At 31.2% G+C, this 119,166-nt stretch overlaps 8 protein-coding genes across 8 annotated transcripts in view; 2 read left to right on the top strand and 6 right to left on the bottom strand.

The window, feature by feature from the left end:
* Nucleotides 1-2,716: 2,716 nt before the first annotated feature.
* LOTGIDRAFT_67021 (hypothetical protein) lies at nt 2,717-3,202 on the bottom strand (the record flags this gene model as incomplete). The annotated part of the gene is made up of 1 exon (XM_009057654.1): nt 2,717-3,202. A coding segment is annotated over one exon (486 nt), but the record flags the coding sequence as incomplete, so codon positions are not given.
* A 16,357-nt stretch (nt 3,203-19,559) lies between these two features.
* On the top strand, nt 19,560-77,571 carry LOTGIDRAFT_189896 (hypothetical protein). The gene is made up of 44 exons (XM_009057708.1): nt 19,560-19,670; nt 19,901-19,984; nt 20,408-20,658; nt 21,071-21,645; nt 23,353-23,466; nt 25,603-25,674; nt 25,925-26,055; nt 26,264-26,405; nt 26,892-27,017; nt 27,418-27,618; nt 27,870-28,010; nt 28,355-28,519; nt 28,980-29,136; nt 29,340-29,431; nt 29,837-29,971; nt 31,045-31,236; nt 31,415-31,639; nt 32,127-32,246; nt 34,313-34,477; nt 34,979-35,065; nt 35,316-35,492; nt 35,955-36,180; nt 36,546-36,700; nt 37,042-37,140; nt 37,294-37,462; nt 37,712-37,932; nt 38,078-38,163; nt 38,721-38,887; nt 39,279-39,424; nt 39,546-39,666; nt 41,250-41,392; nt 48,717-48,854; nt 49,427-49,547; nt 50,106-50,238; nt 50,489-50,614; nt 73,224-73,335; nt 73,717-73,851; nt 74,472-74,527; nt 74,757-74,925; nt 75,378-75,529; nt 75,671-75,824; nt 76,122-76,188; nt 76,392-76,534; nt 76,739-77,571. The coding sequence occupies exons 3-44, from the start codon at nt 20,424-20,426 to the stop codon at nt 77,063-77,065; spliced, it is 6,618 nt and encodes a 2,205-aa protein (XP_009055956.1). The 5' UTR covers nt 19,560-19,670; nt 19,901-19,984; nt 20,408-20,423; the 3' UTR covers nt 77,066-77,571.
* Nucleotides 77,572-77,868: 297 nt separating this feature from the next.
* Nucleotides 77,869-79,822, bottom strand: LOTGIDRAFT_161819 (hypothetical protein; the record flags this gene model as incomplete). Its single annotated transcript, XM_009057709.1, has 3 exons — nt 77,869-78,196; nt 79,025-79,124; nt 79,750-79,822. 3 exons carry the CDS (start codon nt 79,820-79,822, stop codon nt 77,869-77,871), a joined length of 501 nt encoding a protein of 166 aa, XP_009055957.1.
* Nucleotides 79,823-81,297: 1,475 nt separating this feature from the next.
* On the bottom strand, nt 81,298-82,596 carry LOTGIDRAFT_65785 (hypothetical protein; the record flags this gene model as incomplete). The annotated part of the gene is made up of 3 exons (XM_009057653.1): nt 81,298-81,704; nt 81,881-82,098; nt 82,331-82,596. Coding segments are annotated over 3 exons (891 nt in total), but the record flags the coding sequence as incomplete, so codon positions are not given.
* Nucleotides 82,597-92,312: 9,716 nt separating this feature from the next.
* Nucleotides 92,313-97,648, top strand: LOTGIDRAFT_119445 (hypothetical protein; the record flags this gene model as incomplete). The annotated part of the gene is made up of 8 exons (XM_009057710.1): nt 92,313-93,253; nt 93,710-93,836; nt 94,161-94,322; nt 94,508-94,644; nt 94,702-95,451; nt 95,704-95,821; nt 97,164-97,318; nt 97,543-97,648. 8 exons carry the CDS (start codon nt 92,313-92,315, stop codon nt 97,646-97,648), a joined length of 2,496 nt encoding a protein of 831 aa, XP_009055958.1.
* Nucleotides 97,649-98,534: 886 nt separating this feature from the next.
* LOTGIDRAFT_216097 (hypothetical protein) lies at nt 98,535-101,935 on the bottom strand. Its single transcript, XM_009057711.1, has 6 exons — nt 101,855-101,935; nt 100,553-100,614; nt 100,313-100,379; nt 99,599-99,640; nt 99,215-99,377; nt 98,535-98,799 (listed from the first exon to the last, which is right to left on the bottom strand). The coding sequence occupies exons 1-6, from the start codon at nt 101,880-101,882 to the stop codon at nt 98,715-98,717; spliced, it is 447 nt and encodes a 148-aa protein (XP_009055959.1). The 5' UTR covers nt 101,883-101,935; the 3' UTR covers nt 98,535-98,714.
* Nucleotides 101,936-110,199: 8,264 nt separating this feature from the next.
* On the bottom strand, nt 110,200-112,671 carry LOTGIDRAFT_119453 (hypothetical protein; the record flags this gene model as incomplete). Its single annotated transcript, XM_009057712.1, has 7 exons — nt 110,200-110,359; nt 110,677-110,880; nt 111,276-111,361; nt 111,603-111,751; nt 111,900-111,993; nt 112,236-112,381; nt 112,614-112,671. 7 exons carry the CDS (start codon nt 112,669-112,671, stop codon nt 110,200-110,202), a joined length of 897 nt encoding a protein of 298 aa, XP_009055960.1.
* A 222-nt stretch (nt 112,672-112,893) lies between these two features.
* Nucleotides 112,894-119,166, bottom strand: part of LOTGIDRAFT_232712 (hypothetical protein) — a gene marked incomplete at both ends in the record, with an annotated part of 7,837 nt that continues 1,564 nt past the window's right edge. Inside the window, 11 exons of the mRNA XM_009057713.1 lie at nt 112,894-113,025; nt 113,618-113,672; nt 114,920-114,984; nt 115,156-115,203; nt 115,734-115,819; nt 116,016-116,060; nt 116,385-116,510; nt 116,928-117,045; nt 117,233-117,331; nt 117,480-117,629; nt 117,987-118,241. Coding sequence (XP_009055961.1) covers nt 112,894-113,025; nt 113,618-113,672; nt 114,920-114,984; nt 115,156-115,203; nt 115,734-115,819; nt 116,016-116,060; nt 116,385-116,510; nt 116,928-117,045; nt 117,233-117,331; nt 117,480-117,629; nt 117,987-118,241 — 1,179 coding nt within the window. The remainder of the gene's footprint in view (nt 113,026-113,617; nt 113,673-114,919; nt 114,985-115,155; nt 115,204-115,733; nt 115,820-116,015; nt 116,061-116,384; nt 116,511-116,927; nt 117,046-117,232; nt 117,332-117,479; nt 117,630-117,986; nt 118,242-119,166) is intronic.

Consider the following 119,166-nt stretch of genomic DNA (forward strand, 5'->3'; position numbering starts at 1 on the left):
AGAGATGACCCTAACTATCATTTCTTTGAAATAAGCAAATAAACAAATTCTTTGTTCTAATCTGTGGGCTATAACTTTGAAAACTTTCTCCTATTAACAATTGATCTGTTAATCTCTATACTAGCTTTTTTGTGGCAACTATGAAATACATTCAAAAATTGTTTATCAATAGGTCAAGATTAAACTCAGATTTCATTTGCACTATATCAAGTTTTTTTTAGCAAGAGATGGGGAAGCAGGGTTGTAAAATCTGAGGGAAATTTCTTGCTGGAACCTGGAACTACCTTTAAGCACAAGTTTCCTTCTTACTGAGCTGCCCCTAATTATTTTAAAGGCTTGGTTAATAATATATTTCAATCAAAGACAATACCTCAAAGATATAGAAAAATGCAAGATGAACAAAATAAATAATTTTATTGTGGAATTTTGAACAAAAATAAAATAATTACATAATGGAATGTACAAAATTTACAACCAATATTCCACATAATTCAACATTTTATAATAGCAAACAAACAAACAAACAAATAATATCCAAGTTGTTTACTTATAACCATATATATTCAAACAAAACAGCCTTAATAACAATATTGCAGTATACCTTAATTGCAAGCAAAAAAAAAAAAGTTGCTGAATAATATTATTTTAAAACTCATCATGATTGCTTATAACAGATGAACCACTGCAGTTTAATAGAATAAGGATTGTTTACACAAGTTATGGTTTTAAATGTAGGTAGTTGTAAGGTTTAAGTCAGTTTAGAAGGCTTGAGAAATGCCATTTCAAAACAATTTTATTGCCTTTAATATGTTCATGTTTAATATAAAAAAAAACAGAGGCCTTAAAATGGATCTTGGCACACCTGTTTACCTTTAAGCATATCATATACTATAATATATTTATAATCAATTTCTAGTGATCAAATATGATTGATTAGTAATGATCATTGGAATTTCCAATTTTAAAATCAATTTATTTAAACTTAAGAGCTAAAAAACGCTGTTAGTTTATGTTCATTTGAATTTTAAACCTTCCATAATTATTCTCAAAAAATAATTAGACTTTGACTTTAATAGGTTTTCAGACAATTTGATAGATGTAACAGTTTGGTGTAGTTGTAGAACAAGATGTTTTGTAACATGTTTATTCTTGGGAGTTACTATCTATGACTAATAAATTTCAAGTGAATTTTAAAACAAAGCCTTAATAAATGTTTTAACAATAAATATCCAGAATTTATCAAACAGAGCATTTGACTATTCAAATTAACCTGTATTACATATCAATAACATCAGATCATGGATGACAAATCAACAGAAAAAACCGAAAGTAAACATCTGCATTATCAGTGAATCAGACAGGTAGGCTATCCTTGAAGATAACTTATTAGAGACAGAGTTTTCTAGCACTAATATAAACATGACAAATAACTGTAGTTGAATCAACTGCCCTGACAAAGATTATAATTACATTAAAACAATCAAAATTTTTCATAAAATAAAATAGTTTTAGTGATTGGTTAAGAATAAAATAAAAAATCTTCAAAAAGCAATTCAAATAATAATAGTTGTGGAATGTGATATTTAAAACAACAAATAATATAAATAATAAGTATTATTATCATAAAGAAATTAATATCCAAAAGATGAAATATTAGCAATATTCGATATATTATTGAAAAAACAAATTAAAGAATGTGTAATGATTTGAACATAAAAAGAGATAAAACTTAAAACTAAATTAGCTTGAAATGATGATTAAATTTATCATGATTGATTCTTTGATTGCGTGAATCAGAAAACCAATAGAGTTTTAAACTTAATTAAAAGATATGAGAATGAAAACAAAAATCTATACGTAACAAACTTTCTGTAAATAAAACCTTTAAAATTTTAACTGAAGATGATCATATAAAAATTTAATATAACAATAAGATAATATAGCACACCAAATGAGACATAATTTGATCATTTTAATTGATAATTAAATCAAGCATCTTTATCAGAACTGTAGAGTTTCAGATCACCAAACCCAGCTCAAAAGATGGAGATTCAAACCACTGCCAAGATTAATACTATAAGTAAGAGCTGTTTTGGGATTTCAATTGAAAAGTTATTTAAGCAATTGCAGTTAAGAAACACTTCTTATAGACATTATCACTAGCATTTCATAAAAATAAACTCCAAAAGCACCCAAAAAATTGACCCCCTGCATCTCACCATAGTAAAACCACACACTTAAAATTCAAGGATTAGTTATGTTTGATTTTAGATGAGTTAAATTTAGAATTTGTATTAAAATCTATATGAAAGTATTGTGTAACCTTCTTGAACTCATCTTTAACATCATCATAATATTTAAACATAATTTCATCTTTTATATATTCTGAACATCTCATTCCGTAAGTTCCCATACATTTTCTATAATGGTGTAAATAGGCTTTTTCTGGTGCATATTTCAATACTGTCCATTTTTCTTTATTTTGTTTACTAATATGATGAATACCAATCTCGAAAATACGATATGGCATTGTCATAACTTTGGTTCTGACATGACTGTAAAGTTTAGAACGTGATGTCAATCCCATGATTTGTAGTCCAGAAGGGTGAGAATTCTGTAAATTAGGATCAAAAAAAGCACTAGAGAAAGCTATGCCACAATATTGGTCTTTAAATTCATCTAGAAATACATCTTTCCAATATTTCATATCAGTATGTGGTATAACAAATTCATCAATGTCATTAAACAACACATGTTTAATAGTACCCATAGTTCTATATAGACAGTCATTATGAGCAATTAGTTGTCCATGGTACCATATACTATTTTCACCAACAGGAATTGACCAAGGAATAGTTTCAACTATACCTTTCTTCATATAATAATTTAATATTTCTTTCATTTCATCAGATATTTTATTGTCATAAAAGTAGAATTTTTGAGCACCAAGAACTTTAGATAGTTCAATGAATTCGATAAGTTTTGCACCAGGTATACTACCAAATAAAGGAGAAATACAGATTCCAAATTGTTTTTGTTTGTCCACAGGTTGAACTTTTATCACAGGAAGAACAGCTTCTGAGGAAGATCTAACATTATTAGTTGAGACATGAAGAGGACATGATACAGTGAGGTTTTTTGGTAGTAAACAAGAATAAATATATCCACCGTGTTGTTTATTATGATTTTCACACATCTCATATTGTTTAGCTAAAACACTATAAGATTCTGTATGACAAAATATTGGAACTGTTTTCTTTGTTTTATCTACAATAGCCATGATACGGATATAAACATCGTATTTCCTATCATCGAGAAAAGCAGAATAAACAAATATTCCTGGATCTAATTGTTGAAATTTATTCTGCTCCACATTTTCATAGCCATATTTTAAACAATCACCATCAAAATACTGAGATTTTTTCTTGGTGTTTAGTTTAATTCTAGTTTGGTTTATTTCCAGTTGAAATTGGTTGATGTCTTTAGCAAGTTGTTGAATTTCTTTCTGTGTTTGAACCCAGTGTTTTAACTGTTGAATATTGGTATTTTCTATATGTTTATAATGTAGTTTAAAATCATCTTCTAATGGGGTATTGGTATGATCAGTTTGAAGACGATTATGTATAAAAACTATCATTCCAATATAAATTCCACAAAGTAAAAGAATAAATCGATTGAAAGTCATAGATTGTAAACATCCACTCTTCTGCATGATTCCAATTTTACACCAGGTCAAATGATGACTAAAAGCTTTTAAGCCACATCAACTTTTTCTGTCTTTTTCTTTCATCCACGATTCCTTCATTTCCTTGGAATGAAAGTGAAGTGATATTAGTGAGGTTGGATGATATTAGAAGCATATAGAATAACAGGATACCATCTGTCTTATTAAGCTACATCTGTAATTAGAAAGAAGACAATATGATTACAACATGTGGCTGTGTATGTTACAGATAATGATTTATCTAATCATACACCCAATATTACTATCTTTCTGAATTATTCTCCATATTAGACATTAATTATTGTAATGTCCCCAGCTGCCTAGTCACTTTCTTGATGAATCACTATAATATCTGCTTTAAAACCGAATATTCCTCAACTTCTAACTGTCTTATACATTTTTATTGGAAACCATAATTCTTACTAATCTCAGGTTTAAACTGATTTATATATATATATATATATATATATATATATGTCTCTTTTTTTACCAGTACCCTTCTTTACTAGTTTTATTTTATTTTCACTAAATAAGGAAGATAAGCTAACAAGTGACTTTACTAACATTTACATTTTTTTCTTACCAAACAAGAATTAACAACAAATTTCCGCCTTTTTCTTAATCCTTCAATCAAGAAACTGTGATTTAACTCGAATAAGATGTATTATATGCCAGGATAAATAACTTACGCATCATAATATAAAGTTTACTTGGTCTTTTTAAACAGTGGTTAAACCAATATTAGTTTTTAGATGTCTTGTATTTTTATATACCTTTACTTATAGATTATATCGATATTCAATTGTGAATTATAGAAACCTCTCAATATTTTCTTTACTACATTAGCTTTGTTATCAAAGAAGATACAGATCTAAACTAAGTATTTCTATTTTTATCAATTTAAAATTTATATTCTCATTTGTATTCCATTCTTTACATCCCTTGTAAAAACTACCTGAAAATGTGTGTTAAAAGAAATCATCTGACCTTGTAGATTATGGAGAAGATGGAGATTCTATTCCAAATTGTTAAGATAGCTTGCCAGGCAAGGTAATATACCCCCACTGGCAGCTTTGATTTTAAATAAAAATATTTAGCAGTACAGTAACAATTACCAGCTTGAAATATTTAACCTTAAGACATACACTTCTTTTGAACTTTTTGAGACGATACTGAATAATATTACCAAGTTTCATCAAAATCTGTCAAGAATTTTGCCTTCTTGCATGCTTACAGGCTAAAACTTGAACGCATTTTTAAGAACAAGGACAATAACTCATACTTAATATTTTTCGATTTTTCTGATTTTCAATAGGGTTCATCCTTGGGTGATAACAAACACTCACACCAAGTTTCATCAAAATCCATCAAGAATTGCGCCTTCTGGAGTGTTTATGAGCGCTTCAAGAACATGGGCAGTAACTCATACTAAATATTTTTCTGATTTCAATAGGGTTCATCTTTGGGTGATTACAAACAACCATACCAAATTTCGTCAAAATAAGTCAAGAATTGTGCCTTGTAGAGTGTTTACGAGCAATTGTGGATGGACGGACGGACATGGGTGACGACAATATATGCCCCCCCATTTCATGTTGGTTACTTTCAATACTTATTTGGTTTGGTAATACTATGAGTTACTTTCAATACTTACTTGGTTTGGTAATAATGTGAGTTACTTTCAATACTTTGTTTGGTTTTACTTTCAATACTTACTTGGTTTGATTAATTATATGAAGTTACTTTCAATACTAACTTGATTTGAAAATACTATGAGTTGCTTTTAATACTTAATTGGTTTTGTAATAATAGTAATATGAGTTACTTTCAATACTTTTTTTGGTGTGAGTATGTTTTGGTTCCAAACATTTTTGTACTGTTCACCCAAAGGCTCCAATATATATGACAATGATCAAATCCTTGACTTTCTGTCTCTCACCCTCATAACTATAACACAACTATTCCCTCATCTCCAACATTACATACATAAACATCCCGACATCTCCAACATTACATACATAAACATCCCAACATCTCCAACATTACATACATAAACATCCCAACATCTCCAACATTACATACATAAATATCTTAACATCTCCAACATTACATACATAAATATCTTAACATCTCCAACATTACATACATAAACATCCCAACATCTCCAACATTACATACATAAACATCCCAAAATCTCCAACATTACATACATAAATATCTTAACATCTCCAACATTACATACATAAATATCTTAACATCTCCAACATTACGTACATAAACATCCCAACATCTTCAACATTACATACATAAACATCCCAACATCTCCAGCATTACGTACATAAACATCTTAACATCTTTACATACATAAACATCCCAACATCTCCAACATTACATACATAAACATCTTAACATCTCCAACATTACGTACATAAACATCCCAACATCTCCAACATTACATACATAAACATCTTAACATCTCCAACATTACGTACATAAACATCCCAACATCTTCAACATTACATACATAAACATCCCAAAATCTCCAACATTACATACATAAATATCTTAACATCTCCAACATTACATACATAAATATCTTAACATCTCCAACATTACGTACATAAACATCCCAACATCTTCAACATTACATACATAAACATCCCAACATCTCCAGCATTACGTACATAAACATCTTAACATACATAAACATCCCAACATCTCCAACATTATATACATAAACATCTTAACATCTTTACATACATAAACATATTAAACATCCCAACATTACATACATAAACATCTAACATCTTTACATACATAAACATATTAAATATTTTTCTGATTTTCAATAGGGTTCATCCTTGGGTGATTACAAACAACCATACCAAGTTTCGTCAAAATAAGACAAGAATTGTGCCTTGTAGAGGGTTTACGAGCAATTGTGGACGGATTGACGGACATGGGTGACGACAATATATGCCCCCCCATTTCACGTTGGTTACTTTCAATACTTATTTGGTTTGGTAATACTATGAGTTACTTTCAATACTTACTTGGTTTGGTAATACTATGAGTTACTTTCAATACTTACAAACATAAACATCTTAACATCTCCAACATTACATATTCTACTCAATAGTATATACTGTGTCAAGTTTGCAGATAGACACTCTTTTTCTTTTTCCTTCACCACATTTTTTGATACTTATTTCACTATTTTGTATTCAGATTTTTACCTGTTTGATATGGAGACCAAATCCATATTATTTCTAGATTTTTGTAATTGTCATGCTTATTTCATACACTAATAAATAATGTTTACATTAAGTTTTCTAATCTAAACAGCATATTTTGAAGGTATTATGGAATATAGGTAATGTAAGAGGAAAAGTCGAGTTGTGTTATACAATATCTAACCGTTTGGGCGTGACATAACTCAAACTCTCATGGCAAACATCAAAACAACTTTACATATAGTACTAGCTCAACAATTTAAAACACCTGTAGACCTGATATGCTTAAAAAAACATCCTACAACCATACAAAAATGTTCAATGTTCAATGTTTAAATTTGGTAAAGTTAATCTTTATGTCAACTATTTGAAATAGACAAACACCAACAAAATCTTTCTGTTTGTCTACATACCTTCTATTCTTAATCCTGTACAAATCAACAGATTACAATTTTTAACATGGCCAGATACCACAAGTTCAACTTCATCTTACCTTTTTAGTTTTTAACGCAGACATACTTTACACTTGTTCTTTTTTTAAAGAAATGAAATTTTTATCAATTTCTTAACAAAAAGAGATCTTTACAAAAGAAATAATATAAATTTAAAGAATCCCATGTGGGTTTATCATTTTATGGTCAAGATGAATATTTAAGAAGAAAAAATAAAGTTGTTGTACACCAGTTGTGAGCACACATAAGTAAATTATCTGTCTCTAAGATAGTTTCATTAACATCTTCACTTGTTAATATACCATCTTACATGTCCAGATGCACTAACTAATCGTATCTTTTATATATTTATTCAATATTAATTTCATCTAATCATTTTTATATGTTCACATGATATGATAGGCCTATATTGATGTCACCCATGACTATCTGTCGATCTCTCCGTTCAAAATCGCACATAAACACTCTGAAAGGCACAATTCTTGAAGGATTTTGACAAAACTTGGTGTGAGTGTTTTTGTAAACACCAAAGGATGAATCCTTTTGAGAATCAGAAAAATTGAGAAATATTCAATGAGATATTACCCTTACTCTTGAAATTTTTAGCATGAAAACACTCTAGAAGGCACAATTCTTGATAGATTTATTCGGAACTTGGTCATGTTATTCAGTATCACCCCAAAAAATTCAAAAGATGTGTATGACTGAAGGTTGAATATTTCATACTGGTGATTGTTACATTGTTATATTATTCTGTACTGTCATGGTAGTAATATTGATAAATTCTTTACTATTAGAATAAAATCTTGTCCTATTCCCTTGGCAGTGATATTTTTAGTATTCATCTAGTGATATAAAATATAATTAAATAGAAACAAACTTAAAGTATTTATAAAAACTAAAAATTACAATCCTTTATGTGACAATATTGACAAGCTATAGGTTTATCTAATGCTTCTATTCCATAAACTCAAAATATGTCTTGATCGACAATTTAAAGGAAAAACATCAATCAAATATCATTTTCTATCATGAAATCTACTGATTACTGGATAATAAAGACATAAAACAGCATTATTTAGACTTTGTGAAGACATCATCATTGGATTTTTTCAAGTCATACATTCATGAATTGGTGTGTTACCTAGGCATAGCACAAAAAATCCCCAAACAATGTATTTATGAACTTTTCTTTTTCAGGTTTAAAAATAAACAGGTAAAATAACTATAAAACGATGGCCCATCGTAATACGCGTACCATAGTAATGGCAGCAAAGTCATCTGGGCGGTTGACAAGAGCTATATTAATAAATGAAATATTTCGAGAGTGACATTTTCAGACTGCACAAGCTTTATTCAAAGACTTTTATTTTCATTTTCAACAAGTTTCGTCTAAATCAGTCCAGAATTTTTTATTCTTGAGTTTTACAAGAGGGCAATAACCCATATTAAATATTTTCCGATTAAGGTTCGGGTGATTCCACCAAGTTTCTTTAAAATCTGTTGAGAATTGTGCATTTCTATGTGATTTCAAGAACAAGGGCAATAACTCATTAAACACTTTTTAGGATTTTTTCAATATCGATACTGTACATCATTGGGAAATTATTAATAATTTCACCACATTTCAAAATCTGTCAAGAATTGTGCCTTCTAGGCTCTGTATCAACAGTTGTGAACAGACGGACGGTAAGTTTAATGCATAAAGTTTACATATATTATACAAAAACCTTAAACTTTCAAACAATATAGTATTTCAAACTTTTCATGCTTTAACTTCCTTCTCCTACTATCCAAATAGACAGCGCAGTACATGAATGCAATATAACACTTTGTTAATACTTATATTTAGTGGGGTGTAACGTGTTCTTTGTCAGCAAGTATCATCATTACTTTCAAATAAATCTTTAGTAAAACTTTAGAGATTTATAGATGATAACGAAGACTAGAATGATAATAAAATTGTCCCACATACCAATATACAGTAAGACTATGAGGAGCTCTTATCAGGTAGTCTATGACTGGTAATCATATCAATAATCTCTAAATATACAAATAGTTCAATTTCTACCAGTACGGATTTGGCTCATCAAACCATCAATTACAATAACTATGACAAAGGTTTAATCAAATATTGTTAGATTTATGGAAACGTTTTTACTTATTCTGCAATAGCATATAAGTTAATTCAGACACTTTATTAGATTATTTTGCCGAATTTGCAAAATATCGCTGTAATATGAATACATTGGTTCAGGTGCGAAATTTATCATGACCGGCTTTATCAGATCATTCGATTTGGCGCCTTGCCAAAGCATTCATATTACCATAAGTCTATTCAGTCAATCATTCACTGATTTAATAAGTCTCAGTCAAATCATTTTTATAAGATTTATTTAAAGGATATATGTAGATTTCCTAATAATTTCTATGAGTATCTTAAATAAGAAAGGTAAAGGAAACTTACTTTTTTATGAGTCTCATCTATCTTTTAAAGTCCTGTGTCAAGTCAATGATGTTCATTTTTTGAGACAGGTCAAAAATGGTATATCAACTTGTACTGTATCAAATGACAGCTAAGGCCATACTGACAAGAGGCAGACAAATTCGTAAAAACTTTGTCCATTATTGTTTATTTTTATTGGGTTCTGTCAACTTTAGCCTCCCATTTAGTTTACCTCATTTCAACATTGTTGACATAGCAACCTGGTGTTCCTGGAATCTATCACCCACTATTCACAGTAAAACTCTATCTCAGTGGTTAGTAGATAAATATACAGTAGAAACACCCTTTAATATAATGTGAAGAAGGATCAGATAGCTAATGTCAACATAACATGAAACCAACTATTTAATATTTACATGCAGACTGTATAACCACTTTATCTTGCTCTAAATATAAAATGTTGATTTTTAAACATCTGCAGAAAATTATGGATGCACTGAAGATAATGAAACCTGTCTCTGAATCATTGATCAAAACTTTTTTGTAAAACGGCTGATAGATATCATAATGAACAATATCTTTATTTCTTTATTTGATTAGCATCCTATCCTGACAGCTGACTGTGCTTTGCACAAAGATATTTTTCAGTATCAAATACATCACTTACTATCATTTTACATTCCATTGTTCAGCACTTTGAAATCAAACTACTATTATCACCTAATTTTTAGTTAGTCAAGCAATGTTATTTAAACCATTAAATTATGTTAGAATAATAATATGATCTATCATGCTGGGTATATAATTCATAAGTTGCATGATAGATATTGATAACATGTGTAATATATCACATCTGTAACATTGTACATACTGAGCACTAATCTGAAATTCACTGAGGTTCAATATCCTTGATCACCAAATATCATGACAACATCTGTTCTTGAATAGCAGGTGGTAGATACCTAATTAATAACACCAAGTCCTCAAAATATATCATAATCACAAATGATAATCTGAATAATTTAGTGGGCCACATCAGTATCCTTAATGGCCCCTGTATATTGAATTACAAAATGACATGTGGATATTGGTTGATTTAGTTTTCTATTCACCCAGATGAAAATTCAGTTCATCATTACCTTTTGTTTTCTATCAAGATTCCACTCTGATTTCATCGTGGAAGCAATAACCTTAATATTTTGTGCCTGTCATTATGACACCCCTCAGTCTTTTAGTGAACTCTTCTACACATGCATACTTCCCATCAATAGAATACTTATATGTCTGCTTGGAAGAGCTTATTATCAAAATTAGGATTTTTATTTTTTTAATGCTTCTTATCTAAGAGATAATTCAATGTGAAGATCTTGTTTTCTTGAAAGATGCAGAAAGACTTCTCACTTCACTAAACACATGAGCTTTTTTTAGATCTTTCTTACAGGAATCTGCTGCTACTTAGTCCTACAGTTCACCCACAATCATGGTCTTGGTGATTTTTCTAAATCTTACTAGAGAGTCAATATTAGAGAAGAGGAAAAGTGAGTCAACAGACAACATGGCAATATCATCTTAGACAGGTCAAAAATATGATTACTTGACATGTGCTAGGGCTTTGTCTATTGTTTTATAACAAACATTCTACTTCTTTTCTTAAATCTCAACAATGTCAAATCTGTCCTCAATGACCTCTTAATATTCTACATTGACTTCCTTGTTTTCACAATTTTTTTCTGAACCTGAGCCTTGAGATCAAAATATATTTCACTTATTTCCACATGATATATGGTCAATCACACTGATTAATAGGATTATTCAAAATGGGGTTTTTCAGTTTGTTTTAATGGCTTTTATTGTCTCTTTATTGCTAACATTTGTATGGTAATGTTATTTTTTACATCTAATTAAAACTGGTTAACCCAGAAAACAAACAATTCACAAAGTCTTGTCTACCAACACACAAAACCTTTAAAAAACATTCAAACATTTCTTTACAATAGTTTTTCAATTTTCAACTTTTTAACGACCCAGTTTTGAATTCTCTCACAGAAGTGAGTCATGAAATACCAATGTTGGATAATTTTAACAGTTTTTTTTGATTTATAAAACATTTTCCTATTTTTGAATCATAAAACAATTTTTGTTATATTTGAATAAAAAAACATTTACTGTTATTTACAAACCTGATACATTTCTGTTATGACAAAACATTTGTTACTTGAAAATAATATTGAATATTTAATTCAAAACAAATATTCATTAAAAGACGATCTTATTCATAGACAATAAATGTCCGCATAACTACTTTTCCTTTAGATATTAATTGTGGGGTTTACAATAGACATCAGATTTTGGTTTTTTTTTTACCAAAATTCAAAAGGATTTATTCTCTTCATTCACAATCAGTACTAAGAATAAGAAAGTCAAATGTAAAAGGATATTTTACTCTAAAGTAATTATCAGTATGAAATATTCAACCTTCAGTCATACACTTCTTTTGAATTTTTTGAGGCGATACTGAATAATATTACTAAGTTTATTTAAAATCTGACGAGAATTGTGCCTTCTAGAGTGTTTACAGTCTAAAAATTTAACACGATTTTAAGAATAAGGCAACAATTCATATTAAATATATTTTGGAATCTTCTGATTTTCAATAGGGTTCATCCTTGGTTGATAACAAACACTCGGAAGCACACATTTTCTGGCGTAATTAAATTGCAAATTCTGAGATTTAACAGAATATGCGCAAGGAAAAGTATATATATTTTGATTCGGCATGTGAACTGGTTTTCAGTAAATATAGAGAAAGGGGTTATTCAAAATGTTTTTGCACAAAATTAAAAACGACACTATTTCTGATACATGTATTCAAAAGCAAAATAATCCCCCTTCCCCACCTAATGGCTCTATACCGTGTAGAGGTTCTAGGCGTCATATGTATGTTCTTCACATCATTTTGAAAAAAAGAAAAGCCGTAAAATATTTGAGATGTTAGAAGTTCTTTCTTGTACAGATAAAATGTAATTTACCTTAATTTCTTGTAAAAAATGCGATGTTCATTATTTGGCAAAACACAAAATGCTCTTTGAACTCGTTTTAGCAGCCACCGTTTCAATATACTTCAAAAGAGAGAGACCCATCGCGAATCATTTCAACCTACCCAATCATTCCATTGAAGATATTCTTGTCATGCCCATTGAAAAAGTTCCCTTATTACCTACGGATAATCCAAAACCAAGCGATTACAGAGAGAGAGTTTCTGGATAGATCAATTAAAAACTATAGTACCTAGATGGTGTATATATCCAGCATGACAATCAAATCATACACTTTGTTACAACCTATAATTCTACTGCCAAAAATGCTTCTCTGATTGTCAAACAATATTACATTTTCATTAAACGTTTGGTTGCTGCTTTTAAAAGAAACAAAAATTTAATTTACTTGCCCATAGCAAATTAGACCCCATTTCATTAACTCTCTGAAACAATTGCATTGTGTGTTTTAAAAAATGGTTTTTTGTATTATTTGTAAACATTGTATTATTCCAGTTTTTTCAGAATTTACATTGTTGTAATTTCTCTTTGCATTTCATGTGGGCGTATAAAAATATGCATTATCCTTGTTACAAATATATGAAGAAATGAAAACCATTAAGTTTAATTTTCCAGATTCATTTATTAGGATCTATAGAAAATTAGATATATAAAATTCAAATATCAATATCAGTTTCATTCCATTAATTTTATTGTGTAACCGACTGTAAATAATAGTTAAAATCTATCAAAGATTTAAGTCTTATATTGGTTTCCCACAAACAACAAAATGTAATATATAAAATATAATAGTGGAGACTAAAACAAATCCATTGACATTCGCTTATATCTTAAAACTCATAAAATGGAATCTCCAATTACCAACTGACTGGGAGACAGACTGATATTAAGAAAATTCATTTCCTTTTCTGACTTGGTTTCAACTAATAAATCTTGAAAGCTTTTCCTGATCATTCAACTTGTCCAAATGTTAGTAAAGTGTGACCAGAATATATATTGGAATGTTAAATGGACATGAACTGTACCAGACTGTTTATAGTTCTGACTTCAGACTACCATTGTCTACAGACAAATCATCATAAAGCTTTTCCCTAATAACACAATTCATCTATATGAATTTTGACAATGTCTCATGTACTATGATGCTTGAATGTTATTGATTTTAAATCAGAGATCAATTTGTGTACTCATTCTCCTATGAGATTCAATTAGACTCTTAAACATTTTTCTTTCATTAAAGTTGAGTTAAAAATTTACAAAAGTAATGCTCTAGAATTATTTATATCCCTATTAATACTGCATACATCACTGAGTCCAGATAAACTATATTTTATAACGTACATGATTCAGTGATTTTCATATAACAAGAAAACATGTATTGAAGCTTATGTAACAATGAACTACTGGTTACAGTTCACCTAATTTATCACCAATAATTATCAAATTTACAGAAAACTGAGATAGTAAACCTTGTACTAAGAATCACACTTTCGTCATTTTAACTTATAACAGTTTCAAATTAAGAAAAAATTGCATCACACTAAAAAAAAATGTGTCATAAGTCTTCAATTTAACTATCATGATTGACTAAAAACTTGACAATGCATTTCAGATCTAAAACTGATTACATTTAAGAAAGTACTAGAAATGTACCAAAATCGCATAATTCCTTTTAAAATATTTCTTTTCCTGTTGATATAGATGTCTTTTCTATATGGCAGTGTCTCAAGAAAAGCTGAGTGGTCTTTTTAATTTTTTAACTCGAATAATTCTGGACACACAAGAATTTGAAGGCTCAAATTTGACGGCTCAAATTTTGACGGTGAGCTTTGAACACTATTATTGATTGGTTTAGCTTAAGAATTCCTATTTCTGATACAAAGGTATGATTGGTCAAAAAATGTACGAATCTACAATTGTAGGCTTCAACAAAAGTAATAAAATATTGCAATTAACCATGAGCCACAATTTGCAGCCATCTGGTAGGTTTTTAATATTTAGGAAGGAGCTCAGCCTCTTGTCTAAGAATATACCCTAGAAGTTAGAAGTCTCTACAGATACCCAACTGATGAATAATTGGAAGCAGAGCCCTGAAAGATGAAATACGACTCTGGTTTTGAAATATTGTATTGAAATAAGCAAGTTCTTCAGCATTTTTATTTGAAATGAAGAAACAATTTAAACTTGCTGACACACTGTAAATAATATAAACTCCATAGGTTAATTGTCATTTACTACTGACTGACATATCATCATCTATCACATTATTAAAGGACTAAAGAAGCTTACTGATCAAGTGGGAAGTGAAGATAAATTCCAATCTGAGCACAAACTGATCAGAAGCAATTAAATCTTCACCTTATCTTCTTCAATTACTGATTCAGTTGCAACTCACATTTAGTTAGTTATCTTAATCAAAATTTAATGGGAATGTCTTTATATCAATACTTAGTTTTATCTTAAAAACAAATTTTAACTGACAAATGACCAATCTTAGCCTCATTTACAAAAATTTTAATTTCTATGACTAATAGTTTTGCTGTATAATCAAAGAGGTTCAAACCAAGTATCAACGGCCAAATTCAGAAACCTGGCTAGGAAATTTGGATGCAACTAATGAGCTTACATAAAGAAGAAAACTAGTCCAGTTAAAACGAGATATTTGGGATAAAAGATGTTCTTTAAAGATAAAATCTCCAGGGTAAAGTGGAATTGCTCTTCATATCATGATCTAATCCTAGACAAATTGACTTATAAGAAATAATGAGCTGTTCACTGAGGAAAGATAATATTCACCAGATGGTGCATCAATCAATTCTTTAGTTCATGTCATCATCTTCAAAAAGTAAACAATGGCATCAAATTAAATAAGAAAGGCAAACATACCTTTATAATATTTCTCCTCTTGACCACCATTTCATCAGTCAGTTCTAAAAAACACCAATAAAAAAAATCTAATAACAGACTTCAGATGTATGAACAAAACCTGGAACCAAATTGAGTACCATGTGAGCTTTGGAATCTTTCAATAGTCCTCCACTACCATAACATTATTATTGATCCATGGAGCCATTGCCATTGACAACCATTATTCTTCCAATATGGCCGCCAGATAGTTGCAGACAGGATGCTAATAAAGAATTTACTATAAAGAGTGACTTATAGAAATTAAATATTAATACATCACTTACAAAGTGATTATATATATATTTAGTAATTATTAACTATCATTTCATATATCAAAACCTTATTGACTCATTCTTAAATGCTTTAAAGGCAGAACTTGAACAAATACTGTTATGTTTATCAGATAAAATCACACTGCAAAATTACTGATGAGAAATAAGGAAAATTTAAGTAATAAACAAGGAAAAAATTATTCAAGAGATAAAAGATTAATTCCTATATTGGTTTATAACTGTTTCTTAACTACTAGGAACCATTCAAAATTTCTTAAATACAATTAATTCTTTGAAATTTTAAGTTGTGTTTTTCACTGCCTTATTTCAGACTTTCTTGAGTTTTTTTTACTAGGTAATTGAAACTTTCAGTCTAATAAGATTAGCATTGAATTTGTCTTATTTTCAGCAAGCTTCAGCATCTTTTCCCTTCTGACTTCCAACTATTTTTGTATGTAAATTAAATTATACTAGGAAATTGGAAAAGTTTCTGAGGTAATTTCAAGTTTGTCTCTGAATAAAATCCAACTTACATTTAAATTGAGCATCATAGATGATACAAGGTCATTGAAATGAGCTTTCTGACAGATCTGAGCAAAAAGCCAATAATATGATAAACATCTGGTGTCATTTTACAACGTCATCATAATATAAGTTTTGTTATAATCATATTGTACTGTTTAAATCATTTAAATCCATATCATATAGGTAGGCCTATATTCCACATAGCATCAATAAATATTATTATATAAATGATATAATTACAAAAACATAGATTGTGAAATACATTTAAATTCTATAGTTTTATTTACTTAATAGGTTTACGTACTCTATAATATTTAAATTATTTCTCTTTTGAAAATAAAAAATATTAATTAACTTGATAAACTAACCTTAAAGAAATACTTCACAAACATGTTTTTAATAAAGCTTAAATCAATCAATAAATGTCGTTTATCATTTGACCCCAAGGTTTTCTTATTTTCCAAATAAATTCTGGCCAAGTGTCAATATACCATAATCTGTACTCTACATAAATAACAGCACCAACTTTACTTCCCTTTCATGACATCTCATTTCCATATTCTAACATTATCTCTTCAATAAAATCTGGATAAAATTCAGGAAATTAGAGGTCATTCTGTTTGCTGGTTCAGGTTTCCATTTTATTGCTTTGAAAAATCTGAAAAGGTTGAAACTTCAAAATACTTCATACTGAATATTTCAACTCAAAAATTGCCTCTTGTTGTTAAGAATAATAAAATCAGCAAATAAGACCATTTTTTACTGAAATATGGGTCAATGACCTAAAGATCATCAAAGACAAACATTTTAGGAAAATACCCAGCTCAGCTTTGATTAATAGTATTTTTAGATTTAGGAAGACAATGAAAATCATCTTGGTATAATTACTTCTAATTAAAGGTATACAGTTATCTAAATCTAAGTTGAATAGATCTCAAAATTGTTGGCATGTAGCCTCTACTTAGCTCTTAAAGAAAATGTGAGACATCATTTATTTATAAGAAAAAATAGCTGTAAGGTTGTTAAAAGGTTTTTTGAAAAACAAAGACTGACAATATAATTTAAGGGATTGTGACCTTTATTAAGAGCACCATATCCCATGGCTATTAAAGACTGCCAATTTGCTTTTAAGACTAGAAATACTTAATGAAGAAAGTGTCAACAAGACATTGTTCTAAAAGCTTTACATACCACCTCATTAATATTGAAATAATTTGATAGGTGCTATCCTATGTCTACGCTGGATATTTCTTCCATTGCTGCCTTTAGTTTCAGGTTCAGAGGCATTTTATAGATTACTGGTAGGCCTACTCCACGTTAATAGACATAGTCAAGATAAGTCCTCAAGACAAATTAGGCCTAAAACATGCCTATTGAGGGAGATAAGGCTCATATCGAATACTTTATGATGTCATGAGCAGGAACGGACTCTTATTTAGAATAATAACGGAATTGAGGGATTATTACAACATTTTGTCCAAACTATAACGACTGTAGTCTGAAACAGTCAGACCACAATTTTAGTTCTACCTCAATGACTGCATACAAAATTAATATATACATACATGTAATATAAGGTTGAGGAGGCAAAATATTAAAAGAGGCTGGAACTCAAAGGGCAGAGGTTGGGTAACCACTCTAACCGTGTAGCCTAGCCTATTTTAAATTTATGCCAAATTATGGCGCCGTGTTCGAGCTGCGCGACACGGTCTGATATTTGGGACTAGGCCTGTAGGCCCTAGGTAGGCTAGGTGCCTAATCCTAATACAAATAGAAAAATGCTGCACTACGAGGTTAAGTGTACAACTGATCGAAGCCTTTCTGATAAAAAATAACACTGTTATTCTCTGTATTTCACTTAATTTATGAGATACCGGTACCATTAGTGACGTCATGTAAAGACGACCTTGACTCGCCAATTAAACATATAAGACGTATAAGCCCATAATTATAGGCCAGCCTATAGTTAAATTATTCGCATTATTTTTCGGACACAGTGGCGTTTCTAGGAAGCGTTAGTTGAGGGGGGACCAGCCCGAGCCAAGCTCCCAGCCCCACCCCACCCCGTACAAACGCCACTGTTCGGACAGACCATATGCCTGGTGCTGTATAACCTCACTCGAGTCACTGTCACTGTGACTAGCCTTATCCTTCTAGGAAACACCATGCTCTGACCACACCGCTTTCCTAACCCCTGATGGATGTCATCGTTATATTTCGACTGTCCGTTCAGTAAATTGTTAAAGGTCGATGACATCCTTCATAGGCCTTTTAACAATCCACGTTTTATGTATCGAACAATTCTATGGGCGTAAACTTGATTGCCGTGGATCGGAACATCATAGGCCTAACGTATTTTTAGACTCCAAGTATGAGGTAGCCCTGACTCCATTTTTACCATCAGCCCTTATAACTGGTTTTTCTATAGGCGAGGAGAGACTCAAAGAAATTTTGTCAAAATCTCACGGGGTACAATGGTGTTAACGGACCCCTTACGGTCTGTGGCCAAATTAGAGAAAATCGTAAAATCGTCTTGTTTTAAGCTATGTAGGTCTACCCAACAAAGACAAATTGTATAATAATTGGTTATTATGACCAATGAGTTTTGAAAAATTATGATTTTGTGAATGAATTAGAAAATAATCTCAGTCTCAGCTTTAATCATTGCTCTATGATCTTCCATATCTGAGATATTGCAATTTGAAATTGGTTGGTTCAGGCGGAGCTTTCTAATCTTTAAGAAAGTAAAGCTTAATTTTTTCTTCTTCAGAAATTTGGGTCGCTGTCTCATTTTGCTATTCGTTTATTCGACCATAGAACTGTATACTGACAGTATATACAGTTCTATGATTCGAATGAAGGTACAGAGAACTGTACTCTTCACATTGTGAGGCTTCTTTGTCAGAATGTATTCAAGAGCAGATAACTCAGCTAAAAGTTGCAACATCGATGGAAAGAAAAAAATCAGTAAAATAGATAAGAATTCAATGACAGATTGTTACGATTAATTGAATGATTAGAAATGTAGTGGAATATAATCGTGTTTGGAGTAGCGGTACGTATACAATATGCTAAGCGAACTGAAACGTTTTTTTCTGTTTTTTATTGATGAATTGAACTTGGTGTCTGTGTTTTGTCAACTAATCTTATCACTGTATCGTCATTTATAAATGAATTGAAACATCAACTCCAAAATTGCTTTGAGTGTCTTTACTTGGGTTTACGGAATGCCAAGCTCATGAAAGCATTATTAATTGAAAATATACCTACAACTTACAATTTCAGGGGAAGTAGGGTTTTATAAATTTTGAAAATCCTTCTGTCATTTCAAGTTCCAACCGTCTAACTTTTTTTTTAGCTTTTTACAAGGTACGGTATCTTACAATTTCTTCTAGAAAATATATTGTAACTTAGAATATCATGCTTTGACACTTTTATTCTTTCAGTGAGGTGGGGGTCCTACTTTCAGTTTCATACTTAAACATTTTATTATTGGCTACAAATAAGAAAACTACATATCTGTATTTTAAGACGCAATAGGAGAGATCCGTAATAATTGATAATGGTATGTGTATCACGTAATATACCAATACTTAAAAGTGGTTCGTCCTACCATTTGTACTACTCAAGACAGACCTGCTTTCTATTTGTAGCTTATTATGGCTAAGCTGATCTGATCCCTTCCATTAAGGCTGGGGATGACAAATGAAATTGTTAAAAATTCATTAGTAGTATTTTTAATCATCAAAGCCAGAGCAATAGTACCAGTGTCCAATTTTTACTATTTTCCAGAATGATGGTTTGAAAAATGAATTTACCTCGTTTATCTAATGCTATAAGAGTATTTTCTGATGTAACAGTTGAATATCCAGAGTTAAAGAATGATGACTTGTCAATAAGAAGATTGAATCAATCAAAAACAGACAAAAGTGAAGGATTGAGTTGGAGTGAATTATCCAAAGCTGCCAAAAAGCATGGAAAAGTAGACACAAAAGTGATAACTACTGCACTGAATGATTTGTTGTCTTGTGCACGTTCAATAGGTAATTTATTTTGTAAAGGTGTAATTCTTTTTAAGCCTCGTCTGACTGATCTGTTTCATGTTATGAAAATATTGAATTATTATATGAAAACTGATATCTTAAGAATGGTTGTGCAATATTTGGGGCAATAGTTTTGCCATGGAAATGCTACTAGCTAACATTAAGCCAGATATGTTGTACTACGGATATGTCATGTTTGCATGTGAATAATGATATTGTGGCCTCTGAACTTCCTGATAATTTCTGAGGCAATGTCAAAACTGATCTAACTTTGAACGCTCACCAAAGAACAGTAAAATTGAAGAACTGTTGATAGTTAAGGTGCCTTAACTTTAGTTGCCTGAACACACAATTTAATGAATTTTATTTTGCAGTCTTCACTTTACTATATATATTAGTTATATATTTTTAGTTTCTACTGATGCAGATGGAGAAACAGTTGAGGCTGCAGCTGCTTTTCTTTTTGAATTATTTAAAACATCAGAAGTTGTTGGTCAAAGGGAGACAACCAAACTAAGGAATACATTTGGCCCATTCCCTGCGTCTGCTGCTACTAAAACCTGTAGTATTGTAAAAAGATTATCAGGATGGTTACCTGATGAATTATTAGAAACAGGTAGTTTGGATACAGGAAGACAGGATGGTGATGGGGAAGCTGATGATTTTGAATTTGGCAGTAGCATCAAATTTACAGGCATCAATGAAGAGTATGAGCAGGGTTACTCCAGTTCAGAGTCTGAAGATGACAAACCAGAAAGCAAAGAGTGGGATATTGGTTATTCAGCTAATGGAGCTTGCGCTGCCACATCTTATAAAGAAAGGGAACCAAATGTCAGTAAACCTAAAAAAGATATGAAATGGTTAGAAACAGAAATAAGAAAGTATTTTAGTGATGATGAATCTATAGGTTTATCGATATCACAGTTAACACAGACAGTATTTGATGTTTTATCTTCTACTAGAACAGACATTGAACTACAAAATGAGGTAATATGCTTTAACGAGTTACTAAATTCAATTATTGTTTGTAGTATTTTAATTAAAATTTTACAGGGTTCTGTTCTGTTGCACAGCTTTGAAAAACCCTTGAATTCCGTCTGTTGCCTTGCAAAACCTTGATTTCAAAAAAAGTCTTGAAAACACCGTAAAAAGCCCATTTTCTCTTGAAAAGTCCTTGAATTTTGAGTTGAGTCAAATTGTGTATATTTTTAACAATTTAATAAGCGAACATTTTTGTCTGAGTAAGATTTTTCAACAGGACAGCCGTTACTGAAAATAATAAACGTTGACTTGGAAGTATTCAATACAGATTACATAGTAGGGGGTATAAAGCAACAGCCATGGGTCATGTAGTCCTGGTTGTCATCTAATATTTACATTTCTACTATCACTCCCTTCAATAAACCAGTTAGCCAAACCGGCGTTTATTTTCCAATAACTTTGTCGTTTGTAGTTTGTCATGTGACAATAAGGCGTATGAATACATTTACAAAACGAAAACAACGATTGAGCCAAGTATTTTACCTACGGTTTCAGGTATTTTTACAATTAAAAAATAGAACATTTTGGCGTATTTTATCAGAAAAGATAAACCAATGTAAATACAAGGAATGAATGTGGATCTTGTTATCGTTATGGGGAAATAAACGCCAGGTTATTTGTCTTGTCACATGATAAACCAGCTTTTATTTCCCCATAACGATAACAAGATTCACATTCATTCCTTAATTATATCTACTATCTCCACACACCATGTTGATCAATTGATTATTATGTAACTATATATAACTTGTAAGGTCACGTCTCGTGATGTCTATCAACTTAAATTAATAACATGCTTTTATTTTTCACTGTATTTGATCAATTCCCAATTATACGAGAATTTTAGTGATTTTTTCGCTAATTTGGCAGAATGACCTGTTTGAAAAAAAGGAATATTTCAGAGCTGGGCCCACTGGGAAATGGTCTCCTTGGTAACATGTACACCTTGATCGCCACCATTGTTCTAATCTAAGTTTATCGCTATGTCCGAAAGATGTACTTTTAACCGATCGTGGTTATAAATGAGTGAATTTAGTAAATGGAGGTTAAAGATAACCGAAACCATGCTTACTGTTCAATTTGTAACAAAACTATAAACCTGGCAAAAATGGCACAAGCAGCTCTGAAATCTCACATGAGTAGTGAAAAACATGACAATGGAAGGACAGATAATGGCAGTGTCTTCAAATGTTGGTGGTGGTGACAAAACCTAGTTTACCACCGATGAATCCTCTTCAAAGCAGGTCAAGTAGCGATGTGACAATTTACGTGTCTGCTGGTAATGCAGAAATTTTATGGGTTTTAAGAACTAGGCTATAATTAACCATTCGTGTAAGCACAACCAGTACTAGCCTACACATACACATGTTATGGAGACAAGAGAACCAAACTTCCTGATATTTTGCAAATACACACACATCTTCAGGCAAAGAACAGATTAACCCCATTGACAAATATTAACTATCTTTATTGATTTCACAGTTCAGAAGTTAGGTACATGTGTATTCTGTCAGACTAATATCATTGAAAAGTCCTTGAATTTCAAAGCCCAGAGTCCTTGAAAAGTCTTTGAATTTTAGAGGCAAAATGCTGTTTTATGATATCTAAAGGGTTATATGGATCATTATATTTTGTATTTTATTTTACTTCCAGCTCTTCGATTTGCTTGGTTTTGACAGATTTGAGTTAATTCAGATGTTATTGGAGAATCGTAAGAGATTGGTCCGCTCAGTAGTTACAGAGGTAACAAAAGCTGTTTTAGCAACTGTACCAAGTAAGTTTTTGTGGGACTTTGCTTTCAGCAAAATTGCTTTCTCAAAATTTACACACCTTCCTGAGCCTAGGCGGCAGTAGTTGCAGTAACCATTCAACTTCTCTAGACCTTCTGTAGTGGCGACGTGTTCCTTAAGTGTATTTTAGAACATTTTTGCAAAACCGGAAATGCCACAGTTCAACATGTGCAAAAACGGGTTTTTTGACCCTGGAATCCACATTTTTGGGCCGATTTTGCTCGGGTCTTCATTTTTGGAATCTGTGACTAAATTCCGATGTGATATGAGTTAAAAAATTTCAAATTTCGGAAATTCGTAGCATACATTTTTTGGCCGATTTTCGAAATTTTTGGACCATTTTTCAGTTTTTTTCGGATTAATCTGAAATTTTGATAAAAGATGCATGTCACTAATGTAAACCATTTGACATATTCAAAATTTTTGCGTAACTTCCGGTTAAAGTGGAAAATCGATTTTCACTTCCGGTTGAATAACTTCCGGTGTGATTGAAATATTTCAACGAAATTATGTATATCGTTATTAATCGTAATTCTATGGCCGATTTTAAAATAAAACTTAGTCCGAAAAAAATACTTCGGCCGCCATCTTGATTTGATACTTTTTCATAAAACTCAAAATGGGGCTTCGGGGGAGAATGGGATTGGTCATTTGATACTTTGACCTTTGACCTCCGACATGTACTTCCAGTTTTATAGCTATCCGTAAAAAGCCAAATTCGCAACTTTGGACTGCTCTAGCACGTGACCTAATTAACCTAGAGGGTTAATTTTTTCGGTTTTCTAATGTGCTTCTCATGCACTTTACATAGATATAGAACAATTGCTTTTTTAAAGCAAAATTGAAATTCGTGATTTTTTCAAATTTGAGTTTTGTTTTATCATATTTGTGTCTTTTTGATCTTGGTGTATGTATATCTTATGACCTATTCTATGTAGAACCTTGATATTTGGAATACAACTAGACATTTTGAATATGAATTCACCTATGACAAAAAAATTGGGGTGGGCGTGGCACATCCGGGTTGAATTACTAATTGTTTACATTTTGCGGCAGGGGCATAACTCGCATAGGATACGTTTGTTCAAAAAGGGACTTTGCACACAATTACCTCATCCTTTTGGCCAGTTTGTGTTAACAGCTCAGTTGTTTCAGGTTTTTAGTTCCAAAAAAGGAACGGGTTTTAACATTTGGATATTTTCATTTTTCGATTTTGACCTTTATTGACATTTGTTGACCTGTATCTTTTGACCTGAATAATGTAGAAGCTTGAAATTTAAAACACAACATAACATTTGGAATATCAATTACCCTATGCAAAAAAAATTAAGGTGGGCGTGGCACATCTGGGTTATATTACTCATTATTGACATTTTTGGCCAGGAACAACTCGCAAAGTATACGTTTGTTCAAAATGGAACATTGCATACAATTATCTCATGTTTTGAGTCACTTTGTCTTAGAAGTTCGGTTGTTTCCGCTTCATAGTTCAAAAAAAGGAACAGGGTTTGGAAATTCAAAATTTTCAATTTTTGACCTTGACCTTTGTTGACCTTGACCTTTCTAGGATCAAACGTCATTGGCATTGGCTATCTATTTATACTTTTATATTTGCTGTCCTATGTCAACTTCCGGTTTTATAGTCGTATGCAATTAGAAATTTTGATGACGTATATCTCTTGATCTTGACCTTTTTAGACCTTCTCCTTTACAAGATCAAAGGTCATTGACCTTGGCTATCTGCTGATACTTTCATTTGTGAGGTCTGACGTCTACTTCCGGTATTAGAATCTTCTAAAAAATAAAAAATTTATCAACTTTAGACTTGTTCTAGCGCTTGACCTAATTATCGTTGATGGTTGATTTTTTCGGGGTCTTTAGCAAATTGCTACATTTGCAAAGTCCCATTCTGTGCCACGAGTGGCTCTAGTATTTTATTGGAATTAAAAAAGTATGCCATAGTTTCTCAATATTAAGTTCTCTCTTTAGAATGTAAATCACTATTAAAAGAATTCACACTCAGGACAGCCAGATGTTTTTTTTAGTCAGATGGGACACTGTTTTGTGGTTTAACTGTTGATTTACTGCTGATGTTATGTGATCGTAGTAAAAGCTAGACTTTTTTCTTTTATATTTAGAACCTAAAAATGATCGTCCTTTACATGGTTGTCAAATTACAGTACAGGTAAAGCACCTTGATAATTATTATGTAAACATTATTGTTATCTATCTCTATATAGAAATGAAGACAATGACATTCTGTGAAGGGTACAATGAGAGAAGTACTGCCAGGCCAATATTCTTAGTCAGTGTCAAAGTCCCAACAGCAATTTTAAGACCCATGTGAACAACTGTATCAACCCTTACACAAATGGGCAAGATTTTGTTATATTTTACTCAATTAATAAGAGTTACGTTTGTCATTTTTTTTTCAGTCAGAAGAAGAAAAAAGATTAGCTAAGTTATATAGAAAAGAAGAAAAGAAAATGTCTAAAAGAGGAGGTAAAAAATCAGATGATCATACAGGTGAGAAGAAGTTTGATCCAAAAGAATTAAAGCTACAAAGGTAAGAAATCTCAAGTTTAAGTTGTAAAATCTGTAGTCCAGTAATTTATGAAAGCTGTTGAATGTAAATTCAAAATGGTAGATGAATATTGTTACATTTTATTTTTGAGGATTTCCTGAGCATTGATAATGATTTGTTTATTTGTTCCGTTCCGTATTTGAATGGAGAAATAGTGATATATTTAATTTTTGTTTAAATTATTTTGTAGGGAAGCAGCTTTACGTTCTGCTGCCACAGCTCCATTGTTTATAACAAGCCGGCCATCTTACCAGCCCAGAGAAAAGTACCCATTTGTTTTTGATACATATGAAGAGGCCAGACAGTCATCAGCTTATGTTGGAGGAGCTAAGGTATTTATTTTAAGAAATATTTTTCTCTATCATAACGTATCTGCAATCTTTCAATATAGTGATTTTGCTAGCTTTGGCCATATGCTGAAATTGGAAAGTCAACCCCATTGACCAAACTAGTTGTCTTGATGAATATTGTGTATCAGAAACATGTTGACAGCATGAGATGAGCTCTTAGAAAAAAACGTATAACCTACCATCTCTTAAAGATAGTTTTTATTTTGGTGTATTCAAACAAGTCTCAATATATACACCATTGATTAGTTATTCTTTATGAGAATATAATGCATACAGTGTATATCATATGAACAAAAGTAATAAGTTTTATTATACACAATGTTTCAACAATTTACATTGTAACCATTTGGTGAAAATGGTGATGACAATGATAATTGTTGAAATGCAATAAAACTCAGGAGTAGTATACCTTAAATTTTGTTCCTTTTTTTAATATGATCTCTACCTATATGTATTTATTATTACTAGCTGTATTTACCTGGTGGTTTTGATAAAACAGATAGTAAATTATATGAAGAGATTAATATGCCACCCAGTGATCCTGCCCCAGTTGATATTGGTAATAAATTAGTACCTATTGATTCATTAGATGAGGTCAGTATATAATACATAGAATCATATTCAGGTTATATTCAGCATTTTTATATATGATAATCTTTGACTTGAATTCTACTGCTCAAAACAGTTGTTAATAAGTGTAATATACCTTGTGAAATCCAAGTGGCCTGAATTGTTAATATACAGAATTATGGTAGTGCTCTTGGTTTTTTTTACTGACAGATTAAGGAAATAAATCAAGACTAAACATTTGATTGTCCAGATATCGTATAGATGTTGAATTTACTGTAAATACTTATCCCAAAATAATTTTACAATATAAAATTTTTTATGTCAACAGTACGATGGAGAAAGGCAAAAGACAGTTTACCTCAATGATATTTTACTGAATAAGTGTACTCATGAAATCTCTCATATTCTTTGTATATTTATCTAGATTGGTCAGTTAGCTTTTAAAGGAATGAAAACATTAAATCGAATACAATCAGTGGTGTTTGACTCAGCTTATAAAACTAATGAAAACCTGTTAATCTGTGCCCCAACTGGTGCTGGTAAAACCAACGTAGCTATGTTAACAATATTACATGAAATAAAACAACATTTATCACAGGGAATTATCAAAAAAGATGAATTTAAGGTACAGTTACAAAGTATTTTAAAGATGATGTCAGTAGTCATAATTTCAACAACTATTGTATTCAAAGCCATTAATTCAAACATTTGTCTATTATATCTTGCATTTCAGAGTAGCTATTTAAATATTCATAACCTCAAACATTAAATACCTATTATGGATTTATTGGAATGAACATAGAAGACTTTGGATAAGATTAGAAAAAGATTAATGATGTCCATTCTCAGAGTTACATGATATTTATATTTTTACAGGTTGTATACATAGCACCAATGAAAGCTTTAGCAGCTGAAATGGTGAGGAATTTTGGAGGAAGATTATCACCATTAGGTATAACAGTGAAAGAATTAACTGGTGATATGTCATTAACTAAACAGGAAATCCTTAAAACACAGGTTGGTTTCTACTCTTTAAAATTACAAAAAGGCTAATAATTATAATGTGAAAAGCAACTGAAAGTTATTGAGGTGGATTTTGGGGATAGAAGAACATTGATTGATGCATTATTTAAGAGCTAGAAGTTACCATCCATAAAATTGTCTTATTTATCTTCTTTATTAAATCTCTATTTGATTTAGCCAAAACCCTAGTTTTGAAAGTCACTGTTTCTCAGTTTACTATGCAAAGTCGTACGAATTGAAAATTTATTGTTATAGAAAAATTTTAGAATTTGAAATGAACATATTTAATATGTTGATAATTGTACCTAGTTATTTGAAATATGAAATTTAAATTTTAGATGTTGGTAACAACACCAGAGAAATGGGATGTTGTAACTAGAAAGAGTACTGGTGATGTAGCTTTAGCTCAATTAGTAAAATTACTAATTATTGATGAAGTTCATTTATTACATGATGATAGAGGTCCAGTTATAGAGACATTGGTAGCTAGAACTATACGACAGGTATAGTCATTCAATCATTTAGTTCTGTCATTATTCGTTTTAGATTTTTTGTACAAATGTACCAGGGAAATTTTTTGCAAAATTTTACTTAGATAACAAGAAAATAGGAAATATTGTAACCTGATGAGTTTTTAAAAATCTTAAGTCCATTTTCATTATTGACCTATCAGATGAAGAGAATACTAGTCATTTTAAGTCCAGTATTTGTGTCTTGACCAATATTAAATCTTAAGCATGGTTGGAAACAACAGTAACTTAGATTTTTGGGGTCAGTGATGCAGTATCGAAGGTCTGACAAAACCCCAATTTGCATTGACAGTAAACATTTACCGGTAATTTTGTTCTGTAATTTAGTATATGTAACTTATTACTTAAACCATGGGTATGAATAAAACTATTTCATGATCTGTTGTAAGGTAATTATCAATATTGTGGTAGTAATTTTGTTCATTTATTCTAGGTGGAGAGTTCACAGAGTATGATTCGTATTGTAGGGTTATCAGCTACATTACCTAACTATTTAGATGTTGCTAGATTTCTTCATGTTAACCCTTATGTTGGTTTATTTTTCTTTGATGGAAGATTTAGACCTGTTCCATTGGGACAGACATTTATAGGTAGGATTTGTTTCATTACTGTCTATATTATGAGAGTACACTACCAGTACTTTTGGGGAATTTTCAGAGATGAGAAAAAGGATATCAAGATGTTGGTATAGAATAGAAAAGACAGAATCGTTTTCATTTGTTACTTAGTTCTTATGTTTCTGTTTTTTGTAAAAAAATTTGAAAAAATTACGGTCATACAATTCATTTTAAAGGTATAAAAACTACCAATAAAATTCAACAACTACAAGATTTTAATATAGTTTGTTATGAAAAAATACTAGAAGATATTAAAAAAGGTCACCAGGTAAAATTAACAATTATTTGTAATCAAATCCAATTTGATTTATACATACATGTGTTTAAAAATTTTGTGTTATATTTCATTGTTAATGTCTCGAAAATATTGCTTTTTCTTTGAGCTCTACCAAACTTTAAATACACCATAAATTTGTATCTAATTTTCAAAAACTTAAATTAGATTTAAGCCAGATTTTATGAAATACAGTTATCTGATTGGATAAAAAATTTAAAATTGATTTAGGTCACTTACCAATCAGATGACAGAAGCAATAAATCATCGAGTAAATTTTTGGAAAATATTTTAAGCTTCACATATTAAAAATCACATTTGATTAATTGAAAGGATTTCTGTTAAGTTATTATAGGTTACTGTTTATGTACTGATTAATTATTACTTGTATGTCAATAGGTAATGGTATTTGTACATGCCCGTAATGAAACAGTAAGAACAGCTATGGTGCTAGTAGAAATGGCTAGAAATCAAGGTGATATCAAACTATTTACACCCAATAATTCTTCTAGATATGGTGATTTTCAAAAATCTGTAAGTAGACCTATTCCCAAATAATCCCAATTTGTGTAATTTTTTTTGTTCAGTGAGTTTGTTTATTTTGCTTACATGCCTCGGATCCCCTCAGAAATAAATTCAATCCCTTTCTCCATTTTTGGTCATTCCTTTGATCAACATCTGGAATTTGATAAGCTTATAGTGATAAAATCACGTACAGCTACCTTAACATTAATGAAAATCAATAAAATCAGAACTTTCAGCAACAGATCAACATGCTTAAAGCAAGTCAAAGCCTTGGTATTTTCACATTTAGACTAAAGCAATAGTCTCTGTATCAATCTGCCTTGAATGACCATTCAACCACTACAAGTGCCAGATATGGCTGCTAAATTGATCCAGGGTCTACCAAAATATGCCAACACCACAAAGGCATACTACCAATACACGTCCGGGCCGAGTACATACTCCTTCTGATTGTGTGGATATGTTTAAATAATTTGACTCCAAAATATCTATCAGATCTATTAACTCTAGATATTAATCCGTATTGTACAAGATCCTCTCCTGGTCTTAATCTTCATATACCAACAACAAAATATAAAACATTTGCAGATAGGTCATTCAATGTAGCAGTTAAAAACCTGTAGATGGGTGATTTTTTTAAGAGAAAGTTAAAAAAAAATTTTTTTTTAAGAAGAACCTTTACCTAAAACAACTGCGCACATGTGAGGGTGTGTGTGTGTGTGTGTGTAAAGACATTGACTATAATGTAGAAATATTTGTGTTTGTAAAGCGCCATTGAATGCTCACGTTAGAGCAGTAATGAGCGCTTTAATAAGTTCATTAGTCTTAATCTTAATCTTATATCAAAAACACATATGGACAACATGAAATAAGCTCTTGTCAGTTTGAGTTGACTGGTGAAGCATAGTACTGTGAAATATTTTATTGTCTATTTTTCTTTATTATAAAGTGTTGATCCTTAGCTTGATATACTCTTATGATCCAAATTAAAAAGTTAACAAGTAGCTCTCCTGAGGAATATTGTGTGTCCAAAACATGTGCCAACAGTAAACCCATCAGAATGATATTTATAATATTTCTAGGCTTCTCATTCACGTAACAGACAGTTAAAAGAATTGATGCCTGAAGGATTTGGTATACATCATGCTGGTATGTTGAGACAAGATAGAAATTTAGTAGAGAAATATTTTGCTGATGGAATGTTAAAAGTTATCTGTTGTACAGCAACATTAGCATGGGGTGTTAATTTACCAGCTCATTCTGTTGTGATAAAGGTTTGTTTGTCTTTCCTTCTTATGTCATTGTTCTGCGATCAAGTCACATTGCTAGTCAGGAAAAAAGATGGTGCTTTTTTCTTTAAATTGCCACTGAAGATTGACTTGTTGGAGAAAGTGATTTTGTTAAAGAAATTATTTTAAACAAATCATTATTATTGATCATCTGTATTTACAGGGAACCCAGATCTATGATGCTAAAAGAGGGAGTTTTGTAGATTTAGGTATTTTAGATGTTATGCAGATATTTGGTCGTGCTGGTCGACCACAATATGATAAATTTGGTCATGGTACTATATTAACAACCCATGATAAATTGTCTCATTATTTATCATTAATGACTAGACAGAATCCTATAGAGAGTCAATTTATCAATAGTTTAACAGATAATCTTAATGCTGAGGTAAGCTATATATCTTAAGCTATAAATCTTGAATAATTATTTGTCTGATTAGGGCTTCAGATATGTCTGTTTTTCTGCAGATGCTACATTCATAGATGATCTCCTGTAGATTTAGTCTATGACAGATATTGAAATTTGATCGAATGACATGCTGATTACTTGTAAATAGCACTTGAATCTCAATATGCTATTAGGTGTTAGGGGTTTAAAGCCGACACGAGCCTGACTTTCAGGAGCACTGGCCATGGCAACCAAATTGTTACCTTGTGGAGGATTGAAACCCATAGCACCTAATAGTCTAGCAGACAACAATCTAGCTAATTACCAGCTGAGCTATTTCACTGCCACTGTTATAAGGAAGTGAACAGTCAAACAGACAGAGTTGAAGTAGATAAAGGTTACTTATGAGTTGTTACCATTTGTCATGTTGAAGATCATTGTACATGTAAAACCCTGTTTACATAGATATTTTTTGTTATACATATAGGTTGCATTAGGTACTGTAACCAATGTAGAAGAAGCTGTAAAATGGATAAGTTATACTTATTTATTTGTTAGAATGAGAATTAATCCATTAGCTTACGGTATCAATTACAACAAAATAGAGGTAAGTTTTATTACTAGAATTAATACTAACACTCATGTATGATGTCTGACATGGGGACAGGGGACCACAGAAGTCTGATCAAAAATTGGAATGGTGCAAATTGATGCTATCAATGTCCCCAATACACATTAAAGATTTAGAAAAACATTTAAACAATCCCTTTAAGATCTCCTAGAATGATCAGGACTTCTAAGACTAATACTTCTTAAATTTTGTTTGAAATATCATTCACGTCATTCAAATTTTTGAGACTGATTACATATTATTACTGATTGTTGTAGGCTGATTACATATTGCTGATTGTTGTAAACTGATTACATATTACCGAGTTACATGTGATTTAATTAATAGATCATTCATGTGGTATAAACTTCTTAAGTGTGGAATCAATGGAAAAATCCTTACACTTATCTGTTCATTATACAGTAAAGTTAAGTGTTGTGTAAAATTAAATGGTTGTTTGTCAGAATTATTTTCGTGCTCCACTGGTTTATTTCAAGGAGAAATACTATCTCCGCTGCTATTCTCCCTTTATGTAAATGACATAGAATATCATTTCAACTATTCAAATTGTACTGCATTAACCTTATCATATTTTAACTTATTTTTATTGATGTATGCAGACGATAAGGTATTGTTTTCAGAATCAGCTGTGGGTCTCCAAGATCTGTTAAACTCTTTGGAGAGTTATACCAAAAAGTGGGATCTCACAGTGAACACGTCTAAAACAAAAGTAATGATATTCCGCAATGATGACAAAATTTCAGCAATTGAAAATTGGCATTTTAATGCTCATAGATTGGAGGTTGTAAATAATTTCAATTATCTTGGACTTGTTTTGAATTTTAATGGCAAATTTACATTAGCACAAGCAAATCTAGCAAATCAAGGAAGAAAAGCCTTATTTCCTGTTTTAAAGACATGTAGAGAAAATTGTTTTAATATCAAAACCTGTATTAATGTTTTTGATTGTAATGTAGGTAGCATTTTAAACTACGGGGCCGAAATATGGGGGTTTCATAAGGGACCTGACATAGAGAAACTACACTTTTATTTTCTTAAAATGATTCTTAATGTTAAACGATCTACAAACCATGATATGTTATTATATGAAGTAGGTAGATATTCTCTTTATACTATCAGAAAAGTTGGAATTTTTAAGTATTATGTTAAATTGTTGAAATCTGATAATGAACTGTTAAAATGTTGCTTGCAAGATATGATCATCAATAATGATGTGTGGATTTGTAATTTAAGAAATGAGCTTGATCACCTAGGTTTGAGTTATCTATGGAATAATCCCATTATTAATTCTGTAAGTATTGTTAGGCAACGCCTCTATGATAATTTTACACAATCTTGTTTTAGCAATATTTGTCATTCATCGAAGGGAATATATTATCAATTTTTTGTTACCAATTTTTCACTCCAAAGTTATCTTTTAAAACTTGTAAATTCGGCTTTATTGAAATATATAAGTAGACTACGTTTAGCATCGCACAATTCATTAATAGAAACCGGTCGATACACTAAAATTCCAAGAAATGAAAGAATATGTAAAGTATGTAATATGCACGAAATTGAAGATGAATACCATCATATTTTAATATGCACAGCTTTTAAAGAACTACACCAGCAACATATTAAACCATATTATACCACACGACCAAATATGTACAAATTTTTTAAATTAATGAGCACTACGAATGTAAAAGATCTAAGAAATCTTGGAAGATATCTAATGTATGCGAGTAAAAAACGGTGATATGTAATCTGTATGATTTATTTAATTATTTTTCACATTACTCTCCTAAATGTATTTATATTTATTATTTATTATGTATTTTGTAAATAAGTTATACCGATGAGTCTGTGACTCAAGGTTAATAAAGATTTGAATTGAATGATTACTGATTGTTGTAAACTGATTACATATTATTGATTGTTGTAAACTGATTACATATTGTTAATTATTAAAGACTGATTACATAATATAACTGATTGTTGTTAACTGATTACATATTACTGATTGTTGTAAACTGATTGAATATAACTGATTGTTGTAGACTGATCCAATGTTAGAGAAACATAGACATGATTTAATAATAGGAGCTGGTAGAAGATTAGATAAAGCTAGAATGATCCGATTTAATGAAGCTACGGGATATTTTGCCTCCACTGATTTAGGAAGAATATCTAGTCATTTCTATATTAAATATGACACTGTGGAGGTAAGTTAGTTATAAAATTTAGACTACATGTATGTCTTTTATCATGTGATAGTGTTAAGATGTAATTTGATAAAATATAACAAATTTTATTAACATATCTTTAAATGCTCATTCACCTCTTTCTTCGCTATCAGTGAAGGTAACTACAGTTTCTTATGATATAAGGGGCCCTATGACCCCCATCATACTCCATAGTTTATTCTATGTGAAACCAGGAAAAGTTAAGTATTGAAGAAGTGGAAAGTGGGGAATTTATTCTGCATGATAGCATTTTGTATCTTGAAAAAGGTATTTTGTGATCTTCTGATAGATAATTGCTCTCAAGTTTGTTACAAGAAATATTATAATCTGGGGTACTCTGGCTATTTGATTTTAAAATGGTCGTTTTCGCAATCAGTGCCAAAAATTTCTCCATATCGTACAAGAACTAAATTCTTAGCTTACCATATTTCCCTAAATTTGTATATAATATATAAATAAGTTTATATTTTTTTAAAACAGGTTATAAATGAATCATTCGTATCTCTTATGACAGAGTCTGATATATTATCAGTTGTTTCTAGAGCTCAGGAGTTCGACCAAATTAAGGTATGTGGGAGGTATTAGTTAGATTTGTAAAGAAATTCCAAGGTTGGAATGAGGTGAATCAATGTTATTATATGCACATTCAAGAGAAGGATGCAGGACAAAATATGAAAAAGGTGTTTTGAAAGATATTAGGCCTATGCAAAGTCTTTTGGGAGTTCAATGAAACTGATCTGGTCCAGATTTGTTTTTATCACATTGATATGATATAGTATCACAATAGTATGATACAATACTTGTTAAAATGAATTAGGTACGAGAAGATGAGATGGTAGAACTAGACATGTTAATGAAGAATGAATGTGTAATGTCGGTACCAGGTGGTAAAGAGAATACCTATGGTAAAGTGAATATATTACTACAAGCCTACATCTCCAGAACACCATTACAGAGTTTTTCACTAATATCAGATTCAGCTTATGTTGCTCAGGTAATTCTATTGTGTTTTATGTTTTTCTGAAATATTGCTACTTCTATTAATATAGCTGCCTGCTGGTAGACAGGACCCAAACTTTATCAAAATAACTGATATCAGTGTTCAACTGGATTTGTATACTTGTAATTCTTTCAGTGGTTGTAAATGGCTCCTTATTTTTTTGTGGTATTTTGTTTTATATATTTATGTTTGTTGATTTTCTGATTTATGATTAAAAATCCTGATTGATATCCTATGAGCGTCAAATTTGATAGTAAAAATTAGAAAGGTTTTTTTTTATCTTTTCTTTGAAATTTTTACGTTCTCTGCAGTTTAGTTGAATGTACTTCAAAATAATCACCTGAATGTATGCTCAAGATAAACTGTAAAAACTCATATTGTGTGACATGATTATTTCTGTTTATATGTTAATATGTTGCACTAATGGTAACAAACTATAACATTGTTACATTACAGAATGCAGCAAGAATTGTGAGAGCTCTGTTTGAAATGGCATTAAGACAAGGATGGCCTGTGATGGCTAGTAGACTATTATCATTATGTAAAGTAGTAGATAAAAGATTATGGGGATATGAAAGTCCATTACATCAATTTGCATCACTCAGTCCTGATATACTAAGAAAATTAGATGATAGAAATTTAACTATTGATAGATTGAGAGAGATGGATGCTAAAGAAATAGGTAAGTTCTGGTTTACTTCTTAAAAGGAAACATTTCTCCAATTATCAACTCAACTACGATAAGTTGATTATAGTTTGATATAACTTACACTATTTAAAACTAGACATCAATTTTGCGTTGCAATTAAACTATTAACACTTGTGTTGGTTATAGTTTATTTTTCTGTTGCTAGTAGTATATGTATTCTATCAGATATAAAATGAGAATGCTATATATTTGATACAGGCTGTAACAATATCAGAAAGTTTGATTTGATAGGTAGTATGATATTTATTTCAGGAAAAACCTTCTCAGTAACACTTTCATAAATGTAGAGTTAAATTTGCTTAGAACATTGACACCTAATTATTTAATTATTGTTGTAGGTCATATGATACATCATGTTAGAATGGGTAGTGCTGTCAAACGATGTGTAGAACAATTACCTAATTTAATACTAGATGCTACCATACAACCTATTACTAGAACAGTACTTAGAGTACGTCTTCATATCACACCAGACTTTACCTGGGATGATAAGGTACTGTTACATGCTTTAATAATTAGATTTGGGATGGTTTGTATGCTCTCTAATTTAGAGTTCAGATTATTATTTCAGCAAATGTGGAGTTAATACCTTCAGATTGTCAGAGATGTAAGTTTCAGGGGCTTATATGAAAAAAGTATTAGTTTGCATTGCATGTTAAAAGATCCATAATCATGTCTTGTTAGGAGAATATCACTTCTTTGAGATATGAAACACTTTCAAAGCTGTCAAACTAGTAAGGAGATCTAATATTTGAAAGTGTCAACTGAGTTGTGCTCTTAATGTTTTTATATAAAATACCACTATAACAGCAATTTTTGCGATTTTTATTTCAGGTTCATGGGGCAGTTTCAGAACCATTTCAGATTTGGGTTGAAGATCCAGAAAATAATCATATTTATCATTCAGAATATTTCATGTTACTGAAAAAACAGGTATAATTCTTGTATTAATTAGTAGAGGAACAGACGCCTGTTTCACTTAAAACTTACAATCATTTTTTGCAAATTTGTTTAGTGAAACGTAAATTTTCGATTTTTTTTACGTACACCATTTTGGGTTTTATTTCAATTGGTTTTATTTGATAGGTGAAACTAGGTGAAATGCAGACTCTAGTATTTACAATACCTATATTTGAACCATTACCAAGTCAGTACTATATAAAAGCTGTATCAGATAGATGGCTAGGTTCAGAAAGTATGTGTGCTATATCATTTCAACATTTGATATTACCTGAAAAACACCCTCCTCATACAGGTGAGAGACATCTTTCTTCATTATTCTAGTCAAATCATTATTAAAAACATTATCATTTAAAGATTTTCAGATTAAAGGGTTATTACTCATTATTCTTTATTTCTGTTAAAGCTGGAAAAGATTTCCTCATTGAAAAAAATTTTACTTAAAACTCTGTTGATGCCATTTTCTTACTTTTTCTAGCCTTCTTACTTCTCATTTATTCTTGTAATTCTAAAGACTAAATTATGCATAATTTTTGTATTTCAGAATTACTTGATCTTCACCCACTACCAGTAACAGTTTTAAATGATCCCAAGTTAGAAGCTTTATATAGATTTACTCATTTTAATCCAGTACAGACCCAGATATTTCATACATTATATCATACAGATTGTAATGTATTGTTAGGAGCTCCTACAGGATCAGGGAAAACTATAGCAGCTGAGTTAGCTATATTTAGAATATTTAGAGAGTATCCTGGCTGTAAGGTTAGTAGGAACAATATTTTATTTTTGAAAAATGTCCCTTTTAGATAAAATGATATGAAAAATATTATGATTTGAAATTAAGAAAATGAAGAGAACAAATCACACTAGTCTAAAATATAATAAATACTGCTTTTATATATTTTAGGCTGTATATATTGCTCCTCTCAAAGCTTTAGTTAGAGAAAGAATGGAGGATTGGAAAGTCAGAATTCAACAGAAACTTGGTAAAAAGTAAGTATATACAAAGTAACAAAATAGACTAGACATTGATCATGGACTGAAATGTTGTTGTGATCGATGTTAAATCTAACTGAAGCTGAATCTGACAGAAGATATATCTTTTAATATTTCATTATCTTTTCAATCTAACTTTTTTTGCATACCTATGTGAAAAATTGGTGGAGGCATCAAGATTGAAGATAAAGTAGTAAAAAATAATGTTTTGTTTTCACTTGATTTGATGTTTTTAATTTCTTTGAGTATTATGTTCTTCATTCAGTTTATGTTCTGAATCATAGATATCTTTATAACTGTGAATCAAAATTACTACAATCCTCTAGAAATCATTTATTTAGTTCCCTTAACAGTTGAAAAAGTGTAGTCTGTCCTTGAAAAATGATTTGATAGCACATGGATGATTCCCCTTTTCATTAGCGCAATGAGGAACACAAATAGGATATAAGGTCACTTCATTTTGTCAAAAGCATTACTTTTACTGTTTATGTTATTCTTAAGTGAATTTGAAATATTATACATATTGAAGTTTTATACTATTATGTATATTACAGTGTAGTAGAATTAACTGGTGATGTAACACCTGATATGAGAGCTGTAGCTAAAGCAGATTTAATTGTCACTACACCAGAGAAATGGGATGGAGTCAGTCGTAGCTGGCAAACTAGAAATTATGTTAAAAGTGTCAATTTACTAGTTATTGATGAAATACATCTTTTGGGTAAGTTTTTATTGCCAATATGTGTATCAAACCTTCTCTTTTTAGACATTGTGTGCTTTCATTATTCCATTTCATACTTTCATTTTTTTAAAGCGCATTCTGCCTTTTTTATAAAACATTTGCATTATCAAAAATGTGGTAAATTATACCTGAAAATATTTCTAAAGTATGCTATTTATATCTATGTATCTACTTGATCAATCTGAATTTGTTTTAAAATGGTTAATTTAAAACAGATTGTTACTAGTTCACTCATTAGTTTTTTAACAGCTTCCAAAAAGCATAACGTTATGAACAGAAATAAAGTTTTAGTTTTAATTTAAATGTAGATGATGCCAGTCTGTAAATATAGTGTTTTTAAATTTTATCTTTGTATTCCTTCTACATGTAGGTGATGATAGAGGTCCTGTTTTAGAAGTTATTGTGTCTAGAACTAATTTTATATCTTCTCATACTGAAAAACCTGTTCGTGTTGTTGGTCTTTCTACAGCATTAGCTAATGCTAGAGATTTAGCTGATTGGTTGGGTATTAAACAGGTAAAAACATTCATTTATCAGTATTCTCTCAAAACTTCTATCACAAATGAATATATGTCATATATGTTTCTAGATTATATATTATGACAAGGCTGAAAAAGTAATGGAAACTTTTTTTCAGATGGGATTATTTAATTTCCGACCTTCAGTACGACCTGTACCATTAGAAGTACATATAGCTGGTTTTCCTGGTCAACATTATTGTCCTAGAATGGCTACCATGAATAAACCTACATTCCAAGGTAAAATTTCAGTTTGTTTATAAATATAGTTGATTATTTGATGCACATGGCTTGTTTGTTAGATATCTTAGACTCGATGAGTAAGGTGTTATGTAGTGATTTTGACGAACCGGGTAATTTTCAGTAATAACCTTTTGTTACCCGGTTAATCCCGGATACTTACGCAAGATAAAAAAGATCAAAAACTGCATTTGTAGAGGTAACGCAGCGTAAACTAAACTACAGTTCAGTGTAGGATTTCTTATGTGCGTTAAAATAAACTTCGGGCCACGTATTCTCGAAACGATCTTAGGGCTAGGTAGTCCTAGAATCAATGTTAGAAGGTAAGAACCTAGGACATCCTAGCGCTAAGATCGTTTCGAGAATACGTGGCCTGAGTACTCGGACATTCTGTGTAGGTCTATTACGACACTAATCAATGGTCCCAGCATTCAGAAAATCTGTAGGCCCTGCAATCCGACATCTAGTCATCTTAATTACATTTCATCAATAAGATAATCATTTGTATTATTGCTAATCCAACATAAAAACACATCAAAAATCAATTCTGCTGATTAATCACTGCCAATGTCCTCACTTCAAGGTCATTGCTTTAAGATCAGGTGGCTTGGGTCATTATTAGAGGTACTCGTGTCATTTATTACACGAAATATGCAACTTTGTTTTGTCTTTATCACAATTATCAAGCTATAATTGTTACAATATCTGATCATAATGCTCTGTCTGATCGTCCAGCAAAGTTTTAATCTACTGAAAGAGAAAAAAAGATTGTTTAAATTTGCAACAATAATCAACATTTTAAAACATAAAGAAGAATCTTATCTGGGTCACTGAGCTATATATAGTAACATGTAGCACCTGTTAAAAATTTTGAAGTTTGAGTACCTAGTTTGGAACAGTTTCTTGTGAATCGTCAGTTTTAGGCTCGATAATCTTGACCACAAAAAGCAAATGAATTCTTGATACACCATACATCATACACCTTCACAATAAACCTCTAAATTAACAAAAACAACACAAGTTTAGATGTTTATTTACAAAGTGACAAATTTTTTTGTCCAAAATGCATTCATTCAACTTCTAATAAAATTGAAGGTTAACCAATCACCTAAAATCAGACCTGGTTACCTGTGCAATCGTTCCCGAAATCACTTAACTGATTAACCGTTTCAACACTAGTGTTATGTATGTGTTATTTAAATTTTCTTATAAACACAGAACTTGAAACTTTCAAATAAGTACTTTACGATATAACTTTCATTCAAATTCCTTCTCCCCTCAGCGCTGGGATTTTGTAACAAACAAAAGGTCTGATGCTCCTTAGAAGCCTCCTTTTGTTGGCATCACATAATCCCAGCACTGGAGAGGGAAAAAATTTGATTGGTTAGTTGTTATATATTGAGAAGTTGTTAGATCTTAACTTGAGTGGTTGAGTTAAGATAAAAGCTTATACAAATATAGATGGAAAGTTTTTGGGCTAATTTTGATTAGACTGTTTAGAATGAGGCCTTGAATATTTTAAGACTTAAATTCATATTTGGGATGGCTTTGTTAATCTCAATATTTACATCTTCTATTTGTAGCTGTTAAAACCTATTCACCAAATAAACCTGTTTTAGTCTTTGTATCATCTAGAAGACAAACTAGACTAACAGCATTAGATCTAATAGCTTTCTTAGCAGCAGATGAAAACCCTAAACAATGGCTTCACATGCCTGAGATAGAGGTAGGATTGTTTATTTGATACATTATGCTCCACATGATACATTCTGGAACCCACATTTTAGATATCTAGCTACCCACAGCTCTGAAACGAGACATCTGTGTTAACTACCCTTATACAAATGATTGGAAAAGCTATTTCAGGATCAATTTCCTCCTCTGGGTAAGAAAAATTCTGAAGCCATGACCAGTGCCTCTGTATTTATACTCAAATATCTGAAGGGAAATAATACTCTGATACAAACATCTCTCTAATCTTATCTGTAAAAAGAAATATTAAATTTACAAGTTTACAATATCACACATCATATACATATTAAAAATTACAAATTTTAAATTGAAATAAAGGAAATGGTTTTGTAAGATGAAGAGATAAAAATATCAATTGTTAAAGACAATCATTCTTCAACCCCTGATGCAACGATAAACATTGACACTGCATTAAACATGCTTCACACATAAAATCAAAGACATATGTAGCAAAAGATTATATTCATGCAAAATATGTAAAATATAGGTTTACAATATAAAACCAATTTTATTGGTCAACTGTGTAGTCCTTTTGAAAGTTAGTTAATCTGTCTGCTGTGAGCTTATAATATGATGCTGAACAATGAGTGACAACAATGGTAAAGATTGAAGCAAATTGGACCTGCAGATGCAAAGACAAAGATAGAAAGTCCAAAGGTAAGTAATTTATACCAATAATAATGATATAATCTGAGGGATAATTTCAACCAAATTTAAGCTTATTTTGTTTTGAATTGAAGAAAAATTGCCAGTCATTTGGGATTCCAATATGATTTGTATTGAGTTTGATCATGGATTTAAAAGATGTGAAGAAACTGGCACCGGGTTGTAACCAGGCTTTAATCTGGGTGGTTATGTTCTGAAATAAGTTGAAAAATATTTCTTTAAGTTAATGCTATATCAAAATTTCAAAAGTAAGTTTGAATTCTGAACTTTGTGACTTTGTTGAGTGAAAGTATAGAATACATTTTAAGTTTTTGATGTTTATATGATAAGGGATTCATTCTGAGGTACAAGTCTTTCATTTGATAGACATGTTTTAATGGATGGTTTTAAGAATGACTGTCTTGTTATATTTTATAAGATACAACGTACAGAAATTATTATTTTTAAAAGTGATTTTAAGAATTGAAAGCTATTTTTAGAGAGTAATTTTTTTTCAGGGAATTTGTAGTGTTCAATACTATAACATATAGAATTTTTTAATGTAATATTTATGAAAATTCCTTGAATGTTTAAACACAGCACATGGGAGATAATATCTATTGATCCATCAACATATTTACCAATTATTTAATTGGAAATCAGTATATAGGTTTAGAAAACCCTAAAAAAAGAAAGGCTTTGCTAAACTCTGTAAAAACGAGTCTGAGGTCATTATCATATACATAAATGATTTAAGAATTCTCCTTATTTGATTGATTGATCAGTTAAATTGATTTGCAGAATAGTTTTATGAACCAGTCATATTAGAGTATATCTTAAAATCTGATTTTGTTTGAGTTAAAATTTCAAGAGTAATGCTTAGATTATTGCTGGATTTCAATTTTTTATTGTAATTGATTGATTTGAATGTAATGTGTTATGAGTGCAAACTTTGAAGAGTTCACTTGTCACTCCTCAAGGATTAAATTGGAATACCTGTATTGAGGTATCAAAGTTATTCGAACCAAGTTATGTGAAATTATTTAGACAGTATAAATTAGATTAAGATATATTACAATAGGCTATATAGCCTCTGGCTAGTTATTACAAACTTAGATTTATTATTCTTGTCATCTTAAACAACAAAAACACCTTTATGACATCTACAAAATACTACATAACCTTGTTTTATTCAAATAACAAATAAGATGCAAGTTTATATCAACTTTTAAAATGATGTCATTAACTTCTTGCAATATGCAGTAAATCAATATTTTCTATATCAATGCTGTAGAAATTAATTTTGTAGTCCACTAGAATGGTGCAAATATCCTTTATTATGCAAAATTATGTCAAAGTTCCTGAAAGTGCTTTTTAGAAATCAGCATTAATGATAGCACAATATTAATCAGGATAAAACAAAGAAAAATTCTATGGTGTATAAATAAAAAACTAAGCCTAAATGGACTAGAGATTTATAGATTTGGATGATATATTCATGATATAAAGATTATAATTAAAGGTAAATGCACTCCCTCCTGGTAGTAATAGCTTGATGTTATACATTATGATCTTAATTTGTAGTTATAATAGGTCATTTATATTAATATTATTTTAGGTTATTATAAACAGTAGTAATAATAAATCTATATTTTTAATATTTTCATGTGCCTTGTTTACCTATAAGATATTTATATAAGTAACTGATTATATTTCTTTGTCAAAAAATTTGAGAAATGCTGAATTTTATCATTGCCTTGTGTAAGTTATTTTCAGAAGACTTTTCCTTTAATAAGTTCAAGAATGTTCAAGATTTTAATTTTTCTTTAAAATGTTGATGAAGTATTTTTTAATTATTCTGAAGCACAACTAGTTGAAGGAAACAGCAGATATGGGTGACTTCTGTTTGAAGTAGGCTATTGCAGACTATTGTATTGTGAATACAATAAATAAGTTGTTTTTTGACATGTAACTATAAATCAATCATTACAAGTGACAGTATGATGTGATGACAGTTTATAGCTAGTGTGTTAAGACAATAGTATACACTTATTTACCACTTTATTCAGAGTTCATGGAGTATATAGGTACATGTAATTTGTACTGCTTTACAAATTTTATTGACAAAAAGTAAGTAAACATACTATTATATTATTATTTGCTTGTTAGTTATAAACACATGGTAAAAAGTAAAATTAGGACTAATTTATTGATAGAATATAGATATATAAATATTAGATTGTTAAAAAAATCAAATAGATGTTTGAGAAAGTTTGAGAATAGATTTTATTGAACTATGAAACATTATATAAGATGAGTAAAAACTGTTCTGTTTTCATGACTTTGTAACATCTGGAATAATAATTGTTTATATGTTTCATCAAAATATCACATTCTGTCTTGATGGACACATATTGATTTGATATTTTAAGTTAATTTTGATTATAGTTTTAACAGCTTGTAGGCATTATATTTATGAACTGTTTAAAAGTGAAAAATGAAATTTGTCATAGGAATTATAGATATCTCTTGTTAACTTAGAATTGTTGATGCTGTAAAACTGTAATTAGTCAATTGCATGTTGTTAAATATTGGATGATGCCACAAAACTTTGAACTTTGAGTATAAAGCTTGTAATATATTTCAGTTTTGCTACCTACATGGAAATGAAATGCCTTTTAAATGTATGAAAAATAGCTGTTTTTGAGTTCATTTTATTGTTCTTGACCAAAAATATTTGCTTGTGTACTAGATAGAGTTAACAGTTTTGATTGGTTTTTGAACTGAACTTGGTATCCCAATGTGTTTTGTTGTTCAATTTTTACAAATTATTTGATTAGTTTTGTATATTTTTATTCAAAACAAGGCTGCCAGTGGGCTTATATTACCTTGCTTGGCAAACTATATTTTCAAAAGGAATGTTACCATGTGTGAGTCTAAAGGGACAAGAAAGAGGTTTTGTGAAAATTTTATGTATATAGTGGACAATGATAGTATCAATTTGCACCATTCCAATTTTCCATCAGACATCTGTGGTACCTCCAATTAAAGTATTAAAGGGACATCATTCTGCTTTTTTTATAGGTCTAAAATTTTTAGAGGAACGTGTCCTTTAACGTAACTGAAAGTTTTAACCAAAAATCATTTTTCACGCCAAAATTATTTAAAAACCGTGCGTAAGATTATGTAAAGTTTGTTATCCTTTTTGGATGCTGTTAGAAAACTACTCTACAGATTTAAGTGAAATAAACGATTAATTGTAGAGAAATATATCTCCTACGTATTCTAAAGGTTTCAATTAATAATATCAGCCATTAATAAGCAAAACAACAAAACTAGGTCAACTTGCTTAATTAACAGTAAGCTCTGTTTTTAATCCTTGTAAAACAAATTGATCAAGAAGATACATAGATATAAATAGCATATTTTAGATATATTTTCAAGTATAATTTATGACGTATTTGATAATGAAAACTTTTTACGAACTAACTTTAATTTAATTACATCAATATCCTTTTATATCAATAGCAGCTTTTGCGATAGTGATGTCATAAAATGCTTACTTTTAGTTGAATTGCAAGAGCCACAGAAAATTGAAATGATACACATTGATGGTATTAGTGTCAGCGATAATCATAAAAAGTTTAGAAAACCTGTTCCCCTTACAATCTCTTTAACCTTTAGCCCAACCACTTTTTATAATCATTCCATATTTTTATGAATTGTGACATTCTGATAACAAAGCAATTATATTAATATATGTATATCTTGCTCATTAGCATATCATTTTCATATCTAATTAGTATTAATATATATAAAAATGCAACAGATTATCATTTTACTAGAAGAATTCATAGGTTGAATATGAAAATGTTTTAATAAGTTCTCTGGTTATAAGTGTGAAAATATAATTAATTGTAACAGGTTTCTAAATAAGACAAAAAGATAAATATGTCAAATAATAGATAGCAAATAACCTCAAATTCTGAATTCTCTAGATTGGATAGGCATCTACTAAATCTAGAACACTGTCATCAAAATGCATTCGTCTTTAAGTTTACAGCCTAGCATCTTTGAATCTGTTTAAAGTTTACATGTGCTGTAGACATATGTTTTTGTATATTAATTGATATTTTATAAGTAGAAGGTAACAGGTGTTTATGTTATGAATACAGAACATATATTATATTCTCACAGAATTGACTTATACCATCACACATGTACTATTCTAGAGCTATTTAACACTATTCTATTTTTCCTAGGTTACAGTACAGACTAACTGTCAACTGGAGAGATAGATATGGTGTTATAAACATCAATTCATTATATATAATGGCCAACCGAGAACACCAATAGAAACATCATCAAATTTCATATTGTCATCAGATAATCAGTGGAAACCTGTCCAAAATGCCTGAACTATTGGGATATTTACAGATGTATGGATCCTGGCATATCTTATTGTTAATTTGTGTATTAGACATTATGTTTATTGCGATGCATTTTGGAGAGAAAAAAGTGACATTTACTATAAATAGATATGGAGACATTGTGTCTAGAACTACAGATGACATTGTGAATGATATCATGGAAGAACAGATCAAGTTATCTCAAACTATTGAACAAAATATACAACTCATCACTAATTTAACTTCTGCTATAAAAACTAAGGATAGAATCATTCAACATCTGACACAAGAAATGGAGAAAATTGAAGAGGATATTGCACTATTAAAATCTAGTCATGAACCAACCTAATGTGATATTTTTTATTTATATATTTGTACATTCCAAACATATCTATACATTCTGTAGAAGAATTACACCTGCCAATAAAAAATGGAATTATATGGCTTAAACATTTGGTAAGGCTTTCTTATCGTCAGATTGTTATATATTTTACATCTCACATTTTGAGTTTATGAAGTGATCAAAGCCTTATTTGTTATCTATATGCCTTATTGTAATTAACTCACATGCTTGTGCTTGCCCATTTTCAGACAAGCATTTTATATTATTACTGTTCACTAAGTAGCATTCCATCATTGAGGTTCAATTTCGTCCATCAAATGTTACTATTATCTCCTAAACATTCCACAAAATGACAGTATTCTAGTAATTTGAATCATTGGCAAGGAAAAATACAAAGAAAGAAAGCATATTATATTTTTCTAATTGCCCTATTTCTAGTAGGTGCATGTCATATTGTTATGATATGTCTACATTTCAGGTGTTTCCTTAATTAATTCTAAAAATTTTCACACAAAATTTATGTCTTTGATTGAAAAAATATTTCCTCAATTGAATAAAATATCAAGCCAAACTTATTCATTTAAATAAAGGGACATCTGTCTGACCAATCGTAACTTAAACTAAGGGAATTTTTTAGCTAAGCAAATCAGAAATAGTGTTCACAGTTTTGAAATTTGAGCTGCAAATTCTTATGTGTAACGTAATGTATGTGTCAAGTTGCGTGACTATCAGTACTTCGGAAGACTTTTTGCATATGAATGGTAAATGGTGAACTATGACCTTTAAATGATTTCAGTACATATTTTGTCATAGTCTATAATGTGTAAACTGCCCATGGTATAATTGTTTTGAATTGTACATGCAAATATTACAGTATGATAATTCTCCAATGATGTATTCAGTGCCTTATTTTTGTTATTGTTTGAAGTGCTTGACCTAAAATATTAAAGTATTAATAGTGTGTAATTACAATTTAATGGAAATCATACTACAGCATTTTCTTGTTTATTGATACATATCTATGTATATGAAACAGATTTTATTGATTGTTATATATCTAATATAGTATAGTTGTGTACATCATAATAAAAAAAGGAGAAGAAAAGTTCAGAAGTTTTTTTTTCTTCTTCCTACCCTATTTATCTGCCAGTAGCAGTATTGACAAATGAATCGCCTTTTATCCATAAAGTAGAGCTTTCTGACTTCAAATAACCTGATATTCGTCGCGTCTGGCTATCAAACTTTTACCAATAACTATAGAGCGTTAAAAAAACTAATCTAAAACAAGGTTGACTTTGAAGTTACTATAATTATATGAAATATGAGTTCTCTCTTTGCTTAAATCGATAAAGTAAATAGATAAAGCTTTGAAAATATGGCAATTCGTTTGCATCTGTTAAAATGCTAAGTTTTCAAAAAACTGTCAAATGCAGAAAACTCACTCAAGTATTCTGGAATTACACTGGTTTTAGACTGCCTTTGGTCAGAAAAAAGAAATGTGACCTTTTGGTGAAAAACATGGAATTTTCTAAGGTGCCCTTTACTGATTTTGAATCAACAATTAAGCTTTTATCAAGCATGGGATATGTAGTATTAGACTTTTAGTGCCATTTCGCATCATAGATTAAATTCTGCATAATATATGTAATATACATAAACTTATATAGTTAAAAACTGAATAGCACATTGATTTATTAGCATAACAGTTGAAAAAATCAGTCACATATTTTTCAACTAGTTGAAATTGCAATTTCTCATCAAGTTGCAAAAGTCAGTCACAATCTACTGGAGTTTGTCACAATTTCATTTGTGGCTGTCTGCGGGGTCTAGCCAATAGGATTTGTGTCCATAGCTTTGTCTTGTCCATAGCACTGTAAGAAAATGTGTTCTACTTCATTTAGATGGAGAATATTATATGTGGAATTAAAGATACCAATCTAAAATTAACACTAGCATTTGGTATTGGTATACATCACGCTGGTTTAGTAGAAAGAGACAGGAAAACTACTGAAGAATTATTTGTTAACTCCAAAATACAGGTATTTAAATGAACAGAGCTTGAGGAATTCTCCAGAAAAGAATGCACTTCGTCATTTTACAGCCTGGGAATATACCACTGTTTTTATACCTGTTTGTGTCTTGTGCTGTTAACATTATGTGCGCTACAGAGCAACTTCATTGTTGGAATGATCAGCGCAATATAAATAGATTATCATTATTATTATTTATTATTTAAGATAATGATTTGTCAGAAATAAGTTATTAATGGGAAGTAAATCTTACAGTGCATATGATTTCAGACACAGTTAAATAAACAGAAACTAAAAAAGCTACATTAAACTTAATAATTTGCATATGCATGTATGGGCACTTCAAAGAATAGAAATGTCCCCTCTCTCCCATATCCCAACTTCTCTAAGAATATTTTGTTCATTGGAATTTACCAATTCCCAATGTTCTTGTCAAAATATTATGAAGTCTAATAGTCTATTAAGTCTACTTCATGGACAAGTTTAATAAAAAAAGATATTTCATTATAGAATTCATAACAAAGTAAATTAGAAATTCTCTTTAAATGTCATCAAGAAATGTTATTTTATTTTGATTGTAGTTGTTAATTGCTACCAGTACATTAGCTTGGGGTGTCAATTTCCCAGCTCATCTTGTAGTTATTAAGGGAACTGAGTATTTTGATGGTAAAACTAGAAGATATGTTGATTTTCCTATCACAGGTAAAACTCAGTATAACTATATATCTAGTAATTCTTCTCTAATTATATACATACTTTCTGGCTAATGATTTATTTATCTAGGAATCAGATTTATTTTTCATATTTTTAATTCATTGAAGCTAATGGTTTTTTCTTAAAAACAAAAAAGTTGACATAGATGTACAGCAGGTCAGATCAGAAAAATGTTCCTACTTTCTTCACTTAAGAATTGCATCTTGTTGCAATATATTTTTATATGTGGACTTTATGTACAAATTTTCTTTTATCAAAAAATAATTGCTCTTGTGGGACTGTTCATCTGATTGAAGTTGTCAATCTTGTCAAGTTTCAGAATGACTTTAGATTGATATTTGAGGGTTAATGTATACTAATTTAAAAAAAACTCAAGAAAATTAAGAAAAATTAAAAAATTATTGATGTTGTACTGAATTGGTTGTCAACTATCTAGATGATTGCAGGTATTGGTATGTTAATATATACTAATATGGACCTGTGTATTGCTTATTAAAACCCTTCTTTCTTCTTTATTGTGTATTTTATATGACTTTGTATGTATAGATGTATTACAAATGATGGGTAGAGCTGGAAGACCACAGTTTGATGATAGTGGTAAAGCTGTTATATTAGTTCATGATGTTAAAAAACATTTCTATAAACGATTTCTGTATGAACCATTCCCTGTAGAGTCTAAGTAAGTAGTAATCTAACAGGCATTATAGGATAGGCATAGTTCTTCTGTTTTATAAATTTAAGCCCTGTCTTCATGTATTGTATGAAAAGTCTCTTCATTTTGGCTCTTCCAATTCTCTGCACTCTAAGATTCCTTTTCCTTTTGCCCAGAGAACCCCTACCCTGGTGAGTTATAAATATTTTATGGGTTTTACTCATCCCTTTTTGCACAGATAGTTTTATTTTTTCTTCTTGTGTCTTTTATTCTGTAGTTTACTAGAAGTGTTGCCAGACCATTTAAATGCTGAAATAGTAGCTGGTACTATAGCCTCTAAACAGGATGCTATGGACTATATAACATGGACCTATTTCTTTAGAAGACTCGTCATGAATCCAAGGTGAGTGGATTTTAGTTTTTTGTTTTTGGCATCAGACTAGAGTTTTTATTGTCAGTCTATAGACCTGTATAAATAAACACAGTGGGTATTTATTATTTATTATTTTATTTCAGCTGATAATTATGTGTTAATACTAATATGTATTAGTAAGACTTTAATAAATACATTACATTTATACACAATATTCTACACATTTTAATTAGCAACAATAATTAATCATTGACATCATCAATTTCATAATTTGAATCAGTCTATAATATTTTTACTTAGTCTTGTGGGATAAATAAGAATGACTTTTTATTTTACTCGATACAGAATTAGATCCATTACACCAAAGTGACATGGTCCTGTCTAACATTAAGCCCGAGCAAAAAAGTTCCTGATAAAATGGTAGTTTGATTTTAATCTACCTCATTACAAATTTTTTTGAGAAACAGAGCCCTGGATGTTCATGTATATTTATATGAATAACATAGCAAATGAATGATAAGTATATGATCATCAAAAATTGAATGTGAAACATTTAAAGTTTACAATGTCTGATACAACAATAGAATTTAAATACATTATGATAATAAGTAATGATAAATATATTGAGAGAGATTATAAATTGACAATTGGATTTCTATGTCCGTGTTGGTGGAATAATACAATAAATAGTAAGCAGTATATATACAATATGTAAGTAATAATGAGTAATATATTAGTAAATGCATATCATCAAATGCCTAGAAATATTAGACTAAATTTATACTTGAAACAATTGCAATGAAATTTCTGACTATGAAGTGCAGCAAATTTGAAAGTTAGTAGACTTTTATTTTCTTAAAATTATAGATGTAATCTACTCCTCTACACGATGCATTTTGTAGTTCTATAATGAATTATTATATATATTTAGAAGAATTTCTTTATGAAGTGAGGGAAATTTGAACCATATGTTTCTAGGCATGTAATAATTCTTCTACAAAGCTTATCTATGTTTATAATACTTTAAAAAAAACTATAAACAAATAAATACACAATAATATAACAAGGAATGAATGATTAAAAAAAATATCACAGTATTAAGTCTGGCTAATAAATCCCATGAGCGTTTTTCTTTTTCACCAAGATGTTTTTCTACTCCTAAGCTGCCTGTTTGGTTACTTCCTAGCTTAATCCTTAACTAGGTAAGGATTACGACAATGACTAGATATGATATTATATATTGCACTCATATTTTATGAAATATTGTAACAAAATTTGCCCTATCAAAATGTAACAAAATGTACCATGAATAATTTGTCTTAAATAATTAAGCAAATTTCATGTACAATATACAAAAACACTAATTCCATATGGACCTTAACATAATTATGAAATAATGATATGATAATGAACGATTGATCACTGAATATAATGTTTATTTCTATATCAGAACATGAATTTAGATTGGAATTGCTAATCCTCTAAGAGAATACACAGTTGAAAAGCAAATTTTTATTGTATTTTTTGTGTGTCATATCCAAAGTTGCAAAGACACATATTCTTGAAGCATATAGCAAAAATATTTTGAATACTAACTAAAGGTTAAAGAGTTTTATATGATCAGACATAGAAAGTAAGATTATTCTCTATGACCATATCTGTTTTAATTTTATGATTAATTGTGACAATATTAATAAATAATCAATGAAAATATTTACAATGACTAGTTATAGCTATATACACTTGTGACTCATCAAATATGGCACTTTTACATGGTAGATATTCACAGTTATGTCAGTCTAGGTGGACGGTTGTACAACTACATAGCATTCATGTGTCTAATATCACAAGAACTGAAGCTTTCCTCAGGCACATTCTACATAGCAATAGTCATTATTAGTGTATGGATTATACTCATTATTACACTGATTAAAATCACCACTACTACGGAATGCAGGATTCCGGATTTCTAAAAATCTCTCTTTATTCTGGAAATATCTTTTTTCTTTCAACCTGCAATGTAGTGAAACGTTCATGTCATCTAATGTTTTGAATAAATATTACAAGGACAAATTGCCTACCAAAATTATATACATCTGCTTTTCAATGAGTTCATGCTGCTGTCCTTAATTATTCTGACCATGATATTTTTGAAACTTGTAAAACTTGTCTTTTTTGGCTAACATAGTCCTCAAATAAATGAATATTTTTAATCTTACATAAATTGCCATTTTGGTGTTTTGAAAGATGTACTTAATTAAAGCCAATATCAAAGTAGGTGAAAAAGTTATTCTGATGTTTGTTTATTGTATGTTACAATGTAGATAAGAAAACAAATGTCAAATCAATACTGCTGAACTAGGCTACATAACATACTTTTAATAGTAAAGAGTGAAAAACTTACCATTTGATTACTAGTAATGTTAGTAAAACCAATAATACCAAAGTTAAAGTACCAATAACACCACCTGCTATAGCAGCTGAAAATTTATTGAAAATATCTGTGCATTATTTCTTCAATTCAATTTTTCGGAAAATAGTCATTTTTTTTCAGTCAATTTTCTATAGAAATTAAAGCTTTAATTCTTCCTTGCTTCTTTTATCAATTATAAAAGAATATGGTTGGAAACTTTTTTTTAGTTTGGTCAATTTTATTCCTAATTCTTTAGGTTTTTTCATGCCACATGCAATTTCAGGCTTTTCTTAGAATAATCTTAACTTATTAATGAGAAGGGTGTGAATGTAGTCTTGAAGAGATTGATGAATTATTTAGTAAGACATGAAGATAGAAAAACCTCACACACCATAGAAACTTAATAAACACAGGCCTTTTCTTAACACATTAGTTATTCCACATGTCTTTTATTGTCATTCTATAATCAATTATAATCTTTCTTCATGCTATCTTTTTATTATCACTGAATGGCATTCTTTCCTCCAGATTAATTCAGTAGCAATTTGTTGAATATTGTAGCTATTGGTCACTAGAGCTCCATGTCTTTTGGGTCAAAATGTCATTTTGAAATTTGCCTAGAGTTGAATACCAAGGGCTCATTTCAAGAAATTTCAGATTAGATACAATTATAATTTTAAGGAATAAAGCAGGCTAACTTGAATGCTTAATCAACCTAGTTACAATTGTACCATTGCTAGCTGGATTATCTTGATATGAAATGGAAACTTACCGAAAGGTAGTGTCTTACTTATACCACTACTAGGTATATAGTCATGGTATATAGGTATTGGTGTAGTCTCAACGTTTCTAGTTGTTAATGTACTAGATAACATTGATGTCGTTGATACTCCTGTATCCTCATGTTGATATTCCTTGTTGTTGATATTTTTGTTATCGTTGACATTGTTATTTGGATTAGAAATCGGCAACATCCAGGTCATTTCATTGGTTGAATCTGTTATGGGCTCCAATTTGGGCATTTTAGGTACAGCTGAAAGAAGGATAAAAGTATTTGTATGAGATTTAATAGGAAATGTCTCAATTTTAATGTTTGATTTATTTGCCAATTAATGTTGTAATGTTTTCAATTTGTAGATGTTCCTTAACATAATATGGACTTTGAATTCAAAACATATTTGTTGCTAGGAAGTAGATTTCTGTTTGAAGATTTGAAAGAAAAGAATATAAAGAGAGATATTGTGAGATAATGAAATCAAGATGGCAAACATCTCTTACCTTCATAATATAACCAAAATCCTTTACTGTTTCCTGTTTCTGCTTTTAATTCAATTTGAAAATGGTTACCATGAGATCTAAATGTATATTCTGAACGTCGTCCACATAATGTTGTACTGTGAAATCCATCATTAAAATACATAAAATCAGAACAGTCTTTCTTGCCTCGTGGTTGTAACTCCATATCAATGATAGTCAGTAGTATTTTTTGACCAGGTTGTGCTTGTATTTGTATGGAACAAGATAAATTATTATGAAAGTTATTAGGATAGCGAGGTGTAGATATATAACCACTTTGATCTGTTAATATCGATGCATCACAAATACCATATGTTTTGGATACTGAAAAATAGAAAAAGACAATCTTTAATAATATGAAGCTACAGGCTTATAGCTAACTAGAGAAAATATATCAGTAACAATACATAATCCTTTGTAGGTTAAAATATTTTCTTATGATATAAAAATTATAAAAATTATTCAGATGAAGTTTAGACTTTCTGAAAAGATAAGTGCTGATACTGATACTGGAATTGTTTAAAGATTGGCATAGATCTATTAATACAAAATATATATATTCTCCTTCTAATTTGTTATGTTTAAGGACTGTCAATTCATTGATAATCAGAGATAGATTTCTTGTTTCATCTTTCAAACAATTCACCTACATCTTTTATGAACAAAAGAACCAGACTTATAACATGAATTTAGTCATTAGATAAAAGAGAATTAAATAGCCAGTTTAATTGATAAATAGATCAAAGAAAGTAAGGTAGGCCATGGTTTATTATAGAATTATTTTAACATTTAAAGATATGTATGTTATTTATTAGTTTGATGATAATTTAACAATACATCTGTTGCTTTCACCAAGTCTTTTGTTTAAAATAAAGCCAGGACTTTGACAGATGGTAGACTTTCTAGTCTCCAGGTATGTTCATAACAACCAATCATCTTCTCTCATTTTCTTATCATCTGCAAACTCATTTGCATAAAACAGATGTCGACTGCTCTTTCTTCTCTCTTCATTGTTATTTTCAAAATCTGGGGGTTATTTTTGGTTTGCTACAGGACAAAGATTTAAAATTTTGAATTTGATATTTAGTATTTTGAATTTGATATTTAGTATTTTGAATTTGATATTTAGTATTTTGAATTTGAAATTTAGTTTTTTTCTAGAAAATCTAGTCTGTTAAATGCAATCAAATCAACCTTTTTTTGGATAAAAACTTAATTTAAATCAAGATTGATTAAATTATAGCTATTTATTTGCATGTCTTTTTTTTGACTATGTGAACTACCCAAATCTTGTGTTTAAATCAGGAGTGATTCTAACCTTGTCTTAATTAGAATCTTAAGCTTTTTATGGCACTTGAAACTGTTTTTTGTATCTTAGTATATTCATAGAGATAAGTTCATGTACTTGATGGAAAACAGCCAATATTAGAAATGAGGAAGTTTTAAATATTAATTATATCTCAACATAGATCGAATGTTTTTAATTAAATACTTCATTCAATTTACTCAATTTAATCAACCCACGCATCTTCTTTTTTTTTTACAAATAAAATTTGATAAACGAACAACAGTTTGGTGAACCAGTGTTCAAAGTACTTAAATTTCTTTCTCAACCTCATGTCTAAGTTGAACAAGAAAGTATTTTGTTGAAAGTTTGTTGTTGTTTACATGAAAAATATTAGTCAAGTGGAGAAGGAACTTTATTTTGATAAGAATTCTCTACTCCGTGTCTGTTTAAATATAATTTACTTGTTTTTAAGTCTTATTTTGATGAGAATAGCAAACTCATAGTAAAAGATTCATTATTCAAAAACTTACATGTTTATTTGATGAATACCTCAAGAGATAAAATACAGCTGAATGTTGTAGATAGTACAATGTACAAGGGATGTACTTATTAATAAATATCTTATAATATTGGAACATTTAAATGCCATAGAGAGAGACGTTTAAAATTACATTTTTTTTTTTCCCTGTAAGCAAAGTTTCAACAAATTACATCACTATCATCAGCTTATTGAATTTATTCTTCATGTATGCAAAAATTTTAAAGTGCAAAGCTCTTAAAGTGGTTGTGTAGGTAATTGTTTAGATAATGTTTATATAGAATTAAAGTTCCAGGAATAGTTATTGATTTGTTGTCAGGGGCAACAATATAATTTATATATAAGAAAGGCTGGGTCTAGTGATATTCAATGATGTCTTGTATTGATTACTAATCATTGTTAGTCTATTGTCGTCTGTCTCATTTCCTTACTTTACTTTCTTTATCGTATGATGTCTGATTTTTGTTCATTGCCATTTGATTCAAAATCAATGATGCATACAAACTTGTATTGGATTGTTCAGGACATCTGGAACAAGTGTAACTACTGCTTTTACATAGGAGTAAATTGACATTTTATCTGTAATCTCATGCAGCATCTTCTTTGTTTTATGATTTTCTAGATATTCAATTGTCTAGATATTCGCTTCCATAATAGTTAAAATAAAATTATAGATGTATATAGGTTAATGATTGATGCCCAAATGACAAAGTACTACAGTAATCAAAAAATATAAATGATAACTTACTTTCAACACATTCATATTCCACTTGAAAATAGTTACTATATTGTCCACATGATGGTACTAAACGCCCATAGCTACCAGTTGGTAGATTTATACTACATTGTTCTCTACCAACACAGGAATATTTCTCATCTTCTTTTAATCTACAATCTCCTGGACTGTACATACATTTATCTGTTTGACTAACTCCATAGAATGTCTGCAATATTCTAACCATGGAACCAACAGGACATGTTATATCCAAGGATTTTTGCTGTTGACTAAAACAAGCTGATATTTTTATTCCTGTAATAAACAAACACAATCTTTTTTAAAAAATTTATTAATAAATTCTATTATCTTTTGGCAAGGGAAGTTAATGAAAGTTGAAATTTTGGCATTTGATATCAAAAGATATGTCTAGATTAAATATATAGAAAACACAATAAAAGATTACAATTTGGCAGAAATAATAAAATGTAAGATGATATATAATATAACTTACCATGTATTTGTATAAAGGTCTGAATACAGACTAGTAATATTACCATTAACTTCATCATGTTCTATAGCCAATAACTAGAAAATAAATATACTTCTTCTATAGATCAGTCTGTCCTCTTACATTTCACTTTTACTAATGTTTCACATATTTCACTACTTGAACAATTTATAGAGAGAGGCGCGTGCCCTCCAGATTGTTTACTAATTAGATCAGGCTGGTACACACTTGGGGTGAATTGGTCACAGCCCCTCATCTATTGGCTAGTGGTTAATGAGATAAAAGAAAGGGTGTATGTTGTTAGACAAGGTTTAGAGAGACAGTCAGTCAGACAGTAAAGTGTTAATGTCACTATAGTTAAGAATATTTATATTAATAAACTGGTTTATACACCTGCCCTTACCTGTACAAACCCCTTTAATGTTTAATTAACCAGTCTCTCATCAAACAATTATCATTATCCATTTAACTAAACTGCACTGGTATTTCCTTTGATCTAGTCCTGATCACTCATGTACAACAGAATGATTGACAGTCATTACAATACAACATTTTAGATCAAAACTCCACCTGGCTGTCCTGAACCCTTAACACTCATTTCATAAGAACAAAAGGCTTTGTATAGGCTTGCTATTCAGTACTTCAATGTAGTATTACTTTGTAGAAGAATAAAGAGAACCTACAAACACTCTTTGTTGTGGCGTGTGCCGTCTGCTTATTCTATGAGCAGATGATAGAAAATCCACCAATCAAATTGAGCCTTAGGGTTGAATGTTTATTAGTGGCGTGTGCCAGCTGTCAATGGAGCCAAAAGTTGTAGAAATACTCATACATATTTTGGTCCACTAAAAATATTTGAGTTGATTTATGTAGCATCCTGCACCCTTTGTGTATATTCTGATCTTAATTTTATCAAGTAATTGTCAAAATTTCTTTAAAAACTTTACTTTTCTAACTCTGATGGAGTGGTTTCTGACAGGACACAAATGACATTATGCATGTGTATATTAGTTTATATGTATATGTATATATGCCAAAACATTTTATTAATTATCATAACATAGTTGTCAATGTGATGGTGAACACAGCTATTACTTGATTTTGATAAGGCTTTAAAATACATATTGATGATTAACAAAAGTTAAATTCCTTCACTAACTCAGAGATCATTATCTGCATTGCTTTCTTTGTCAGTGAATATATTCCACTTGAATAAGATTATTCATTAAGAAGTTAAATCACTTCTGGGCATTCTTATTCACATAAGGTTGCATAACCAATTTCATTTTTGAAATTTTTTTTAGTTTTTACAAAGATGACACATGGAAGAGTTCTTCAAGATGTTTAGAATGGTAATTTTCAAGATGAAAGTGTTGACATATCATTTACATTACATCACCTGCTATCACCTTGCTTTTGTTAAGTAGTTGACTTATTGAACCCCTTCCTTTATCTTTCTGCATCTTGAGGAAAAGGTCTTTAATCTCAAATGTCTAAACTCAGCAGGCCAATATTTGAAGTAGTTAGTTATCAGAAATATTAACACCTGTCAGTATGTACAGTCTACAGTAGGTCTAGTGGTTTTCTGGTAATCTTTTAGTTTTAATCACAGTTTGTCTTCAAACTGTCATAAATGTCAAGTTAAGAGAAACCAAATTAAGATAGGAGTCAGTGTTAAGAGATTTCAATGTTAATTAGTTGCAAAATATCTGTTGGACGACCACTATTATAATGTTTGGGTGCTTGGGTGTAAATTAGAAATAGAAAAACAGTAAAGTAAGACAGTTTTCACATACATACTTATTAGAGAATAATTAATTGGGTTTGGTTAATTAAGTATGTGTTAAGAATGTTAATAAGTGGAATATAAAGTGTGAATGAACACTTGTTATAATGTGTTATAAATTAACACTTTAATATATGATCTGATAAAATACTTCATTACACCTATATCATTATCATATACAAGGATGTTGAATTTTCTACATCCTGTACAAGATATGGACTGCAACTTATACTGAAGTCACATATTATGGACACTTAAATAGGGAAAGAACTCAGGGTGATATTCTAATTAATATTGCCTTGTATCACTGTCATGTATATTGAATACAATTCATTATGGTAAAATAGGAGACATTATACAGTGTAAATAGTAACTATAGCTAGAAGTGATGACATTGTTGACCGATGATCTAACCTGGAGCTAGATTAATTAAATATTCCTGATATTAATTAAATCTCATGTTTATTATGGGTACTGTATCAACAATGGCACATGTCTGTGAGTAGCAGGATGCTAACAGAAATATTTCCAGCTGGTGTAGAGTAATTTGAGCAGACCTGTAGAATACAATCTTACTACTGGGGTTTGAGTTATTCATAGAATTTTACTGTGTAAATACATATTGTATTTTAAATGTATACGGTCTATTTTAATAGCTATACCAACTTAAGGTTTTATTCTTTGATTCTTATTACTGAAATTCTTCATACTCTCACTTGAATAATGATAAAGAAATTGTTATTTATTCATTTGTTGCCATCTTATATTCAGTGAATGAGATCATAACCCAGATGTTTTTATATTTTATATCTCAGAAGATACATGAAACATCTTTTCATATAAATTTATATAAAGTTTTTTATTGTTTAATCTCATATTTTACATCTGTTATCTTTTAGACTATACCCAGTTTTTATTTCCATTTTGAAAAGAAACTTATGCCAGAAAGTTTAGACTGATAATATTTTATGGCTCTTTAAATAATTATAATAAAGAATGGTGTATGACTACTGTTGATAAGAACCTAAACAAAAAACATGCTACAAAAAGCTGTAAGATAGAAGGTGATGTTTTGCCTGGTAACAGTAGGGTTAATGTTCTATATTTAAGAGGTTATGATACATATGGTATATATACTGGGAAATAGATTCATTAACTTTCTCTTAATGATCAGTCTTTAACTTCTAATGGAAAACATACTACCTCTCAAAGAGGTTGATATAACCGCAAATGTTTCTCAAATGTCAAATTGAAAAAGAAAATTTATTTGTTCACTCTGAAAACAATTTCAAAATCAGCTTGCTCTTGATGAATTTAGGCTGATTCTGTGTTGGCCAATTCTTAACCCTTTCAACACGTACATCAGCAAGATCAAGTCTTAGTGTACAATATTTGCCTTAGCTTTATTTTTTTTTCATATAAATGTAAAGAATGGAGGTTTTGTAAAGTATATGGATGATAAATTAAGAAAATGAATTATTAGTATCAATATGTCTAATATAATTATAAAATCACTCTATATACTGTAGTAGAATAGTCAGTTTAACTATCAAATATGATAAATAGCTCTTGGTGGTCAACATTTTATCAAAGTTAAAAACATGAAAGTAGTTTATAAAGATATATGGTTGATTTAATTTTTGACACCCCATCACTTTATAAATAAGTAGAAAAACTTGAAAACAGTATGAAAGCAAGTAGTAGTGCTATAGGTAGAGAGATAAGGTAGATAAGAATGAAATGAAATAGAGATGATTGAATATAAATAGTAAATGCCAAATATATTTTTATTTCAAAATATCTGATTTCTAATATGTTATAAGAAGAAATTGGAATGTTGACAGAATTTTATCATCATTTTACAAGTTCCTTTTTCTCTTTTCCACACTGCCTGCCATTTTATATGGACATACTCATCTGTATTTACTTTTCAACCTGTTTCAGTATTACATTTCTTTGTCCAGTTCCTCTCCTAAAAGTTAGGCAAAGTTTAGTCAATGTTATTTTGCTGTTTGTGATATCTGTCATTGAGAAAAGATGAATTACGATCTGAAAGACAGACAAGACTTCAGATTTTGATTCTAAAAGGTGATATGAATTTGAGCTCTATAAAATGAAATAGCAAATATTTAAAGATCATAATCAGAATCAGTCCATAACTGATATAACTGAACTTGTGTGGAATATCGTTCCCTATTTTCTATTTGGAAATCAAAAAAATGTTTATCAATTACACAGTTTCTTCCCCTTTCATACAAGATTAACTCTCTGAATTCTGGAATATGCTTCGTTTTTGGATTTGTAGCTATGTGAATTATTGTAAAAATGACTAGAACTCATCTACACTATTGGAATGAGAAGCAACATTTGTTATTATTCAAACATGGAAGAAATTGAGGAATTCAATTTGGTTAGGAATCTGAAGGCATCAGCTGGAAGGAAATAGTTTGATGAAATTAAAATGCCTTGAGACATTGGAGATGAGATGATTGAGGACTGGTGTTAGTGATTGTATGATAGTTGGTATTTTAATCATGATTCTAGTCTGCTATAACTTGACATATCAAATCTCAATGATTGCTCTTTAAATATTGACATCTCTATCACTACTAACTTTATTCTTCATTTATTGACTTAATCTTCTCCCATTTCAACATCCATCATGTTTCATACACAATAAATAGCTGCAGTTTGGAAATCTTATTATTAATGATTCATGTGGAAAATTGATTTTGTTTGAAGTTTGGTAATGATGGTGTTCTGAAGTCAGACAATCAATCTTGTGTTAAAATAAACATTGTCTTTTATCACTAAGAATTATTTCTAATTCTGATTATTGATTACTAATTAGAATAAAAAAAACTTGTCTATAAATCTATAATTCAACAATTTGTCTGTTACTAATGATGTTTTCTAAGAGGACAAAGACCATATACTAACTGATCATGTGCAGCACACAATTTTGATGAACTGACTGAATTGTCAGGCTCTCTAAATAACAAACTGACTGAATTGTCTGGCTCTCTAAATAACAAACTGACTGAATTGTCTGGCTCTCTAAATAACAAACTGACTGACTGAATTGTCTGGCTCTCTAAATAACAAACTGACTGAATTGTCTGGCTCTCTAAATAACAAACTGACTGAATTGTCTGGCTCTCTAAATAACAAACTGACTGACTGAATTGTCTGGCTCTCTAAGTAACAAACTGACTGAATTGTCTGGCTCTCTAAATAACAAACTGACTGAATTGTCTGGCTCTCCAAATAACAAACTGACTGAATTGTCTGGCTCTCTAAATAACAAACTGACTGAATTGTCTGGCTCTCTAAATAACAAACTGACTGAATTGTCTGGCTCTCTGAACAACCAACTGACTGAATTGTCTGGCTCTCTGAACAACCAACTGACTGAATTGACTGGCTCTCTGAACAACCTACGGACTGAATTGACTGGCTCTCTGAACAACCAACTGACTGAAATGTCTCGCTCTCTGAACAACCAACTGACTGAATTGTCTCGCTCTCTGAAAAAAAAAACTGATTGAATTGACTGGCTCTCTGAAAAAAAAACTGATTGAATTGACTGGCTGTCTGGAAATAAACTGATTGAATTGACTGGCTTTCTGAAAAAAAAAACCTGATTGAATTGACTGGCTCTCTGGAAAAATAACGGATTGAATTGACTGGCTCTCTGAACAACCAACTGACTAAATTACTGGCTCTCTGAACAACCAATTGACTGAATTGAATTTCAAATTGAGTTAGTTCCTTCTCACTGATATTCTTACCTGTAGGCTTTTTATTAATTAGACCAGTTTAGTTGAATTGATTGATTAGATTATTTCTTAAGTTGACATGACATGAGATGAAACTTTCTAATATTTTTATTTACAATGATTGATGTGACTCATATTTACAGAACATTATGTAATGAAAGCAATATTAACACATCTTATGGACGTTGTATTGACCACCACAGAACTACACCCACCTTGATTATTGTTGTTAGGAAATGCATTGTAATTAGATATATGATGATTCCTCCCTATTTTAAGAAATATCAGTTGTATTCTGAAAGTTAAAAAGCTGTCTAGTTTTGTATATTAAGAGAAATGGACTACAATTTTGGTATTACAAATGTATTCCCATTTGTAAAATATTTAAGAGAGTGACTAGTAAATATATAGATTGATATTTTAAAGTGGAGAAGTGTGCTGTTTGGTATCAAGTTACCTTCTAGTAAATAGATTAACAAACATCAATTAGATTTGAAATCTGTTTAAGATTAGGTTCTAGTGGACCAATTGAGAGTTTATTATATATAAGGTTATAAGAGGAAGTTCATTAAAAGCAGGAAACTAAAGGCCTGATTGAAAGTTCTGTAGTTAGTAATTATTTCTTCAAAACACCTCAAAATACATAATTTTCAAAATCAGTAATCGATACAAAAATTGATTCAAATTCAAATCATACAGAAAATTTCGCGAATTGTAACTTGATATAGTTTGAAGTTAAATTGCTTATTTTTAATCAATTTTTATTATGCTTGAAGTTTCAGGTTACAATATATATATATATATCAAACAACAGAACACAATTTTATGATATACTACTCCTTATTGCACACAATGTTTCAACAATCTACATTGTCATCATCAAATGAAATATATATATATATCAGTATGATAAAATGTAATGATTTAATTCTATTTTCAAATATTTAGTTATGCTTTCTGAACAAGCTGGTGTTAGATGGTGATGAGAACATAGTCTCATGAAAGAACTGGCCTAGGTCACAAAGTAAAGATTTATGATAAAACAAGGCGCAAATTAAAGGTTAAGATATGTTACCTAAGGACTTCTCTGGTCATTCCCTAAAATTAAATTCTTGGTGTCAAATGATATGGCAATCAATCAAATTAGCCCTCAAGAACCATATTGAAAATAAATTATTTTAGAGTTGTTCATGGATGTGTTTGCTTGTTAAATTGAAGTATTGCACTTAAACACAGTTATTAAAACTATTTCTCTATGAGTTTATTTTTTAAAACTGCACATTCTATCAGAATTCACATTCTCTATGCATGTTTCTGATATTAACTCATAGTTAACGTAGTTGAGGTATTCTGCGTAATAAGTTTGTACAATGCCTTTGAACTAATATTTGGCACTATGTCTAGAAATAATTCTATCTTTCAACAATCCCTCTTATCAGGTTAAAAACAGGCAGTATGGAGCCAACATGCTACTACATAGATTTCATATAACAATGTTGTTGTACACAAATAAAATAGGTTCATGGTAAAAGACTTACAAAACTGTGACAAATTGTCAAAAGCATCATTTGAAAACTTAATATGCTTATAGGAATAGTTAATGCACAAGTGCACCTCAAAAAGTTTAGGTTATTGAAAATAGCAGGTAAAGCTAAGTTCTGTCATGCTCTCAGAACGTAGCCAGAAGTTTAAGTATGCACATTGAATATTCTATTCACAGGGCTCATTTGTTATTCTAGTTTGACTTGAGCTATAATTTGTAAAATGGGAATTTACAGTTTCAAATATGTTCTGGTCTGAACTTAGAAATTGTTTCCCAATGAAAGTTTTCTACCTATTTCTAGTTTCTTACTAACTTACCTCTACTTGTTCAGGTAATGACTGATTTGAGGTCATGTGATATGTGGAATCATTGAAAAATGCAAAATATAGAACTTCCGTTGACAAAAAGATTTCATATGTACTAGTTCCTCATGTATCTAAGCATTTTCATATTTTATCAAGGTAAAATTCTAATTGGGTGTTGTAATGTAATCAAGAGTCTGATAATGAACAATATTAAGTCATAAAGACACAATGAGAGCTGTAGTAAATATTAAAATTGACCTACCTTGATCTGTAGTGTTATGAAGTTTAAAGGATATTGAAGCAGGTAAACTGATCTACCTGACTTATTTTACTACAGCTGGTAAACTTGAAAGTCTGCCAGACAACTTAGTTTTTTAACTTGAATTCTATTTACGCAAGATGTTATGATGCTGTATGTACAATCATGCCAGAGTTTCTGGCTTGATTCCATGATGCCATTTTTTTGTAGTTCAACCTCGATTGGAAGGTTATGAGGCTGTGGAATTGTTCTAGCTGCCATCTTTCAATAATATATGTCAGGCACGCAGTGCATGATGTTTTTTGATAATAGTCAACATTACATTGTTTATATTTACATCACATAATTTCATCCACATTTTACATTTGGTACCTAGTAGGCTTATCTTATTTACAAAAATGAATTATTTCCATCTATATCTGATTGTCTGAATGTCTGTTAGTTGTATTTATCCACAAAACCAGAATTAAAGACCTTTTTATTTTAAGTAATATATAAAATATCAAGAGATTCTACATCAAACAACCTAAAAACCATGTACCCTTGATCATTGCAGCTCAAATTGTTAGGGCTTGTGCTTTGTCATACCATATACATATGATATAATCAAAAAACATTATCTTAAGGTTCATACACCATTGAGTATGTCTCAAGTGTAAAATATAATGTATTCTTGAGATCAAGAATTTTTTTGAAAAGTCTTTTTAACAGAATTTAAATTTCTGCTAACATCTTTCAATAGGTCTTTGAGAAAAAAAAGGCAAAGATTATTATGCATTGGTTGATTGAATCTAATTTCTTGGTTATTAAAAATGAGGCAAAATTCATGCCTGTATGTATGTTTGAAGGTCTTGGTATTTGTACATAACAGTTTTTCATAATAACCCAGAATCAAGCATAATGTTTACATGTGTATCTATATAGAAAAGTAGGATTTACTAACCTAGATATTACTACGAGCAAGGTAAATGTCAGTATTATTGTCGTTTGCATGCGTAAATTCCTTTCGTTGTAAAAACAGTTACTCTCTTATCTCTTTTACCTTTAAATCAGCTGATATACACATCAGCCAAATTCTTAACTTGCCAAATGTCAGAGAACAATATCTTTAGTAGAACAATACAATTATAATGGGGCAGGATATAATCCAGATTCAAATCCAGGCATTGTACTAGGTATTAATTTTTTGAAACAGAGCAACCCTAAAAATGATGCCTTGCCTGTGCTTTCGTAACATTGCTAAAATTCCTAAAAATATAACATGTCCAACATATCATCATATGTAATATTTCAGTGTTTTTAATTGATATTCTTGAGAGTAGCTACCTTAGTAAAAATAAATTGTTTGCATATGTAAACTTTTTGGTCAAATTTGACATGAGTCCTCTAATGATCCTGCCCATAAAAAAATAATGATTTAATCTTAGGAATGCCAACTCTGCTAAAATTAAAGAAAAGTATTAGGAACAAAGTATATGATTACATTTATTTTAAGATATAAAAAGAATTAAACAAGAAATAGTTAGTTAAAAAGGATATGATTAAAGAAGCAAATGAATGTTTAAAACACATCCTGCAAAGCTTAACAAAACACATAACAAAAATGTTGCATTATATCTGCTATTTTAGCAAGCTTAATAAGGGGTTTCTCCATATTATGAGTTCCAACTTACTATATTAAACAGTTTGTTGGATATGGTATAAATCTATAACAAGCTTATGAATAAAGAAACAAAAAAAAATTCTAAAAAGCTTAAATTTTTGAAAAAAATAATAAGTATGAATTAATGTTTTGCTCTTTGTATTGCTCTTCTCACTGCATGTAACCTCAGCACAAAATAAAAAGCTGTTGTTGTCACTTGTCTTATGTGGATTAAATCAATCCTCCTGTTTGATTGTAGAAGTACTTACTAAGCCAAGCTTAAGGGGAACTTATGCACCATCTAACCATCCATAGATTCATACAAGTCATTTTCAATTATTATCATTTCAGGATTCTGAACTGTGCTTGAACAGGATTTTGACCTTTGCACCAATTCACAAACCACATCATCAAAGTCACTATTACCTGAATTGTTCAACAATTTGGTATCACTGTGACTTCTTGATGAAGATGATGCTGTTGTTCTTAACTCCACATTATCATCATTTTGATTAGAACTTTTCTGTCCAACCTGATCCTTTACATCTAGTTTCCTTTTGTCTTTGACATCACTGATTCCACAATTATCTAATATCTTAATTTCTAGATCCCCAAATATTTCACCACTCTTGGAGTAGCATTTTTTGTTATCAAAACATGAATTTGGACTCTTGCTCAGACTTTCTTCAGTAAATGATTTATTTAATGAGGTCTGAGGGGAGAAAACATTTTCTAGATGATTATAAGTGTCTTCAATATCATCTAAATTATCATAGTCATATTGTCCATTCTCCAGTAATACAAATTGATGGTTTGATTTTATATCAGTGTGATTAGAATTTACACTCTTCTGATTAGTCGTCTCCCTTTGTATTGGCTGTGATTCCAATTGAACATTTGAATATCTCTCTGTTTGTGGAGTTGAAGTTTGATCTGTATGTGTATCTGACTTTCTGTTATCAGATGAATTTGTAAGATCAACAGATTCTTGTTTGGTTGGAGGTGGTTTGGAAGGTACATTAGGTATTGCAGGCTCAGTTTTTTCTTTACATAATGTATAATATTCTGTGATTTCACAAAACTCATAATCTTCTTCACCAGGCTTGGATTCTGAAACTAATTCATTATACATGATTTTAGAGTTCAGGTGTCACATAGACAGACTACATTAAAACATCCTTTCTCTACTATATCTCCCAGTTTACAGCACTGCTTTTTTATACGCCCACATGAATTGGGGGCGTATATTGTCGTCACCCATGTCTGTCGGTCCGTCCGTCCACAATTGCTTGTAAACACTCTACAAGGCACAATTCTTGACTGATTTCGATGAAACTTGGTATGGTTGATTGCAATCACCCAAGGATGAACCCTATTGAAAATCAGAAAAATCGAAAAATATTTAGTATGAGCTATTGCCCTTGTCCTTTAAACGCTCGTAAAACACTCTAGAAGGTGCAATTCATGACGGATTTTGATGAAACTTTGTGTGAGTGTTTGTAATCACCCAAGGATAAACCCTATCGAAAATCAGAAAAATTGAAAAATATTTAGTATTAGTTATTGCCCTTGTTCTTAAAAACGCGTTCAATTTTTAGTTCGTAAACATTCTAGGAGGCACAATTCTTGACGGGTTTTAACGAAACTTGGCTTGAGTATTTGTGATCACCCAAGGATAAAGTCTTTTGAAAATCAGAAAAAATGGAAAAATATTTAGTATGAGTTATTGCCCTTGTCCTTGAAAACTCGTTCAATTTGTAGCTCGTAAAAACTCTAGATGGCACGATTCTTGCCGGATTGTGACAAAACTTAGTTTTATTATTCAGTACCTCGCTGAAGATTGAATATTTGTCTTCTAGAGTTTTCACGAGCTAAAGATTGAACACATTTTCAAGAACAAGGGCAACTCATACTCAATATTATTCAGTATCGCCCTAAAAAGTTCAAAAGAAGTGTATGACTGAAGGTAGAATATTTCATACTGGTGATTGTTACTGTACTGCTAAATATTTTTATTCAAAAATTAAAGCTGCTAGTGGGCGTATATTACCTTGCCTGGCAAGCTCTTTCATATTTATTCTTGAGAAGCCTTCAGTGACTTATTATGAAAGACAATCTGATTTTATCAAGATATTTGTTTTCTAGCAGGTTGACTGTAATATTCCTCTAATACCGGAGTGACATAAAGACACAAGACACCAAGAGCTTATTCTCAATATCATTAACACTTGCTATTCCATTTTTGAAGATTTTGTACAACTTTCAAGATATAGCTTTTTACTCATATTTTCTATAATATAGTTTATATTATGCTCTCTTTCTGATGAAAATTTTAAAACTTTACTTACCCTTGGTACTTTTGATTTCTGATGTTTTTTCTGGAATGATCTCTGATACTGTGTGTGTATTTATTACTTTCTCGGAAACATCTTTCTTTTGTCTATATTTTCTGTAAGGAATGGTGATAAAGCACATATTTTTTGGCTGTTCTGACATTGACTATTTAATGTGTAGTAAAATATATTGCATGAAATCTGGTTGGCTGATATTGTTTCTTCATTTTTGGATGATTCAAAAATTGAAATTTGCCAAAATGAGTATATATTCATCATATATTCATAAAGACTTACCTGGTGTCATAACTTATAAAGGCTATTTTCTTTATGTTTGATCATTATATATGTGACAAAAATATTAAAAATTGACAATGGATATAAATAGTCTTGGAGATCATGTGTATGTCGACTCCCTATGATTTCAAAAGTAATGGATCATCGAGTTTGCAAACTTTTGGTATGAAAGTCAATGTCTCTTTAACTTATGACAGACTGCAGACGTCAAAATCGTAAATGGAAATAGGATATCAAATACCTTAAGAATATAAAAATGATTAGTATCGAAATAAATATCATAAAGATACCAATTCCTGTTAATATCATTCCAATATTGATACCTGAAAAAAGGGAGATAACTAGACATATTCTTAGAATATAGACAATCTATAATTCAGTTGGTCAAAAATACAGCAAATGAATTATATGAATACTAGATTTTACATAAATTACAAGTGATCCCCACACACTAAAACAATGATACCAAACTCTTTGAAAATTGGTATTAAGAAAGAAAATGCTTTCTTTAGATGTAACGTAGTAGAAAAGTTATCATCAACAATTTGAATATCTTACTACTTGTCTTGTTATTGCTAGGGACAGGAAGTGGTACTTGATCATTTTTAGTGAAATTTTCTTCTAATTTTTCCACCATACCAGGATGTGTAATTTCAGTTGATTTACTTTTACATGATAACGTTATATTTAAATCTAAAAAAAAAAGAGCAAAAAATGTTAGTTGTCGTGTGTCTGCTATTATATCATGTACTGAGCTCTAAGCTAAACTCATATGTATAGGAATTACATACAAACTACTAAAAATATGCTTCTTAATGTGTCAATCAGAACATAGTAATTTCTCAATATTTTTATAACAATATGATAAAGATCATTTAAGGGCCTTATTTTGTGATTAATGATTCATATAAAGTATAAAGGCAGGTAACATTGAAATTATAATTTAAAGTTTAAGTTACATAACTTGTATTGAAGAATGGGACTTTCCCTGGTCACACTTACCATTATCTGTTTTGCCACCGACTTCAAATAGAAATTGTGAAATGCCACCATTTTCAGTAAACTGTATTGTACCATTATTACTCAGTTTAAAGGAACATTTGTGTCTTGCAGAACATTTGAATTTACTTGTATCCTTAAACTCATTTTTTTTTTTTTTTTGAAGATAAAGTGATGTGTTTTCTTTGTTAATAAGAGTTAAATATTGGATGCCAATTCTTGAATTGTTACTATTGGAATATATATGACAAGAACAATTATGTTGTTTTAAACTTTTCTGTGAAAAACCATTATGGTATATGAAGAAAGTATCGTTGAAGGTTTTTTTTGTATCACTACAGATAGGTATGAACTTATCAACCAGGTCTACAAGAAAATTTATCATAAAAATAGAATTTGAAGTATATATAGAAATCCTGTCAATATATATGAAAATACTTATTTTGCATTCAGACAGCTAAAGTTAAGGTAGCTTAACTGTCAACCATTCTTCGAGTCTGGTTGCATGTATTTGGGTGAGCAACGGAAATATAAGTTAAGCCAGATTTGGAATTACCTAAAAAGTATTGGGAAGATCAGAGGTCACAAGAGAGAATCCAGAAGTTCTTGATTAAAACTGTTTTTTTACTCATACATAATTGCAGAGGAACAAAAATAGTGTCTCAAAAATATTTGCCTGACCTCATTAAGATATCATACTAATTACTAATTGAGTTGAGTTAAAAAAAAAAAAAAAGCCCAATATGTATTGTTAAAGTAATTTTAAAAGATTAGGAAAACTAGTGATACCTGATGATATATTCCAAGATAAAGTTGATAATAGATGAAATAAAGATGTATAATCCATAATTAACAGTGAAACAATGATATAAAACAAGGAATTAATTGTAGATTTCATACATCCTGGTTGTATATATAACAATAAATACATAGGATGGGTGTTTCCTTTCTATTATATTCAATTTCTATATCCTTCTTATAATTGATAATATTATATTACATACTGTATAAAAAATACAGTAAAAACTGTATTAAGCGACCACACAGGGGAAAATACAAAAACGGTCCCTTACTGGAGGTGGTCTCTTATGAGAGAATTGAGTCAGCTGAAACAATTTCATTCATTTCCTTTATTTCATTCTATGTATTAGTAATTAGAAATCCGTGTGTTCACCACTCATAGCACCAAAAACACTGTTATTCCTCTAACAATGGTCCATTTACTACGGCATTCTGAGCGCGACAATCTTTATAAAACTCCTAAGTTAATTTGTTAATTTCTTCATTGCTGGTGAACCGCTTGACACGTTTCCGATCGGGAGAAACATTGCTTTCAAAATCCTCCAAAATTTCTCGACCACTTTTCCCGGCTCTCACCAAGTTGATGACCTTGACCCTTTCATTTAATGCTAAAACATTATGTGTAGGCTTCGACATTTTGAAAATGAATGGCTCATGCTTAACTGCCCTTTTTATGTCGATAATAGACTGACATTAATCATTAACAAGCTGTAAAATTAATCCCTAGACCGATTAACAATAATCTCGATTAATCTCACCGATATGTGAAACAACGTGATGTTTAATCAAGGGAGTTAATAAGTGTCATGGTCGCTTAATTCACTCAAAACTGTTTAAAAATTTTGGGCGCTCTGTCATGAATTGATTAAAGCGCCGAGAACGTATCAAAGCTTAACAAAGCGTAACAAAGTTCAGTAAAGCTTGACTCAAAGCGTAGGAAAGTTTTACAGAGCTTTATTCAAAGCAGGGACCCCAGTCTTCACGGTCTGTCACCACTTGATCAAAAGCGGCATGAAATCGGCCATTTCGAAATTTTCCAATGCATAACAGAGCTTAACAATGCACAACAGAGCTTGATAATCGTATCAGAGCGTGATTTAAAGCGTCATAACCGCATCAAAGCTTAAAAAGACCTGATCAAATCGGGAAATAATTCGTCCCCAAAGTGTAACCAATTCGTATCAGAGCGTAACATTACTTAGGAGATTGTGATATTTTTGGAAAAGTAAACAAAAAATGATGGCGCTTTGCTCGCCGATTTAAAGTGCAGCATTCGCCGTTGGTGTGAACAAGGCATTATCAGTCGTTAATTAGATTGAAAACTTGTAGGGGGGATTTTATTGGAGTCGCATATTGAAGGTGATTGCTTAATAAAGGTGGTCGCGTGAGCAGGATATACTGTACTAATTACATATTACATACAATATAAATGTCCACTTAAAGTCTGGGTCCTAACCTCTGGCTGACTAGTCTGAAAACTTTTTGAAAATTGATATAGTTTGTGAAAGTTCTTACATAAAAACTCCTTCCCTTGTCTCAGACCACTGGAAATGGCACTTGTGAGCTTATTATTCCTAAAATATTCATGGTGTTCATGTGTTTTACACATTGTTCTTGAAAACGCGTTCAATTTTTAGCTTGTAAACACTCTAGAAGGGACAATTCTTAACGGATTTTGACGAAACTTGGTGTGAATGTTCGTAATCACCCAAGCATGAACCCTATTGAAAATCAGAAGAATTAAAAAATATTTAGTATGAGTTATTGCCCTTGGTCTTGAAAACGCTGTCAAATTTAGCTCTTAAACACTAAAAGGCATGATTTTTTCTGGATTTTGACAAAACTTGGTTTTATTATTCAGTCCCGCGCTGAAGATTGAATATTTGCCTTCTAGAGTTTTCACAAGCTAAAAATTGAACACGTTTTCAAGAACAAGGGCAATAACTCATACTCAATATTATTCAGTATCGCCCTAAAGAGTTCAGAAGAAGTGTATGACTGAAGGTTGAATATTTCATACTGGTGATTGTTACTGTACTGCTAGATATTTTTATTCAAAAATTAAAGCTGCTAATGGGCGTATATTACCTTGCCTGGCAAGCTATCTTTCATATTTATATTTTTCTCTTTTCAGTTACTACAATTTAGACAATACAGATTTTGATAGCATTAACAAGTTTTTATCATGTTTGGTGGAAAAAGCTTTAATGGAATTACAATGTTCGTATTGTATAGAAATAGGAGAGGTATGTACTCGGTAATATTTTATCATATTGTCTATAACTCCTGAACAAATATACAAATACAGTATTTATCTTTATAAACATTGTAATGTGAAAAATTTCAAAGTGTTCTTAGGTAATGATTGCATCTGACAGTATGCTGATAATTTAGCATTTTATAAAAGTTGATAATCCATTAAACTTACCTTGGCTGTTTCAGATATAAAATGCATCATCAGGAAAGCTTAATTTGATATGGGCACAATGCTTCTAACATTTCCATATTTAAGTGACGTATGTGAACTCACTGAAGCTGTATGATATAAATTCCTATTCCAGTATTTCGAGTGTTGAATCACCAAGATTTAATTTCATTATTCAGTGTAATTTATTTTTATATTCTAGGATAATTGTGCTATTGAATCATTAACACTAGGTAAAATCTCATCCTATTATTATTTAAACCATAATACTGTTAGAATGTTTTGTGATGAATTGAGACCAGATTCAACCATTCCTGATCTGATTGAGATATTGGCTGTAAGTAAGACATGTATTTCCAATTTTATGTTTTAATTTACTGTGTAAATACTTACGTTTTCATCAAGTTTTTCCTATTAGTATATTATAAATCTGCTTACTTACTTAAAGGGACAATCATGAGTCTCTTGAGTCTCAGAAACAGGAATTCTTTTAGCTAAGCCTATCAGTAATATAGTGTTCACAGCGCACCGTCCAAATTGAGCCTTCAAATCCATATGTGTCTAGAATTATCCACATTTGAAAGTTAGAAAGATGATTTGAGACACTGACATATGTATATAGAAAAAAACATCTATAGAAATAGGAAAATAAATTCCTAGTTAGAGATATTTTTGAAGGAATTATGTGATTTTCGTACAGTAATAGCACCAAGACTATTTACATATATTCAAGTCTCAAATCAACCCCCCAAAGTAGACTTAAAAATATCTTGAGAAAAAACTTGATATCTGGACAATTGTAGGTAAGCTCAGATTGTCATACTAATTTCAAGGATAAATAAGATCTATTATTTTCTATCCTATTAGTTTGGGGTTTTGCAGAAGAAAATGAAATTGCAAGTCTCAAAATATTATTTAAATCCATTGACTTTGACCATTTGTTTTATAATAATTCAGAATGCTACAGAATATGCTCAACTTCCAGTACGTCATAATGAAGATCAGATTAACAGGTATTTCATTACTTCTTGCTTCTAATCTGATTTTAATGTTTCAAAATTAATAAATAGTTTTACATTATAAATTTAAAGATTTAATCTTGCTTCAAACAAATCTTATATGTTGACAAAATGTATAAAAGATGAATATTTGTTTACTTGTGTTCAATTTTTCACTAATGATAGTTACTTCCCTTTTTTTCTAAAATCACTATTATTATTATATACAACTTTTTTTTTTCAGTGATTTAGCTCAGAGAGTTCCACTAGAAGTAAATCCACATTCATATGACTCATCACATACGAAAACAAATATTTTACTTCAAGCTCATTTCTGTCAGATACAACTTCCTTCAACAGATTATCATACAGATACTAAATCTGTTTTAGATCAGGCTATACGTATATTACAGGTATTTATTTAGTTATTGTATTATATAATGCTGCAAAAGAGTTAATTAAACCATTGATATCTAAATAACTTTACTTTGTACACTGTTTAATTTGTAATTTCTACACTAAAATACCCAAAAAATTGTTTTCAAGTTATTTCTAATTTAGCACACTATCTGATGAAAATAATTGCCAACTGTAGAAAAATCATGACTTTATTCATCTAAGTTACTATATTTCGCTATTAATACTTGTGACTCAAGAGCACAACTGAGCTTTGGTTGAGATTCTTGATAACCTGGCCACATATTCTCATTATGATCTTGGCACTAGGACATCCTAGAAACAGTGTTATAAGTAAAAACACTAGCGCTAAGATTGTTTCAAGAATATGAGGCCAGTAACCAATGGTACTTTAGATATGTATATAAATGTTGATATTGTATGTTATATAATTACTGATATTTTCTAGGCTATGTTAGATGTTAGTGCTGATCAAGGATGGTTAATAACTTCATTACAAGTTATAGTATTAATACAAATGATTATACAAGGACGATGGTACCATGATAGTACATTGTTACAATTACCATGTATTACGCCATATCATATATATTGTTTTAGGTGAGTGTTATATTCTTAAAATTATACATGTATTAATGGATAGATTATCATGTTACCAATTATTACTGCAGTCAACAAAATATCAACAAACAAAATTTTAATATGATTACTTGTTTGTGTTATTAACTTTTTTTGCAACAGACCACAGAGTGGTGGTGGTGCCAAGAAGAAAGGATATCCTGATATAAAAGCACCAATAGAAACACTACCAGAATTATTGTCAGTTTGTGATGGAAAATTTGAACATTTATCAACCATGTTAGAAGGTGAAATGAATCCAAATAATATCAATCAGGTATGTAAAATGCCTGAATGTGAAATTTTATGTTATCTATATGCATTTATGAAAAAACCACTTTGTATAAGAATTTTAACAATAATACAATAGAAATTTGGGAAATAATATGATTATATATTACTTTTGATATGAACTTAAAATCTTTATGGTTCGGTCAACAGTTAGCATTCACAAAGACCTGTTCATAGGAGAATTATTTGTCACCATATATGGCTTATGTACTGCACATTTTAATGTTATTGAGATTGTATATTAACATTGTATATTTGACATTATATATTGCTGTTATTTTAGGTCTACAATGCTCTGTCTCAACTACCACAAATAAATGTAAATATATCTATCAAAGGGTGGTGGGCTGGTCAATCTACACAGATAGAAAAAACATTTAATATACATCATAAAGGTTTGTTTTATTTAGTATCTTCAGGAAAAATCAAAATTATTTTTATATAGTTTCATTGTCAATCAGGTATTACCACTTATTAATTTGAGTTTGATCCTGGCAAAGGCCATATCTGCCCATTAGAATCCCTTTACAGTGGGTACTGCCGAAAGCGTAAGCTCATTTTCAGTCATCTAAATTATATTTTTTAATCAATATTTTAGGTGGAAGGCGTAAAGATGAAGATTGGATACAAGTACATGCTGATCAAGAATATGCTTTACATATTAAATTGTATAGAAATAAAAAAGCTAAGGTAACTGTTACTGTTAATCCCAAAATTGAACATACAATTCATAATAAACTATCATTCTAGGCAAATTTCATTAATAATTTAACATGCAGAAATGTATATACATGTATTTCCTTTTTGGATTTAACTTCAGGAAGTGTTTCTAGGTTTGATTTTCATCATGCAAGTTGGTAGATACCTACACCAAACCCTGATTTTGATTGTCTTTTTTAGAGAGGAGATAGTAAAGTGTGTATGAGTAGGTTTCCTAAGCCTAAAGATGAAGGTTGGATGATTATAGTAGGTGATGTAGAATCGAAAGAAGTACTAGCATTAAAACGTATTGGTTATAATCGAGGACAAACAACAGTGAATCTAGCTTTATCTACACCTGAGACTACAGGTCGTGTTATTTATACTGTATATATTATGAGTGATTCATACCTAGGTTTAGATCAGCAATATGACCTATGTTTAGATGTTATACCATCAGATATTGAGGCTCAAGTTAATACAGAACTTCAAGATGAATTAAGTGATTTAAATTTTGATGATGTATGATACTTAACTCTTTAGTCTTAACAAGACCAAAAAAACCTCTGACTGCAAATCATGAACAAATTTGTAGCTGTGTTTGGTACTAGTAGTAACTTATTAACACATAAATGTATATGAAATCATTAATTTTTTTCATAATAGAAAAGTTGGATATTAATTGAGCTTGCAATTATTCTTAAGTAAATAATGGAAAGGTAAAAGAATTAGATGTGATATAAAGTTTACTGCTGATAATCATGTTTAATAATGTAATTAGTTTATAAAAATATTATGATTCAAATTTCAAACTAAATTGACTGTGATAGAAAGTTATAAACTCAGAAAAATTTATTGGAAAATAATATTGTTGAGGTTTCATCCTGCATCTAAATTGCTGTTTTCTTAAGAAAGTACAAATAAACCATCATGTTAATCTTAAGATTATATTTGTGAAGTTATAATAAAATTGCTATACATGTATTTGTTTAATTAATTAATTCTGAAGATGTAAACAGAAATGTTACACTGAGATATATGTAGTTTTTTTTTAATCCTTGTCCTTGCATATTGAAACAACAAAGACCTTAAATATTATTATGTGAATAAGGAAGTCAGTAAGTACATTTGATTATTTTATGTTAAAAGAAGATCTCTAGATGTGAATGTATGGTGTCAGCAGCCATGTTTAAACACAGCTTACTCTGCATTTGCCAAATGCCACAGTCCCTTAGTTTTCAACTACTGTCTGCTAGAGTGAGCCCTGTAACTAGAACTTTAAATAATTTAATCTTCAATCATATAATCTACAACAAAATGTTTGAATAAATCTAATGATATAATCCAGAACAGACATAGAAGTCATTATTCAGTATTTCTAAATCTCTATCATTATATATTGTATGTCTATTATTAGCCATCATTTCTTCATTAGCATAATCCAGATCTTGTTTTTCTCTCATTTCTGGTTTACCTTCAGTTCTTTTAAAGTCATTTGTCTGTTTTCTGGATATATTTTGGTGTGAATTGATTCCATCAATGGAATTATCAAGACCAGAATTCTCTGAATTATACTCTGTATCATAATGTCGTCTAGTTTTCAGAACATAGCTTCCTGTCAGGTGTGGTTTATAGGCTCGGACATTTTTCTTTTTTCTTCTGAAAGATAAATAACTTAACTTAAAACATGCATACTCTAATAAAATATTCCCTGTTTTCTTACCAGCATTTAGAAAAGAGTTCATTATCCACACAAAAAGTTCTACCAGTAATTCATTTCATTTCATTAGTTCTGGAATGTCACAGGTCATATTTCAGCTTCAACAAAGATTTGAAAAACCTTATTTTATTTGTAGGATACAAATTTCTTGAAGCTGAAGCTTTTGATCAAACAAACTCAGTAATTCACGTTCACGTTCAAAGTTCTTTTCAACTTTCCCTCACGTTACTTGTTCGCTATTGGACTCGTGCAAGTTCATTCTGCGGACTCCTTTTAATATATGTTCTATGTATATCGCTGTCTTCCATGCCCACCCATCTATGTGTCTGACTGTCTGTCCATCCATCCACAATTGCTCTTTAACACTCACTCACAGGTTTTTACAAAACTTAATGAAATTGTTTATTATCACTCAAGGATGAATCCTATTGAATATCATTAAAAATCCGAAAAAGGTTGAATATGATTGATTGCTCTTGTTCATTAAAACACATTCGAAATTAGACAAGAAAGCACAATTCTTGATGGATTTTGACAGAATATTGTGAAATAGTTTATCATCACTCAAATATGAACTCTTTCGAATTCAATTTGATTGGAAAGTTATTGCCATTCGCAACAAGTGGCAAACACTAGAAAGAGTCATTATTGACAGATTTAAATGAGACTTAGGAAAATTGTCAATAATGAATCTTATTAGAAATAAGAGCTGTCAGTGGACTTATATTACCTTGCCTGGCAAACTATGTTTAATAAAATATACTAACCTACTACATATAATAAATATTAATATAGTAATTAATATTAAAGTTAATCCACTAATACCAATACTTATATAGGATAATAACAAACTTAAATCATCTTCTTCTAGAATATAAATATACTGACAGTATAATCTATCAATGATAGAGCAATACTTCTCCTTCCAAAAGTATTCAATCTTGTATCTTTGCTTTATTGCATTTCCATTTAACTATTGCACTAAGAGGTGACTTGTTAGATTTTAATTATCTATTACTGTGGAACATGTTGGTCACATATCAAATGATGTTACTGCTTCATCATTTACAGTCCTGCATGGTTTACCTGTAGGTAACTAAATATTCATAACATCATACTCAAAACACAGACAAACTATGCTTCGTAAATGTATAAATTCAGTAATGCGTCAATGCAGACTGTAGTAAATGTAGTTACTAATGACAAGGTGGTGAGGTTTATAATGTCCTTTGAAGCATTCATTTATACTAGTAATTTTATTAAGTTGGAATTTTAACAACTGTTGACCTTCAAAGTCGATATCTTCTGTAAGTGTATGGAAAAAATTTTTTTCTTTTGATGGTCATTTCAACATCTAAATTACCTACACTATAAAGATTGCCACTAGTGGAAGTCTACTTAGATAATTAATCATGCTTTGAATGAAGATTACTAATGCTTTAGCCTACTGTCATTAAACTTGTCTAACAGAGAAATAAAGAATTTTTCTAACCTGTGGGCTGACTGCTAGTAAGATGGGTAGAAGTTGTATTAACTGTACTGTTATCATTATCTATTCTACTCATTGTAACATTGTGGTTTGTTTCATTTCCAGAAACAAGCCTATCTATTGAGGAAAAACAAATTGAAGGAAACAAAATAGTCATATTTATAGTGGCTGTTAAAACCCATAATTGATATCCCTTAAATGCCAAAAACTTAACCTTCATGAGAAAAATTAATTGTAATGTGGAATATTGCTCATGTCAAATATGAAAAGACTAATGTAATATTTTGCAAGATAAAGATAAGATAGAAGTAAATGAGTTTCTTACCAGTTGTTTTGTTATTAGATGTTACAGCAGTAATTAAGATATATATTATATAAACATCTTAATATTCTGACGTATTGATAATCACTGATTAATTGACATCTCAATGATGGATATGTCAACTTCTAGTATGAGGAAAATTATCTACCTACCTAAATAACAACATCAATATTAAGAGGAAAAACATATTTGTATTCTTGTGACTTGTTCCTTTCTTTAAGATTTTCCTCATTTCAATAAGGAAATATATTTCAATGATTCATATGTTAACCAAGTTATATCTATGAATTTAAGACGGTCAATTTAACTGAGTCATAAACTTTAATATAATAAAGTCCAGAAAACCAGAAAATTGGAAAAAAATATTCCAGATATCTAGCTAGCAAAGATTACATGCCAAAATCCTTTTCTCTGAATTTTGATACCAAATTGATGGAAACAAATACTGAAACAAAGGGAAAGTAAAAAGAAATAATGACTGTAAATCCTTTCCATAATAACTGATGGAAACTTTGCTGATGAATAAATTAAATGTCTTGATCCACATATAATATGGCGACATACATTAAATATATATGAAGGCAAACTTAATTGATCCAATAAAATATTGAGAAGCGAATTGAAATTTGCCATTGTCATTAATAGATATATGTATTTATATGTAAATTAATGATAAATTTAGTCTGGTTGTAGACCCCATTGAATTGAGTTCAATTTATCATCCACAAGAAAATTATTCTGATAACATCCTTAAACTCTATTTATTTATAACAAAAACAATTTGGAACATATGAGTTAAATGAAATTGTATAAAGCAATGCAGTTTGCTGAGACAAGCTTTGTCAAATCAGTACAAAGGGTCTCTAGTTTCTCATCTAATATGTATGACCAGACCCTTCTATCTTCAGCCCTTCTGTCTTCATAACAACAGGATCAATCACTAGACCTCCAGCCAGTAAGATACCTTACAATAAATTAGTAGTGGTATTATGAACTACATGTGATATACTAGGTAATGTATTAGTGGTTTGATGATGGCTATTACATTCTCCTGCATTATTACTCATAGTATTCAATATACCAGTATCAACTAGTCCTATATTATAATGATGTAGAGAATTCATAGTAAATGTATCACAGGATGGTAGTATATTATTAATATTATCACAGTTATTATTAGAATGGTTGGATGATATTTTAGGTTGACAGGAAGTTAAAGCTTTAATACAAATTGAGTTTTCCTCTGATTTATCTTTATGTCTTTCACTTAGTTTATCTAACATTGTGTTCATCTTTAAATTTTTACAACTTTTAAAATGTCGTTGTAGATGATATTTGGTATGAAATTTTTTCTGACATGATTCACATTCATAGTTTTTCTCATTGGTATGAATTCTGAGATGTTTTTTGTATGTCTGTTGTTTATAGAATATTTTACTACACTGTTCACATTGATATATTTTCTTTTGAGTATGTACGATAGTATGCTGCATCATATCTGCTTTCCGAGAGAACATTTTATCACAATGAGGACATGGCACTCCTTTTATTTTAGTATGAATATACATATGAGATGTTAAATGAGCCTTTTGTCGAAATGATTTCTCACATAGAGTACATTTAAACTGCCTTTCACCTGTAAAATATAAAACATGATTGCCATCAACATAATATATAATCTTCCCTTTAACAGATTGGTGTTTTAAAAGAGATATAATTGTTGGAAGCAGAGTGTTTACTGGTGAAAGCTTTAAAAATATATCAGATAGAACCAAAGATTTTTGTACAAATAGAGAAATGTGATACAAAAACTACCTGAATGTATTTTTTCGTGGCCTCGTAAATTACTTTTATCAGCAAACTCTTTTCCACATTGCAGACATTTAAATGGTCTTATATTAGTATGAGTAGTAATGATGTGTCTCTTCACTTTTCCCATGGTTCCAAATGGTTTATCACAATACTGACATTTGTGATTTTTAATTGGTATTTCATTATGTTTTTGTCTCTGATGTTTTAATAATGTCATTCTATCAGGGAAAATATCATCACATATTGTACAATAAGGACAATATTTCAGACGATTTGGTTTCGGCATAAAACCTGCAACATATAAATGTTGAATATCATTATCACTATATCAATAACACTCCAGCTAAAAAAATGTAGGTCATCTTGGCAGCTTAGATAATTGTCATTTATTTAATTGTAGATGACCAGATGCAGGATTTTCATTCTAAAATGTTCTATAGAAATTTGAACAATAATATCCCACAATATTTCTTATTGCAAGACATCTCCTGTCTAAAAAATGACAATATGCAGGATAATGGTTGTGACTTACCAACATGTTTAGCATATTCCTTAGAATACCAGAATAACAATTCTTCTTGTGGTTCAATATCTTTAATAGTCACAAACATTATACAATCTTTGGCTTGGTATGCTATCACATTTTGTTCTTCTTTGTTCCTAGCTGGCTTCATAAACATTAACCAATTACTATTATTTTCTTCTGATACATCAATAATATCATATTTAATATCTTCTTCTATTTTATAAAATATCTACAATATAACATAGGAAATTATGATTATTATTCTCTTCTGATACATCAATAATATCATATTTAATATCTTCTATTTTATAAAATATCTACAATATAACATAGGAAATTATGATTATTATTCTCTTCTGATACATCAATAATATCATATTTAATATTCTTCTATTTTATAAAATATCTACAATATAACATAGGAAATTATGATTATTATTCTCTTCTGATACATCAATAATATCATATTTAATATCTTCTATTTTATAAAATATCTACAATATAACATAGGAAATTATGATTATTATTCTCTTCTGATACATCAATAATATCATATTTAATATCTTCTATTTTATAAAATATCTATAATATAACATAGGAAATTATGATTATTATTCTCTTCTGATACATCAATAATATCATATTTAATATCTTCTATTTTATAAAATATCTATAATATAACATAGGAAATTATGATTATTATTCTCTTCTGATACATCAATAATATCATATTTAATATCTTCTTCTATTTTATAAAATATCTATAATATAACATAGGAAATTATGATTATTATTCTCTTCTGATACATCAATAATATCATATTTAATATCTTCTATTTTATAAAATATCTATAATATAACATAGGAAATTATGATTATTATTCTCTTCTGAATATTATATTATATTGTGTTGTATATTGATTTATTGTAGATAAAGTATTAATATCAATCAATATCAAAGTATAATATTAATTGAAAGTGTGAAAGTATCAATGTAAAGAAGAATATCAATTGATGTCTGGCTCTGTATTTCAAAAAAAGTCTCAGCCTTGCCGACCTACATCAATTACAAACAGTTTATCAAGTACATATCTTATTACCTTCCAATGTCTAAACACATTCATCTCTGACATAACACCTTCACTCATTCTCGTGCCAACTAATGGTCCAATCTGAATCTTCTTTGGAATGAAATCTTTCGCAAAAATACCTGATAAGAAAATTTTACAGTATGGCTTCATAGAAATGAATAACTTTTGATCAATAAGTAAATCTTTTTAGCAATACTTACCTAACATAAAGTAAGTAAAGTTGGTGAGAAAAAATATATTGAAATTCACAGATAACTTTGTTATATTTATGTGAAAATTATGTAATAAAATTTCTTAAAGAGATTGAAAAGAAGTTTTCTAATGTTTTTTTTATGTGTATCAGGGACCTTGATAACATCAATTTTCACCATTTCAATTTTCAATCAGATGTCTGTTGTTCCTACAAGTCCACTTAAACTAAGTGTTTGATAATGTTGATCAAAGCTAAGGGCCTTATGTAATACAGAATAATCTGCTATTAGTGATGTCATCAAACACTTCTTTTTTGTGGAATTGCAGGCACCACAGACATCTGACTGAAAATTGGCATGGTACAAATTGATGCTATCAGTGTCCCAAATACACATAAAATTTTTAGAAAACCTCCTTTCAATCCCTTTAATTAAAGTCAAGCAAATATATTTGTTTTCATCCCAGTTCAATACAAATTGCAAACTTAAGCAGGACATTATAGTTTTGAACACAATAAAAGCTACTTGAAACTAGGCTTACGGTGTGTTGCCCCTTAAACAGCCAAATAGTCTAGAGGTTTACTTGTGTTTATGTTTTGGATCAGAGATAGATATGCTTGACTATAATAATTTTAACCTTTAACTTGCACCTTGTTTTATCATAAATCTTTACTTCGTGACCTAGGCCAGTTCTTTCATGAGACTATGTTCTCATCACCATCTCATACCAAATTATCACCATGTGTAATTTTATTGAATGTTTTTATAAAATCATTTGAACAAATCATAAATTACAATAAAATTACATACCTAGATCTTTAAAATGACCAGATATTTTGGATGGTTCTAATGTAAAATGTTCAGGTAATGTTTGTACAGCTCGAGATAATACAGGTCTATCTCCTATAATTTTATAGTCACATGGATGATGTTGACATTCAGTATAAACACAATTAGCACACGTTACACAGTCTGCAAATAATTCAATTATAAACTACTTATAATATAATAGAGTTGATATTCTAAATTAAAAACTTGGTTTTCAAAAGATTGTAATGTACAGTTGTTATTTTCAGATCATTTGACAAACAATTGTACATTTTGAGGATTCAAATTTGACATTTATGCCAGAAATTCTGATCCACTAACCTAACCTTGGATACATATAAAATAACATATAACATACATTACTACTCAAATATACAACTGTTTCTATAACCTTTATACATTCCAGCCTTACTGCATACATTGTCATAAAAATAAATATTATCTTTAAAATATAATTCAAGTTCTTTGATAGGAAATATCCTTATTGAAAGCAATCAAGATATAATTTCTAGCATCATGACCCATGATATATTAGTTTCAGTATATATATATATATGATATTGATAAAGAATCCACACTTACAGTAATCTGGTAAAATAGACTGTCGTTGTGATTCTTGTGAAGCCGTATTATTGTTAGGTTTTGGTGTATTGGATGATGTCTTGTCAGGTGTTACTGGTGGTAAAGGCGCTAAAAACTGACCATTGTCATGTGATTTTAATAAAGAATCAAACACTGAAACCATAATAGATAATAATTAAGGATTTCTAATGATATATTTCTTACAATAATGAATTATGGAAACCTTTTTACGCTTTATTAATCATTTTACATTCTGATTATTGAATACTATAAGATTTTTATCATCTTATTTTATACAAAAAAAACAGTATAACTATTATATAATGGGTGTTTAAATATCACATATTTAGACTTAAAACATAGAGCAAGTTAGATCTTACCTGAGATGCCACTGATATTAGATACTACGCTAGATGGTCTAGGTAGATAACTATTAACACTAGGTATGGGAGTATCTACTGAGAATATTGGTAATGGACTAGACATAAAGAATCTAGATGTTGTATTAGTGTCAGATGGAGAGAATATTAAATTTGATAAAGCAGACTGTGTAGATGGTGATGATGTTTGTACCTGAAATACACATAATATTTGGCTCTTATTTATGGATGGATTCAAGTCTATGGTTTAAAACACCAACTGATTTCTTCCAAAAACATTATACAATTAAACAACTACTATTACTTGTCAAATTAAAAATAAATCTGTACAGATATAGAACAATACAATAAAATATAAATGAATGATGAACATCTACAATCTGTATTTTTTCTAAACACTTATATTCCACACTTATATCTCAACATTTGTTCTGAAAGTAACTAGTTTGTATTACTACTTAAAGAGATATTCCGATAATAGGGTTACTATATAAATATACTTATTACTTATCTATGATGATTATATGACATGAATATAAACTAGTGTCCAAAAGAAACGATACCAACTTATTTTCAAAATTGTTTTTTACTAAGTGAATTGTCTAATATGAAAACATGCCAATTCGTATTGCACATCCCAAACACAGCATAGTCGATAAAAATACCGGGAACACGTGATCACTTCCGGGAAAAAACGTAAATTTCGTGAAAGTGACATTTCCCTCTCTAGCATGTTCTGCACTTGCATAAAAACTGTATAAAACGGCTGATCAAACACGTTGATATCACAGCAACAAAAAGAACACAAGATATGCCACGTTTGACAGCCATCGAGAGAGAGAGAGCCGTTGGAATGGTCCAACAAGGAGCGACACACGTCGACGTCGCTAGAAGGCACGCATCACTATCACCAGGTTGATGCAGCGGTTACGTGAGACAGGTCAGACGTCAGACAGGCCCAGGAGTGGAAGACCACGAGTAACCACGCCCCGTGAAGATCGTTACATCCGGGTATTACACCTGAGGAACCGCACCGTAGCAGCGACGTCCATGGCGGCTACAGCACTGGGACACAGGATCAGTCGACAGACCGTCTACAGGAGACTACGGCAGTATGGTATCCGGCCACGTCATCCCTACCGCGGACCGCTCCTGACGCCTCGACACCGGAACAACAGACTGATCTGGGCCAGGCGGGACTGGGCACGTTTTATGTTCTCTGATGAGAGCAGATTTATCATCTTCAAAAACGATGGACGGCAGCTTGTATACCGACGATTTGGTGAACGTTTGGCGCCTAACTGTATCCATCAGGTCCGGCCGTTTGGGGTGGCATATGAGGCTTGTCGTAATTCGTGAAACACAGCGTTATATTGATGACATCCTACGGCCTGTTGTGGTGCCCTTTATTCAGCAACAGCCTCGTGGACTCCTTTTCCAACATGACAATGCAAGGCCACACACAGCAAGATTGACACAGAACTTCCTTGCCAACGCCAACGTACAGGTTTTGCCATGGCCCGCATGTTCACCGGACATGAATCCCATCGAGCACTTATGGGACCACCTCGATCGGCAAATCCGACGTCGCCATGTGCCTCCAGTCAACGTCCAGGACTTGGAACGATGTCTCCTCGAGGAATAGCAACGCATCACTCCCAACATCATCAGACGTTTGACGGCATCAGTCCGTAGGCGTGTTCTGGCATGTATTGATGCTCACGGTGGACATACCCGCTACTGACTTGACTTTGTGACGTGTGGTGTGACATTTCCCGTTGTTTCTGTGATCAGTGCTCTAACGAAATGTTCTTTTTTCGACCCCACCCATCTTTAAAGGCTTGTCATATTGGTTGTACAGATTTTATTGAAATGAAATTTTTGTACAGATGTTGTGAAAGGATTTCTCAAAAGCATAACACCAATCCTAAACTTCTGCATTGTTTAGTTTTTCTTTTATGTCGTTGCAAACAGGCGGTATTGTTTCTTTTGGACACTAGTTTAGTATAGCTCTACCTAGCTGCTCCAGAACAATTCTCATAGAAGAGATTAGATTATAGAACTTCAAGCTATCCAATAGTTTACATAACTAATACATATGTAAAATATCCTACTTGTGGTGCAGTGGAGATATCTGTTTGACTGGAGGTATTATATATATGACTGGAATCTAAGTTAGATAAATCTGTTGAACCCTGACTACAGAATGTTTGAGTTGTAAAGGGAGGTAATGGTTGATTATTTATATCAACTAGTGAGGGTGTTTCTCCATTCAATATCACTGAAAGTGGAATACTCGATCCTGAAAATATATTAAATAGTATTACGAATCCACACACAGCCAATATTCTACAGTATATCATGAGGGAATTATAAAATGTACACATGCCCTTAATTGTCAATTACATACAGTACTGAGGGTTTTGATCAACTGAAACTACTAAACAGTTTCCATTTCAAATTATCTGATTTTGTATCACTTGAAAACTGGGTGGAATATCATTAATTTCCAATTACATTTTCAAACCTCAAATCATTCAAAAAGAAAAAACTACCTGCAATTGTCTGAATATCATTGACTGAAGAAACTTTATTATAGCTGCCTTCTAAATTGGATAAACATAAAGCTTCCACTGAAAAATAAATAAAACAATTAAATGTAATACAAAATTGAACTAAATTGTGCATAAGCAAAATGTGATAAAATTTAATATATCACATTTGATTAATGGTATTAAAACAAAATTAGATAATTATATTGGAAAGGTAAATCTTGGTCCTTACTTTTATTTGGTGATGGTTGTAAAGAAACCATGACAGGTATTTTACTTTCTGTAGGATTCATAACAATATCTATAAATAAATTAGAAGAATTTTGGACAATCTTACAACAAACAAATGTTATAATAGTGACATTATTACATTATTATATTTAAATCAGAAATTAATATAAGACATTTTAATATTATCTGGGTTGTTGGCTGTGTAAAAGTTAAGGTAGCCTTCCAGTAGTGAAATAATGATAACTCAAGATTTTGGTTTGTCACTTTAGTTGTGGGTGAATAACATTAAAAAAGGATTCCATATCAAATATATAATTAATGAAATACTGGTATATCAAAAATATACAAACATTAACAAAATCTAAATTTCTTACAAGTTTTCACTTCTATTAACAAAAATATCCTTACAGTTATTTGAAGGAGTAGTATTATCATTTGTGAAGAGATATGAAGGCATAGTAGTTGAGTCTGTATGTGGAGCAATGTCTCTAAAGGATTTCTTCTGCATGTTCCTCTGCTTCATGTTGACGACAGCATTGACTGCATCTGTCAATTCTTCAATGTTTATGGCTGGTAAAGATTCACTCATTCTGGTTCTAAAAAAAGATATTTCAATTGACAAATAAAAAATCCTACTTAGAGTAGACATATGTATCTTGATATATGGATATTTTCAAATATAAAAAAACCGAACCTTATATTTCTTTGGATCCGAAACATTCTAAAACAAATGTTATACACTTGAAAATTTGATTTTGAATATTTATTAAATGAGAATCAATTGGAGAAATCAGCTTAGTCGTGATAAGCTCAAAATGGAACACATGCATGACTTGGGTAGGGCAATTGGTAGGACAACCGGCTCCTACAACTGTTAAAGTTGTGCATTATGACATTATGGCCGATCTCTCAATCTCATATTCAAAGCTCACACAATGTAGTAAGAAATTAGGTGCCTGTACTGTGAAAGCCACACGCACCTACTTCTTCTGAAGGTAACGCATGTCGGTATTGAACACATGACATTCAGCAAAAAATTATCTATTTCAATTTCTGACTTACTAAATAGCTAAGCCACCATATTATGATGCTACCATATGCATTTCAGAAGCACATTTTTGAGAAATGAGGCGTCATAATACTAATTGTTTATTTATCACCAATTACGTTACGGGATTAAAACAGAAGAAAAGACTTTCTTATGAAAGATTGCATTCGCAAGTATATACGATGAAAAATAGCATATAAAATTAGAGTATGACTATTGTGACTAAAATAATGTTTCATTTCCTCACTTTGTTTTCTTTTTGTTTACTACGACAAGAGTTGTTCCCCCTTGACGATTGGATTCAGACCACCACCTCAAATATTATAGACAACATAATTACAGAGTAAAATGCACATTGGTTACATCTACATTCAATGCTACATCCAATGCTCTTAATAAGATACATTGAGGTCCATGAAATTATTTGGTAAATTCACTTTTCCAAATTTGATTGCAAAGTTGTAAAGGGACATAACTCTTTCCTTATTACTTAACATTGGAAATTTCTGGCACATCATCGCTATATTCTCGTTTCATTGTTATTGTTCGCATAAAATTATACCGATATCTATTAAAACACAACTTGATACAAATTAAAATCATAACAAGATACGAGGTAATAATATCTATAAATAGAAACTAGGAGAAAACCTAGGTTTCGACGCACTAAAGGGACATAACTCGATACGTGTTACCTTTTTAAAAGCTCTCATAATGATAACAATGATTGGGTTTATGGTCATGTTACTTTCATGTGATAGGCCTACATCATCAGAATACAAGTCTCGACCATGACTATGCTATGTAATCGTGAGCTGCCCTTCGATTTCATTCACTAGGCAAGACAATTGGACTACAGAATACACTTGAACCTTTGAATGTTCGACCCGTCCCTCCTCGAACGTGTAGGGTAGGCCTACAAGTACAATGTGCCATAATATAATGCGGACGTTAATTAATTGCCCGACGGTCCATTCTTTTACATTTGCTTGTGTACGAAATAGAAACTACAGTTTTGATCTTTACTCATGAGATTTTGGATGAGTTCGTTTTTTCACGAATTTTCGATGAAGATTTTTTAGTTATGGCCCTTTGTCTTCGCGACGTGTCTATCATTTGCGGCGGCGTCTGCGAGAGAAGAGACGTCTCCGAAATTTGTCTGCGTCTTTGCGATATCTCCGCGTATCCGAGGCCTGTTACAGATTTAATAGACGTTGCAGCGACGTTACTGTCGCGTCTCGCGACGTTGCTTGAGCCGTGTTGGAAACCGCGTGACCAGTGCGTGATTGGAGACGCTGCCATCCTGTCTGGCTAGGAGACGTCTCCTCTCCTTGGTGAGAGTGCACGCCATTTTATGGAACTTGCTGCGACTGATGAGTCGCGTCAGTCGCGGCAACGTCTCCGCCATTGGGTCCCTTTAGTCTCAGAAACGGGATTTTTTTACCTAAGCTAGGACCTAATCAGTAATAATGTTCAGAGCTCATTGTCGAAATTTGATTCTTCAAATCAGTGTATGTCCAGAATTATCCGCGTTTGAAGTTGAGACTACAGAAAAGACAAATAGAAATGGAAATTGAAATTCCACCCCAAAAAAATGGCGAACCGGTCCCTTTAAGAGCGACCGTTTGGTGTTTCTAGAATCAAATAATGCCTTTAATCGCTTCTTTCTCTAATATCCCCTCCACGTGTGGGTAGGTCCTATATGATTTTGAACTAAAAAGTGCAGGCTAGTTATTAAGTAATACTTTTCTTCAATACAGCACATTCTTATTTACCGTATTGTAACAAATATAATATTTTATTATTATCTAGCGTAAAATCATGTATATATCCGTTTATAGTATTTATCAGTAATATTTCTTAAGGAGTGCATATTATGTCGTCTGTATGTTTATTGAGCAATTTTGTGAATTTCTTGTCATTTTAAAAATATAGATTACGGAAGGTTGGGGTTTTTTAAAAGTGTGGACCCATCCGAACTGCATTAAAATAAATAGGAAATTTTATATGCTTTGCTTGAGTGCATCGTATGCACAAAAATTCTAGCTGCAGTTTATATTACGCAAGTTTTATTGTCCTGGCGAATCTTTTGCTAGTTTTTCTGAGTCTCCATGTAAAAGATACACACGTTTTTGTGACTTCTGGTACCCCCTTCCTTTATTTATTTCTTGAGGTTACATTTCAAAATAAGCATTGACACAGAACTGGTTATTGAATACATGCATTTCTAGGATCACCAATGTCAATTCAAACTGTTACAAGTGTTGTTGACCCTCTGAAGCACTGGTCGTGGTATCAGAATTCGTTTTATATTGGGGGGAATTTGAACCTCCGGCTAATTCTACACTTGTTTATAAATAATAATGTCAAGATATTGTATAGTTATAATAATGTCAAGATAGGTTTACGTACAATATATCAAACTTGAGTATTCATTTTAATATGCATTCTAGATGCAAAGTTTTATCTACAATCTACATAACTCTTGTTTATAAAATAGACCGCCTGACATGTACTGTATGACAATAATAATTGTCTCACTATAGGATTGTGAAACTTTTTCAACCGTGAAATAAAGTTGATCATAAAACTGACTCACGGTGGTGACACATACTTACACAGCGCCATCTTGTGGAAAACATGACGACTATTTTCACCTGGCTAATTAGATATTACCTTTATCTTCCTTTAATCAAATCTTGCAAATAAAGAATTGAACTATAATCAGAGAGACTGCTTCCTTACTGAACAAGCTATTGTTGCTGCAGGGTATAAGGCAAGTTGCATTTAACCATCGAAGCGTATCTACCTGACCCATTTACAACAACACTATACCTGGCGTGACCTCAATATAACACAGCGTCCCTTATTTAAAAAGGTGAGACAGCTACCGCCATATTGAATACAGTATATAGTGCGGTATTTGTCAATAATACTGGTATTTTGTGGATTTAGAAATATTTGGATGATGAACTGAAGGTGAAACGTTTTAATTATTTCAAAATGTGGGAGAAGAGCGATTTTCTCTTGCTGTGTTTCAGTGTGACAGTAGTAATAACAATTGTGGGAACTGCGCCGTTAGAATGGATGCGACCTGATAATTTTGATTTGATAAACGACAAATTTTCGTCGGTAAATTCCCAAAATTGTCGGGCAAAGGCTGAAAGTGAACTCAGGTTACCTGATGAAAGTGTTGCTCAAATTCCACGTTATAATATGTTATTGAGTACGATTATTTATAGAAATAGATCTTCATTGTTACATCTACATAATATGGCTCTAAATAGAGCATTTTTCTACAGTTTCGTATATCAAAAACTGAATCAAACGTGGGACTTTGAAACACAACCAGGATTGAGTTATATATACATGTCGGCTGCTGCTGATGTTTCTGCCAGTCCGGGGTGGATTAACGGATCAGCTTTGTATTTTGACTACAATTGTAGTTATCCTAATTGGTACAGATCTTCTGTACCGTTTAATAACACCCTTCCTCTATTTGGTCCGAGAGCCTGGCGAGCTGATGATTATAATGAAGCCACAAATCTACTGAGAGAGCCTACAAATAGAACAATAGATATACACGACTATGGTGCTGGTAGAATGTTTAATTATACCAGTACTAATTATAAATATAACCCCTGGTATGATCCCTGGTTACCCGATAAAACCGGAGAAACAGATTCATTAAGAAAGTTTACTTATATGGTGGGAATAAGGACCTCTAATTCTACTGGTGTGTTTGTTAGGGAAGATTTTGAATCAAATACGTTTTTTGGTCCACCGCAGCCTGGTCAACAGGATAAAGAAGATTATCTGCCTGTACGATTCACAGCACCTTATTTTGACTGTGATAGATCCAATAGATGGATTGTTAGTGCCACATCTCCGGTTGTTGAATACATGCCAAGATATTCAGTATGGTTACATCTTCGACGAGCCAGGTATTATTCATTTCCTGTTTGATTTATTGTATAACGAAACAGATTTCCCGTACTGAGTCATATTCATAATTATAAAGAGTTACCTGCCCGTTATATGTTAACGGTTGACATTCGAGAGGCCCTATAAACTATAGATAAGATCTCATTATATTACTTTTATAAAAGTAGTAGGGATATTGTTCATGACCCCCTCCCCCCTTTTCCAACATCATCATTCTCAAACCGGAATTGAAAAGAAATTTGCGAGCCCCTATTTGTATGTTATCACCAGTCTTATTTCCTGACCAACACCTGAGCTACCAGCTATTCTATAAAGGTTTGGCATATAGCTTCAATTTATTCACTACTATTATGCTTCAGGTTATGTCCTATCGTTAAGGCTAATTGTTAGGAAGACATCTTGAGAAGTATGTAGAATGAATTAAAGATTAATTATATATGCTTGTGTATTTTCAGATTCGTAGCTGTTTCATCCATGGATATAGAATTTGAAAGAATTGATATGAATCAGTGTCCCATTGCAGAAGGAAATCCCGAGCCTAATATGTTTGCTGGTACAGCTCGTTGTCGACCAACTACTTTGGTAAATACATAATTTCTCATAAAACAATATGATGCAATTTTTATTTCTTGAAACAATACAGGATACTGTAGCTATTATAGCTGTCCCCACAGCCACAACAACCTCAAAAACATGAGTTGGTCATTAGGTGAAGGGGGTTTTACGAGCAGGGGCCACAATTTTTTTGGGGGGGGCCACAATATTTTTAGGGGGGCCACAGGCAATTCTTTCACTATGTAAAATGTTCAAAAATTGAAAAGTGGGGGGAGGGGGGTGCGCAACTGTAGTAAAGCCACTGAGCCTGGTGATAACCGTGTGAAAAATAATCTACATTTATCATTGCAGTGTGAACCATTGTCTGGTTTTGGATTCAGAAGAGGTGGTTACCAATGTGCCTGCATGCCTGGCTACTATTTTCCTTGGTATCATGATGGTCCATTCCTTGGTCTGGAGATTGAAGAGGCTACACGAGAAGAGTATGAAGGTGGTGGATTTGACTGTATCGCTGTTGAAGGTAACAGCCTTTTATAGACTCTAAATTCTATTTATTCCTTAAAGTTTTTTTTTAAGTAGTTATTTTTACTCTTTTATGGAGTTAAAATGTATTCCAATTCATTCCAGAGAGACAAGTACTGCCAAATGTAATGCCTGAATTTGTAGAACGTCAAAAGAGATCTGTATTGAAGAAAAAGGATCAATTCCTGAACACGTTACCATTGAATTACAGTCCACGCTTGAACAAGCGACAAAAACGACGACTCATATCATCCTTGAAACATGTTCGTGATGAACAGGAACGAGAAAAGAGAACGCCTAAACCCAAAGTGAAGTTAGTTGCTAAAAGAAGGCAGAAGAGAGAAGCTATTGACGAAGAAGCTGTTACTAGAATGACACATATTATGGAGAGAAAGTATCAAACAAACAAAGAGAACTGTCATGGTAAATTGCCAAATGAACTTTTCCTTCCTGGTGATGTTGGCTATGGTGTTGATGAACAGTTTGAAGGTCAAGGACGAACGGCCTTGCGCCTGGCTCACTTCCTCAGTAATTTCCTCCAGAATATTGACGAATATGAAGAGTTTGGTGATTTAAAAGGTGACCGAAGGTTAAATGAAACCCAGATATTTTCTGAGGTTATCGCCAACGTTATGAGTGACTTTAGACTTTTGGGAAGTGGTGTATTTTTTGATAGATACCAATTTAGAATGTCCCCACCAGTAAACAACACCGATCCTAGGTTTATTGATGGCATCACCAGAGAGTTTTTTGGTCCATACGCCTGGAGAGAACAAGTTAAACAAGATGGTGGTTTGGATCAATTTAAAGCCATTGATTTCGCAGGATATGAACAATTCTACACAGACCATCAATGGTTCAGGAACATGAAAGCTAGATGGGCAACCAATGTACACGGTTTGAAAAAATATACGGCTAAACCTATGATACGTAATGATAAAAAGGGAACAAGTTTGATTAGATTTGAATATTATCCGATCACCTATAGAGCACCTGATTATAAAGATGGAGAATGGTTAAGACCACAGTATAAATGTGATGGTAAAGTTTATGATTGGGTTTCAACATACGTTGTACCATTCTTTGGTAAAAACAGCTTGAAGACCAAAATTGAGTTCAAGTAAGTTAATCTTGCTTCTGTTCATCATTCGACCTATTAAAGTTTGTAAGGGATAACTTGGATGTACACAAGCCAGCGCATATTTTATGTTCAAACTGAAACTATGTATCACTCCCGTGGAAGTTTTCCTTCGCCCCTCATTATGATATTACGATAACAAAAGCATTTTCTGTCACCAATTTCTCTGACTGATACCACAGCTTTAATTCATTTTGTTACATCAATGTTAATAATATGATTTTGTTATTTTAGGGGTGTCGTAACTGTAGACGTAAAATTAGATTATTTAGATATCAACCAATGTCCATCAGAATTCCATGTACCAAATGCTTTTAAAAATACGGCCAGATGTCACTATAAATCCCAATATGTAAGTCATTTTTGATTCTATCAGATGGTAATCAGTTCAGTAGATTCTGTTGTTTGGTTTGGTTGGTTAGGGTATGTAATTCATCGTTTTCGGATATATCACATTCTTCGTCATACCTTTTGCCGTGGACATATTCTTCAATAGAATCTTTAATATAATTTCCTTCTGTTGATGCTGCTCACTGATATGTTGGCTTGTTCTGTAAAAGAGTTAGGAAAGTTGGATTGTGATTTTCAGTAATACTACATCATCTATTAATTAGTGAAAGTTTCTTGGATCTTTTAATATAGCTAAATGACATTTTTATTCCCACAAAAACATATTTTTCATAAGAAAGACAAATTTTTGTTAATCAGAAGCGTATTAACTATGTGAAAAGAGCGGATCTGTCTAAACTTATTGTTTATTATGGATGATCTGTGCTCAGTGAAATGGAAGAATTTAACAATATCATTTTGATTAGGCTTGTACTCCATTATAAATGGTTGAAGTTAAATTCTCCGTGTTAGTTTATAGCTGAATCTCGACGGGGCATTACGGTCTATAAAGATATGAATTGGTAACAGCTTTTGGTTATTAAAAGTGTTTTAATTGAATTTTCTGTGTATAATATAACAGGCCTAAACAAGTTTCTAAAATGTGATATAAAATACTAGATGTCATAGTATTCGTTCATATAAGTACGACAGCAGGATTGGGAGAAGACGAACTTTGTGCGTCTGTAGACTGAAATCATTATGCCCACGATGTGATGTGTTCTTTCTTTCTTTGATGCAAACTCTCTTGCTCCTACTTGGCACTGGCGGAATAATCACGTGATAAAATCAGTGATTGTTACCTGGTGTCAAAAAGGATTTTGAGAAAAATCAACAGGCTCTTGCCTTGAAATTAAGCTTTTAAGTTGAATGAACATGTAAGTATAGTTAAAGTGCAGTTTATGTTTGGTTAACGTTAAGTATATAATCTGTTCACCTGTCAGTTGTTCACCTGTCAGTTATCTTGACTAAATTAATGTATTCTATAAATAAAAGCGCAAGATCTATCTCTAATCAATTCGTTGTAGCACTGTTAGTTTATGGTACCCTTTAAAACTTATACAGCTTAGATTGTGTAAATTGTATTTCTGTTAGAATAGAGGGTAGTGATATTGTTGATTTAATGTTACAGATTCCATGTTTATTTCTAATTATGATTCTGATGAATGCTTTAATTTCATTTGTGTGCAACTATGGGAGCGCGCGTCGGCATTTAAAACTGTTCTCAGTTATAGTCAATGGTGTATGATGCATGTTTATTTGGTAAGCCATATTATTTTAACTTGTGTTATCATTGTCTATTTCAGTGTGTACCATTACAAGGAAAAAGGTTTGACAGAGGTGGATATAAATGTGTATGTAGACAAGGTTATGAATATACCTTTAATGATCTCAATTGGTACTTTGATGGTCAAACGATGGAAGAAGAGTATAAAAAGTTAAAGAGAAACGAACCAAACAGGTTAGGCGAACATAGTTCTTAAGGTGTTGTAAATGATTTAAGTGGAATAATCACATTCTGAACTTACTATTCAGTATGTTGCCATTTCTCTTTTCCATTTGTATTTTTGATACAGGATTTTGGCTCTTTTATTAAAAATTAACGTTTCAACATGGGAATGTTTCATAGTGACTTAAAAGACCTTTTTTGATTTTTATGAATTCCATTCTGTTATTTCTTTTCAGATTCGAAACGTTGAAATGTAGAATTGCAGGAGCTTCAAGTGTGATGTTAAATCTCTACTTAATATCTATTTTAACATTTATTGGAGTTCTATATAACAAGTTTTAAAAGTCTATCTGTCCCATAATATTATGCCTACTTTTTTGTGATAACGATAATGTAAATATTACTATATAATCATTTATAGAGACCTTTATATAACATTTAGAAAAGTTTCATTCATTCATTCATTGATTAACCAGAAGTGCCAATGTATTTACTGTAAGATTCACATATAATGCTTCATGATGGCTGATTTAACATGTTTCTATGGATTAAGAATACTCTACTAAATATTGTAATGTTTCACAATTAGTCATTATTTAATTATTGCAACGTCACTATGTTTTCTAGTGCTTACTTACTTTCTTAAGCAAAGTAATTTAAATATTGAATTTTTTGTTTTGCTTTATTATCTTTCATACCATTGCATTACATTTGCTTATTTTAATTTTCAATCAACACTTAACGGTACCTAAGCTAGTCTTTTCTATCTTAGCCAATTTTTCATCTCTATTTACACCTTTCATTTTTTAACTTGTAGAGTTTCCTTTTTTAATGAAATAAATAGAATCATTTTATATATATGTACATATGATTTTGTAATGTATTTAATGCAATAGTATATATTGTATAATGAAATAAACGATTTTTGAAATAATTTGTTTTTTCTTCTGTTCCATTATACGCGCTTCGGAAAGGTTCAATTACCATCAACTCATATTTTACGAGTTAGTACAATCTGATACTATTAAAGTTTGAGCTGCATATTTGTGTTCCTTATCATTAGGTTTGGTATTGATACTGAATAGTGGGAGTCGACATGGAAGAAATCCAGCTAGGTTCATCATGGCATAAAGTATTGATTTTGGACAACCACACAAATCAACATCAATATATTTGATCGGTCTACCAGATCTTTCAGCGTCGCCATGGTTCGTATTACATACACGATAAAAATAAACAAAATTATTTATTTACAACGCCATAATGTATATGAATATATAATTTAAACATTTAGAGTATGTCTGAAAAATGGGTTATACAAGGAGTAATTCATGTAGTGTTTTAGACATAGTGACGAACGTGAAGATTAAAAGAAAGTTCAGGTTAATATTAAATTGTTACAAATCATTTATGGTAAACTGCTCAAGTCTCTTTTCGGTGGAACTCCGGTTGGTTTTTCAATTCCTTTCATTTTTTCTTCAAACTTCAATATTCTTAAAAGAGAGGGATAGAAAATATGTTTATGAAAACCGGTTTTCAATGGAATCATGACCGCGAGATTTTTGTCCAACATATAAGTAATCTACCCGCTCAGAAAAACTATACGTATTTCAATGTTGAACAAAGAAACGTATATGTATACTATATATACGTTTCTTTGTTCAACATTGGAATTGCCTGGTGTCAAAAATAAACGACAGAATTCCTCTAAATCCATAAAACTAAGTAACAATCCATTATCCGCTTCTAAGCCTGTTTCAAAATTACTAAGTTTGATGAATAGAGATCTATTCTTTAGTCAAGGCTAAGTCCAACTGGTAAGTCCAACTGATGAATATATGCTTGAGACTTTAAATTGTCTGTGCATTCTATGAGGCAGTATATCTTTAATAAAACATAGGAACTTACAATTTGAGAACCGAAGACTTTTTGCCAAGCATCATTTGTAAAAATTCACTATAAGTTATCGTTCCTGAATTGCTGATATCAACTTCTGCTATCATTTTCTTCAGCTCTAAATGTGTTTTAGCTTGGCCTAACTTCTCCATCATTATTTTGACATCCATCAAATCTGAAAATTCAACGTTAACCTTAGAATGAAAGTGCTACTGAAATAATTCATGATTCAACAAGGAAAGCAATCATATTCTTATTCTTAGAAAACTTGTATCAAGCAGAGTTTTACGTTATTGATTAGTGTGAAAGGATCGACCCTTATCTGATGGACATGACTATTTTCAAAATACAATATAAGCAACTTGAATGCCTCATATTCTGAACGTTAATACTTACTCAGGTCGCCTGATTTATCTGCATCATATTCTATAAATTGTTCTGGAAAACAGTTAAAGAGAAGTGTTAATTGGAGATAAAGGTCATATTCAAATTGGTGATATTCTAAGAAATTGTACACTTCTGCATAAAAAAAAAAACACCAGAAAACAACTTCTGAATTGAAGTGGTAGATCATGCAAATTGTAGAGCATCTTTAAACAGTATTTGCACATATTTGTGAAATCTATATAGGCCTATACCAATTTTTTAACGCCCAAACTATCTAAAAACGTAAGGTTTTCAAGTTCGTTGTGATTTTGAGTATGCCATGGTGGAAGAAAACTACAGAGTTATGGTATTCGAAAGCTTTCAACGAATAATATCGAGCAATTATAAAACATCAAAACAAGGTCACATTGCTTAATAATCAATTGTACTCTCAATTTTTCCTTAACCCTTTTAAAAGAAATTCAGTTTGATCAAATAGATACAGTGCCATAACATAGATATAAATAGCATACTTTAGAAATATTTTCAGGTATAATTAATGACATTTTTGATAATGAAAATGTTTTACAAAAAAAGTGGAATGCCCCTTCAACTTATTTGATGATGATTAAGGCCACTTCAATTTTTGGAATCCTGATTTGACATTCTCCGAGCAGTGCCAGAGAAATTTAGAAATAGAGAATGGGCGAAAGGACGGGTACTATAAGGTAACATCATTCTTACTTTTATAACTACCAAGTTGATCTTCTAAATCTTCAACATCCTGCCAGAATTCATCTTCCAAAAATGTCTGTAATTAAATTCGTTCTACATCAGCTAGGAAAGCAGAATCTTTTAGATTGTCTATTACGCCTCTCAAACATGATGTATTTTACTCTTATAATATGCTACAGAAAGTTTTTGTCACCACACATTACACTGTACCAAAACGACTGATCTATCAATATGTAAAGTATTTCTTACCTGATTTATTTCATCACAAGTTAACTCAATTTGTTTCAATAACTTTCCAAATTCTTTTCCACCTGTAAATCATATACAATCTTGAATACAATTTCGTAAAGTGATTCTATTCATTTTACAATGGGAAAGAATAGCCTACGCCCCCAGGTATATTATATTCATTTAAGAAACGAGGAAGATGTGGATTATTATTTCGTCTTTATTTACTTATGTCAAAAAATAGTAAACTTCCCCCTTCAAGTCCGCTTCAATTTACTTCCCATGTGATATTATTTAATCAATAATATTGTTGTTCCAAAACTTCCTATTTGAATAACGGTACATGACGTTGTGTTAACATAATGTTAATGATATCATAATTTTATCTGAGGTCATACCCTCGGTTCTCAACACTTTGTCTACTATTCTTTTGTCCTTAATGTTTGTATGCAATTTCAGAATTAATATGTGGTGTACTTTGACCAGTTTTTTGTGCTTTGTCCATAGCGAACATTTGGATGTTTCAAATGCGCCCCTCCTCTTTAATAAAAAAAAAAAACACGTATATGCCACATGTTTGGAATTCAAGCATACTCCACTTGTATATAATTTTCACATGTTACTTACATAGAACTATGTTGAGGAATGTAAACTTTATGTATTTGTACATGACTGAAAATAGATCAAGTGTCACAAATAGCCGGATAACAATCGATGACCTTGGACGTACAGTCATATAATTGTACTGACCATCGCGACACTTCCTTTCTCAAGAACGATAAGATCTATATATTACATATTGAATTCAGAATATATATGTAGTGAATATAAGTGTACTATATTCTACGAGCGTATAATTTGGATTGGTGAAAGATTTGAGTGTGCAGTTCTTAAGTCTAACATGACATCAGGAATATGATTATACAAAGAAACATGTTACCACAAAAAACAGACTCATATCGAGTAGTGGTAGTAAACCAAATTAGCCACAAGGGAATTTATTCATTGACCCTATATAATTCGCTAAACTTATTACATTAATGAGTCAGTACATTCTCCAGATGTATATAAAACTTGTTTCATTAATAATTAGGTCAAATTCCACAATGATGTTCTCCCATAATAATCATTTAGGATAATCTAGCTTTACTTAAAACTTTGTTAATTACAAAGAGGAAGCTCTTTTGTGTAGGCTAAGAAAACACAAGATCAAAAACCCTTTACTACTACTACTACAAAGAACAGACATTAAGTCCCTGGCATTACACTAGATCTCCCCCACTCCTGTAATATTCAGCTATAATACAAAAAAATTTCAATTACCTTGGTGATTTTTGACTTGTGTTGTCATTTTGCCTGAAATATAGTCGTCTGCTTGAAAATCACAAGTTTTAAACTTCCTTTCTTGAAATCTACTACTCAACACACCGACACATTATTTATAGCTCGAATCACGTGACCAAGATTTGTTGTCGTGGTGTTCGAATCGAAACTATTAAAACTTCCTTAATTGTTACAACAAAGAGCGGTAAATCAGCTTAGTTGTTGTACCAACAAACATTTATATAGTCACAATTACGGATATAACACTGGGTTCTTTACTGAAATGCAAGGGGTAGTAGGGCCTACGTAAGCTAAATTAGCCAACTTTTACTCCCGTGTGCAATATTAAAATCAGACTTGACGAATACGTTGCCTAATTAATTTATCACACTCCTGTATTTAAGCATTTCAGTCAGCTGGCCAAATTAGCTAAAACAGCTAAGAAAAAATTTGATGGCTAAGTCTTGTTACAAGCAAGCAAACATAATGTTCATTACGGGTCACTGGATATTGTGAAGGTGATAGCTTCAATCCGGTTGTTGACCACTTCATGTAAAGGTAAGATAGACTGTAACATTTTAATTCTGCTTCTAACGATCGAAAATAGCTCAAATTCGAACTTGATCTTCGTTTTATGAATATGTATACACATACCGAATTTCATTTGATTCCATCAAAAAGCGTTTTTAGAGTGTTTACGAGCACTAAGCACTTACTGTATAGAGGTTACGTAAGAGGCTTAAATCTTGAAAAAGCCTTAAATTTAATCAGAAATAAACTAAACTTTCTCAAACCTTCCGATTTAGGTCCAATAACATCCATTTTAAGTTTGATCAAAATCGGTTGAAAACTAAAAGATTAATAGTATATTGAAGATTTTGGAGCAAGGGCAATAACTCTGCTTCTAACAGTCGAAAATAGCTCAAATTCGAACTTATCGTTTCATGAATATGTATACACATACCGAATTTAATTTGATTCCATGAAAAAATCTACTTTTTAGAGTGTTTACGAGCAATTGATGTTGATAGAAGCACTTACTGTATAGAGGTTAAAGGGCGATAACTCCTCAAAACTGACGTAAGAGGCCTAAATCTTGAAAATGCCTTAAATCTTATCAGAAGTAAACTAAACTTTCTCAAACCTTCCGATTTAAGTCCAATAACATCCATTATAAGTTTCATCAAAAATCGGTTGAAAACTAAGAGATTAATAGCATATTCAAGATTTTGGTGCAAGGGAATAACTCTGCTTCTAATGGTCGAAAATAGCTCAAATTCGAAGTTGATCTTCGTTTTATGAATATGTATACATATACCGAATTTCATTTGATTCCATCAAAAAAATATACTTTTGGGGCGTTTTGACAAAGTCAAGGGCAATAACTCCGAAACCGATCACCCGATTGTTACCAATTTTAAACTTAACTGTGATCAATATTTGCATGCAAACTAAGTTTAATCAAGATCTACTAAGATTACCTAGTGACAGTATGTTAAATTTTTCTTTTTTTCTCGTTCCAAAGGGGGAAGGGCGTGGCACCATGGACCTTTTTAATACGCCACTGTTACAAGCAATGTGAATGGAAAATATACGGCCTCATTTCCATGACCAGGTTCAATGAGAGACAGGTTTTTGGCAAATTTAAGCAACTAGTCCGTTTTTCTCGACAATTCAACAAAGAGATAGGCTACTTTCGCCATTGAAATAACTCGCATGCATTTATCACCAATAACATCATTATAGTTAAATAGATAATAACGCCAGTGTAGTATCGACAATCTGCTGGTTAAGAACACTTTTTATCACACAACAGCTCTTAACTCGGGTACGTAACCCAGGTTCATAAATATGATACGACCTTGAAGCACAGGTTAATAAGGAAATGCAAATTAGGTAATCTATTCATGCACCATATGACTCTCTAAAGGTGACTCGTTATGTAATTAGTGACGCGCATGAATTAATCACGTGATTGTTTTTTGTAACGCGCAAGGACATTTTGTAGAAATGTGTAAAAAGGCTGACCTCAAAATGAAGGCCATAATATTATAGAAAAGAGAGCAATAGAAAAAAAGGAAATGAAGGAAAATATGCATTTATTGTACAGTTGTGTGATAAATTAATAGGATCTTGTAATATGGAAATGGTAGGCTATGCACTTTCACCCAGGCGACGAGACGTCTCCTTGAGGTCGCCAGAAAGGAAGACAACCAGTTCGCCCGGAAGTCGCTAATGTCTCCCAGACGCACTAGTCACGTGGTCTCTTACGCAGGTCAAGCAACGGCCTGAACACGTCGCGGAGACGCCACTGCGATGCCTCCTTAGTCTCCAACAGGTCGCAGAGATGTCTCTGCTCTCACAGACAAAATTAGTCTCCGCGACGTCGTCGCAACTGATGGAGACGTATAGGCCTATTCGAAAATGAAATAATTTTCGAACATGGTCGAAAACCCCTGACTCTCTAGAGACTAGGTTATCCAACTAGTTTCTAGACCAGATAGGCCCTTTAATACTTGATATATGATGTCGGAAGTAAGATTCCGGTTTTATGGTCGTATGCATCTCGCGACCTTTGTTGACATTCATCTTTATAGCAATGCAAACGGCCGATGGTGGCGCTGCGAATCGCCGATCGTAAAAATGGCCAAATGACAACTCCAAAAAGTAGGTGATCTGTTACGGGCTAAGGCACACACGGCATATTTTCTCAAGCCTCATTGTCATTTCGTGGAGTAAACATGTCAATCTTGGCGAAATCGAAAGTTTCATTTCAAAACTCTTTATTATTGAGTCAGGGCTACCTAATTGTTATTTTTTATAGAAAATATACTAAATTGAAAAGATGACATAGCCAAAAAAGTGTGTTAAAATTCGATTTCGCATATGAGAACCCATTGAGTATATATTTTAGGTTCCTATCTTTAATTAATACTAAAATTCGGCATTTTAACTTAGTCAAGACGGTGAAATATCAATTTTCAGTCACCGGACGCCTTTCCGGTGTAACGGAGCTTGAATTGTCAAAAGCACTTATTCAAAAAAAAAAAAAACCAAAAACTGAGCGATATTCTGATTCTATGATCTTTTTTTTAGAATTTCATAACAACATCATGCGTTCCTACATTCCCAAATCTGAATTGGTAAAACACACCCACACAGGATAACAAATAACGATAAAGTGAAAGTAGACCTTCTGATCAAATAATTGAAATAATATGCAATTATCCGTTCAAAATATACTTTAAATTAAGAAATGATAGTTTTAAATCATTCATGAGTTTAGTGTTAGCCTGCATATAAATTGAAATTTCATGAAATCAACTTCAATTTTTAGTTTGTGTTACGCTTCAAGAGTGTTCCAAAATGGCCGCCATTACAACCGTTTTACGCTGGAAAATTTGCGGAGACCATGTTAAGGTCGCCATGCCCCAAGAGTGGGATAAGCGTGAAGGGAGCGTCAGATACCGTATGGTTGGTCGCAAATATTCGCCGTTGTGATCTCCACGGATTTGAGAATGTCTTTAGGCAAGCGTAATAACATGTCCATAAATGTAATAAAGATAGCTTGCCATGGCAGGCAGCTTTGATTTTAAATAAAAATATTTGGCAATTAGAATTACCAGTATTAAATATTCAACCTTCAGACATACACTTCTTTTGAACTCTTTGAGGCAATACTGGATAATATTACCAAGTTTCATCAAAATCTGTCAAGAATTGGGCCTTCAAGAGTGTTTACAGGCTAAAACTTGAACGCGTTTTTAAGAAATGAAATGAATGAAGTTTTACGTCCTACTTTTCTGCACCATGTGGTCTAATGAAGACGGGCAACGCCATGCAGGGTGCAAATGAGGGAAATTATGCCAGGACAGCGGCATTAGCCTGCTCTTTTTCGATTTCCAACTGTCGAGGGATCTTAAACGTGCACAGCCTGTAGCACACGGTGCCTCGGTTTATTGTTCCATCCGAACGACTAGACGCTTTTTACATGTCAGCCCCTCTCACTTGCATCACTGACAGGAGGAAACCGGGTTGAAAAATCCGAAGGTATTATCTCGACCTATGGCGGGATTGAACCCTGGACCTGGATTTTCGTTAGGGTTCATCTTCGTGTGATAACATACACTCACACCAAGTTTCGTCAAAATCCGTCAAGAATTGTGCCTTTTAGAGTGTTTACGTGCTAAAAATTGAACGCGTTTTCAAGAACAAGGACAATAACTCATATAATTATTTTTCGATTTTTCTGATTTTCAAAAGGGTTCATCCTTGGGTGATTGCTAACACTCAAAACAAGTTCCATCTAAATCCGTCAAGATATGTGCCTTCTGGAGTGTTTACCAGCTAAAAATTGAACGCGTTTTCAAGACAGGGCAATAAACTCATAGTAAATATTTTTCAATTTTTCTGATTTTCGATAGGATTTATCCATTGGAGATTACAAACACTCACACCAAGTTTCGTCAAAATCAATCCAGAATTGTGCCTTCTAGAGTGTTTACAAGCTAAAATTGGACGCGTTTTCAAGAACAAGGGCAGTAACTCATACTAATTATTTTTTGATCTCTTTGATTTTAAATAGCGTCCATCCTTGGGTGATAACAAACACATCAAGTTTCAACAAAATCCGTTAAGAATTGTGCCTTCTAGAGTGTTTACGATCGTTTTGAGAACAAGGGCAATAACTCATACTAAATATTTTTCGACTTTTTCTAGCGTTTTCTTGCCATGCAACGCGGTTATTCTCGAGGCCCATGCACGAATGAGTCAATTAGTTCAAATCTTCCCCTCATATGTCATTAGCAACAGTCAGGTAATATTCATGATGGTAATAACAACAGGGTAATTAATACTCATGGATATGCTACGACAAAAACAATATAATAATAACCTACAAATGTAGTTGTAAAATGAATTTAGCTTCCCAAATACGCAAATTAGATGAGTCGCACCGACCAAACCGCTAATACAATTTATTAAAGGGAAAGTACAGGAATGAAAAAGATAGCTTGCCAGGCAAGGTAACATACACCCACTACCATCACCCGATTGTTACCAATTTTAAACTCGACCGAGATCTCATCCATATATACATGTACATGCATGCCAAGTTTCATGGAGATCCGATAAAGGCACATTTGACGCTTTTTTTTTTTAATTCAAGGGCAATAACTCTGAAACCCATCATCCGATTATTGCCAATTTTGAATTTGACGAGATCTCATCGATACATACATGCATACCAAGTTTCATGTAGATTGGATAAAGACTGAAGTCTCTATTGTGCCTATAAGGCAAATTTTACGCATTTTTTCTAAGTCGAGGGCAATAACTCTGAAACCCCTCATCCAATTCTTGCCAATTTGAACTTGACCAAGATCTCATCGATACAGACATGCATACCAAGTTTCATCAAGATCGGATAAAAACTGTAGCCTCTATCATGCCTACAAGGCAAATTTGGCGCGTATTTTCTAAGTCAAGGGCAATAACTCTGAAACCATTCATCCGATTATTATTATTAATTTCGAACTTGACTGAGATCTCATCAATATATACATGCATACCAAGTTTCATGTAGATTGGACAAAGACTGAAGTCTCTATCGTGGCTACAAGGCAAATTTGACACGTTTTTTCTGAGTCAAGGGCCATAACTCTGAAACCGTTCATCTGATTATTACCAAATTCGAACTTGACCGAGGTCTCATCAATATATACATGTTTACCAAGTTTCACCAAGATCGGACAAAACCTGTAGCCTCTATCGCGCCTACAAGAAATGTGAACAGACGGACGGGCGGGCGGGCGGAGTATAAAAAGAACGTTAGTACAACTTTATCTGCGTATGTTCACCTTTTGAGGACGGGAAAGAAAATAGCTTACGATGCAAGGTAACATACGCCCACTGGCAGCTGTCAGAAATGATAAAACAGTCTTTAGTGACTAAAGTACGAATTTTCTCATATTGAAGAAATTATTTATGCTGAATAATTCCACAAAATTTTTTAAAATCAATATCAATAACCCAAATACAACAAACAATTAAATCACACAGCTCTAATCAAGGGCAAAAACAACTTTTGACGCGTGTTTACAAAGTCAAGGGCAATAACTCAATCAAAAATATCTCTTGTTAGAACTTGTCCGAGATCTTATCAATTCCAATGATCACACCAAGTTTCATCAAAATCGGTTGAAAACTGTGCGTATTTCGTAAGTTAATGGCAATAACTCAAAAACATTTCATCGAAAATGCGTCAAGTTAGAACTTGTCCGAAATCTTATCAATTTCAATGATCACACCAAGTTTCATCAGAATCGGTTGAAAACTGTAGCTTCTATTGTGCTCACGAACAAATTTTGACGCGTTTCTACAAAGTCAAGGGCAATAACTCAAAAACCGTTCATCAAAAATGCATCAAGTTAGAACTTGTCCGAGATCTTATCAATTCCAATGATCACACCAAGTTTCACCAGAATCGGTTGAAAACTGTACCGTCAATCCTGCTCACAAACTATTTTTAACAAATTTCGACGCATTTTAACAAAGTCAAGGGCAATAACTCAAAAACCGTTCATCGAAAATGCGTCAAGTTAGAACTTGTCCGAGATCTTATCAATTCCAATGATCACACCAAGTTTCATCAGAATCGGTTGAAAACTGTAGCGTCAATCCTGCTCACAAACTATTTTTAACAAATTTCAACACGTTTTAACTAAGTCAAGGGCAATAACTCAAAAGCCGTTCGTCAAAAATGCGTCAAGTTAGGACTTGTCCGAGATCTTATCAATTCCAATGATCACACCAAGTTTCATCAGAATCGGTTGTAAACTGTAGCTTCAATCCTGCTCACGAACTATTTTTAACAAATTTTGACGCGTTTTTACAAAGTCAAGGGCAATAACTCAAAAACCGTTCATCGAAAATGCGTCAAGTTAGAACTTGTCCGAGATCTTATCAATTCCAATGATCACACCAAGTTTCAATAGAATCAGTTGAAAACTGTAGCTTCAATCCTGCTCACGAACTATTTTTAACAAATTTCCATGCGTTTTAACAAAGTCGAGATCTTGAAATTTCAACACACTTTGACAAAGTCAAGGGCTATAACTCAAAAACCGTTCATCGAAAATGCGTCAAGTTAGAACTTGTCCGAGATCTTATCAATTCCAATGATCACACCAAGTTTCATCAGAATCGGTTGAAAACTGTAGCGTCAATCCTGCTCACAAACTATTTTTAACAAATTTCAACATGCTTTAACAAAGACAAGGGCAATAACTCAAAAGCCGTTCGTTAAAAATGCGTCAAGTTAGGACTTGTCCGAGATCTTATCAATTCCAATGATCACACCAAGTTTCATCAGAATCGGTTGAAAAATGTAGCTTCAATCCTGCTCACGAACTATTTTTAACAAATTTTGACACGTTTTAACAAAGTCAAGGGCAATAACTCAAAAACCGTTCATCGAAAATGCGTCATGTTAGAACTTGTCCGAGATCTTATCAATTCCAATGATCACACCAAGTTTCATCAGAATCGGTTGAAAACTGTAGCTTCAATGCTGCTCACGAACAATTTTTAACAAATTTCAACACGTTTTAACAAAGTCAAGGGCAATATCTCAAAAACCGTTCATCGAAAATATGTCAAATTCGAACTTGGCCGAGATCTTATCAATCTAAAGCATCAAACCAAGTTTCATCAGAATCGGTTGTAAACTGTAGTCTCTATAGTGCTCACAATAAATGCGGACCGACGGACCAACGCGACGACAATATACGACCACATATTCTTGTGGGCGTATAAAAAAGGGCAGCGACAACAACAAAAATATTCATTGAAATTCTATTGTTTTGAAATGTGATTGGTATGTATTTTTTTTTAGATATCATTTAATGAAACATTAAAACAATAAACAATAATCATTAACATTATTATCATCATTCAGGAATTAAAAACATGTAAAAATGTCAAAATCATATTTATATAGGTCTATTCTTGATGAATTGACTAAAAAAAAACTCAATATGTAGAAAGTAATGTAAATTATGCAATCTATTAAAATTATAAAATGTCGAAAAATTGGCAGGAATTGCATGTAAATCATTAAATGTGTAACAAACTAACAATACAAACTTAATTTTATAAATAATAACAAGGTCAAATACATACACCATTAACATGCTATGGTGATCTGATGACTGAAAATAATAACAAAACATAACGAATATAAGAAAAATTTCAGAATAAAATGGTATTGGAATATACAATATGGAGCGCTGTAAACACTGCTAAGTTTGGTTCAAGAAATTAGATTATTACCTAAAAGATAATCTTCATCTCTTGCCTTCCTCTGCAGAACACTGAAAATACTGCTTTAATGGTTTCAGAATATTTTTCAAAACTGTAACACTCCAAGCTTTTCCTAGTAATTTCTGGCGTCTGGTTGAGGGCAGGTTTTGAACATCTGTGTAGTGAGAGGGGAAACCAAATACTCTAAAAATCAAAACAAATCAATTGATTCTTTGTGTAACAAATTCGAACTTGACAGATATCTCATCAATATATACTTGCATACCAAGTTTCATCAAGATTGGATAAAAACTGTAGCCTTTATCATGGATACAAGCCAAATTTGACGCATTTTTACTAAGCGCAATAACTTCAAAACCGATTGTTACTTGACCAAGATCTCATCAATATATACATGCATATCAAATTTCATTAAGATTGGATAAACACTGTAGTCTCTATAGTGCCTACATGAAATGTGGACAGACAGAGGCAATATACGTCCACATTTTCATGTTTACCTTTCTAACTCTGGTATCCATATGCCTGCATCCTGCCCATCCATTTTAATAGGAAAGCCTTTATCATCTTTACCTAGTCTTAAACTATTAGTACGAGTTGTAACAGTACGTAACTGATCTACCGTGGCTTGACGTTTACATTTCTTGGTAAGAAAATTGTCTAACATTACCTTCTCATGACTATAGGATGAAACAGATGGAGTACTAAAATAACAAGTACATTAACAAACAATTTTTAATTTTTATTATGTGGCACTGGTGTAATCTAGCAAATTTGAATAGTGAAGTTACATAAATTGAGTAATTTCTTCAAGATAAGCCTATCCTATTTCCCATTGCCAGAGGTGATAAACAAAGTGAAAATTTATAGCCCTTAAAAGAAAAACAGTAGACCTATTTATTATGTATCTGACAGACCTATGTGTTATGTATCTGAACCCTTGCATTCCTTGCACTACAAGTGTCATAAAAAAAAAGAATTTTGGATCATGTCCTAGAAAAAAATCAAGAGAATTCAGAAATGTGCATGCAATTACTTAGTCTAAATATCTAGCATGATCTTCTTTTTATGAACCTCATTACAAAATATCATATATTACCTAAATAATCCTGGTATATTACCCCAGAAATAACGAGATCTGTTCTGAGCACTGAAATAACTTGAATTCCACATAGCAGCTGGGCACTGTAAAAAATACCATATCATACAGATCTAACTTACTAACTTTTCAACAGTGTTTTCTCCATATATGATGGAAACTAACATCCTGCAGATGGATGGATACAAAAAGAACCTTCCATTATAGACCCGGGTAGTTGTACGACCACAAATTATCAGTATTCTGGTTCAGTAAATTTCATGTAATGTAATGATATTTCTAACAGCCTTTTGAGCTGGATTCCTCTGCTACTTCAAGATTTCTTACCTTTAAAAATCTAGATATTACTTTCTTAAATTCTAATTTCATTGATGCTACATTTTCAAACAGCCAGAATAAATGTCTCTGTTTATCTTGAAGTTTCCGAATAATTTCTAGAATTCTTACAAAATCAAAAAATAGTATACCAGTCCCACCTGCAAAAGGTAATAAAATAAAAATTTTTCAATAAATATTGAATTAAACGGATTTTCATTTATATAATGATCAATATAATGTCATTATGGAGGTAGCTCTGGTTCTATTGCTCAAAAAGGTCTGTTGTTCTATCATAGTTCAACTTACCAAAATTAAAACCTTTCCTCTCTGGATTAGCTAATGATAAATCATTACAAGGTGATGCTCCCAATAATAAATCTATAGGTAGTATTGAAGATATCTAGTGAAATAAAGAAAGAGAACTGAACTTAAGTTTCAATTTCAATACAACTGTAAGAGTGTAAGCAATGTACAGTAACATTGGTATTAAAAACAGTCATCAGTCATCCAGCCTACTTCCAGATAATTCTTTAAAATCTCTCCTAAAGCTAATTTGGATGAATTGGTTGGAGCTTTAATTTACTCTATTCAAGCCTTTACATACTCTTCAATTCTACTGAAAAAATTAACATATATACAAACTATTTCTTCTGTGATTTCTGTTATATCCCCAATTTGTTGTACAATATCACCATGATGAACAGATGTCACTATCATAGCATCACTATCAATTTCACTAGCATAATATTCCTCTACATTCATACCTAATTCTCTTAGTACCAGAATCCCTACATTGAAATCAGGATTTAAACTTGGACATTTAATTTAACCACATGAACCACAAAAAGTGTTGTTTCTACTAATGGGTATCATACCCAGGGTATGCACCAGGGTGTATTCTGTCCTGGCAAATCGCAATTTCACAACCATTGTCCAGTATTTTTATCTACTTCTTTTACGTAGGAAAGAAGGAATTTCCACAAAAACTCAAAAGAATAGAAAATGAAAAATACTGTCTACCTGTTCCAATTCCATCAAATAAACTTAGCACTCTGATAGGTCGTTTCGTTTTAAACATATCATAGGTTGGTATCTACAAATTGTAATGGGTCAATGTTTTAAACATTTCAAATTAAATTTTTAGTTAATTGTAACAGATCAACAAATAAAGATCACGCCTCCAACTTCACTCAATTTGTTTGTAAGAACTCTCTGTATCATATTTCAAAGGATAACAGAAGTTCGCCAACCACATGCTTTCATTGAGAATGTAAGATGTGTTTCAATCAAACATGTTTACCTCATGAACCATTTCTGTTTCGAAAAATTGAATTATTCTTTGTTGCCAGTCTTTATTAGGTTCTATTAGTCCATGAGATTTAATATCAAATTCAGTACACATAAAACATTGCCAATTCTTCTTTTGCTCAATCTGAAATTGAGATGTATGTCTGAAGATCCCCAGATTACAGAAGCCTGGTTAATACCAATGAGCAGTTGAAAAATTCTATATACTTGACAATAACTATAAATCCATCAAGTAATGATAACAAACTGGATACTTATACTGAAGAATCATAATGTTGACTAAAATGAGCAATCTCACTGTAAAAAAAAAATTAGTACATTGACTTGAAGATGGTTTTCCTTTTTTTTTTAGTGTCAAATTTAGCAAACTATTTGATTAATTGGTGTTTGTAATGAATTATTACGTATTCTTAATCATATCATTATGTTCGTATGGCAGATGATAAAGAGTTTTAACCAATCATAAATGTTCATGAATGTACAGTCTGGATAAACAAAAAAAGACTTTTTGACCTTTCTTGATCAGTCACTCATTGGAATTCTGCTGGTAATTATGAATTAATTATGGACATATGAGACAAACTGGTATTTTTCCAAGTCATAAGAAAACCTATACTTTCTATTCATATAAGTATTAGCATTTTCATTTTCATAAATGAAAATAAGGGAACCCATCTTTAAAGAATTAAAATAATGTAAATCTAGTTGTACATTACCTCTGTCAGAATAATAGAACCAGCCATCTCATCAATACATTCCACACAGTACACCCTACAATATATCAGACATTTTTATTCTCAACCAGGTACAGGCAAGAATCCAGAACTGTTTGTGAAGGACAAAGGATATCTTCCTATTTTTAGGTGATGAAGACTGAAAATTCAAATATTCAAGTTCTCTGACTACTGCCCGAATTGATTGAACACTTTGCCTAGATTCTAAAAGATTAAAGTCAGTCCTTGGTTATTTGCTCTTTATGTAAAACAACTAGCAGAGCAAATGAATAGATCCGACGGTTCATCAAATACAAAATATGGAACATCAAAATTATGTTACTTCACATTTGTTGATATATCAATTAGGCACTGCAGGGAGAAGGACCTGGTATAAATCTTTGGAGTTGTTTGGGGAAATCAAGGAGTGAGTTACGCAAAACTATTCTTTTAAACAAAGTGTTAATTTACAAACACTAACACAACTAATTCTCATAACTATGATTTATATACATGTATTAAGGAAAATTTTGACCTGGAAAATTATCTCACTTCTTTGCCTTTTAATTTGAAATGGTCCTAAGCAAGATTTTTCATATTTTTCTATACATGACTTGCTAGTTGAAATAGGTAGGAGAAATAAAACTTAAAGATTGGTAGAAAATGAACAACACTTCATACTAGTTTGCCCTATATAAGGAGCTGGTAGGATTATTTTTACCAGGCAAGATTATCAAATACCCCTCACCTGATAAACTCAAGCACTTATTTAATGATGTATCACACGTGGCTAATCAAGCTCAATATATTAAATAAGGATTAAGTATCAAGGGAAATTTCAACCCTATTATGGGAGATAACTCGTTTGGTCATGTAGACATCAACTTGACTAAAGTCTTTCATTGCTACTTGTCTTAATTATTATTACCTGTGATCTTTTTACCTTGATGTCATGTAGACATCAACTTGACTAAAGTCTTTCATTGCTACTTGTCTTAATTATTATTACCTGTGATCTTTTTACTTTGTATACTATAATTATTATGTAATAAAATGTACTAGGCCTTGGCCTTGAAGTATAGATAATAAATGATTGTTATTATTTTAAAGCCATGCAAAGGAATAAATATGTGATCATACAAGTAGATATACAGTGGAGCCGCGTTTATCCAGTTGCCAATAATCCGGAAACCCAGATATCCGCACGCTTTTTACTGGAAACGGAATATTTACTATGTAAAAGTAAACATACATTCACAGCTGTGTGTATTATATGCCTATGCCTAAATTGAATAGACTACATACCTATTACAGCCTACTTTATCACACAAAAATACTGTTCCACCATGTCCACATATAGAGCAATATGCCTAAAAATCATTGAAATTGAGAGAATAATACTTCAACTTCTACTCACATTATAATTTGATGAATATATAAGTTTCCAATATAATTAATAATGTAAATTGTACAATTTCATCTTTTTTCTTTTTTCACATGCATCATATTAATTTACTAAAAAATTTTGATATGTTACTTACCATAACTCCATCTTCATCCAAGGCATAAATTGTCTCCAAAATATCAACCTAGTAGAGCGAAAAAACTTGAGACATTAAGACATTAAGACATTAGGATAGGTAGTGGTTTACTATAATAATAATAATAATGATGTTTATTAGCATTAAGTACATACATACTTAGCTTGTACATATTAAATAGCTACATAAATAAATAGATGACTATAACATGCAGCAAGGATAAGGAAATTGTGATAAAAAGAAAAATGGGACATAAACTATAAATGAAAAAATAACTCATTATAACTACAAAATTATGTCCATCAAATTATGTGTTTTGAATGTGGGTTTCACATTTTATGAAAACTAAATATACAAAAGATGCCAAATTTTTCAGAAGTTTTCAATTATCAGTATTAAGCAGGTTTATAAATTTTTGTATACATTGATATGTGTTATAACATTCAGGTAATTTAGTGCTTCGATATTCATTATAAAGCTTAAACTTAGAGGTTAAGTACCACAATCTTTACAGCTTTACAGCTCTTAAACTTGAATAGTTTTCAAAATTCACAAGTTACACGGGAAACATTTCGTACCTTACACTTTTTGCAAACTCCACCTTTAAATAATGGATGCTGACAAACTATAGCTGCAGACGAATCAGCACAAGCTATACAAATATCTACAAAATCAGTTAGACAACAGAAATACATAACAATCTGTTGAATTGTTTCTCAAATTACTTTCTTCAAATTCACTTTAAATTATCATTATTGTTATACATGTATTCATATCTTTTAATTAAATAGACAAAAGAGCTTCAGCCACTCTACACAGACTACTGTCTTGAGATTCACATTAAGATTTCAGAAAGTTACCTTTAATTTCACATTTCCCCTCTTTAACTGCATCTATGGCATTTTCTACAGAAAATATTATATAGCTTAAAATGAAAATTGTAGGAGAGTCCCATACAGAATCCTAATCAATTTCAAACATTGACCACACAAGTGTTACGTATTTTCAATTTAGATGATTTTTCCCCAAGAAAAACGAGACCCGATTGTGATATCACTATTGCAAAATTGAGACAGTAATGACAAGTATCCCAATACACAGTCCCAATACACAGTCTCATAAAAAGTCAAGAAAAACTCATTGAAATCTATTCAACAAAAAAATAATATCTTTCATATTAATAACCTTTCCATTTTTCTACACTTAATATGTTCTATAAAATATCATACCTGTAGCACTTCTTTCTTCCATTTTATCACGTTTTGATTTAGGTAGTGGTTTTCCTTCAACTTTCTTTAAAATATCGGCTCCAATTTCTTCTAATTTTCCCAAAATCCAATCAGGAATTTTCTTGTCTTGGAAAAAAATGATGACGGTTCATTCAAAATCCAAATTAAACAAATTTAAATAGTAAAATATTGGATCAATATGAGAAGTTTATAGCTAAGGAAAACTGGAGCAAATGGAAGATACTGACAAAATGGAAAGTACTGACAAAAGACGAACTGTACCACCAGAATGTACAAATCTCTCCCTTCCTCCAAAGCAAGATTACTGATAACATGGCAGTGTTTTCAAGGACATTCTGATGTCAGTTTCCCCGTTCGACTGATTTGTAAATTTGAATTTGGGCTCCTCTAAAATATGTTATGTGGTCAATCTCATTGATGGGGCAGGACATGCTCATGCTACCTGAACACTGATACCACTCTATTCCATTCAATAAACCTGTCAAACAGTATACTTTATCATATTTATATACTTTCTTTTACCTGTTTCTGCTTCACTCTGTTTAGATCCTTTAATTAATCTAATTTCTGTTTGAGCCCATTCAATCAACTGTTCATTAGACATTGTGCAAGCGTTTAAACCAATTCTTTCACCATAAACCTACAATTATATATAACTGTTATAGAGCACAAGTAAGAGCATATTCTGCTAAATATACAAACAAATATTGATGGTTTCAAACACAATATTTGACTGAAATGGATGGTTTGTGTTTATGTTATCTTATAGAATTTAAATAATACTTAAGCAATTTCTATTGAAAAATGCAAGCTTACAGCAAACTGACCTTAATGATTTCACTTAAAGCTTTTTGAAACATTTTTCCTTTTCCACTGGACTTCTCTATAAAATTAGCTGCGAATGGAATTATTCTTTCTTGCTGTACCTGCAAGGATCATATCATAAGAATTCATTTCTACAAAAACAAGGTTGTCTTGTTAAATACTTCAACAAGTAATATTTCAATGATGTCTAATATCTTCAAGAACTAATAGAAGAAAGAATATAGGAAATTTTTGTCTAAATAGTATTACCAATGAAATTTTATGGTCACCAAACCAAAATATCCAGGAACAGCCTTTATTTTCTGTATATAGATGACACATAGATCCTTTCACTATAATACCTGGCCACCACTGTAATCCTACTAAATTGGCAAACACTAATCGTCCCATCTGGCTTTCCTGTATTCAATTGAAAAGAAATATAAAATGTCTTTTCCCAAAACACAAGGACAGATTTGTATTACAACAAAGTAAGCATGTTTCATTCAAGTAATTGTAAAGAGGTTTTCTAAAACAAATTATGTGACATTGATAGCATCAATTTGCACCATTCTAAATTCCACACAACGTCTAAACTCGCATGGAATATTGGAATAATGCAGGTAGCAACTTGTAAGTGATCAATGCAACTAATAAGCCTTTAAATGCAATGACATTTTCATACCATTATGACATTGCTGATGAAACAAAATAGCGGAATCACATATATTTTTAATTAAGCCAACAATCCAGTATAATAATATATAAGTTACTTACAATTTCAATAAAATCATCATCATCATCTTCAAGAACTTCAATATGGAACTTCTTCATTTTACCAGTTGATGAGGTTGGTGTATTTGACAAAGCATTATATTGTTCTGTTGGTTCACGTTTCTTTTCCATTTTGTTACGTTTTCTTGGTTGTTCATTTAAAACTTGAAAAAGTTGTCTTTTAACAGGATTTGGTCTGAGGGAATCATCTCTCATAGGACCAATAACAAATGATGTTTTGTTGGTTTTATTCTTCACCTTAAATTCAGTATAAAGTAGTCACTTCAAGTAGTCCTGTTTTAATTGTGAAATATAGATAATGCCAAGTCATAACAGCAGAACAATGCCAATGACGTTTGATCCTACAAAGGTCAAGGTCAACAAAGGTCAAGGTCAAAAATGCCAATGCCAATTACGTTTGATCCTACAAAGGTCAAGGTCAACAAAGGTCAAGGTCAAAAATTGAAAATTTTGAATTTCCAAAACCTGTTCCTTTTTTTGAACTATGAAGCGGAAACAACCAAAATTCTAAGACAAAGTGGCTTAAAATATGAGGTAATTGTGTAAAAAGTTCCATTTTGAACAAATGTATACTTTGCGAGTTATGCTCCTGGCCAAAAATATCAATAATGAGTAATTTAACCCGGAAGTGCCACGCCCAACTCAATTTTTTTTGAATAAGTTAATCAATATTCAAAATGTTACGTTATGTTCCAAATGTCAAGTTCCTACATAATAGAGGTCAAAAGATATAGGTCAACAAAAGTCAAAAAAGGTCAAAATCGAAAAATGAAAATATCCAAATGTTAAAACCCGTTCCTTTTTTGAAACTATAAAGCTGAAACAACTGAGCTGTTAATACAAACTGGCCAAAAGGATGAGGTAATTGTGTGCAAAGTCTCTTTTTGAACAAACGCATCCTATGCGAGTTATGCCCCAGCCCCAAAATGTAAACAATTAGTAATTCAACCCGGATGGGCCACACCCACCCCCATAGGTGAATTTATATTCAAAGTGTCTAGTTGTATTCCAAATATCAAGGTTCTACATAGAATAGGTCATAAGATATACATACACGAAGATCAAAAAGACACAAATATGGTAAAACTAAACTCAAATTTGAAAAAATCACGAATTTCAATTTTGCTTTAAAAAAGCAATTGTTCTATATCTATGTAAAGTG

The sequence above is a fragment of the Lottia gigantea genome (genome assembly GCF_000327385.1).
Source record: "Lottia gigantea unplaced genomic scaffold LOTGIsca_31, whole genome shotgun sequence".
NCBI lineage: Eukaryota > Metazoa > Mollusca > Gastropoda > Lottiidae > Lottia > Lottia gigantea.

What these genes read in the sequence shown, in the direction of transcription:
- LOTGIDRAFT_189896 (XM_009057708.1), top strand. Translation starts at nt 20,424, where the DNA reads ATGAATTTACCTCGTTTATCTAATGCTATAAGAGTATTTTCTGATGTA. An exon ending in TTAAATATGACACTGTGGAG is followed by an intron (nt 34,478 to 34,978) that starts GTAAGTTAGTTA and finishes TTTTTAAAACAG; the next exon opens with GTTATAAATGAATCATTCGT. An exon ending in GAATAAACCTACATTCCAAG is followed by an intron (nt 39,667 to 41,249) that starts GTAAAATTTCAG and finishes TTCTATTTGTAG; the next exon opens with CTGTTAAAACCTATTCACCA.
- LOTGIDRAFT_216097 (XM_009057711.1), bottom strand. Translation starts at nt 101,882, where the DNA reads ATGACAACACAAGTCAAAAATCACCAAG. An exon ending in ACAAGTCAAAAATCACCAAG is followed by an intron (nt 100,615 to 101,854) that starts GTAATTGAAATT and finishes TATGATTTACAG; the next exon opens with GTGGAAAAGAATTTGGAAAG. An exon ending in TCAACTTGGTAGTTATAAAA is followed by an intron (nt 99,641 to 100,312) that starts GTAAGAATGATG and finishes ACTGTTTTCCAG; the next exon opens with AACAATTTATAGAATATGAT.